At 36.1% G+C, this 144179-nt stretch overlaps 1 protein-coding gene across 2 annotated transcripts; it reads left to right on the plus strand.

The window, feature by feature from the left end:
• Positions 1 to 29940: 29940 nt before the first annotated feature.
• MINDY3 (MINDY lysine 48 deubiquitinase 3) lies at positions 29941 to 114299 on the plus strand. 2 transcript variants are annotated; one of them, XM_004425337.3, is made up of 15 exons: positions 29941 to 30228; positions 40401 to 40480; positions 44081 to 44141; positions 45808 to 45981; positions 49275 to 49326; positions 50477 to 50591; positions 53269 to 53342; positions 54238 to 54317; positions 63756 to 63826; positions 69340 to 69420; positions 87867 to 87939; positions 104116 to 104188; positions 106478 to 106565; positions 109974 to 110045; positions 113338 to 114299. In XM_004425337.3, exons 1-15 carry the CDS (start codon positions 30135 to 30137, stop codon positions 113485 to 113487), a joined length of 1338 nt encoding a protein of 445 aa, XP_004425394.1. In that variant the 5' UTR covers positions 29941 to 30134; the 3' UTR covers positions 113488 to 114299. The 2 variants fall into 2 exon arrangements, with proteins under 2 accessions (XP_004425394.1, XP_087276915.1); XM_087420789.1 differs by lacking the exons at positions 29941 to 30228; positions 40401 to 40480; positions 44081 to 44141; positions 49275 to 49326 and having other exon boundaries at positions 45868 to 45981.
• Positions 114300 to 144179: the final 29880 nt, after the last annotated feature.

The raw sequence follows: 144179 nt of genomic DNA on the forward strand, positions 1-144179 counted from the left end.
GACAAGTATCTTATTTTAAGGTGCAGTCCCTTAATCACTAAAGCAGTAGAATATTTATTTACGTGTGCCATTTTATTTCTTTCTTAGCTACTTTTGTATGTTTATATTCCTTTTTTTTTTTTTTTTGCTGAGGAAGATTCACCCTGAGCTAACGTCCACTGCCAATCTTCCTCTTTTTGTAGTGAGCCACCACCACAGCATGGCCACTGACAGAGGAGTGGAGTAGGTCCGTGTCCGGGAACCAAATCTGGGCTGCTAAGTGGAGGGTGCCGAACTTAACCAATAGGCCACCAGGGCTGGCCTTGTATGTTTATATTCTTAACTCATTTATGTAAGGATATATGGTTTTTCCTCATTGATTTGTAAAAGATCTTTTTTGAATTTTTTTTTATTGAAGTATAATTGACATACAACATTATATTAGTTTCAAGTGTACAACATAATGATTCGATACTTGTATTTATTGCAAAATGATTACCAAAATATAAAAATATTAGCCCTCTGCTTTAGCATATGTGTTGCACATGTATTTCCCTTCTTTGTTATTTGATGTTTAATTTTCTGTATAGTGGGTTTATGGCCATTTTGTTTTAAATTTTTACGAATTTATTATATAGCAATATTTATCTTCTACACTTCTGCCTTTGAGAATATGCTTAGAAATGTCTCCTACATTCCAAGATTATATAACCGTTAGTTGATCCTCTTAGTCTTTTCAGGGAAATAATCGTATGATCATTCTGTTCTATTATTTTGATTTTTTTGTCTTTGTTTTTTCTTCTCCTCTTCTTTCTTCCTTGACTTGCCTGCCTGTTTGCCTCCTTTTTTCTTTGTCTCATTTCATTGACTAGAATTTCCAAAACAGTAGTAAAAAAATAGCATAGACTTCATTTATTACTGTGCTCCCATATACCTGTTCTTGAATGAGGAGTGGGTCCCTGGATATTAGCATCCACTTGGATCCTATATCCAACAGCTTGCAAATATGATCTGGGTATTTTCTTGCTCCAGTGTATATTTATCCAAATAAATAGTCATAGTTCTTCTTGTTGAAGTACTAAGAGAATTGTTGTCTTACACATCTGCTGTGGAATTGCAGAGTCCTTCCCAATGGAGACCAGACCTCTTTTTCAGCCAATGAGTTCAGGGTCTGAAAACTGGCTCAGGTGTAGTCACTGAACAAGGGTTTATGATTTTCCATTGGGGCACCAACCTTAGCCTCTGCTCTTCCCTTCTTTATTTCTTTTGAATACATGTATTAAGCAATACCTTTATTGACAACTCTTGTGGACACTGTGATGCACCACTCAGATCCCCCTTCAATGAAGGGCTTGAAGTCCAGTATTTTGGGAGTCCAGCCTTCGGCTGCCAGCACTCTTAGGTATCACCTCAGCTACAAAGAGACCCTCAACTAAGGTCATGCCCCTTCCAAGAGTGGCCCACATCCAATGACTGCTTGATGCAGGAATATAAAGGCCTAGCATCTCAGCTCAACTCAGGACAACTCTGAAGGGCCATTTTGGCTACAGAGCTCCCATGTGGTCAGCCAAGACTGGTGTTGGGTCTGCAAAGCAGGTGTATCTCTTGCTTCCATACCCTTCCTTCCACAGGTGTTGATTCCAAGTACACTCTTACTAAACATATGGAATTGTAAGCTCTATCTCAGAGCCTGCTTCCCAGAGAAGCCAACCTGCAACAGTTGGTACTGGAGTAGTCTGTGAAAGCAGGAGATAAGATGGAGCTGTGGAGCTGGGTTATTTTCCACCTACCAGCAGTGAAGACTACATCACTGGTGGTGGTAGAGCACAGGAACAAGACGGCAGTCCAATTTTTAAAAACTTCACTGGTGATGAACTGGGATGGTATACCAGTAGAAGAGAGTGCACTAACTAGTGTGGTATATCAGGCATTTGAGAAATATGTGGGAAATAGTAACTACGAGGACAAGGAAATTGGATGGGTGTGGTTAAACTGTATTAAATGCTGCAAAAAGATAACAAATAGCTGACGGTGATTAATGGCCAGTTGAAAGCTAAGTCTGAAATCCTTCCTGTGTAGTATACCAAGCACTAGGAGGGCAGTGAAGGCTGAGGATTATGTTCAAGAATGAATTGTCAGTGTAACCTCTAGAGAAAGTTAAACTCAAAATCAAGACAGGTTAAGGTCAGGGTTTGATTGGGAAAGAATGGGTCCCATGTGGAAAGGGGACATCTGGTTTGATGGCCTCAAAAATCTTGAATCCCCAGATTCCTCTGAGCCTTCTGAGCCTGTACAAGTACCCTACCCCTATTAAGAGCTACCATGCCCTAATTTACTTGAAGACAATGCAGAAGCCTCTCCTTCACAAGACAAAATGTGCCTCTGTCAAGATCTGTCCCACCTCCTCTCCTGGTGTCTAGGCCTAAAACTAGGATTAAGTCACAATGTAACCCAGTCAGGAATATGCTGGATCTGATAAGGGAAGAAAGAGACTCTACTTCAAAGGAGCTGTAAGATTTAGCCTATATATACTACAAATAACCAAGAAAGGCTGCATGGGATTAGATTCTAAGGGACTTTGATAAAGGAAATGAGTACACAAAGTTGAATGCTTATTCCCAAGATGCAGGATTTAATATCTTGGCAAGGACCCCAGAAGATGGAAGAACTTACTCCTAAAAGCATGAAAAAAGCAATGGTCCACACTAAGAGAATTTGAAATGCTACACTTGCCATGGAAGATAGTAGAAAAAGGGAACAAAAGGCTCAGAGAAGTGTGCATGTTAGATATTTCATGGAAGGCCAGAAAACCTATGAAATGATTATGTTCCATGAGAAATCCTGGAGGAGTTGCCATTTCCAGGCCATAAGAAATGTACTGGTGAGAGATCACCAGCATCATTAGAAACTTCAGTAGTAGATCTCCTGTGTAATCTGGGACTGACGGTAAGGGAGTCCTTTAAAGAACTAGGCTCCCTGATAGCCAAGGGGATGATAGGACCCCCTTAACATTAGAGTCCAGGTGAATGCACATAATCACAGGAAACCAGGTGGGTGTAATTATAAAGGGTAGAAAGGTTAGAGGGGCAGCTAGGTGGGCCTTATCCACAGAGAATTGTGGAGATGGTTTAATAGAACATGGTACCCCTAGGGGCAAAATGGATGGGCAGGCCAACAAGGATACTACTCACTTTGTACCAACAAAATAAAGAAAAGATGGAGATTGAAGGCAATTACCCAAATTTTAAAAAAGTGATTATCTTTAGACCACCTTCCAGACCTAAACCAGGTTTTAGACATGGAATGCATTGACTGAAGAAGAGACTGAGTCCTTAGGAGAAAGGACATTGCAACAATGTAGCAAGTACACACAGTTATAAGTTCCTAGTGCTTCCCCAACAGGACCTACTGCTCTTTACTCAGGTAACCATGCACTGGGAAAAGGGAACTATCCAAACATTTCTAGAACTCTGGGGAAAGGAAACAGCCAAACGTTTCTAGAACTCTGGGGAAAGGGAAGTATCCAAACATTTCTAGAACTCTGTTAAACACAGAGTCCAAGTTGACACTGATGCCCAGAGACCTGAAACATCATATGGCCCCCTATTATTTCAGAGGCATATGAGGACAAGGAAATAAGAGAAATTCTGGCCAAGCTGTGATTCCCAATGGGTTCACTGGGTCCTTGAACAAACCTGATGGTCATTTCCCTGGACCCTAGAAGTATAATCGGAAGTGACGTCACTTAGAGATTAGCACAGCCCCCACACCAAATTCTTGGCCTGTAGGATAAGATCTAAAAAACATACTGAGAAAGGCCAAGTGGAAATCTCTGAAGCTGCCTCCACCTCAGGCTAAGGTAGTAAATAAAAAACAATATCATATTAAGCATGGATTGGGGTCACAAATGAATGCCCCTCTTAAAGATCAAGGAAGAGGGAGTGATGGGCCCCATCAGTTAACTCACCACTGTGGTCCCTGCAAAAATTATACAGGTCCCAGAGAAGGACAGAAGACACCACAAACTCAACCAAGTACTAGACTCAATTGCAGCTGGATTGCTAGATGTGGTCATCTTTGCTAGAGAAGATTAATAAGGCCTCAGGTATATGTAGCTGTTGATTTGGTGAATGAGTTTTTTCAGTCCTAAGGAGAATCAGAGTCTGTTCACATTCCCATGAAGCAGACAATAGAATATGTTTCCAAGTTTTCCCAAGGGCTCTAAGTCTTCCACTTTCTTTTAAAATATAGTCTGAAAAACATCTGAACATCCCTCAGAACATCATATTGATCCACTATACTGATGATATCATGCAAAATATACCAGGTAGCAAGAGGTGGCTGGCATGCTGGAGGCCTTTGTAAGACAAATATACTCCAGAAGGTGGGAGATAAACACTACAAATACTCAGGGGCCTACCACATCAGTAAAACGTGTAGGGGTTCAGTGGTCAGGGGCATGCCAGAATATCCTGTCCACAATAAAGGACAATTAATTACCTCTTGTAACTCTTACCAGGGACAAGGATGCACAAAGCCTGGTGGGCATCTTTGGATCCAAGAAGCAGCATATTCCACACCTGGTATATGCTCCAATCCATATACTGGGTGACATAAAAGGCCTGGAGTGGGAAGGGCTCTATAGCAAGTACAGTGGTGTAAACAGTACTGCTGTTTGATCTAAACAATCCATTAGACTCTATTGTATTAAAAGCATCAATATTGGGAAAAGTTGCCATGTGGTTTTTTTGGCAAGCCCCAATGACATAATTACAATACAGAGCCATAGAGTTCTGGAGAAAGATTATTCCACCTTCAGATATGCTACTGGGCCCTAGTAATGATGGTGTGCTCGATGATGAGGCAACAAAAGATCGCTTGGCCACAACTGCCCATCTTCTGGACATTTCTGTTAGGCTCAGCAAGTCTTAATGTTGGGCAAGCCCAACAACAATCCATCATAGGTAGCAGTGGTACATCTGGGATCAAACCAGAGCAGGACCAGAAGGCACAAATAAGCTCCATGAGCAGATAGCCCAGACCTCCGTTTCATCCCCACTCTTGTACTTGTCTCTCAGCTCACACTGAGGGATTCCTTATGACCAGGTAACAGGAGAGGAAGGGGCTCAAGCTTGATTCATGCATTGGTCATCTTAGAATGTGAGTGCAAGCTGAAAATGGATGACCTCTGCACTATAACTCCACTAAGGTAGAGCCTGGAAAAACAGTGAATAAGAAAATATTCTCCTAGTAGGCAAAACTTTGGGCAAGGTACCTGGTCATCCATTTTATGTGGAAAGAGATATGGTTTCAGGTTAGAATACATACGTATAGACTCATGGGCAGTGCAAATGGCTTGATCAACTAGTCAGGGACCCGAAAGAGGAAGAAAGATTAGAAGATTGGATACAGGGAGGTCTGATATAGAGGCACGAGGATGGGAATGTCAAAATGAGCATGAAGTGTGAAGACATTCACGTTGATGTCCACCAGAGGGTATCCACCATGGACAAGGGACTAAACAACCAAGTAGACATAATGACTCAACCAGGTGGCATCAGTCAGCCTCTGTCATCACCTATCCCACTGCTGGCACAATGGACAAATGGCCATAAGGGCAGAGATTGAGGATATTCATGGAGCGATCATGGACTCCACTTACCAAAGATGATCTAGCCACTTGTTGGTACCAATGTCTCACCTGCCAGCAAGAGACTAACTCTGATCTGAGTCCCTGATATGGCACTATCCCCTGGCGATTTGCTGGCAATATAACCACAATGGACCCCTTCAACCTTGAAAAGGACTGGAATTTGCTCTACTAGAAATAGAAACAGCAGGCAGCAAGAACTTATGAAAGACCTGATCCACCGGCACAGGATCCTACCTAACATGTCAGACCAAGGGACCCACTTTATAGCAAAAGAAGTGTGATAGTAAGTTCATGACTATAGGAGCCACTGAACATATGTTGCATCACCCATAAGCTGCTGTCCTGCCTTGGAATGGCTTATTAAAAGCACAGCTCTTAAGTGCCAGCTCAGAGGTAATACTTGATAAGGAGAGGCACCATTTTAAAGGATGCAGTATAAATGTTAAATCAGAGACCTTTCTATGGCCTTATGTCCCCAAGAGGAAAAGTACATGGGTCCAGGAACCAAGGTGAAGAAGCTGGAGTGGCTCCATTTACTATCACTCTCAGTAGAGGATTCATTTAGAGAATTTGTGTTCCCATTCTTGCAAATTTAGATTCTGCAAGTACAGAGATCCTGATTCCCAAAGAGGGGAAATTTCCTCCAAGGTCACAGCAAAAGTCCCATTGATGTAGAAGCTGTGACTGATGCTTGGGACTTTGGTCTTTGTGCATCAAGGAACCATGAGGAAAGAAGAGGAATTATCACCCTGGCATGGCTAATTGACCCTTGCTTGAGAAGGTAGGGCTGTTTTTTACATCATAGGGGTAGGGAGAAATATGTTTGGTGCCCAGATGATCCATTTGACTACTTGATATTCCCGTGCTCAATTTTGATGGTACACAAAAAATATAATCACCTCAACCTTGTAGCCATCATCTTAAAACCCCAAGAGGAACCAGCTTTAAAACAAAGCAGACACTGTGTACACCAGAGCAGAGGAATAGTAAGAATATAGGTCCTTGACATTGTTGAACCACTGGATCAACCAATCTTGACCTTTATCCTACTTCTGGACTTCTAGTTATGTGAACCATTAATGGTTTAAGTCTCTTCGAGTTTTCTATGACTTGCAGATGAAAGCATCCTAACTGTTGCAGTAACCAATTAATTATTTTTTCAACAAATATATAATGCATACCTACTATGACCCAAGGACTCTCCTATATGCAGTGAACAAAGCAGAAACTATTCTGCTTATTCTAGCCAATTATCTTTATTTTAATTCTCCATCCTCTACCTTATCTATCATCACTGTGTGCATTGCTTTAATCTTTCATCTGCATTCTCAAAGACTTATTCAAGTTTGTCCACTTCAACGCTCATCTGATTTTCTACAGCACTAATTATGCTCTTTATTGCTTTCCTTGCAGATCTTTCTTCTACGTTTATAGTTTCTTCACAATCCTCTCCCCATGTATATCCATTTTGTATCTTCCATCTCCATTTTCTTCCTTACCTACTGATATTTTTTCTCATATTTTCTATCCTTATGATTTTTTTATAAATAAAGAGCATTTCTTCTTGTATTAAACTAAGGATGCCAATGATGTCCTGAAATTTGCTTCTTAAAGTATTTTCCACTGGAAGCAAATTATCATTCTGTAGCTTCAACTGTTCCCTATGACCTTCAACAACAACAAAAAAGTAAATTCTCTATTTTCCCCAGTTTCTTAAGTTATATAAACTTCAATTTTTATATATATGTGATATACAACATGCATATATATAACCACTTTGCATAAAATTTCTGTGAAAAAAATTGTAAGCGACAATTTTTTTCAATGAATAAAAACATGCTTTCTACTGTTAAGGAATACAAAGTCTCAAAAAAGACAAAAAGTCCACCCTCATTAAAAAAATCATTACTCACTTCCCTGAAATAAAGGAAAAAAGGCAAATACAGAATTTATGACCTCTCACAGAATGGATAAGGACCTGCAAACAAACTTTGAAAGAGCATAATGGCAGATGGGAATTGAAGATTAACAAAATAAGTCTGGGATATGACTTCACTCTATTTTGTGCCAGGAAAAATTATATTCCCCACTCCTCGCTTACCACTCCAAATAGAAAAAGCACCAGATCTGAAAATCAGAGAAATCCTGCCTGCCCAGTTTAAACCTTAATGAAGACAGAATCACAATAGGGTAGGATAATTCATGGAGAGGATAATGTACATATTATCTATTATCACAATTTAATAAAAATAACATTTGTACTATTCTATACACTGCCTGTGTCCTCTGTACTTGCTCACTTACTGTACTACAGAGCAAGTATAGTTGTAGTTAAAATTTAGTCTTTTCAGTTCCCATTGTGTAACAAAAAAAGAGCATGTAAATTAAACTTATGGCTTAGTCTGGGCTCCAATACTTACTTTTAGTGTAACTTTTGAAAATTTGTCTTAATTGTGAAATGGGGATAATTCCAGAGTTGTAGAATAAGAATCAATGAAAATAAATCAGAATAAATTTGAAAATGTCTTTGAAACATAGATATATGCTAATAAATGAGAATTACATATTAAAACTTACACCAAAGGAAAATGATTTTAAAAATACCTCTAGTTTATTAATACGATAAAATGAAATGTGTCCAGTGTATTGATAATTGCATCATTTAACATGTAGACTCTAACTTGGGTTCCTGCTCCCAAATGAAATATGTTTTGTTTACTTTGAACTGAATTTTCCGTCTGCTGACCTACTCATCTAATTGATGCAAATGATCTTAAATATATTTGGTTCATTTCTTGATATTTGTGTTGCCTACATTTTTGGGATTGCTCAAGAACTGTATCATTTTCAGTTACTTTTTCTCAGATCATCCATATCAACAATGCAAGACTAATTAGCTTAGAAGAGCTAGCTGTTCCTGCAGTCACTGAGGAGAATCACAAGAAGCATCAAACTAATCTGTCAATGAGTTCCAACTTCTTATTACCACCTTCTGTGATCATGCTGTGACATTGACAACCACCCTTGAGAAAATAGTTTTGCCAGTTATATATCGAATTGAAGGCAGAGCTAGGAAATAGATGGAGCCCAGTGTTATTCTCTATTTGTTCTCTTTACACCAGGGCATATAGGGTTACCCATTCCAAGCGGACTCTGCATGACTTGCTGCAACATGAAAGAGATCTCCACAGTGGTATTATTTCTGGGAACACTTAACTACAAAGAGATCTCTTGAAAGAGCTGTGGCAAATGTTGTATTTACTAGCAATTGTAAAGGAAAAAACACAAATAGGCATTGGGTATTGTCTCGTTTTTCTCAGTGTAAAAAAATGTTGAGTGTTTTAACAAATACAAAGGAATATGTTGAAAATTATAAACTTAAAATGAGAGCTTGTGATGATCTAAAATATTAAAGCATATATTCATTCTGTAGACGTCAGAATATATACCTATTATAAATACTATTTTTGATTATTATTTGCTTTGTAAACAAAATGGCACACATATGTCCTGCACTTTCTAGAAGTATAATATACATTAGAAGAATTCAGCCAATTTTGTTCCAAAATATAATTTTAACAATATAATATTTTTTAGAAAAATAAACCCTAAAATCAAAGTTTCTTAGGGTGCAAAAGCAATGACAAAGCCCCTAGAGAAGGTGAGATGCTTACAGGTGCAACTACTCTAAATGGTTTTTTCTTTCACAAAATTCAAACTGTAATACCATGGCACCACCTGTTGATGAAATGGCAGAATTGAAATCCTAAAATTACAAACAACACAATATCACATACTCATTGGAATTATAAATCAAGGTATACAACATAGGTCATTGACCATTGATTAGATGCCATATATCAGTGAGATGGTTAGATGGTAATTGATTTGTTTACATCAAATACTTCTTTGACTTTATGGCATTCCATGGAATGGCACAGCATTTCTTTAAGGGCTAATCATTGCTTGACCATAAGAAAATATATAATTAAGGTTAGTTTTCTTTCATATATTTAAAAGTAAATTTTAGAAGAAAATATTGTAAGATTGTTTTTCATATAACACATAGTCACATTAGATTGAACATTAGGGGTCTGCAGAAGACATTTTGGGGAATCTAGACTTCATTTTCTGGAAATATGCTGGATTTTATAATATCCAGTAAGCATACTTAAAAATAACTTTTGTAACATGGAAAACATACTCTCAATGCATACTTATACTTGCAAGAAAGTAAGAGATATCCCCAGAGACCAAACCTGAAGAAGAACCCCAAAAGAAGAGCAATAAGCCAATTAACTAAATTGTACTGGAGGAAAGTGTATGTGTGTTGGGGAATGGGATTGCTTTCAAGGTTCTTGGATTTTAAGGCATCAAATCAAAAGACGATAAGTTGAACTTGTGTGATATCTCTAGCTGAAACTAAGCCTTTCAAATGGCTATACCTTTAGTAAAAGTGCAGAATAAAAAAAAATATGTCCACCAACTCAGCAAAATGACAAAGAAGCGTGTTTTTCTTGACATGAGATCTAGATGGATCCATAAAAAGTCAGGTTTGAGAATTTGTGATAATGGACCTTTCCTCACACAGGCTGAATTTCTTATTTCCACTATCTATGTGGTCCAGAAGTGTTTCAGCTCACGAAGTAACATAAAATTGGTCTATGGCGGCATTACTGCACAATATCACTGAAGTACCTGGACCAATCAAATTCAAAATCTCTTTGAGGGACAAATACTCAATCTAGATTGTACAGCCATACCAGATTCCCACAAATAAAGCTTGGCTGAAAATAAGCTTATAATCCAGAATCATAAAACTAACAAACAAACATTTCATCCTTAGTGATTCAGAAAATATTATTATAAAAGTTCTGGCAAATCTGGAAAATAATTGAATATTTTGATTTGTATAAAAAAATATAATCATTGAGATTTAAAATTCAATAAGTTGATTAAAAACAAGTATGAGAGAGCTAAGCAGAGAATTAATAAAAAGAAGATTTTATTTCACATATAATATATAATATTGCAGAAAAAAATAAATGGAAAATATGAAAGACAAGTTAAGACATGGAAGAAGGAATGACTAAACCCAACATATGTCTGTTCATATTTCCAGAGATGGACAATAAGTGGAATGACTTAGAGAAAATACTACAAATTTAAAACACTTAATTATAACATTAAAGATAAAGGGAAAGAAAACATCAAAAATAGCTATAATCTCTTCATTTTAACCACAAACTCACAACACAAAACAGAATAAGTTGTGACAGCAATGACTTAGACAGGGAAGGGGAAAAAGATGGATCCTGCTTAGACTAAGGAAATAAGAGGCTGTCAGAAAATGGACTATCTCATCTACGAGATCTTTTACACAAACCTCACAGTAGCTAAACAAAAAATCAGAACAGAGACACAAATGATAAATAAAGAGTAAACTGAGAAAACCATCATAGAGAACTTTCAAACTGAATTGGCAGTCTGAAATTCATGGAACGAGAAACAACGGAAATACAGAACAACTGGAAAACAAGTGACAAAATGGCAACATTAAGACCTTATATATCAATAATCACTCTAAATGTAAATGGACTGAATTCTCTAATCAAAAGACAAAGAGAGGTTGGATGGATTGAAAAACAAGACCCAACAATGTGCTGCCTCCAGGAAACACATCTCAGTTCTAAAGACAAACACAGGCTCAGAGTGAAGGGACGAAAGATGATACTCCAAGCTAATGGCAAACAAAAGAAAGCAGGTGTTGCCATAGTTATATCAGACAGAGTAGACTTCAAGATAAAAAAGGCAATGAGAGAGAAAGAGGGGCAGTATATAATGATAAAAGGGACACTCCACCAATAGAAGATAACACTTGTAAATATATATGCACCCAACATAGGAGCACCAAAGTACATAAAGCAACTATTAACAGACCTTAAAGGAAATAATAACAGCAACACAATAATAGTAGGGGATCTTAACACCTCACTTATGTCAACGGGTAGATCATCCAGACAGTCAACAAGAAAATAGTGAAATTAAATGAAAAACTAGACCAGATGGACTTAATAGACATATATGGAACACTCCATCCCAAAACAGCAGAATACACATTCTTCTCAAGTGCACATGGAACATTCTCAAAGATAGACCATATATTGGGAAACAAGGCAAGCCTCAATAAATTTAAGAAGATTGAAATCATATCAAGCATCTTTTATGACCATAATGCTATGAAACTAGAAATCAACTAAAAGAAAAAGACTGGGAAAGTGACAAATATGTGGAGACTAACCAACATGCTACTGAACAACAAATGGATCATTCAAGAAATTAAAGGAGAAATCAAAAAATATCTGGAGACAAATGAAAATGAAAATACACCATACCAACCCATATGGGATGCAGCAAAAGCAATCCTAAGAGGGAAATTCATAGCAGTACAGGTGCACCTTAACAAACAAGAAAAATCTCAAATAAACAATCTTAAACTACATGCAACAGAACTCGAAAAAGAACAAACAAAGCCCAAAGTCAGCAGAAGGAGGGAAATAATAAAAATTAGAGCAGAAATAAATGAAATTGAAACTAAAAAAAAAAAGTAGAAAGGATCAATGAAACTAAGTCCCAATTCTTTGAGAAAATAAACAAAACTGACAAACCCTTAGCCAGACTCACTAAGAAAAAAAGAGAGAAGGCTCAAATAAATAAAATTAGGAAAGAAAGAGGAGAAATTACAATGGATACCACAGAAATACACAGGATTATAAGAGACTACTGTGAAAAAATATATTCCAACAAATTGGACAATCTAAAAGAAATAGATAAATTCTTAAACTCACACAACCTCCCAAAGCTGAATCAAGAAGAAATAGAGAATCTGAACAGACCAATCACAAGTAAAGAGACTGAAACAGCAATGAAAAACCTCCCAAAAAATAAATGTTCAGGACCAGATGGCTTTTCAGGAGAAGTCTACCAAACATTCAAAGAAAATTTAATACCTATCCTTCTCAAACTATTCCAAAAAATTGAAGAAAACGGAACACTTCCTAACACATTTTACGAGGCCAACATAACCCTGATCTCAAAGCCAGACAAGGACAACACAAAGAAGGAAAATTACAGGCCAATGTCACTGATGAACATAGATGCAAAAATCCTCAACAAAATATTGGCAAACTGAATACAGCAATACATTAACAGGACCATTGACCACAATCAACTGGGATTTATACCAGGGATGCAGGGATGGTTCAACAGCCACAAATCAATCAATGTGATACACCACAGTAAGAAAATGAGGAATAAAAACCACATGATTCTCAATAGACACAGAGAAAGCATTTGACAAGACCCAACATCTATTTATAACACAAAATCTCAATAAAATGGATATAGAAGTAAAGTATCTCAACATAATAAAGGCCATATATGACAAACCCACAACCAACATGATACTCAATGGGGAAAAACTGAAAGCCATCCCTTTGAGAACAGGAACAAGATAAGGGTGCCCACTCTCACCACTCTTATTTAATATAGTACTGGAGGTTTTGGCCATAGCAATTAGGCAAGAAAAAGAAATAAAAGGTATCCAAATTGTCAATGAAGACATGAAACTCACTGTTGGCAGATGGCATGATTTTATATATAGAAAACCCTAAAGAATCCATGGGAAAACTATTAGAAATAATCCACAACTACAGCAAAGTTGCAGGGTACAAAATCAACTTAAATATATCAGCTGCACTTCTATACTCTAATAAAGAACTAACAGAAATAGAACTCGAGAACACAATCCCATTTAAACTGGAACAAAAAGAATAATATATCTAGGAATAAATTTAACCAGGGAGGTGAAAGACCTACACAAGTAAAACTATAGGACATTATTGAAAGAAATTGATGATGACATAAAGAAATGGAAAGATATTCCATACACATAGATTGGAAGAATAAACATAGTTGAAATGTCCATACCACCTAAAGCAATCTATAGACTCAGTGTAATCCCAATCAGAATCCCAATGACATTCTTCATGGAAATGGAAAAAAGAATCCTAAAATTCATGAGGAAACAAGAGATCCCAAATAGCTAAAGCAATCCTGAGAAAAAAGAACAAAGCTGGAGGCATCACAATCCCTGACTTCAAAATATACTACTAAGCTTTAGTAATCAAAACAGCATGGTACTGATACAAAAACAGACACACAGATCAACGGAACAGAATTGAAAGCCCAGAAAGAAAACCACACGTCTATGGGCAGCTAATCTTTGACAAAGCAGCTAAGAACATACAATGGAGAAAGGACAATCTCTTCAATAAACGATGTTGGGAAAACTGGACAGCTACATGCAAAAGAATGAAAGTAGACCATTATCTTTTGCCATACACAAAAATTAACTCAAAATCAATTAAAGACTTGAAGGTAAGACATGAAACCATAAAATTCCTAGAAGAAAACATAGGCAGTACACTCTTTGACATCCATCTTAGAAGTATCTTTTTGAATACCATATCTACTCGGCAAGGGAAACGAAAGAAAAAATAAACAAATGGGACTCCATCAGACTAAAGAGCTTCTGTAAGGCAAAGGAAACCAGCATCAAAATGAAAGGACAACCCACCAACTGGGAGAAAATATTTACAAATCATATATCTGACAAGGGGTTAATCTCCAAAATATACAAAGAACTCACACAACTCAACAACAAAAAACCAACCAACCTGACCAAAAACTCGGCAGAGGATCTGAATAGACATTTTTCCAAAGAAGATATACAGATGGCCAATAGGCACATGAAAAGATGTTCAACATCACTAATCATCAGGGAAATGCAAATCAACACTACATTAAGATATCACCTTATACCAGTTAGAATGGTTATAATCACCAAGACAAAAAATTACAAATGTTGGAGATGATGTGGAGAAAAGGGAACCCTCATACACTGCTGGTGGGAATGCAAACTGGTGCAACCACTGTGGAAAACAGTCCGGAGATGTCTCAAAAAATTAAAAATAGAAATACCCCATGACCCAGCTATCCCACTACTGGGTATTTATCCAAAGAACTTGAAATCAACGATTCAAAGAGACTGATGCACCCCTATGTTCATTGCAGCATTATTCACAATAGCCAAGATGTGGAAGCAACCCAAGAGCCCATCAACTGATGATTGAATAAAGAAGATGTGGTATATATAAACAATGGAATACTACTCAGCCATACAAAAGACAAAATCGGCCCATTTGCAACAACATGGATGGACCTTGAGGGTACTATGTTAAGTGAAATAAGCCAGACAGAGAAAGACAAACACTGTAAGATTTCACTCATATGTGGAAGGTAAGTAAACACATGGACAAAGAGAACAGATTAGTGGTTACCAGAGGGGAAGGGGGTTGGGGAGTGAGCATAAGGGATAGAGGGGCACATATATATGGTGAATGACAAATAATAATGTACAACTAAAAGTTCACAATGTTATAAACTATTATGACCTCACTAAAATAAAAAATTAAATGGCTGAAATATTTCCCAACCTGAGGAAAGACATAAATCTCCAATTTTAAAATGTACGACAAACACCAAACAGGATAAATAGAAACAAATCATACCTAGGCAACACAATGAAACAGCAGAAAACCAAAGATAAAGAAACACTTTCAAATGCAAACAGGGAGACAAGAGAGGATTCCTAAAAAGAAGTGACAACTAGATAAAATAAAGACTTCTCAAAAGCAACAATAAACAGCAGACAACTATAGAATGTCATCTTTACAGAATAAAAGAAAACAACTCTCACCTTATTCATATATTTTATTTTTATTTAACAAACATTTACATGGCTCTTACAATGAGCCAGCACAGTTTAGAGCCTTACAAATATTAACTTGTTTAATTGACACAATTTAATCCTCACAACCCCATAAAGTAGATATAATTTTAAATTTTCATTTTACTGATTAAAAATTGAGGAACAGCAAGGTAAAGTAACATTCTCAAAGTCACATGGCAAGGAAGAACTTAAAACTTGGCATTTATACCTAGCTAAATTATCACTTAAGAATAATGACAAAATAAAGGCATTTTTACAAACATATTTAGGGACCACAAAAAGCTTCTCATCAGAAGAATTCAAAAAAGATGTGCTTTAGGAAGTAAGAAGTTAAATCCCAAAAGAAGGAATGGTAAACAAAAAAAGTGGTAACCATGTGAATAAATCTAATCAAACCTTAAAATACTATAAAAAAATAATAAACAATTTAGAAATTACATAAACAAGTGAAAACTAAATATTGAACACTACCACTATTTATTCTAATTCAAGTCATCACTTATAGATAAAGGAATAATTTTCCAGGTAGATATAACAATTCTAAATGTGTAGACACTTAATATGTAATATAATATATAAAGCAATGCTCTGCATAACAAGAAAAATATTGACAAATTTACCTTAACAGTGGGAATTTAACATTCTCCTCCCTAAATAATTGATCAACTAGATTTAAAAAATTTTTAAAGCTGTAGATGGATAAAACAATGAATTAACCTCTTTATTTATTAGTAGTGCATAGAACCTCGTACCAAAAAATCAGAGAGCAGATATTCTTCTCAATTATGCACAAAACTTTTACAAAAATTGACCATGGACTAAGCCTAATAGTAAGTCTCACCAAATACCAAGGTATCAGGATCACAAAATGTGTGTCTGCTGAACAATAGGTAATTAAACTAGAAACTAATAATAAATAGATTAGGGAATATTTGGAGATTTAAAATTTACTTGGGAGTAACTAATGAGTTAAGGGAGAAAAAAGCAATAGCAATCATAAAATATTTGGACTGGAGGATGATTATAAAAATACTATACAGATCTTCCTCGACTTATGGTGGGGTTATATTCCAATAAACCCAGCATAAGTTGAAAATATTGTAAGTCTAAAATGCATTTAATACACCTAACCTACCAAACATTGTAGCTTAGCCTAGCCTACCTTAAATGTGCTCAGAATAGTTACATTAGCCTACAGTTGGGCAAAATCATCTAACACAAAGCCTATTTTATAATAAAGTTTCAAATACCTCATGTAATTTATTGCATACTGTACTGAAAGTAAAAAACAGGATGGTCGTGGCGCCAGCCTGGTGGCATAGTATTAAGTTCATGGGCTCCACTTCGGCAGCCTGGGGTTTCCAGGTTTGGATCCTGGGCATGGACCCACACACTGCTCATCAAGCCATGCTGGGGTGGCGTCCCATATACAAAATGGAGGAAGACTGGCACAGATGTTAGCTCAGGCACAATCTTCCTCAGGCAAAAAGAGGAAGATTGGCAAGAGATGTTAGCTTGGGGCCATTCTTCCTCACCAAAAAAACAAGAGCAACAACAGAGTGGTTGCAAGCATATCAGTTGTTTACCCTCATGATCGTGTGGCTGGCTGGGAGCTGGGTTCACTGCTGCTGCCCAGCATCATGAGAAAGTATCATGCCACATATTGCTGGCCTGAGAAAAGATCAAAATTCAACATTTAAAGTATGGTTTTCAACTGAATGTGTATTGCTTTCACACCATCATAAAGTCAAAAAATCGTAAGTTGGGGCCCATCTGTATACCAAAACTTGTGTAATTCTTAGATAGTAATTTTGTGGCACTAAACGCTGTATCAGAAAGCATTAGAAAGATTGAAAAATAATGAACTAACCACCCAACTCAAGAAGTTAGAACAAAGAACAATAAATAAACAGAACATGATCATTTTGCAACTGCTAATGAAATAATTGATTCAAGCAGAGATATTCAATGGATGCTAAACCGTTAGTTAAAAGGTTGGCAGAAAATTGAATTGACACAGAGCTAAATTAAAGCAGAGCCCACAGATTACTTACTGGTGACACTGTCCACCAGTGATCAATGTTAGCACCATTAAAAATTAGACAGCCAGCCCTTGGATGTGATGCAATAGAAATACATAGCATTATTCTCAGAGTATTCTTGCAAAGAAGTGTTTTGCCATCTAGTTAATTTATTCAAATTAAATCAAATAAAATCTTTACAACTAAACTTCCAATTTACAGGAAATACCAAAACCTACAGTAAAGTACAAGTCCAATTATCCCACAAAGAAACAATCATACACATTTTAAAAATCAGATGTTCTAGAGGAAAATTGATCTAGTCTCTTCAAAAAATTAATGTCAGGAAAAAACGAGGGAGAAGAGGAATGTTCTTTATTAACATATTCTTTAAAGAAATGCCATTTGTTTTCATTGATTGAATCATGATCTGAGGAAACTAGCTTTAAAAGGCATTGTATGAACTAACAGAGACTTACATATAATATTAAATTATTTTAGCTAATTATTATTAATTTTGTTAGATGTGATAATGCTGTTGTCATTACATATAAAAGTGTTCTAATTTTCGCGATGCATACTGAAATAACCAGGAGTATATTGTTATAATGTCTGTAATTTATATTTTAAAATTTACCAAAAATAGATGAAACAAATGACTTAATCATTAAATCTAGGAGATAGTTGTTTACAATTATCTTCATTATTTGTGTGTTTGAAATTTTTTATAATAACAAGTTTCAAAAATAAAAACCAAAAAAAATAGAAGCAGCCTTAGGGCTCTACTACTGTTTGCTTTAGAAAGTGCTAATGGGAACCAGACCTCTGTCTAGGCTCCAGTCTCACCTAAGCCTGCTTCCCAATGTTGCAGAGTGTGTGGCATTGAAAGGTTCAGGGACAGAGGTCACTCATCCTTCAGCAAGCATGACATGCTGCATGAACAGAAGCCCTGCAAGTGGTCACGATATTAATCAAACCAGGGAGGTGATGATCATACACTTCTTCCTCTGGTTTTATATGCAGCATTCCAACATCAACTTTGAGTCAAGCAAATTTGAACAGCTCCTACTGAAGATAACCAAGAAAACTGGGGCGATGGTCTGGGATAAAATTAAAACCAGTTTGAACTCATGGAACCAATTTCCCTATCCAGTTTTATCACTGTTAACTTAGTTTAAAACCTGCAGAACATTCTTTTCTGGCTGTCCCATTCCATCCAGTTTCTGAACTTTACCCAACAGAAACAGATATTTTATTGGGAAAAATTAAGCAGCTCAATTCCATATTCATTTATTAGAGCCTCAATCTGTCCAAAGGGGATTCAGTAAATGTTGTGAAGGACTCATAGACAGGCAAGCCCTAGAAGAAAGCACAAGTAACAGTGGGAGAGAAAGGTCTTGAGCATTAAAAGCAAACTGTGCTATGGAAATCCAGAGAAAAGTGCTATCTATAGAACGAAACATGGGACAAGCTATGAATAATAATAGTTTTGTTTCTATCTTATTAATTCTTTTGTTTCTTTTTCTTGCCTTGGTGACAAAGACCTCTTTTGTTATGTTGAATAAAAGTGTTGATAGTGGCATCCTTATTTTGTTGCCAATCTAAAAGGGAAAATTTTCTAGTTTCTCCACTAAGTATGATGTTGCCAAAGGCTTTTTTATTTTTGGTACCTGTAATGGATGCTGTTAGTCTTCACTCAGATTTCTTTCATCAAACCAATCAGTGTAGCCATCCCCCAGCTACTGGAAATTATTGACAAAGTTTACAGCTGACTCTTTTTACAAAGAACTACCCTTTATCAAACCGGAGCCACTGGGGCAACAAATGTCTACTGACTGACTGACATAGGATTACAAAACTGACCATTTTGTAAATACCATTGAGACATTGAAGAAAGAAAATGGCAGGCTCATATTTATTAATCAGCAATCTAAGACAAAGTATGAGACTCAAAAATTCTCTTTGGCAGCATTTTTTTTAAAACATTCATTTCCTGCAGTGACGGAGCAAACAAAGCTGAAGGCGAGATATAGAATATATTTGTGCGAGGAGCAGAACTTCAGAGAAGGTCAAATTCTCCTTGCCTAGGTCGCTCAGACAAGGTAATAAAGAAGTGGGGTCTGGAGACTTGGGATGGGGATGTCCAGCCTCAGTTCCTCTCTACGTGTGTCTGTCCACAGACAGCTTGAGTGTCCTCACATTATGGCAGTTGGCTTCCCACAAAGTGGAAGATCCAAGATATCAGGCAGAAACTGCAACACCATTCATGACCTAGTTTTGGAAACCGCATACCATTACTTCCACAATATTGTGTTGGTCACACAGTTGAGCCCCATTCAATGTGGGAGGGGAATACTCAAGGGCATGACTATCAAGAGGCATGGATCATTGGTTGCCATCTTGAAGGCTGGCTCCCACAGACTACGCTTTGGCCTCTAATAATTCAAGTGTCTCCTACACGTAGAATGTATTTGCCCCCTGCCTAAAGGCCTTAAAAGTCTCATACCATTACAGCATCAGCTTGAATCCATGAATGTCATCATCTAAATTAGACACAAGTGTGTATGAGCTTCCTTGAGTGCAGTTTCTGAAGATTTGTAAGCTAAGACACAGGTTATCTGATCCACACACACATCATAATGGTGGGTCAGGGATAGGATAACCACAATAGACTCTTCCATCCAAAACTGGTGACACAGGAGGTATGCAGGAATTACGGGCCCATGGCATTTCTGAAATCTAGAAGGGGCACGTGTTGATAGTTCCCTGATTAGGACTTAAATCCCGGGAACGATTCACTGTAGTTCTGGGTTTGCCTCTGAGCTCTTGGTTCTATTCTTTTAGTCATTCTTCCCGAACCATGAAAGGCAGCTCATGTTTACAGATGGGTAGTTTTCTCAGCCTTCTTCCTATATAAATTTGAGGATTCAAAGTCCAATTTCTATTGTCTCTGCTCCTTTCAATCCAAATTGGTGCTCTTTCCAAAAGTATGAATATTTTTAAAACTTTGTGGGTCTCCTGTGAATCTTACCAGAATTTAATCCATTAGGTAATAGCCACACTACAGGTCTCTTTGAGATAAGCCTTTTTCTAACTGGACTTCCCAATGAGGCTGGTGAAGTACAACACACTTTAGATTCTTAGAGTCCTTGTGTTTAAAGTAGAAGATCCATGAGACACACCCTTAAAATCTTCAGAGGGTCTTTTGTTGGACTGATTTTTTCTAAGGTCTTTACAGTCTCATTCCTCTTTTCATCTTTAGACCATGTTTTCTTGATCTTCTCAGTATTTAATCTTTGCCTGGAAGCCATTTCTCAATTTTTAACATCATTTGTCATATGGAAAGTCTAGGAATTCTCTAAACCAGCAAACCCTAGATCTTTTATGCTTCACAATTATTTCCTGAGAATATCTCTCTTCTCTTGCTTTTTACTACAGGCGATAAGAAGAAGCCAGCTGGCACATTCAACACTGTGCCTGGAAATCTTCTAAGCTACATCACCCAGTTACTAAGGAAATTTTCTTCTTTCCAGATTACTGCAGGAGACAGCATGTTACACAGGGATCCCCTTCTCTCTAGTTTCCAATAATATTTTTCTCACTTTCCTTTAAGCCCTCACTGTCTGTCTCCTTGGGACCACTTGGCTTCCACTAGCAGTCTCTTTGCTGCCATTTAGGCTTTCACTAACATTCCTTTCAAAGGCCTTTCACCTTTTACCCACTGAATAGTCTCAAAGCAATTCCCACATTTTTTAGATTTTTGTTAGAGTAGCACCACACTCCAAGTACCAAAATCTGAATTATTATCTCTTGCTACATAAGCAATTACCCCCAAAATTAGAGGTTTAGAATAACAATAAACATGCATTACCTCTTAGTTTCTTTAGGTGAGAATTTGGGTACAGCTTGGCTAGGCAGTTCAGGCTCAGGGTTTCTCTTGAGGTTCAGTCAGATGTCGGCTGGGGCTGCAATGATCTGAAGGCATGAATGGGGCTGGAGGATCCACTTCAGGATGGCTGGCTCACATGGCTTTCAAGTTGATGCTGGCTGTTAGAGGAAGGTTTCAGTTCTTCTCTATGTGAGCCTCTCCACAGGACTATTTCAGTGTGCTCATGACATGGTAGCTGGCTTCTCCCTGAGTGAGTGATCCAAAAGAACTAAAGCAGAAACTGTAACACTCTTTATGACTTAGCTTCAGAAATCACACAGTGTCAGTTCTGCAATATCTTATTGGTCACACAGCTCATCCCTAATCATTGTTGGAAGGGACTACAAAGGGCATAAATAGCAGGAAATAAAGGTTATTGGGAGCCGCCTGGGAGACTGGCTACCACAGATGTACTAAGCATTTAGCAGACTTTTCTTATTTGGATTTTTATTTACAGAAGAAGAGTAGGAAATATAAAAGGTCAGGTGGAAGCCCTTGAGACTGCTCCCTCCAACAAAGACAGAAAATCAAATACAATATTGCTCCCTGCAGGGAGTGTCAAAGATTAGTACCACACCGAAAGGATGCAGGGGGTAATTATCCCCATCATATTCTCCATTTAATTCACCAGTCTCACCCCTGCCAAAACTGAATGGATAAAGGTGGATATCGGTAGATGACTACAAACTTAGCAAAAGAGTATCCCTAATTACAGCTGCTGCATGGGCTGTGGTACATTTACTACAGCAGATTAATAAAACTTTGGGTATCTGGAATGCGGCTATTGATGTAATTAATGTATTTCTTCAATACCTAGCTGGAAGGAGGATCAGAGGCAGTTTATATTCATGTGGAATGGACAACAGTACGTATGGACTGTCTTGCCTCAAATTTGTATTAATTCTGCTGCTCTCTTTTACAATCTAGCCCCAAGGGATCAGGACTATCTAGAAATTCCTATAACATCACATTGGTACAGTATATTGATGATGTATTAACTATTGCTGCATAACAAAGTGTCCCAAAACTTAGTGGCTTAAATGACAATAACAATTTATTATCTCACACAATTTCTGTTGGTCAGGAATTTGGGAGAAACTTAGCTCAGTAGTTTTGACTCAAGGTCTCTGATGAGTTAAAAGTCAAGTGTTGGTTAGGGCTGCAGTCATCTGAAGTCTTGACTGGCGATGGAGGTCAAACTTTCACATTGGCTCACACACAAGGCTGGCAAGTAGGTGCTGGCTATTAAGAGGAGACCTCAGTTCCTCATCACATGGGTCTCTGCATAGGGTTACTTGAGTGTCCTCATAACATAGCAGCTGGCATCCCCTAAGAAACCAAGGAAGAAGCTTTTATGACCTCGCCTTGGAAATGATAGCTCTATTCAATATGAGAGGGGAATACACAAATGCAGGAATGGCAAAAGAAGAGAATCACTGGGGACATTCTTGGAGGCTGACTACCACACTTGACATCATGTTAATTAGACCTGATAACTAAGACGTGGCAAGTACTCTGGAAGCCTGGTAAGAAATGTGTTCCTGAGGGTAACAGATAAACTTTACAAACATTCAGTGGCCTACCAAGTCAATTAAACATTTATGGGTTCAGTGGTCTGGGCATTTCAGGATATCCTTCCAAAATAAATGACAAGTTGTTGTACCTTGCATCTCCTACCACTAAGAAAGAAGCACAAGACTTAGTAGCTTGCTTTACTGAAGCAGTAGTACTGTTTTGGAAGCAATACATTCCATACTTGAGTACAATGTTCTGTCTCATTTATCGCTTGACACACAAGTTTTGAATGGAGCCTAGCACAAGAAGATACCTCACTGCAAGTTCAGGCACAGTAAAAGCCACTCTGCCCCTTCCTCCATATAATCTTGCAGATCTTGTGGGTCCCAAGATATCTATGGGAGAGAAAAAAACTGGGTGGACCCCTACCAAGCCCTAATAGGAAAGCTGCAGGACAGGACAAAAGCCGATTCCTCACTTGTCCCCAACCTGTATCCTCCTTGAAGTTCTGCCAACTGTCCTGGCAAACCTTCGATTTGTCTTTGCACTCGCAATTTCCTCTGCCTGAAATACTTTTCATGATATATCTTGGCTCACTCTTTCATGTCTCTGCTTACACGGCCCTTTACCATGAGTCAGGAAAGTACTGTATTTAAAATTGCAGTCCCCCACTCCTCACCCAGCACTCTATCTCTTTTCTCTGTTTTATCTTTCTCCAGAGGATTTAACGTAACTCACTATATACTTCATTTATCTTTTTTGTATGTGATCCACATTAGAATGTAAATTTGATGAGGGTAAGGATATTTGTCAGTTTTTTTTAACTGCTGGATCCCCAATATATATAGAACTATACCTGCGCATAGCAGACACTCAGTAAATGTTTATTGGATGAATGAATGCTAGACCCCAAATTTTAATTGCCTAATGAATATCTTCATCTCAACACCCCCAAGACACTGATCATTAATTATCTCTCATTCCCTGTGGTAGGCAGAAGAATGCCCTCCTCCAAAGAGGCCCATGTCATAATCCCTGGAACTTGTGCATATAACCTGTGTGGACTACATGGAAAAGGGGGATTAAGTTGTAGATGAAATTAAGGTTGCTAATTAGCTGATCTTTAAATAAGAAGATTATCCCAGAGTACTTGGGTGGGCTCAATGTAATCACAAGAGTCCTTAAAAGTGGAAGAGGGACAAGAGGAGAAGCTCAGAGTGATGTGATGTTAAAAGAACTCAACTAGCTTTTGCTAGCTTTAAAGATGGAGGAAGGAGGTGACAGGCCATGAAACACAGGCTTCTACAGAGAAGCTGGAAAAGGCAAGGAAATGAACCCTTCCCAAAGCCTACAGAAAGGATAACAGCTCTGCTACTGCCTTGACTTTAGCCTGGTGAGACCCATGTCAGACTTCTGACCTACAGAACTAAGATAATGCATTTGTGTTGTTTAAGCCACGAAATTTTGTGGTATTTTGTTATGACTGGAATAGAAAACTAATACACTTCCTCCCTATTCTTTTCAGATCTGCTTATTCTATCCTCTCTTTATTACTAGGGACACAGTTTTATACAGTGGTCATTGCTTCCTTTCAGGAGGAGAGTAGCCCCCCTCAACCCCAGTTTTCATGTAGTGGCTTCAGGAATCTTCAGCATTCAGAAGTCAAACTCCTACTCATCTATTCTTATTTCCACACCTGGAACCAATCAGGCCTAAGCTTTAATCCCTTTTGTGTTTCCGTTCTGCTTCTGGTTAACAGAGATGCAAATCTTGTATTTAAGCATAGTTATATTTTATTAACTTTTTAATATCGCCTGCCTTTCTTAGTAAATCACCAAACTTTATCCATTCTACTTCTAAAATGTCCATGGAATTTGCCCCTCATTGAAATAGCCACTGCTACTGCTCTAATTCAAGCCCTAAGCATCTCTTCATGGATTATTGCAGTAACTTCCTAACTGGTTTAGCTGTTTCCAGGCCTTCTCACCTTAAATCATTCACACTTCACTGCATACTGCAAGTTATCGTTATAAAAGATAAGGATGATGTTATCACTCTCCTGTTCAAAAATCTTAACTAGCTCCTGTTATATTTAAAGTTCATAGTGTTCTTAACGCTATGAGTCATGGGCTCTGGAATCATATCACCTGTGTTATGAACCTTATTCCAGCACAGCTTCTGAGTTAGAAAAACTTGGGTTTGCATCCTAGTTTTCCCATTTACTGCATGACCCAGGGCAAAGCCCTTATCCTTCTAGGAGATCGTTGCAGTACTTTATAGAGTTGTGCGTGTTCTGTATTGTAATACACGTAAAGAGCTTGCACAAAGCTGATCAACAACTATTAGCTGCTATAATTATGTAAGGCAGTATTCAATGTTCTTAAGATTTTGGCCCTCTATTTTAGTCTGCTCAGTCTGCCATGACAAAATAGCAGAGATTGGGTGGCTTAAACAACAGAAATTAATTTTCTCGAAGTTCTGGAGGCTGCAAGTACAAGATCAAGATGCCATCAGCATTGGTTAACGGTGAGGTCTCTCTTAGCTTATAGAAGCCGCCTTCTTGCTGTGTCCTCACATGTTCTTTTGTCTGTGTGCACATGGGGTGAGAGATCTCTGGTGTCTCTTCCTCTTCTTGTGAGGACACTAGTTCTAATTGATTAGAGCACCATATTTGCGACCTCATTTAACCTTAATTGCCTCATTAAAGGCCCTATCTCTAAATACAGTCACATTGGGGGTTAGGGCTTCAACATATGGATTCAGAGGGGACACATTTCAGTCTATGGCACCCTCCTTAATCTGACTTTCCTGACTTATCTCTCTCTAGTGACACAAATGCCAGGTTCCTGCCACAATAGTATTTCATGCCCAAAATGCACATTCTCCCTTCCTTCTCTAGTCAAAATTCTATCTAGTTCAAACTCCTCTGAAGTTTTCTCTAGTTCAAATGCTGGAGTAACTCATCTTCCATCTTTGCTCCTGTAGTTCTCAGTTCAAACCATTAATATACCTAATATAAGAACAGTATTTTTCAATGTGCATATTTCTTTTACATAAAATGTTCTGTTACATCCCGTAATCATTGTATAATTACAATAATTACTATTATTAATAAATTTATTTTATTAATGTGACAACTGAGCCTCAAAGAGGTTAATAATTTTATGGAAATTGAGAACATTAAAAAATACACTTTTTTGTAGATGATGATACCATTCACTTATTACGAAACATTGAAAGAAGAGCAGGTTTTATGGGGAAAAAAATGTTTGATTTGACACATACTGAGTTTGAGGTGCCTATAACACATCCAACTATATAAATATTATATGGTCACTTAATATAGGCAGTCATATTAATATACAAATTGGGATTTTATCTTCTCATTTCATAATGTTAGCACAAGTAAGTTATGTGTTGTATAACCTCTTTTATTCTATCTGTTAGTGAAGAATAATGCTAAATTATTTATTTACTTTGTATATTTGCTCAACCTTCTTTTTCTTCCCACTCTTTTCATATATTTTAACTTCTAAACAGCCAATTTTTTAAATCATAGAAGTAGACAGAATCAGAAGTGAATGAGATCTTCAGAGATTATCTAAATTTAGTCCTCTTAATTTATAGATGAAGAAAGCACAGTATAGCTAGTTAAGTGATTCATCCAAGGTCACAATTAGTACCCAAATAAGAGCTAACATTCAGATTTTCTAATTCCAATCAAAAGTCTATTCCATTATACCAGCAATTCCCAAACAGTATTCTGCAGAACATTAATTATGTGAGAAGATCAGTGAATAAAATGATTCAAATGTGTCTTTTAACCCTGAATATAATCCCCTCTCTTGTAGAGTTGCAGTGAACAACTTGTTTAACCTTACTTAATCCAGCATTTAATGATAGAATCCCTTTTCCACCATGTATTAATGCTAGTAGGAGATGCTTCGGGAAACGATGCACTATGCCATACTTGAGTATGACAGTGGTGAGTTTCAAAGGAACTTGGTATGCTTGATAGGAAAATTATTCTGCTGAGATGAGGTTAGGATGATGCAAAGGAAAGAGTGTCATTTGTTTAAAAGATTTATACTGTTATTGGAAGACAAAGGGCATATAAATGAAATAGTATGGGATTGTTCTAGTAATCTGCCTAGAACTTACTAATCTCATTGCAGGGCAAGTTTTTGAAAGATTTGGTTTCTCCTAGATAAGTGGTGGTGCGAATACACTAAATCAGGAGTTAAGGGCTTCCACTTGGAGAATGTGTTCTTTTCACGCTAGTTACTAGGAACCGGGTAATGAAACTTTTGTGCTTTTATTTGACAGGGAAATTTTGGGAAAGACAGGAAAATAAACACAGAGTTAGGGTTTGACAATGAGTAATTAATTCTGTTGCTGTGAAGTAGTAAAGCTGGCTAAAGATAATTAATCATGATGGAAATCTCAGCCCAGTTTTATGGAAGTGCCCTGACTTGAATTTGAAAGAAAGAGAAGTATTACTGATAAAACCTACCTATGAACAAGAAGTTTCTGATTTTTTAGGACTAAAGGTTATTCATGTAACCTACATACAACTTAATGATATGCATCAGTTTAATCAAAACCATATGTGGTCCTAGGAAAAAAAATAATATGCTAAAATGTGGAGCAATATAAAAACTTCAAAGAAAATTTACACAATTTTCAAGTTATTCTAATAAAAGAGAAAGGCATTTTTGTCCTGTACCAGATGCAACAAACTTGACTGCTTCCAATATTTATTATTTTTATATATAATTACTGAAAAAGAGAATTTTAAATGAGTATTAATTTGCATTTCTATTGTAGTGTAAGCAAGTTCACAATTTAAATGTTATAACTCACAAATAATTAACCAACATAAACAATGTAACATTTATCAAATATTCCTTGTTGGGCCGGCCCCGCGGCTTAGTGGTTAAGTGCGTGCGCTCCGCTACTGGCGGGCCGGGTTCGGATCCCGGGCGTGCACCAATGCACCGCTTCTCTGGCCATGCTGAGGCTGAGTCCCGCATACAGCAACTAGAAGGATGTGCAACTACGACATACAACTATCTACTGGGGCTTTGGGGAAAAAAAAAGGAGGAGGATTGGCAATAGATGTTAGCTCAGAGCCAGTCTTCCTCAGCAAAAAGAGGAGGATTAACATGGATATTAGCTCAGGGCTGATCTCCTTCACAAAAAAAAAAATAAAAAAAATATTCCTTGTTAACAGTATGTGCTGCTAATTAAAAATTTTTAAACATTGCAAATAAAGAATATAACCTAAAGGTGGAAAGGACATACATATCAATGTTTATCCAAGATTTTGCCAGCTTCACCATAGCTGGAAACTAAGAAAAATCACAGTTCAAGAAATATTCCATTTTAAAAATACATTTTGAAAGTATAGCTTTTTCTCTATATCTATAGATAATCAAATCTATAACTACTATCTGTATATTAATAGAAAGAAAACAAATGTGATATGGTGTTACATTTACTATGCCATTAATATTTCCATATATTAATGGAAGGAAAACAAACGTGACAAACACCTTCAAACTTAGAAGTCTGCCACTTACAGGCTCTATCAACCTAGACCCTTCTATATCTTTCAGAAAGTGAAATAATTATGTAAATTGTAAATCACCACGCAAATATAAGATTTTTAATTAGACCAGTCAATACTACTTCCCCTGGTCCCTCACTTGCTGAAAGACAGTGAATTCTTAAGTATCAGTAGAGGCAAGTTTCATTCCTTCAACTAATACTTATCGAGATCCAGCAATGTTCAAGTCTCCATACTGGTTACTATGAATAAGACAGGTCCTCGGTTTCCATACATTTATATCCCAGGAGAAGAGTAAATAATTCTTTGCAAATACAAGGATGACAATAATTGTCACAGGCAAGTTACGGATGAGGTACTATGAAATTTCAGAAGCTAAAGTTTTTACTTTAGATTGTAATGACTGGAGAAAGCTTTATTACAATGAGGCATTTATACCATGTCTTGAAGAATGGGTAAGATTTGGTTTGCAAAAATAGGGTAAAGGGTATTTTAAAGAGAATAAAAATTAGGAAGAAGGCTATGGATATGGTTCAGGCACTTTGAACAATTCCTCTTAACAATAAAGGTTGCTTAAGTCGGAAATAAAGTATAAATCAGCAAAACGCTCTTATTTGCAACCTGGAAGGAACCTATCAGATTTTGCCCTTTTGTTTTCAATTCAAAGGTCAGCCCATATAAGTTCTCTTCTTTTTAAGCTGCACAAATCGAAGTTTTCACACCAACTAAACTTAACTGAAGGTTTGTCAATAATTAAAACCTGGACTTTAGTTCAGGTATTGCCCCCATACACTCTACGGTCTCAAAAACTGGAGATGAATATGCTCTCCCATTTAGGAAGAGGCTGCTTTGACTCTGTTTTCCTATAAACAGCTTTGTACTTCTGCATTACACGTGGTAGAGACATTTTTAATGCACATTAAGCCACACTTCAGTTATATTTTTAATAGTTGGTTCAACTTTATACCATTCATCCAGGCACAGAGGCTGACAGTCTTGGATTCATCCGCAGCTCTCTACACAGACATGGATGTTTCTTCATTGAGACTCAACCTTCGTCTTATAGCTGTAGTGTAGCATAATCAATATTATAAATTTTAAGGAACAGGCTATGTTCTAGGCCCTAGGGCTTGGGCCTCAGAGCCTCCATCAAGACCAGAGCAGCACGCAGTGGGAGGAGGTGTTCCAGGATGGCAGGAGTATGCCAGTGCCCACGGGACGTGGCGTGCCCGCCAACACAAAAGCGACCACCCCACCAAGGAGCAGGGGACTAGGCTCACGGAGGCCTCTGGCCTCCACAGCGGTCCTCAACAATTCCCACCCCCCACTTCCGCTTCCGGGGAGGCGCCTCCCAGGCCCTCCGGGTGTGGGGGCGGTAGCGAGAGAGGAGCCGGAAGTGGCCCGGCACTTCCGGTACGGGAAACTCTGTGCGGCCGCTGGGAGCGGGCTTGACAGGCGCGGTCCCTGCAAGTCGCTCCGTCTCGTTTCGCCTCCCTCCCGTCTGACCGAGCTCCTTTGCCGCTGCCGTCCCGCTTCTCCTGTCTCCGAGGCCGCCCCTTCCCCATGTTCCGGGGCAGGAGCCGTGAAAGCGAAGACCCGCTCGCCGCTAGCCCATCATGTCCGAACTGACTAAAGAGCTGATGGAGCTGGTGTGGGGCACCAAGAGCAGCCCCGGGCTCTCCGACACCATCTTCTGCCGCTGGACGCAAGGTACCCGGGCCGGGCTCTCCCCTCCGGCCGCGCTGCCTTTGCCCTGCGAGAGTCCAGCTGTGGCTCCTCTCGCGCCAGCCCCCTCGCGTGCCCTGCGCTCTGTCCCCATTCCCAAGCCCAGCTCTGAAATTGGACTTGCTAGACACGCCCTGCCGCCCCCGGGGGGAGAGGTCGAGCAGGAGAATGGCTACAGCTGTCCACTACAGACCCGCCCGACCCGCCTCTGCCACTCCCTGGGCTGCCCTTCTGCTGGAGCGGAGACGGGCTGGTTGTTGGGCTGCAGTGTGTGACATGAAGGTGTGCCCTGTGCCCCGGTGTCCATTTCTCAAGAAGTGCTGTGGCCGGTTGGATCTTTACCCCCTAACAAGGCTTCCTGCTGCTGCTGTTTGGTCTGATTTCGGACAGAGGGAGGTCCACAGGAAAGTCAAAAGTGCTAATTCCAGAAAGCAGTTTTGTTGTTTGTGTTTTAATTATGTGGTTGGGCGTGGTGCTCGGTGCGTAAATATTATGTTGCCTGCCATAAAGTGTTCTCTGGACGCAAAGCCTGCCTGGTTTTGAGGCGGTTTAGCATCTGTTTCAGTTAGGAGAAGACTGTGCCCGTCTAATTATTCAGACATGGTTTTGAGTTATGTAAGGATTTTGATGAATAATATGAATAATAATGAAATAAAAATTACCATTCATTGAATTCCTGTACTGGGCACATTATACGAGTAATTATCCCTAGTTCTTAAGTTTTAATATTAAAACACAACAGACACATTACTTAAGGTGATCTATGGTGAAGTTGAGTGAGATTAAGAGCATCGTCTTTGAAGTCAGAAGGATTGGTAATGTATATGTGTAAAATATCACAGGCGAGTAAATAATAGCTGTTTATTACGATTGTCAAAATATTTATTTAGAGAATACCTATTCTCAAAGGATTTGGGGGAATTTTGGGTAGTAAATCTAAGTCATAATGTAACCCAAAATTAGGGTTTAAGTAATCCCTTTTCCCTCCCAAATATGTCTTTTTTAAGAGCTGGTAAAATTAGAATCATAATGTATTGCAGTCAGGTTGTTTAGTCCATCACTCTTGTTTTGCAGATGAGAAAAATGAGTCATGAAGGCTAAATGAGCAGGCCAAAGTTGCACAAACTCATAGAACTGGGAGTCAATTCCAAGTCACCCAATTCCTAATACAGCTCTGTTTTCATTCATTTCCTCTGAGTTTCAAAGCCTACATGTAATTAGTTTGGCTCTTTTTACACATTTAATTATGTCACTTGGACACCCGCATTTGCAGATTTTATTTTAAAGCTTACTTTCCACTTTGACTTATTTATCTTAACAGTGAACAGCCCTAAAGTACACAAGACTGTGAAGGACTAACAAAAATTTTACTTTCTGTTGTAATTAGTCAACATTAATTGTTTTCAGCATAAAATAAGGTAATATTTAGCCTTGTTTATATTAATACTGTGATGCAGATTCAAGGAGAATTTAGAGAGGCAGTTCTAGTAATGGTAAAAGCAGGCTTTGGAATAGTCATACTAGGGTTCTAGGTTCAAGATATTTAACGTGTTTAAGCCTCAGTTTCCTTCTCTGTAAAATGCAGATAATAGTAGTGTCAACCTTATAGGGTTGTTGTGAGGATTAAAGGCATGTAAGTACACTCAGGCACTTAGCACAATATCTGACACATAGTAAACACTCAGAAAATGGTAGCTGAATTTAAGAAGTGTTTAATTGTAGACTAAGCCACAGATCACTCTCTGGCTGTGCCCTGACAATAACAAGAAATTATTGTTTATTTGAAGGTTAGCCATTATTTAAAATAGACTTTATAATGACATGTTAGAATCCTCTGCCATCTTTTAGTTATGCAGAAGTTCCTTCAGTATTCATTCAATCAATACCATTTCAAAATAAAGAATTTCTTTCTTTTGTTACTTTTCAGAGAGTGCAGTTATATTGGGGGTCTGTAATTCTTCAAGGTTTTACATTGATCAAGATTTTAAGGCAACCAAATATATATTTTTTAAGTTACCACCTCTGAATCAGAGAGATGTTGTTACTGGTTTTGCTGTGTTAACTGTTGTATTATTTATTAATGTGTAGAGGCAGAAATCGTTGCTAAAGATTGCTGTGGCGGTCATTTGGGATTATGGGAGTAGGCACAAGACACTCCTTTGCTGCACTTGCCTTACTGCATTCACAATGTGACATCAACTTTGGCTTTATTTCGTAGTCTATAACTGTGCTTTTAATTGACAACTGTAATCTTATTAGTCTTTTGGAAGCAAGTTATAGGTGTAAGTTGTGTGGGATGAATGTTTATAAAATTATGTCCAGGGATACTCCATTTATGAAACTGTATTGATTGGTCATGTTAAATTCTTTGGCTGTGTTAAAACAGTAAAAGCTGCAGGAGACGCTGCAGCACATAGTTGGGGGGTTTTTTCCCTCTTTTAATTGATTTGGCACTTTTAGATGATATGTTAAAGTAATTAAGCTACAGGAGTGGCACATGGTTTGTTTTTTTTTTAATTCATTTGGCAGTTTCAGATAATTCTCTTCTGCGAATCCTTTTTCTTTAAAAAAAAAAAAAGGTTTTTTTTGTGGTCTTTTTTTTGTTTTGGGGCCAGTTTTTATTTCAAAGGCAATAAGTCACGTAATTTAAAGGTTTGAAGTTGTTGGTTTTTTTAACTTGAAAATTTAGCCTCTACTCCTGCCTGCTTCCCTCCTGCTCAATTTCCTATAATACTTTTTAAAGAAAATCATGTATTTTCTACCTTCTTATTCATAAGCACCATTTATCCTCCCTCCCCTTCTTTCCACAAACTACAACAGTGTTCCAGGGCCCTGCAGCTCAGACTTGGTAGGGTGGGAGGGAAGGCAAATAATAAATGTAATATAGCATAAATTAAGTATATATAATAGTTAGAAGGTAAAGAAATAGGGAGTTATGGGATGGGGTAGCCTCGATAGGTCTCATTTTAAGATGAGATTTGAGCAAATGCTTGAAGTAACTGAATTAGTTATGCAGGTATCGGAAGAAAGAGTGTTCTAGGCAGAGAGAATGGCCATTATAAAAGACTTAATGCAGAACATGCCTGGCTTTTTATTCAAAGAACAGGAAGGAGATTAGTTTGACTGGAGAAGGAATGAGGGAAGGAGAGTATTGAAAGATGATGTACAAATAATATGGCCCAAGTCGTGTAAGGCTTTCTAGGTCATTGTAAGGAGTTTGTCTTTTATTCTGAATGAAATGGGAAGTCATTGGAAGGTTTGGAGCAAAGGAAAGACACGACATGATGAGTTTTGAAAGGATTAATCTGACTGCTGTGTTTGAGGATAGGCTAGTGGATTGAGTGAGACAGCAAGATGAAATGAGAGACATTGCAGTGATCCAGGGAGGAAAAGATGGTGGCTTGGACCAGGACAGGAGTAGTGGAGATGGTAGGATGGGTCAGATTGCCCACATACCAGCAGGACCAAGGTAAAAATAATCTAGATCTAACAGAAGTAAGTATTCATCTTGTTATAAATGAAAACATTTTGACCTGTTGGGAATTTGGATTTGATTGTCTAGCTCAGTGTTTGGCAGACTTTCTCTGTAAAGGGCCAGTGGCTTCTATTGTCTCTGTCTCAATTCTCATCTCTGCCATTGCAGGAAAAGCAGCCCTAGATAATATGGGTGTGGCTCTATTCCAAAACTGCATTTACAAAACAGGCCAACCCCTGATCTCGATTATAAACTCTGAGAAACCATTTCTTCTTTTTTTTCCCCCCTTCCTCCAAGCTTTAAGTTATTTTATTGTTTTACCTAGAGATTAGCCAGAAAGAGAGAAACCCAATGTTACTATGTTTTTTTGGGAAATGGAGCTGTAGTTGATAGAAATTAGCATTTTGGACTTTCAGTATAGAAGGATTTTTGTTACATAATATGAAAAAAATGAGATTTAACAATTAATTTAGGAAAGTGAGGGATCAATTAAAATATAAGTATAAAATGTATTTAGGAGTTAATACATTTGGATTAAAGTTCAAAGGTATGTTTAGATGTTTATTATAATGTGATTTAACATTTTTCCAAAGTAATAAAATGATACACCAGTATCATTAATTTTTCTTTCAAAGTGAGCATAAGTTAATACTCTGGATCATATCATTTCAGAGATTTTTGCTGTTGTTGGAAGGCTTTTATTTCTCTCAAGTATTGATTTTTCTTCCTCCAAGCTACCTAAATCATAATTCTCCTAAAATTCAATTTTTTTAAACTCAACAATTTGTAAGCTTATATGACAAAGTTAATTTCTTGGTACTTGGAATACATAACGTGTTCTTTAGTTCAAAGTAGCTATCATAATATCTTACATTTGTATTATGCTTTATAGTTTTTGAAAATCTTATTTAATCCTTGCAACAACCCTAAGAATAGCAAAGGGTAAATGTAGTTATCCACATTTTTATAGAAGAGAAAACTAAGGCTCAGTCTGGATTTTACTCAACCAGTATCATCCAACTTGTAATGACTAACCAAGTCTTTCTATGGCCTTTTGTTCACATGGGAGCTAGAATCATAGAGGCAGTAGTTGTCAAACTGGTTTGAATAATGTATATATGCATAGTAAGTCATTTAAAAGACTGGAAAATTGCAAAGAGGTTCATGGCTCAGGTTTACATTAGTTATGAGCTATAAAACTGAGAAAGACTGCTATGTTTGTAGTACTGTGGAATCTGATAGAAAATCGTATATTTAGGATCAGATGCTTTAGATGGCTAATTTCAGGTCTAATCAGAATAAAAAAACAGCCATTTGTGATAAGTTAATTTCTTTTAAAACTAGGAAATAATTATAATATGGGAACACTTGATAAGAGAAATAACTCTATATCCTAAAAAAGTCAAACTCCAGTGAAACCTTATTATAAAGGATACTTCTGTTTTAGGATAGAATATGTAATTTCCATTTAGCTGACTTTATTTCGTTTTAAGCTCTAATAGCCTTTGTTTGTTATCAGTTACACACTCAAACATGTATACTATAATTAAACAGAATTTGGCATAAAGCAGATCTGCCTAGAATTCTCTCCATGGGGTTTTTATATCTAAAGTATCTAAAGCAACTCGCTATAATGCATTTCAAACTATAAGCCCCACCCATGGATCTTGAAAATTACATTACATTATTAGTAATTTTAAGGAAGGCAAGAATCCTTTACTGGTTCATGTTTATTACGTACTCTGAAAGTTTGGCAGAGCCTAGTTTCCCCTCTACACTTATGCTCAACACCAAGGACCCTTTCCTTATTCCAGTAGGAGAAGAGCTAGGCAAAGAGTGGAGGCCTCTTGGCTTCACCTCTTGTTCCTAGATTGGACCTCAGATTTGGTTGTCTTGACGTGATACCTGCACCCTTAGTTCTCATTTATCCTTATTAAATTTGTCCCATCCACTGTACCTATTTCTGATCCTCCATTTAGCCTGTCGTTTAGTCTATTTCTCCCAGGCTGCTGTGTACTGCTGGAGAAAATTGTGGTTAGCATCAATACAAATGTAGTAATTAAACCTTAGCTGAGCCCTCAGTGTTTGTCTTAGTTCTTTATCCTGTCAGCTGTTTTTATGTTTTCAGAACTAACATTCTCCTCAATTCTCTCCCCATCTCATTCCCCTCACTCTCAGTCAGTAATATCTTCACTTCCTCTTTGCCTGTGTATTTAACTTAGAAGCCTGCTAAGATTTACTTTTTTTCCTAGGCCAGTGGCTCTCGTGTTTTTTAACTCAGGGCTCCATTACATGCTTAAAAATTATTAAGGACTTCAATATGGAAAATAAAAAAATTAATGAGGCCTGTGGCATTGTTTTACATTTTCATAAATCTTTAATGTCTAGCTTATTAGAAGGCAGCTGGATTCTCACTCTTGCTTCTCCATTCAGTCTTTTGCAATATGTTGTTTTAGTTGAAGTGTATGTAGAAAATACAGCCTCCCACAGATATGTAATTGGCAAGGTAGGAGTTTTAGATAATTGTGGATGTTCTTTGATACTACATCAAAACTCAACAATTGGTAGTTTCTTAGAGGTCAGTTATAGTACGGAATCCGAATCCACATCAGTGAACTTTTCATATTCTGTTTAATTGAAATCCCTTGGTTTGTCTTGAACTTTGAGTGGATCTTTTACCCATGCGTTAATTTCCAATAGCGTGCATTGCTCATTTGGAAGTTATTGGTCCACTGGTTTATGCAGATCTTCCAAATGTTAACACATTTCGTTGTACATTATCAAAAGTCACATTTATTACTATCACCACTGATCTCATCAGAAAAATCTCTTAAGTCTTGAGAAGCTGTCAAGCGGCAGTGTTGGGCACAAGTTTTCCAAAATTTTAGTTATTGCTTGAAAGCTTGAAATTTTATCACTGGCAAAAATATTGTCAGTTGTTTTCCTTGAAGTATCAGGCTCACTTCATTAATTTCTGAGAAAACGTCTGCCAAATACCCAAGTTTGAGTAATCATAGTTTGTCAGTAGCTCTTCAAAGTAAAAACAACACTCCACAAAAAAGCGGTTAGTTCAGCTTGCAATTCAAAAAATTACACATGTGCTTTTCCTTGAGACATCTGTCAGTCATCATCCAAGGTACGTAGCAGAGGTGCTTTATGGGTAATTTCCATTTTGTCACACAAAGTGTATTTTAAAAAGATTATATTCAAGGTCAAGACTTAATAAAATCAGCATCAGTAAGGGCATTCTGAAGTTAAATTGGCTTTTTCTGTGTGTTTGAGAGAGGACGGTGGTGTTTGCTAGTACAGTGACTGCTGGTACAGCTTGATGTCACTGCCTTGGGGTCTGCTAAGGCACCAGCAGTTTAACCCACTAATGCTTCTGTACCATCCCTGTGGATGTCAGCACAGTGAAACAGCAAATAATGTCTTAGTATTACTGTGAAAATGATTTTAACCTCCAGCAGGCCCCCAAAAGGGTGTCTAGGACTTCCAGGGGTCTGTAGACCACACTTTGAGAACCTCTCTTTATCCAGTCCCACCACCACCACCTCACACTTTCTCAGCCCTTTCGGGACTTGGAGTCCTTAAACATCCCCTTTCCCATATAATCATTCTTTTCCTTTTTCAAAACTCATGCCTTTCAGTCTAGAAAAATAGTAATTCTTTATACAGCTACCTTTCATGCTGTCATCTTTTTCCTTCACTTGTTTAACAAATAGTTTGCATTTACTCTTTCTCCTTGTGTTCTGAATCATACCTCAACCCTTTAAATGTGGCTGCTCTCCCTTGTGCTCTAGATTTCTTATTTCAGTATTCCCAGTAACATGCTTAATCCAGTATTTTATGTTTTTGCTCTACTCAGCAGCATTTGTAACAGGCAACTACTCTTTGCTTCCTGATTTTCTTTCTAGGACCTCAGTGTGTTTTCCTCTTACCTTTCTAATCTTTGTCAGTCTCCTCTGCTGACTCAGCCTTTGCTCACTTGTTAATGTTCCCAACTTCATTATCTTTGTTCTACATGTTCTCATTCACTTCAACTGCCATGTTTACGATGATTCAAATTGCTATCTCTAATCCTAACCCCTGCCCTGAGCTCCAGACCCATATTTCCCACTTCTAAATGTTGCCAAATGGTTGTCTCACATTTTTGAAAGTAAACTTGGCATTCTTAGAAACAAACTCCCCCATTATCTTCCCTCCCATAACGTCAACAAACGTTTATTAACTGTGTAACATACAGGAAAACAGTGGTCAGTAGAACAGACAAGGTACCTGTAAGGCAAGACAAATAATAAACAAGTAAACAAACAACAGTATAATTAGAGATTATAATAGTACTTGTTGTGCTGGGGGATGGGAGGAGAGACCTACTTAGATGGGTTTGTCAGGGAATATCTATGAAGAGTACAGAGATTTCCCGTATACCTCCTGCTGCCACGACGTGCATAGTCTTCCCCATTATCAGTAACCCCCACCAGGGTGGTACATTGGTTACAACTGATGAACCTACACTGATACATTATAATCACCCAAAGTCCGTAGTTGACATTGCAGTTCACTCTTGGTGTTGTCCATTCTATGGGTTTGGACAAATATATAATGACATGTAGCCGTCGTTGTGGTGTCATAGTATTTTCACAGCCTTAAAAACCCTCTGTGCTCTATGTATTTATCTCTCATCCCTCCCCCCAACCCCCACCCCCTGGCAACCATGGATCCTTTTACTTTCTCCATAGTTTTCCCTTTTCCAGAATGTCATATAGTTGGAATCATACAGGTTGTAGCCTTTTCAGATTGATTTCTTCATTTAGTAATATGCATTTAAGCTTCCTCCATGTCTTTTCATGCAGCTCTTTTATTTTTAGCACTGAATAATATTTCATTGTCTGGATGTACCACAGTTTATTTATCCATTCACCTACTGAAGGACATCTTGGTTGCTTCCAGGCTTTGGCAATTATGAATAAAGGCGCCATAAACATCAGTGTGCAGGTTTTTGTGTTGATATAAGTTTTCAGCTCCTTTGAGTAAATACTAGGGAGCTTTTGGTGAAATCTTAAAGAGGATTTTTTTGCTTTTGTTTTTAAATATGTGAGACACATTTTTAAATGCTATTAAAAAGAGATATTGAAAGGTAAAGAGAGAAGAGGTGGGATGGAATGGGATCCTCTACACTATTTCTTATCTCACTCGCCATCACCTAGTGTCTCAAGCTAGAAACTTCAGAGTCAGCTCTAATTTCTTTTGTACAAAGCCTTTGCCCCACTTGCACATACTCATCAAATCTTATTTTTTACCTCAGAAATATTGTTTAGATATAGTTTCCTTCCACACTAATGTTGCTTTTATTAGGTTGGCACCGTCTCTATATGGCTGTTGAAACAGCCTCATCCCCACACTGGTCCTTTAAAAGGAAATCAAAAACAAACCCAGTATGATCACATTACTACTTTGATTAATACTTGTCCTGGTCTGGTCCTTCCCAATATTAACCTCTTGTCAGCTTCTCTTCCTCCCGTTTACCATCTCCCCCATCCCACCCCAATACTACCCTTTGGCTACGTTAAATTTCCCTCTGGTCTATGAACTCGACCTGCTCTTACCAACCCTTTTTCCTTTAATAAAGTTATTTTCTTTACCTGAAAGTCATTCTCCCACCCTTGCCTCTCTGGCAAATTCCTATTCAAGATCAGCCTCGAAGTCCCCTGTTATGACTTGACTCAAGCACAGTAAGTCATTCCTTTCTGTATCCACCACACTCTTCATATTTCTGTTGTTAACATTCATTTATTCCTTTATTTTAGTAATTATTTGTTTGTATGTCCATCTTTACCCGGACTGTTGGCTCCTGCAGACCTGCGACTTTGTCGTTCATGCATATATCCTAGAAGCTTGGTATGCTATCTGATGTTCATTAAATGTTTGTTGGGTGAATGACTGAATTATAACCGTAAATGAAGCTTTACATATTCCTAGCATGTTGAATCAGAAGTGATCATTTTAAAGATAAGTACATTGAGGCCTAGAAAGGTGAAATGATTTCCTGAAGGTTATACAGATAGTAACTCATTTCTCCTGACTTCTGACCCTGTGCTCTCTGCAGTGTGTCAGTGCTCTCTGCGGGAACTTCTAGTCACTGCTCTCAGTCAATACTAGTTGGGTAATATTTAAATTAAGATAGAGTCAAGATGAGCTCATTCACTGTCTATGATGCCATTTAATTTTTAGCTTATAGAATGTGACTCAGAGATTCGAATGAAGAAAGATTCTGTATGGAAGGGGTCCTAAAAATTCTCTTTGAATTCAGTAGATAGACTAGCTTTCTTCAAGTACGTTAAATTATTTAAAAGTCCAATTTAGTATCCTTTTACTAATGTCCACATTTTATCCCCCTAGTCCACTTACAGGGGTCCCTGGGTGCAAAATTTTGTTTGTGCGAGTGGACATGTATATGTGTATGTGTGTTTATGTGCATTTGGCGGTGGGGAGGAGGGCATAGGCTCCATATCTTTTTTCAGAGAGTCCCTTGATCCCCCGAAAAGTTAAGAACCACTGTACCCAACTGACTTGAAGATATTTTACTGTTGTGATAAGTGATCTTTCTCAAAGTACATTAAAAATTCTTTTAGCTGCTACTTGAATTATATTTTTAATCTTTGCTACTTGCTTTCATTTTTAGGGTTTGTGTTTAGTGAATCAGAGGGATCTGCATTAGAACAGTTTGAAGGTGGCCCCTGTGCTGTTATTGCACCTGTTCAGGTAACATAGACTACTTTACCAATTCCTTAGAGGGACATGTTCAAACGTTTCATACTTAACTCTTTGTTTTCTAGTATCTGTACTCTATGTAATGAGGCATGATCGGTTACCTCTTAACTCTTTGTTCATGTAAATTGCTATAAATATCCAAAATAAAAATGAATTCAGAACATGAGTAGGTTACACAGCAGTACCCTTTTGACTATCTTTATTTTCAAGAAAACATAATAGATGTTCCCTGACTTTCAGAAAATTAGGAATTAATGATCGTGACATCTTTCTAATACAATGATCCTGTTGAGTTATAACATTTTATACTATAGATAGGTACATCATAGCAATCATATTATTTTCATTTGTTCTGTCTATAAAAATGATTTCCCTAAAATATTGAAGAAGAGTTAGTATTTTCATGGCCTAAAACTTTATAAATTTTTAAAATACTTTGTCAGTATATAGTACTTTAGGCTATAGTTTTGGCCTTGAAAATAAAATCCGTAGCAACTGACTTCAAATAGAATTCCCAAAATAAAAAAAGATTTTTTTTTTTGCACAAAAGATAAGGTTAATCGGAATATAAGTCTTTGATTTTTGAATCTTGATGTATTACATTGCTTGAATTTCAAAGGCTGATTTGCTAGAAACTGTTATGTTGTTAAAACCAAGATTAGAATTTTCAGTTTACTGTTATACTTACAATGTCTGAACAGCAGCGTAATTTCAGAACTGTTATAAAAGAAGCTGGAATTTATTGTTTATGTTTTAATCAGCATGTTTTGAAAATACATATTTAATGTGATATACATAATTCATTGGGCATAAAGAATGAATTCCTGAACTGTTAGCTACAAAATAAATTTGTCTCTCAAACCTTATATCCCATACACTTACATTATTAAATTAAAAATATATTTCTCGGAAGGAGGAAAAAGTCTCCTTTCATGGTGGATTCCAAAATATATCCTTTATAAGTCATTATTTTATTTCTTCAAAGAGTAAAGTTGATATTTTTTTTGCGTTAGTAGAATTGTAAAAAAATTAAGAAAAATTTGAATGTTTGAACTTTGCCTGGGAGTTACTGAATATAAAGAATAAAATTTAACTATAAATTAGTAATTAGAGCTGTTATGCTAAGTAACTGAGGCAGATTTCGGTTGCTAGTAGGAATCTTATTATCTGAATTTGAAGATTCCTTGTCCTGTCCCTATGCAAATTAGATTATATTAGCACTGCTTCTCCTGGGCCATAATAGTACCCTAGGGTTTCTATTGAAAGTCTATGAAGGTCGTTAACTGCAAAGTATACCACAGGAGTTTCCTGTTTTATAAAATTCAGTATGTTTCCAAAGTGATAGTTGTTTTTGCAAGTGGGGTTGCTATGTAACAGGGGATAATTGTAATGTTCAAAATCCTGATGTATCTTTGAGGTAGTAATTTAGTTTCATAGTCACGTGAATCTTTTCATAGTCACATAAATCTTTTCAATCATAGAAGAGTTTTGTTTATTTTAATATTTCAATGTAAAAGTCAAAACTAAATCATTAAGAGTAATGAAAGGAAATGAGCAAATCTAGATATTAAAACTTTTTTAAACTATAAAAATTAGAACATGACATTATTGCTAGAAGAATAGGCACATTATGGAACTGTATGGGTAATACAGTGGTAGACCACATTACATATAACAATTTACCAAGAATTTATCACATACCATGATAAAGAAGGAACTACAAATCAATAGTACAATAAAATGACGTTTAATAAATGTCGCTGATATGACTGGTTGGCGATTTAAGGGGAAAAAATGAATTTAGATCATCTCATACCATATACCAAATATATTCTTGATATAATATTTAACTACAGAAAAACTAAAAATAATGTATTGTCAACCTCTAAGAGACAGGATGAGTTCCAAGCTCAGAAAAATATTTGCAGTGAATATTAACAATAAATAGATGTTGCCTTTCTTATACAAAGATCTTGTACAAATTGGTTAGAAAAACACTAAGACCCTAGTGGTAAAAAGGGTGAGTATATGCAATCATAACAGGTGGAATGATGCTAGACAACCAAAGAATCAAGGTATTCAACCTCACTTGGAATCCAAGAAAGTACAAATAGAACTGTAACCAGATTCTATTGCTTACTCTTTCTAATCTTTAAATATAAAATAATTGCCAGTGCCTATAGGGGTAGGATAATGCTGGCACACTTATGTATCGCTATGTAGTACATATTTGTACTTTGATTTTGGGAAGGAATTTTACATTATAATTGGCACCATAATAATGCAGAATCTTTGATGCAATAATTTTACTTCTATGAATCTTTCCTAAAGAAATAATCCTTAATATGGAGGCTGTTATATTTATAGTGGTAAAAAAAAAATTGCAAATAGCCGTATGTACAATAGTGGAGTTTAAGCATGAAATGTTTAAGTAAATTCTGATAGCTTGATAGACATTTAGTGATTTAGTGGTGAAATAATGGGTGTTCCACCTTGCTTTTCCAAAATTTTGTAATGTAGTTATTCTCCTCAATTTTATGGTTGTCGTTTTGGGGGAAAATCAAAAGCACTGGATTACAGTATTTGTAGACTTTATTTCTGTGAGAATATTATAGAATATTACTTCATTTTTTGTTCAGATACTTTGAAATGATTGCTTATTAGGTGCCAGGTACTGTGCTAAGTGCATTACATGAATTATCTTATATAATCCTCACTGCAACCTTTTCAAGTTTGTGCTATTATTATGTTTAGTTAGTCAAGTGTTGGATCCAGGATTTAAACCTAGGTCTGTGTGACTAAAAGCAGTCCTCTTCTCTGTACCTTACTGCTCTCAAACGTGTGAGTAAGAAGCACCACAGTAACCTCTTTTTCTTGGATCTGCCCCCTAGAGACTCAGATACAATAGATGAAGCCTAAGAATCATTTTAAACAAGTCAGGTGACTAGGATGTAAGTAGCCCTTGAACTACACTTGAAGAAGGAAACACTGTACTACACTGAAATGCTTCCTATCAAATCACCAGTGTAACGCAGTTGGCTCACTTAAGGAGAGGTTAGAAATCCGTTTGTTTTTTCTTATGACTCATAGCTTTTTGAGTTAAACCAGGAAGTTAGGACCTCCTTATAATGAAGCAATGATGCTCCTCGTGGTATTCTTATATCACAAATCAGAGCTAATAAAGCAGAACCACTTTTGTATTTAGATTTCTTTTCCCCCAAGGAATCTAAGAGAAATATGGGCTTGTTCCTGTTCTGTTAGACCTTTAGTTTGTGAATGGGGCAGTAAATTTCTTTGATTTCCCAGTTATGTGTCTTATTTTGAGTCAGTTCTTCTATTTGCTGGAAAATACATATTATGAAAGAAGAAGAATTTTATGTATGTAGAATCAAGTTTATAGTAGTATATTCTGAATAAATAATTATACTCAGTTACTGTTGAACATGAAGAGAAACTATTTGAAATTTTTATAGCACTATTCAAAAGATCAGAAAGGAAGTACCAATTAGTTTTTTTCCATTTTAAAATAAAAGAATAATGTAAGGTATGTTTATAATGCATTCTAATAATTATTGCTTTAATTGTATAAAGGCATTTCTTTTGAAGAAGCTCCTGTTTTCTTCTGAGAAGTCTTCTTGGAGGGACTGTCCAGGTATGGTAGCTGTCTTTATTTATAAACTTTTCCTCTATCCTCTGTTTTATAGATGATCTATGCAGCATTCACTGGCAATAGTTTAATTCAAATTATCTATCTTAAAAAGTAGACTGTCAATGGGATATTTTTTCCTGAGGATTATTTTAAATGTTTCAGAAAGTTTCATGAACAGTGACTCTAAATTTTAAAATGTATATTTCCAAGTTTGGTTTACCTAAGAAGTATAAGATAGGATAATATAACTAAGGTTAAAACCTTTGACCTTTCACTAAAACATGGTGCATAAGGAATAGTCATTTATGTTTGTTTTGTCTTATTTAGCTCTGAGCAAGAATGCAGAATTATCTTTTTATTCCTGCGTCTCTTAGTACAGTTCCTTAAACAACGCAAATAATACTGCAAATAATTCTGAATTAAGTTGCACATGAAGCTGTAATAGCTTCTGAAATATGGTAGGTCAGAGAGCTGCATGGTGCTACTTGATAATAACAAACATTGGCATTCCGCTTGACAGCTTACAAAGATCTTTCCTTCACTTACACAATTTCATGTGAACCTCAAAATAACTTCTGGAAGAAGGTAGGATATATTATAATCCCAGTTTTGTATATAAGGGCAAAACAGTTTCCATTCCAGATCATACCAATAGAATCTACTAATGATTTTTAATTTAAGAGTTAAAGTGTATTTTTTATTAAAAGCTGAAATGCAAAATAAATTTTAGTAGAGAAGAAACTATTCAAGAGATATGGTTGACATCGTTTTATTAATGAAATTTATATTTCTTGGACAAAAATATATTCACACTGGTAAAAAATTTATATAGCATGGTCATAAATGTCATAAATGTTGTGGTAGTTTATAGAATGAATAGCACAGTTCCTATCTTTAAAGAACTTTTCATCTATTAGGAGAGAGAGAAACTTTCCTATAGCCTAAAATTTTACGTGGGATATGTACACATCTTATCCCCTTTGTTTGAAAGTTTAAGAAAGGGGTATTACTTCTGGAGAGTAATACTGCTTGTAAAGGGAAGGGTTCTAAGGTTCAGGAAGAAATTGTCTGAGCATTTGTGCTATTTTCCATAAAAGTCCAATGCTCAGATCACTGCAATGCAGTATCAGTAGCTTCTGTATTATGCAGCATAAGCATGATGGCCTCTGCTAACGTAATGGAACTGGTATTGTATGAGCTGATGGTGTGTTATCTCGTTATCCTTAGCCCTGTGGGACAGAGAGATCAAAGACATTAGACTAATTCAGAAATGGAGGGAAAATAGAGGTCTCCACAGGCCCTTACATTGTGCCTGGTTCCGCAGTAAAGAAAACCTCATGGCTATAATGCTCCATTTGCAGCCTAAGAAAGGAGTGATCAGTATCAGGTTATTCCAAGTAGCATGTTCTTTCTGCTAATGTTTAATTCTGCGTTTTTCGGGATTCTTTTTCTCATTAACGGCAATATTTAGTTGTGGTGACATTTTAACCCTCAAGCACATTGTTTTTCTAAAATGTAATATAAGATCAGTTGTTTTTGGAGTTTTTTCCCCACTTAAAATGCTTGATTTTCATCATTAATTTAATACACATTCTCAATATTATTATTCATGACAGGATTTTTTCTTTTCAGAGAAAACCGTTATAACTTCTACTTTGGTTATTTTTAGAGGAAGAGCGGAAAGAACTCCTCTGTCATACCCTATGTGACATTTTAGAAAGTGCTTGCTGTGACAACTCTGGATCGTACTGCTTGGTTTCATGGTTAAGAGGAAAAACAACTGAGGAGACAGCTAGTATTTCGGGGAGTCCTGCAGAGTCTAGTTGCCAAGTGGAACATTCTTGTAAGATACATTTTTATTTCCTGAAGTAATTTCTTGCACCTTTGTTTTAATAAAACGATTGAAAATTTTAAAGAAGAAAAGATTTTAAATTTTCATAATGTCTCTTTTTTGCCTAAGCTTAATTCATGAGCCTTAGTATTTTTCATTTTCACTTCGATTATTTTAGTTACTAGAGGATATTATATTTGTTTATTTCTGCTTTCATTTTTGTAAAGAAAAAGAAAATTCGTCTCTTAAAATAAACTTTTTAAAAGTTCTAGTTAACTTGTGCTTGATGACACTCTCTTTTGAACTTTGGAACTCTCATTTACAAAGTTTAAAGAACGTATTTCTATATACTTTAGTTTCAGATGCCTTAATGTTTTCTTTGTTATTGGAAAAAGAAGGGATTTTTTTGGACCTTAGAAAATTTCTTGAATATCTTTAGTTGCTTCCTAGAGCATAGATGGGGACATTATTCTTCATTGCGTATTCTTTTCTTCCTGAACTTTTTGGACATTGTTACTATATATGGATTATTTTAAGGTAGTTTTAATTCAGAGTTTTAATTATACCTTCACTCAAGTTTTTCATACTTTGAAGATATCTCTTTAAAATAAATTAAATAACAGCTATCCTCATTCATAAAAAGTATATTCTGAGGTCTTTAGCCTTTGAAAATTCTTATGTAATTGACTTCAAAACTGCCAGAATGAGCTAAAAATGGAGACTTCTGGTGGTATGGAAACTAGATGAAAGAATTGCTTTTCTGTTTTTTCTTTTCAGGAATTTTATTGCTAGTAGATGTCTTTTGATAATTGGTAGTACCAGTTGCTTATATTGAATAAGTGACTTATTCTACTCATAATGCATTCCATTAACTGTCATCTCTGCAGAAATTGTTTTTAAAGAAATTAGACGCCTTATTTATAGAAAGTAAATTTCAATTGCTTGTAATACACATCTGGCTTTCCATATAGAACGATCTCTGAGGCACCATTGCCTCTGTGGGCTGAAATGTCTCTGTGATGTCAGCGTCTTCTCTCTCCTACCTCTGTAGTTACAATGGCAAATTCTAACAGTAGTACATAGGCAAAGAATAATTTTTAAAATTTAAATAGTTGAATGATGTTTCCTTTTCAGGCCTTTCAAACATAGCCTTTCAAAAAGAATAGTTGATAATGACACTTGAGGAAAGCAAGTGGAAAATATTCACAAGGATCATAATCAAAAATATCACTAAGATTGGTTTTGAAATATTTTCCAGGTCATACTGGGTTGCATTTGAGTGTGTTTGATAGTTCCATTGAGAATATTAAAATTTTGACAGAGAAATAGTTGAACTAATTAAAAGTTGTTTTAAAGAATATGTGCTTAAAGCTGATCTGTGTATTAGTATGTAAGAAAATAGTTAAGATCTTTTTTTGTAACATTTTTTGTTAGTATCTTAGTAGTATGCTGTGTGCTTACTATGGAATGTGCTGTACATTTCTGTGGTGTTAGGTTAAATTGCTCTAGGTTAAATGGCCTCATAATGTGTTAACTTTGGTACTTCAGTAACTAATTTAGGTGGGCATATTGTATTGAATTCCTCTCCAAAAAACATATTTTAGTAACTTTCCAATTTACTTTGCCTAATTTTAAAAGTGAACATGAAATAAAACCATATATTAAATCTGTTTTTAATACTGTATAACTTTGAAAAATTTTGTTAACTGAAAATTTGAGAATTTACCTTAGATGTTGACAAGTGAAATGAACTTACATTAAAATTTTTATTCTGTATAAAAATCTGTTTTACCTGTTCTTTCCTTTATTCCCAGCTGTGTTCTTTTTCTTGTGTTCTTTTCTTTTTATATTTTTCCACCATCCTGCCTGCTAAGCTTTTTATTTTGCTTGCCTCTTTCCTCTAAATTACGATCTTTATGTCTAGTTTTATAGTGTGTAGCCAGTAAAATTATTTAGATAATCAAGCACTGCAGAACAATTAGTACAATTTGGAAAAGGTTAGGTAGAATTTTTATTTTATCCTGAAGTTTTAAATGTGAAGTGTTTTCCCTCTTGTCAGTATTACATTCTGTACCAACATTAACTTCATTGGCTGTGTGGTGTGTATAGTTTCGGCTCTTGGTAACGCACACTTGTTTGCAGTAGTGAATACTCAGGTTCAATTTCAGTTTGTTTCCTACACCAATCAAAAGATTATTTAAATTACTCCCTTTGGACTTCTAAAGATTTTAAAAAGTAATTTGAAACATTTGAAAATTAAAACTAGACTGTGAAAGGGTAGCGTAAGTGACATTTTAAATTGTAAATCAAAAATCCTGATTTTGAATTCATAATAAATCAATTTCTTTAATTCTCTAGTGAGAAATAATATTTGAAAGGTTAGCTTTATAACATATATGTGAACATTGTGATAAATTAGAGTAGGCATTGGATTCATGTATGGTATCTTTAAAGACTTGATTTTTATGGAGCCACGAGTCTCTGGGTTCAGATCTCGGCTCTGCTGTTTATCGCTGTGTGCTCTTGGGAGGGTTCTTCCCTAAGCCTTGTGTTCCTCTTCTGTAAAATGGGAATAATAGGGTTGTTATGAGAGTTAAATGAGGTAAGACCCATAGGGCATTTAGAAAGGGGCCTGGCACTTAGTAAAGTGCTGAATAAACATTACCTTTGATTTAAATGCTTTCTTTGATTTCTTTTGATTTTGTAAAAAATTGATTATTGTACTGTATTAATAAACATAATCTAAATAAGTTACTAAAACTTCTCAACAGTTATACAAATAAATAAGGAAACAAACTTAAAGTTGTCATTGAACCTGTGTAGTTTCAAAGTGCTATGCCTTTTATACACGTTTGATTAATAATTAGGCATTAAACCTAAATATTTTATATTATAAAGGAAGAAGATTAGCTATGATGATTTTACTTGATGAAAATGGATCTATGGATTGAAAGATTATATTTAAAAGTGCAGAACAGATCTCAGTGATGTGTGAAGCACTATGATTGTCAATAATTTCTCATATTTTATAAACTATCCTAGCATAATTGAATTGAAAATAAATGTTTATTATTTAGTCACCCTTTTACATTCTCAGTATTATATCTATTTTAGTCATAATTATGGTAACTAAGATGTTGAAATATAAATTTATGTTATAGTAAAGTTGAAAATAAACTGAGAATTTTAAGGGAGTAAGGAAAGAGGGAAAAATTTGATTGCTTGAAAGTATTTACAGCCTGCTGTGTGTATCTTGTGTCATTTATTTGCCATGTGTAGTGCTGAAAAGTGTCTTTTATGTATAGCTGCCTTGGCTGTCGAAGAGCTTGGCTTTGAGCGATTTCATGCATTAATTCAGTAAGTAACATTGGAACATTTAAAATACTTATCTTATGGACACATTGCCATTTTAAGTCTGTTCACACTGTGGAAAGGTGCTTAGATTTATATGCTTGAGGATTAATTTGTTTTCAAATTTAAAAAAAAGAATAATTTGGGGGCCGGCCCAGTGGCATAGTGGTTAAATTCATGTGCTCTGCTTCAGGGCCCAGGGTTCGTGGGTTCGCATTCCGGGCACAGACTGATGCACCACTCATCAAGCCATGCTGTGGCAGCATCCCACATACAAAATGGAGGAGGCTGGGCACAGATGTTAGCTCAGAGCCAATCTTCCTCAGCAAAAAAAAAGGAAGACTGGTGACAGATGTTAGCTCAGGGCCAATCTTCCTCACAAAAAGAAATAAAGAATAGTTTGTAAATGTATACTTAAATTATTTTGATTCCTAAGTTAACTAACTACTGAAATACACTTTTTTGTAACATTAAAAGCTTTTTCATCGTTATCATGAAAAAAATCATTTTAGCTTAATGTTTCTCTGTCCTGAGTGAAAATAAAGATTTCTGGTAGGATCAGTATTCAAATTATTATTTCTTATTTGCCAGAATCGCTTTCTGTAATTTTCTTTAAAAGTGCCATATTTGCCTGAGAGCATTCAGACTTTTTATTACAAAATAAAAGGTAAGGATAGCTATGTTGATAGAATTATGGGGGCATTTGATTTGAAATATAACATTAATTTCTTTTAAAAGAAACCTCAAATTTACACCTTATCTTTGGTATTCAGATATTTCTTAAATAATTTTCAGGCTTTCAAAAGACAAAGTTTTGTTGTTCTTAAACATCTCCTAGAAGAGAACCACTTCATTCTCCAGATAACTGTATAATTATTGTAGAATTTTTCAATGCCAGACAGTTCACCTAAGAGATGAAGAGTTTCCCTGCCAAGTAGGCATTCTGTCTTAGTGATATATCTTATATAGTGACAGTTGTCAACAATAACTTTTGCTTTTAATGGCTAAATTTGTATTTGAAAATTTGAGACACTTACAAAAATCTCCTGTTTGTATGTATGTGTTTTAAATGTGTAAGACAGTTTTAAAATTTTCCCATTTATGTATGTAGTCAATCTCATCATGGTACTAATATTTAATTGTGTTTTCCCCCCAGGAGAAGGTCGTTCAGAAGTTTATCAGAATTAAAAGATGCTGTCTTGGACCAGTATTCAATGTGGGGAAACAAATTTGGAGTACTGCTTTTTCTGTATTCTGTGTTACTGACAAAGGTAAGAAGATGTTTCTTCTGGCTTTTGTTAGTTTTGAGTTTAGTACTGTTTTTCCTGCTGTGATGAGTAATTTTATTCTTGATGCTGTTTCTAAATCTCAGAATAAAAATCATTATCTTATGCTGATAATAAGGAATCAACTTCTCTTTCCTCACCACTCACTTGTCACTTAACCACCTTCAAACTTACTTTCACCCCTGATCCTATGGACTACAGAGCTTATCAATAATGTTCAAATTATTAAATGCACTCAGTTCTTCTGAATTTTATTTTCTTTCGTCTTAGTGATGTCTGGCATTTGACCCCTTCATGCCTACTGGAAACTCTCTCTGACCCCCACTCCCTTTCTTAACTTGTCTGATAAGTCCCTGTCCTAGTTCTCTTTTTATAATATCTCACGATTCCTGTTTTTCGTTTTTTTTGTTTTTTTGATAGCTTCGTTTCCTTCTTTATCTGTTGTCTCCTGCTCCTTTCTCTCCCCCTCTAAATTTTTATAATCCAGAAATTTTCAGTCCCTGTGTCCTACATGCTTCTTTCATGGGTGTTTTGTTCTCTCAGCTTACCATTATGTGGTTAATTCCAGTCTGTACACTTCCAGTCCTACCTTTCTTCCCCAAGTGCCAATCTCACATCTCTAGTAGTCAGTTAGTCTCAGTTGAGTGTCCTACCAGATTTACCATGTCTGAAATCAAACTGCTTTCACTTGACAAATATTTACTGACCATTGACTCTTTGCTAGGGACTGGACTTAAAATGTGGAATACAATTTTTTCTAGTGGTTCCTCCTCGGTGTTATAAAAAACAATTGACACATTAAAAATGACTTCCATTATGGCCGTGTTTTTTGGTGTGTGTGTGTTTGTTGTATGCACAAAGCATGATGGGAAAATAGCAAGTATGCCTAAGTTTATTTGGTGGAATCAAGCACAGACTTTTAGTAGTAGGGATCATGTGATGAAAGAGGAGAGGTTTTCTAGATGAAAAAGCTGTGGGAAGCTTTTCCAAGCAGTGGGAACAGCAAATATAAAGTCATAGTGGATTGGAGGTGTAACAACATGTTGGGAGGAACTGTAGGTAATTCAGTTTTACTGCAGCATCTTACACCAGGAGGGCAACTGTGGAGGATGAGACTGGGCACTTATGTAAAAAACATTCAGAATGTGAAGGCCCTTGCATACTGTGCGAAAAATACTTAGATTTCATCTTGCTGAAATTAGAACAAAGCAAAAATCTTGAACAAGGAAGTAACAAGATCTTTTTGTTGATAAAAGATTCCTTAAATTGGGATAAGACTTGTGCTCGAGAGAGTTAGTGTGTGGAGTATAAGATTAGAGTCAGGAAAACTAGAAAAGTGGTTATTGAAATAGGTGAACCTAAGCTAGGGCAGTGACCATGGAAATGGGAAAGAAAAGGGGCATATTTAGAAGTGTGTTTTAAATTTAGAAATTTTAAAACATTTAGGAGCACGTTTAAGAGAAAGAATCAGAAGTGTTTGGTAGCTGGTTAGATGTGGTGAATAGCAGTGATGGTGGTATCTAAGATGACTAGTTTCCTATGAGTCTGTATTGACTGTTCATTATTCTCACAGTTTTTTATGGTCAAAACTTTTGATACCTCCTCTGTCTCTTATCCTTTACAGCCAAAAAAATCATGTCTAGTTGGTCTTCCTTGAGCTGGTCTTTGAAATGATGGCCCCTCCCTCCCCAGTGATTATGTCACTCGTTCATATTATTCATTTTGGCTCTATCATAAGCTGCTTTGTATTGTTCACAAGGAAGGCAAGTGCAGGATCTCATCCCTGTATCTTCCTACAGTATTTAGGCAATCATTAAATATTTTGATTGTTGATTAATCATCTCTTTAATCCTTAGAAATGGCCTGTAATCTGACAGAAGCAATGGTTAAAGTTAGGTGAATAGCACGAGTTTGTCTTTGTCATTTTGAAGTTGATGCGGTTAAAATGCCTAGGTCTTCTTGTACTTATCCAGGATCTAGACATTTGGGGATTTGGATGCCCTTTTGGGGAATTAAAAATACCAGAAAATTGGTTTTCAAGAAAATAAGAAGCTCTTCCTGCCCTCCTAGTTTATATTTTATTTTGTCAGCACGTATTTGAATGACCAGTGTTTGTGAAAAGGCACAATCAGAAGCAAACCTTTCATTTTCTTATGTACCAGTTATACTTTTTGTGCATTTAAATGTATATCTCTGTCAACACTCATGTGTGTATGTATTTAGGACCAATAAGTTTTTTAAATGACCTAAGAAAATACATCGGATGCCTTAGCAGCTATATTAGATTTGAATTTAGTTTAGCCCAAAGTTAAATGAATATTAACTTTTATGTTAATAATTTTCTTCTCCCTTCTCTTGAAGCTTAAACATTATCTCTGTCTACCCCTTTAACCAACATACCAACGTTAGATCTATTACCCATGAGTCAATTAGAGTTCTTTATATAGAACCCATGAAAGAAAATAAAAGATATTCTTGGAAGAACTGCTTCTTACCATTATCATCTCAAATGTACCCCCACTTCAAATCTGGGTAATTCTGTGGGAGAAAAGTTACTTAAATAATTGTGTTTTATTTGTAATGTAAACTGGTCAGTTCTTAAACTACCATAATTTTCATTTTTGGTTTTTAAAATAATCCAATGAATTCTTGGTTTCTTTAGGGCATCGAAAACATAAAAAATGAAATTGAAGATGCAAGTGAACCTTTGATAGATCCTGTATATGGACATGGCAGGTAATTAGCTAAAATCTATTATCTCCTTATATGGACTTTAGTTTTTAGGAACTTGACTTAAAATACAGCACTACTGAGTCAGTTAATTTTGCTTATCGGTGTTGACAGCATAAAGTCTATGAATTTGAGGAGCTTTGTGCTTTATTAAAGCCTTGCTTGCTTTATGTATGAAATGTTAATCTCTACTTCAGGTTTATGTATGCATTGCATTTATTATGGCAAATATTTTGTTTTAAGATGACAACAGGAGGATATTTTAACAAATTCTGCTTAATTTCGTTTTTGAAATTTTTTAATAGATGAAATTTACTCGTTTTGACTTAGAAATAAGTATATCCTTACCTATTTGTAAATGTTTTCCTGCTTGAGAGAAAAGACTTTTTCCTTATTTTCCTCTGAGACCACCCTCCTTCTCAAGCTTTTTATAGCTATTTCCACTAAAATCAGTAAAACAGTGATAATTAACCAACTCTAATACGTTAGTTTTTCTCTTAGATCTTTCTGCTTCAGAGGTTAAAATTCACATATCTTCATCAAACACAAAATAATAACAATTATATATGTATTTTTAGAGGTGATTATAAATATTAAGTAAATTATCAGTCTAAGTATCATATTTTTCACCTGTTTAAATACAGTGTCTTGGATAAAGTTGTTAAATTTGTATGAATATATATAACAAGAGATACCATTGTGGTGATACACTTCGTGATACATTTAGCAAGGCTGTTCAGTTGAGTGTGTAAAATGAAAAATGTAAAGTTTTCCCTAACTTTGTTTCTTAAACAACATAATTGAACATAAGAAGTCATTACTCTATGCCTTACCATAGGGATCATTTGATTTGAAAGCTAGTTTATTTATATTTTAATTACTTTTTAATTTCTATTAATAGCCAAAGTTTAATTAACCTCCTACTGACGGGGCATGCTGTTTCTAATGTATGGGATGGTGATAGAGAATGCTCAGGAATGAGTAAGTATTTTGTTTGTTGTGTTTGCCTCTTTTATGATTACTATTTCACTAGAATACAGTTGATTATTATTCATTTATTTAATGGCTCTACATTACTTAGACGTTAAGTGCTTTGTAATAGAAGAATTCTTTACAGTTTTCAAGGCCCTATAACATGAAGAGCATAGCCTTTGGAGGCAGACAAACTTGGGTTCAAATCCCAGGTGTATGATGTAGTCTAGTTACTTAACTTCTCAAACCTTTAGTTTTCTCTAGTATAAAATTGGAATTGTAAGACTAACTTCTTTAGAAAAAGTAATAAATAGATTTCTTAGTATATATAAACCTAGTACATATTTGTCCAGTGGTATCTATATGTCTGGGTCACTATTGTATTTTGCTTAAAATTGAGAATTACAAGTATTGTGATTTAAAATATTTGCTTTGAGAGCCTAGCTGTTTTTCCTGTATTCGTTTTAATGGGCATAATTTCCTTTAAAATGCTGGGCAAATGTAATGGTATCTGAGAATTTTAAACCACCACCACCTCCATTTCTCATCTCAATTATTTCTTTCGTATTTTCACATGTTGCCAGGGACATTTGAAGTGAAACACATTTGGCCAATACATTCAGTTAAGGAAAGCTGCTGTATAGATCTGAATAAAATTCCCTTCAGCTTATTACTGGGACAGTCGAAATTCGTTTATTTACTCATACAACTTATATTAGTAACTGCTGTGTACCTTCTATTGAAGTATATAGCATGGGGACAGGAAGCTCCTGTAGTTCCTATAGTTCACAGGGAAATTTCTTTCTTCTCTAGTTAGATGAAACTGTCACCAAGTGACAGAATCAAATATTATGATTGAGAAAATAATAGTTACTACTTTTTGCTTTAATTTAAATGAGTGAATCTTCATCTTAAATTTGAATTTTTTCTTAAGCTTTAGAAATATGTATAGTTTATTAACAGATACATGAACGGATGCACTATTAAGGGGAGAAAGTCAGTAAAAATTATAGAATTTCGAAATTAAAAAGCACCATAGCACAATCCAGCGCTTCATTTTACTGTTTAAGAAGTTTAAGAACAACCCTCCCTCCCTACATTACATAACATATGCACAATTATTCACTGAGTGATGAGGTTAGAACGAGAACCTAGTTTTGCTGATTTCTGGTAAGGATCAAAATTTAAACAGTAAAATTTACAGACAAAAAAACTACAGAAGTTATCTTGCTCTATTTTTGTTTAATTGAGCCATCCTATTCTTGAACCTTCGTTCTGATTGATAGCTGAAAGCATTTAATCCTGCTGGTTGAAAGTATGTCAGTCTCCCTTGAGTAATATGCACGTTTCTCCCCACAGTCACCCACGATGGCTTCTACACAACCCCTCTTTCTTCTTACCCCCAGTGGTTTCTGGGCCCTGAGGTGTCTTATCTCATCCCAAATGATGAGGGAAGGAATATCTGGTTCTTGCTGAACTGTGGTTGAGGTGTCTCATCCCATTTGGCCTCAGTCCTTGATATGTCTGCCGTGTGCTGCAGTTCCTAACTCGTTCCCCCTGGTCTTTTGTGCATTGCTCTGGCTCTTGGTACTAGTTATCATGGTCTTTTCTTTCTATGCATTCTGCAGATGCTCCCAAGCCCTCCTACTCCCAGAACTAGAATATTCCTTCTGTCTCCCTAGGGTTTTCGTCACCCAGCCTCCCATAGGCTTTTCTTCTTGCCATGAAGTTCTTACTTCCTTTACAGAATATTAGTCAGTTATCCAAGTTTTGGTTCTTGATATGTACAAATTCATCCTTTTCTGTTTCTTGAAATCTTAGCTTTCAAAGCTGTTGTCTTGCTGTGGATTTTTTTTTAAGTATGGTTTAATAATCAAACTAAGCAATGACTTTGAAATAATTATCTTGGAAAAGGAAATAGGCTGGGTTGCATTATCTCTAAATCTTTAGGAATGTTGACTTGAAGTTGAATCTTATTTCAGTCACCAAACTTAAAATAAAAATCCATACATTTGTTTAGTATTTACTGGATGTTTTTCTGCTCTGACAGCATGGGAGGAGGTTGTAATATATATAACCTACGAAGAAAAATTATAATTAAAGAGTTACTAGTTTTAAAATCCTTAGACAAGCCACTTTACTTCTCTTGGCTTCAGTTTCCTTATTTATAAAATATGGAGGTAATGCCTGCCTCTAAGGGATATTGTGAAGATTAAGACCAAATTTCTAAATTGCCTAAACTGGCCGATAGGAAGAATTCAGTTTTCCCTCAAAAGTGTACACACCTAGTTCACGGAAACAAGAAGATGCACACAAGTAACTATAATGCAAGGTGAAATGAACCATGTTGAAATAAAGTATTACAGAAGTTCAGAGGAAGGAGAAGACTTTTCCTATTAAGTTTATGTTAGGGTAAATGGAGAGACTAAAGTAGGAGTTAACATTTTAGTGGGGCCAGATGGAACGAGGAAGACAGCATTTTGGGAAAAATACAGGTTGTGTTTAGGGGCAAGGAGGCAGATAAGTCTGATTGGAGCAGTGGTTCTTAATCCTGACTACACCTTATCACTTGGGGAACTTGAAAATATGTCACTGTTTAGGCCCCAGCTGAGAATAAAAAATGAAAATCTCTAGGTGGTGGGGCCTGAGCATGATCATTTTAAAATTACCCCTAGGTGATTCTGATATGCAGCCAGGTTTGAGAACCAGTGGGTAAGAGCATTGGATCTGTGAAGGAGACTAGTAAGAGGTAAGATCATAAACATAGGGTTGGGTAGGAACACAGAGGATCTTGAGTACTAGGAAGTTTAAATTTTAGTTAGCAAGCATCAGGAGGAGAGTCCTTGAAGGCATTTGAACAGAGCAATAACATAAGACTTATAAGAACATTAATCTGTCAGTTTGTAGAATGTAGTGGAGTGGGATAATGAGTGGAAAGCTATAGCACATGGTCTAGACAGGTGAGAGGGAGTGAGGTGAAAATAGGCACGGCAAAGGAAAAAGAAGAGAGCAGCTAGCATTTACATACTTGTGCTAAGCAGTGTGTTTTGGATATGTATCTTCTTAACCTCAGTATATAGTCACGAAAACTGAGGCTCAGATAATTTAGTAATTTGCCCATCGTCAAACAGCAGAGGCATAAACTGCTTTTGACCAAACCCAAGTCCTATGCTCCTTCATCCACAGCACATTCTCCTGCTGTACCACTTTGCCTCTGTGAGAGAGAGCACAGAGAAGTAAAATCTGTAGAATTCAGCAACTAATTAGACATGTGAGGGTAAGGTACAAATAACTGTAGGTTTTCAAATAAAGCTTATTGAATAAGTGAGCATGTGAAAGAAACATCATGGCAAGTTGACTTGAAGTCACTGTATGTTTTGGTGGCTGAAAAAACAATCTTCGTCCTCAAGTATTTTGTTTTCTTTAAAGAACAGTTACAACTATTGATGATTGTTAAGAATACTCGTTATGCAGCAGTGGCAAACATTTATTTAACAATGCCAAGCACTGTTCTTAGTACTTAATAACTATCTTTTGTTTTCCATTTACTTACTTCATTCTTATAACTACTCAGAAAGTCATAGAATAGAGGAAACAAAAGCACAGAGTGGTTAAGTATCCTGCTTCACACAGCTTAGTAAATAGCAGAGCTGAGATTTTAAGCATAGTAGTCTGATTCCATACAACCAGATAGTAATCATTATAATATACTGCCTCTTAACCTACACTTAACAGAGTCATGAGTGTGATAATAAATATGTGAGATGATGTGGAAGAGGCATATCTTACTAAATTTCACAGTAGCCCTGCGAGAGAGTTATTTGCCTCATTCATAGAGAAAAGCTGAGATTGAGAGTTTAATCCAAAGATTCTTGTCCATGATATAGAATTAGTGAATGAGCCGTTGCTGTATATCTCGTTCTAGGAGAATGAGTACTAAGAATAAGCTATGAATTTAGCAATTAGCAAGGACTTTGCTTTAGAAGAGCAATTGAGATAGAAGCCAGATTATGAGGAGTACATATTTTAGCAATGTAAGCAAGGAAATTTTTCTGGCGAAAGGCTGGAAAGAGAGGAGTCTATTGCCTGGTCATAGCAAGGCTAAGAGATGATATACATAGGTTTTGTTTTAAGGGATAGAAGTCACCTAAATTGTTTGTCAGCCAAGGGAAAGGAATTGTTTTTAATAGAAGAGGTAGTCAATTTGGGTCAAGAGTAACAGTAACCTTGGAAAGATGCACAGTTCTTCTAAAACATATAGAACGAGTGTGTTGAAAAAAGAAAAAGGCATTTTCAAGTGTGATAGATTTAAATTGGGAGAACTCTTGAGATTTTGAAGTCTGCTGAGAATGAGTGGACAGAGGTATGTTAGAGGCGTATAAAGGAGAGAAAGGGTTTGAATTGACTGCTTTAAGAAGGAATATAAAAAGGGATTATGAGAGAAATTTTTAAATATGAAATCAGCAGTAAGAGTTGAGATGAGGTTATAGAATTATTTAGTGTGGATCCAACCAGGAAACCTTTGGTTAGGTTTTTTCCTAACAATAATTGTCAATCTGGCAGTGGGAGAGAAAATGAATATTATGTATTATCCAGGAAAGGCCAGAAGTTTCAATGAGAGATAAATGGGGTAGTTTCTTACCTTTATTTATTAAGGATATCCATGCTTGATCTGTCATATTTATAATAAACATATTTTTTTCCCAGTTTGTCTTTTGCCTTTAGTTTACTTATGGTGAACATTTAAATTGTTACCATTTTTGGCTGTTACAAACAATGCTGCAGAGAACGTTTTTGTATGTAAGTCTTTCTATACATAGTCAAGTATTCCTATAGGATAGATTTCTAAAAGTAGAATTGTGTTAAAAATTTAGGCATCTATTAATTTTTTTACTAATAGCTTTATTGAGATATAATTCGCATACCATACTACTCTCCCATTTACAATGTAGAATTCAGTGGTTTTTAGTATGTTCTTAGAGTTGTGCAGCCATCACCACATCAATTTTAGAACCTTTTTGTCATCCCAAAAAGAACCTGTGTACCCATTAGCAGTCACTCCCCATAATTTCCTCCTCCTCCGCCCCTCCCAACCATTAGTCTACTCTCTGTCTCTATAGATTTGCCTTTTCTGGACATTTCTTAGAAATAGAATTATATGATATCTGGTCTTCTGTGACTGGCTTCTTTCATTTAGCATGTTTTCAAGGTTCATCCATGTTTTAGCGTGTAATAGCACTTCACTCCTTTTTATTGATGAATAATATCCCGTTGTATGGATAGACCACATTTTGTTTATTCATTCATCAATTGATGGGCTTTCCACTTGGCCATGATGAATAATGCAGTTAGGAACATTTACGTACAAATTTTTGTGAAGATATATGTTTTCATTTTTCTTTGGTATCTACGTAGGAGTGAAAATCCTCGGTCATGATAGCTCTCTGTTTAACCTTTTGAGAAACACTTGTTAAACTTTGACAGATAATGCCAAATTACCTTCTGAAATTTTCTTTACCAACTGGAAAACTATAAACTTACACTTCCAACAGTGTGGAAGAGTTCCTATTGTTCTGCATCCTGGCCAACACTCAGCACTATCCTTCTATAATATTTTGTCCGTTTATTGACAAGTGACAGTCTGTTTTAATTCACATTTCTCTGATTCCTAGCGAGCCTGCACTTGATCATCTTTTCATGTGTTTGTCAGCTTTTAGTATTTCTTCTTCTGGGAATTGCCTCTTTCTATCCTTTTGGATTTTTTAAATTTTTTGAAGAACCTCCATACCGTTTTCCATAACAGCTACACCGTTTTACATTCCCCCCAGCAGTGTACAAGGGTTCTAATTTCTACACGTCCTCACCAACACATACCTTTTGTCTTTTTGATAATGGCCATCCTGACAGTTGTGAGGTGATATCTCATTGTGGTTTTGATTTGCAGTCTGATGATTAGTGATGTTGAGCATCTTTTCATATGCTGTTGGCCTTTTGTATGTGTTCTTTGGAGAAATGTCTGTTCAAATCCTTTGCCCAGTTTTTAATTGGGTTATTTGTTTTTTTGCAACTGAGTTGTAGGAGTTGCTCATATATTTTGGATATTAACCTCTTATCAGATACATGGTTTGCAGAGAGAATCTGGTCTTCATCTTCGTATTCCCTGTGGTATCTTTTGTATTCCTGCACTATGCTTAGCAATTGCTCATTTCAATACTTGGCATTCAGGGTGTATTTGTTAAATAAATGTAATGCAGTTATCTGGTTTCCAAGTCAGCATCAAATTCAAAAGGCCCAAGAGGATTTCTGTAGACACCCTGACAGAAGCGAGAAGTGACAGTGACACGTAGAGGAGAAGAGCATAAAAAGGCAAATTCAGGAATATAGAACTCTGCATATATATGCGGTCTCACTGACTGAAGCAGATAAGAGTTGATAGGGAGTGATCATGATTAATCTTAAGTGCTAGGCTAAGAAAACAAAGTTAGACAGAAAATTCTAAAATATAATGACATAATAGAATTTTCTGCCAATGTAAATAGATTTCTTTGAGACTTATTGAGAAAAGTTTCATACAAGTAAATTCTGTAGATTGTAATGTGTGAGAATATTATAGCCTGACTATAATTACAACTTTGTACAATAATAAATATTCTTAATGATGTACTTTAGCTATCAAAAGAAGATAAAAATTTTCAGTATATATTCTAAGGAAATAGGAGGAATACATTTTTAAAATATTACTATCCAAACTATATGCCTAAACATGTGACTGCTGACCTGACCTGAATAATTCATTACCCAAATACTATGAACAGCTAATTTGCTATATTTAGTAGCATGATGTTATAAATATACTAATCTAGACATTTGTTTAAAATTCCAAGGAAATAGATGATGTAGTATCTAATCGTAACACTAGGTGGTGGTAACTGATTTTAGAAATTAAAGTGTGAAAATGTTTCTCAACATATATATTCTTCTTTGAACATGAAAACATTTAGTGCTGCTTATGTTTCAGCAGGAACAGGAGGGAAAAATTTGCAAGGCTATAGAGTACCATTTCTGCTTATTTGGACTGCTCACCCCTACTCCCTCTTTTTCCTTTGAATGCTCCAATCCAATGATTCTCAAATTTTTTTGAGAATCCCTTTATACTCTTAAAAATTATTGAGGATCCCAAAAAGCTTTTACTTATAGAGGTTATAAGCAAATAATGATCAATATTTTTCTTGTTAGAAATTGACTGAGAAATTTTAAAAGAGGTATTCATTTTAGGAAAAAACAATATACCCATTACTTGTTAATATAACTTTTTGTTGTTCAGGAAGATTCACCCTGAGCTAACATCTGTTGCCAGTCTTCCTCTTTTTTTTTTTTTGCTTGAGGAAGATTAGCCCTGAGCTATCATCTGTGCCAGTCTTCCTCTATTTTGTATGTGGATCACTGCCACAGTATAGCTGACAAGTGGTGTAGGTCTGCACCCGGGATCCGAACCCGCGAACCTGGGCCACCGAAGTAGAGCGCGCTGAACTTAACCACTGCACCACAGGGCCGGCCCCTTAATATAAATTTTTTAATAAAAAATAACTATTTTCCATAAGAAGAAAAGAATTAAGAAGAGTGACATTGTTTTAAATTTTTGCAAATCTCTTTAATGTCTAGGTTATTAATAAATAGCTGGATTCACATATCTGTTTATAGATTCAATCTGTTGGGATATAACATATCATTTAGCCTCTGGAAAACTGCACTCTACACTCATGAGAGAGTAAGAGTAAAAAAGGCAATTAACATCTTTTTATGAAAATCATTTTGATCTTTAAAATGGTCTCATGGACCCCTGAGAATCCTAAACCACAATTTGAGAACTATTGCTATACCTCTTCTGTGCCTGTAAGAAGCTAGTAAAAAACGACAAACTATATGTATACGGCCTTCTATTAATTTTGAATTTACAAATCCAAAAGGTTAAACCATCAATTCTTGGCTTACACCATCTGGTTGTTGTACTTAAGGATACATAGTAAAATATTTACAACAAAAATGACAAAGTTGATATTATTACACTAATTGATAAGGGAAACAAAATATCCTAATAGAAAAATGGACAAAACATGACCATATGATAAAAAAGGATGCAAAGTTATATATTCATTGTGTTTACAGTGAACATAATTTTTAACCAGAAAAGGATGCTTTTTAGAAATATGTATGCACCCAAATTATTATTATAGTTCTATTTACTATACATTAGCTAAAAGCTGTAGTCTGTGAAAAGACTTCATTATCATCACAATTACATCTCTGTTGTGAAATAATCTCTTGTCTTTTCATTTTCTATGCCTTACCTTATCTTATCCACACCATGATGTCAACTCTCATCTCTATGCTGATGATTCCCAAAGCTCTATATCCAACGCTGCATCTCTGCCCTGTGTTCCTGAGCCTTACTTCCAGTTGTGTATCCTTCTCTAGCTAGAAGTCCTAAAGGCTCCTCAATTCCAGCTTGTCTAAAACCAAACTCATTCTCTCTTCATATCACTCTAGAACCTACTTCTTCTTAATTCTTTCTTTTAGTTAATCACCATTTATCAGGTTCCCCAGCCTAGAAACCTTTAAGGAAGCTTTGACCGATTCTTCACCCCTTAAACACATTGATTTTTCATACCTCTTTGCTGTTTCCTCTGCCTTGAATTTTCTTCTTATCCTCTTCTTGGCCTGGAAAATTCCTACATATACTTCAAGATTCAACTGATATGTTACCACTTCTCTACATCTTCCCTGACACAGTAAGCAGATGCTCTTACTGTAAGTTGTAGAGAGAGAGAGAGAGAGTGTGTGTGTGTGTGTGTGTGTAAACAGAGAGAGAGCACACCTTTATCATTTGTCTCCCCTGATAAACTCTTAGCCTTTGGAAGGCAGATACCATGTTCTATTTGTCTTTATTTCCCCAGTCTTAAGCACACTGCCTATGTTTCTTTAAGGAGAGAGGGATGGTACCAAATGTCCATGTTTTAAGTATTGTGCAGGTAGGTTCACTGCTACCCAATGATAAATTTTACATATTATGATTAGCATATACATTTGTTTTTTTTAGTCAAAGTGAATTCAAGTTAGCCATTTTGCATGGATATTATTAAGTGTCTTTATCTTCTTCTATTTTTGCCAACAATTCCTTGGTCAGGAAAAATGCCTTCATTTAAAAAAAGTTAACATTGATGTGTCACATTACTCACCACAAACCTGATCTAATGACGTTTTATAATGAGTAGCACTATAGTGATGACTTGATATGATCTCTTAACGCTGCTAGGTTTTCAAGTATAGTTTTGGATAAAAGTAAAGCTTTTGGTGTAGAATATATATATATATACACACATATATATTTACACATAAGTACTTTTCAGATTTATATATACCAATGCAATGCTAACTTTTTTTTTCCAGAACTTCTTGGTATACACGAACAAGCAGCTGTAGGATTTTTAACGTTAATGGAAGCTTTAAGATACTGTAAGGTAAGTTGATTTTTAAGGCACTTTGAGTGTTTTTTATTCCCCTGTCCAGTGTTGTAGATAGTAGTTTTCTTCTGTGACAACATATTTTAGGCTACTCCTATTACTATCTACTCTCTTTAGTTCTTTTGCTGATTTCGCTTCCTAAACTGAGAGGCTTATTAAGGGTAGAGTTAAGCTGGCTGGTCATGCTAAGTTTCCTATTTTTGAGGTTTGTTCCTTTTTGAGGGTGGGGGGCAGAACCCAGTACAAAATCATTTATCAAGAGAGAGACATCTATTACTGAATATAAATATATTTTTTGGTAAACTGAGGGAAAATAATGTACTGTTTCTTCCTCACTAACTAAGTATGCTTCACTGAAACAACTGGTAATACTTTATCAGGCAAAGAAAAAAAATTTGCGAAATGTCTGAAATTCTAACTTTTGTCTATTCCGTCTGAAAAATGATTTCACACTAAAAAAATAAATTCCAAGCATTTCACAGCATTAAACTCTTTAACACATGTGCTAGGGTTAGGAACTGCCATGAAACTCTGATTTATTGCTATATATTTCATTGCTTTCCTACACAATCTGAAATAACTATTGGATATTCCAAATAGTTTTAAATAGGTTTAAATCATTAATGTTTTGCACTTAATAAGGTACCCTGATTTTGGAGAAAGAAAGAAGTAGATCTAATTTTCTTTCCCATTTTAAGATGGTGGTTCCATAGCAGTGGTTGTGGGGGTGGTGGTGATTTTTAGTGACAAGACCAGTGTCTTGCCCTCTTTCTTTCTTTCCTTTTTTTTTTCTTTTCTTTTTACCAGACAGCATTCTTCTTTCATGACAACACTTGGACAGGAGGGTGATATGGCTATGGTAATCAAGTAGGTTTCATCCTGCCTTTATTCATTACTAGTGATCATATTGTTAAACAGTAGCAACTCTTTTATTTTCAGTGACTTCAATTACATAAGCTAAAGCTATGCTGAGGCAGTCTGGTGACCAGAGAATCAAGCTGCATCCCCTTCCCCCCAACACACACACAAACACTCATATATCCTAAAAGTGTGTGTGCGCACAAAAAAATGGTAACTATATGGGGTGATGGATATGTTAATTAGCTTGATTGTGGTGATCTTTTCACAGTGTATCAAAACGTCAAGTTGTACCCATTACATACATACAATTTTTATATGTCAAAGCTATTTCAGTAGAGCTGATAAACAAAAAAAAAGAGTGTGTGTGTTTTGCAGGAGGATAGGATGTGGAGATTATATATTTTGAAATCTTCACCATGTGGCCTGCAAGGCCCTGATAATCTGGATTCTCTCTGTCCCTGCATTGCTCCCTCCATTGCTGTGCTTCAGCCAGTTTCTCGGGTCTCCTGTCAATTTCTCAAACATGCCACACCGTTTCCTGCGTGATAGGCCTTCGCACCTGCTAACCTTTCTGCCTGGAATACTCCAGCTCTTATATGGATGGCTCATTCTCCCCTTCAGGTCCTACTTCAAATGGTGCCTCCAAGACGCTTTCTTTGATTGTTCCCTCAGTGACTCTTTTTCACATTATTTCATAGGAATAATCACTCTATAATGATCGTTTTTTTAAATTATTTATTTTTTTAATCTTGAATTTGTTTTCTGTTGTCATCCCTAGTGGAATATAGGCTCTTTGAAGACAGGCACATTGTCATCTGGGTACATATTAGATGCTCAATAAATATTTGTTGAATGAATGAATGGATAATTTCACCAGAATCGTAAGCTTTCCTAAGTGTGTGCTTTTGCTTTTCTTTTACTGTTAGGTAGAACAAGGGAATGTCTGTTTTCCCCCCGAGATCTTAGTGGGAAGGCAGTAGCTGTTGTATATTCTCCTTTTACATGTTGCTCTAGTGTTCTGCCAGTAACTGTGGTGTTTTGTAAGATTTAAAGATTCTTTTAGTGGTGGGATCAACACACTGATACTTGGATAGATGAGAGGCAGAACTCTGTTACTTCCAGCTCCAAACGAGAGAGGCCTACCAGACAGGGCCAAAGAGGGGGTTACACCTGAGCCCAGGGCAACAGCAGGCTGCAGCTGCGGGAGGTAGCTTGTATATGGGAAGTGGGGTGGAGTTAGCTAGGTTTCCTGGGCTCCCTGTGGATTGGCTAATTTGAATAGTTTCTGTGAGCTCTGGGGCTTAGGGTCCCTCCCTGGTCATCTGGTACCTGGCTCAAAAGCAATTAAGGTAATGCCTAGTGACCTGGAGTGTGGGAGGCCCGGATGGGAAGTGGTTGGGGTATGGACTTAATCAGCCTTCTTTTTTAAGGGAACTGACCAGCCTCTAGCCAGGGCCCCCAAACTGAGTCAAGACAGCATTTTCTTTAAAAAAAAAACTATGTTACACTGTGCTGTTCATCTGAATATAACTGTAGATAGCCTCCTGAAAATCTACATACATTTACTTTTCACCAGATGTTTAGAGCAGTGGCATTAAGGAAATGATTGTGTTTGTATTAGTTTTGTAAATCTAAACATTTCCCTATTCTTTGTGTAGCAAATTGCCTTTAGAAATGAAATTAACATCTTCATATCATTTTGACCATGTGTGCTCATTAATACAAATAGAATAATATTTCTCTCTCTTCCTCTCTCTATGTATATACACACATACACACAAACACACAAAGAAGAAAGTGGTTCCGAGTGCTTTTGACTGTGCCCTTTTTTAATAGATAATATAGCTCACACACCGTCAAATTTACCATTTTGAAGTATACAATTCGGTGGTTTTCCTTATATTCACAGGGCTGTGCAACTGTCACCCCTATCTAATTTCAGAATGTTTTCTTCTCCCAAAAAGATCCTCTAAACTCATTAGCAGTCACTTCCCCCCTCATCCTCAGCCCCTGGCAACTTTCTGTCTCTGTGGTTTTGCCTGTTCTGGACATTTCATATGAATGGAATCATACAATATGTGGCTTTTTGTGTCTGGCTTCTTTCACTTACAATAATGGTTTTAATGTTCATACGTGTTTTACCATGTATTAGTACTTCATTCCTTCTTATGACCAAATACTCTGTTGTATGATATATCAGTTTTGTTTATCTGTCCATCAGCTGATGAACATTTGGGTTGTTTATGCTTTTTGGCTATCATGAATAATACTGCTATGAACATTTGTGTATAAGTTTTTAGTAAACACGTTTTCATTTCTCTTGGGTGTATACCCAGGAGTGAAATTGCTTGGTCACATGGTAATTCTATGCTTAACTTCTTGAGGAACTGTCAAACTGTTTTCCAAAGTGGTTGCAATATTTGTGCACTCTTTTTTTTTTTTTTTTTGTGAGGAAGATCAGCCCTGAGCTAACATCCATGCCAATCCTCCTCTTTTTGCTGAGGAAGACTGGCCCTGGGCTAACATCCATGCCCATCTTCCTCCACTTTATATGGGACACCGCCACAGCATGGCCTGACAAGCGGGGCGCGCCCAGGATCTGAACCAGCGAACCCCGGGCCACCGCAGTGGAGCGCGCGCACTTAACCGCTTGTGCCACCAGGCCGGTCCCTTGTGCACTCTTTATTTATTTATTTTTATTATTATAAAACAGTTCATGAGTTCAGCATTCATTTATCCTTTGATATCCTAAATTATCCTACTTTATGTAGTCTTATCCTGATCTTTTACTTCAACCTTAATTTAAATACATACACACACATGCTTTTTCTAAAAGAGAAATTATACATCTAAACTTTTCACCACAAGAGGCAGTGTGATATAATGCAAAGCCACCAGGTTAGAGCTCAGCAAACCTGAGTTTTCATTCCAGCATTGTACTAGTTAGCTGTTTGAATTCAGACATGGCACCGATCCTATGTATTTCTCAGTTTCCTTACGTAACGTTGAAGGACTTGCACTGCAACCCTCTCAGATCCCTTCTACTCTGAGCCTGTGATCAGAGCTTTTCCTTTTTCTTTGTGCTTTGGCTTTTATTCTTCTCTGTTGTCCCCAAACTATCCTTCCTACTCTACTGGTTCACCATTGCCATTAGCACACCCAACTCATCCCTCCAATCACAGGACAAAGATACCAGTTTTTCTATCCATGAATACAAAAGAGTTCATATTTCCCGCTTCTCTCCTAGGGATAATTACAAATTCCAAAGAGCCAAGGGGTCATTGCAGGTGGGGCGTCATATCAGGGCTGCTGGCTGGGTAGGGAAGGACTGTCCCTGACTGCTGCGAGTAGCCACCTGGAGTTTCCCAATTATAGGCAGTCTGTGAGAGAAAAGAAAATTCAGTAAATTTGATTGGTAAAGTTAGTTGTTTTTAAGTTAAAGTCTTTGTCCTCATAAGAGTGCAGAATTGATTGATGTGAACTTGATTGGATTTCACAAGTCTATTTTTTATTTGTTGAAGCTTTCTTTTTCTCAGTTACACACACAGAATGAATACTCAAATTTTTGGTACTATAGTAGTTTTTATAGATTAAATGTATAACCTTAAAGGCAGACTGTAAGCATAACTTTCTATACATTTTTTTTTTTTTTAAAGATTTTATTTATTTTATTTTTCCCCCCAAAGCCCCAGTGGATAGTTGTGTGTCGTAGCTGCACATCCTTCTAGTTGCTGTATGTGGGACTCGGCCTCAGGATGAACGGAGAAGTGGTGCCTCGATGCGCACCCGGGATCCGAACCCGGGCCACCAGCATCGCAGCGCGCGCACTTAACCACCAAGCCACAGGGCCGGCCCCTCAAGTCTATTTTTTATTTGTTGAAGCTTTCTTTTTCTCAGTTACACACACAGAATGAATACTCAAATTTTTGGTACTATAGTAGTTTTTATAGATTAAATGTATAACCTTAAAGGCAGACTGTAAGCATAACTTTCTATACATTTTAAAGAGACTTCATATTGTAAAATCTTGAGCTTACCTTCTACCATGAAGAGTCAAATTAGACTTTAATCTAGACTCTAGTCAAGATTCTTTTATTTTTTAAATATTTTAGATTATATATTTTTCTTGAGAGAGATTATTATATTGCCCTAGGTTCTTTGAAGACAGGGATGTTCTTTACACCTTTAAAGGGCTTTTTCCCTTTACTTATTTATTCATAAATCTACTCATTCGTTAATTTATAATTATTCTCCTTATAAAGTAATCATCATCAAGCTTAAGGTTTCAGGGTTTGAGGTAACAAGCTAAAATTCTAGAAGCGGTCCTTCTTTCTAGGAGTTTTAGCAAAACCTGAGAATGATTCTTAGGGCTAAACTAATTATTTCTAGCTGTGTTAAATCTGTATTATTGTTGTTCTAATGTAAAGGTGCCGTGTAAGCTGAGCCCTGACAGTTTTTATAACATTCCTTTTTACATTTGACCTTAATGGGTATTTGACCTTTATGAGTGTGGCTTCTGACACAATACATTATTCCATTTAAATATGACTTAGATACTTTACTTATGCTTCAGATGTTCATGGGCAAATATATAACAGAGAAAGTATAAAATTTTCATTTGTTTATTTATTTTGCTACATTTATTCCAGGTTGGTTCTTACTTGAAATCTCCAAAATTCCCTATTTGGATTGTTGGCAGTGAAACTCACCTCACCGTATTTTTTGCCAAGGTATGCTTATAGCAGGATTTTTTTTTAAGTATGACATCAGACAAACAAGTAATATGAGTCCATATTTAGTTTGGATCTTTGTGCAAACTTCAGTGTATTCCCACCATCATGTGGGTTGTTCCAAAACCTAAAAAATTAGTACTAAATAACCTATTGTTATACTGTTATAGTTTTGTAATCATTTCAGTAAAATCTGTCATGATTTAGTTATAATTTCTTTACCTTTTCTGACTTGAGAGCTTTGGCTTTTGATTTTTTTTTCAGAAATCACTTGTGTTATGGTGAAAGTAACTGAATTTAAAAGTTTTCGATTACTCTTTTGTAGAGAAGATAAAAATATAACTTATATGGTATAAAATAATTTTAGTTACAACATCTGGGAGAATATTTTTAAATCTATTAATAGTTCAATAGGATAGAAGTCAAGCAGTCTTTTAAGATGGAGTGTTTCCTATAATTTTTACATGGTTACAATATTTAAATAGATGAAATGTATTTGAATATGTTTATTTTAAAATTCTTAACAACAAAACTGTTTCTAAGTCCCAGCCTTTAACTGTAACATTTCTTTTTCCACAGTGAGTGGTTAAGACTTAGCTTTGGAGTCAGACAACTGTTGTTTGAATCCCGGCCTTGCCACTTCTAACATCGCCCCACCTCTTTTCCCCTGTCTTTAAAATAGGGGTTAATAATAGTACCTAGCTCTTAGAATTGTTAAGTTTAGATATAAAATATTTAGCAGTACCTAGTACAAGTTAACTGCCCAGTAAATCTTAGCCATTGTCATCATCATCGGTGTTTTCATTATTTTACAAACATTCATTAAACATCTCTGTTATGCCTAGAGAGAGTTTCTAGATGTTTGACTGAAGGGGGGAAATATATAATTGTGTTTTTGAGGTTTCTTAATTCTAATACACTTTCTTGATTACTCCGTGAGCTTTTTTAGCTTGTACTTGTTAACGTAAATTTGTGTCTGTACGAAGTATGAATTGTGTAAATTGTACCAAAGACTGAACTGACAATGCTAGGTTTTGTGAATCTATTTCATTATTTATTACTGTATTTACTTTTATTGTGCTGGCAAAAGTCCAGCTAGTGGATTTAGAGCAAGATACCTTTTCTTTAAACAAAGAAAGCTATAAAATACAACTCTAAAAGTACAGATACACCTTACTGATAATGTTACATTTAGTCTGAAAGCTTTTGCTGTTTATTTCCCTCCTAAAGTAGAGAGGAAAAAGTTAAAAGCATAAAGTGAATTACAGAAACTGAATAACTTCTAATTCCTGAGTGAAGATTTCTTCACTTGACTAATTTTTGTTTCAACTGTTATAAATGTCCAGAAAAGAAAATCTGTTCCAACTTGCATACAAAAATGTATTTTCTTGCCAATTATTAATTATTTTTATCTCCAACCCTATTTTTTAGCACTAGGAAAACTAATGAATTTTATGAAATTATATAAGTTTTAAATATAAAAGATAATAAGATGAAAATATTTTAAATCTTAAATTTTATGATTGATATTTAAGAAATGATTTTGTTGTTAAAACAGCAGAAGAGATTTCACAGAAGGTTCATCAAGGAACAGTGTCAGTTGAGCTTGTAAATTTGCAGACATTTTGTATTCAAGCATCTAAATGTTAGGTATGTTGATAGAGTCATGGGAGTGAATTATACTCACCTTTCTCTGAAACACAGTTATCTCTGGTTGCCACTGAGGATTGGTTCCAGGACCCCACAGGTACCAAAATCCATGGGTGTTCAAGTCACTTATATAAAATGGTGTAGTATGTGCTTATAACCTATGCACATCTTCCCGTATACTTTAAATTATGTCTAGATGATTTATAATACCTAATACAATATAAATGCTGTGTAAATAGTTGTTATACTGTATAGTTTAGAGAATAATAACAAAGGAAAAAGTCTGTATATGTTCAGTACAGAGGCAGCCATCATAGGCCTTTAGATCCCCAGTTGGTTGAATCCACAGATGCAGAACCCACAGATACAGAGGGCCTCTGTATACACTTCTTACCTACCTGTCCTGGTATTCTTCATTGTTCTTGTAGCACTTGGTCCACTGTACTGTTGCATTTATCACACAGTGCATAGTTCCTTCTTCCCACACCGTTTTTTGGTGCAAGTGAGCATTGTCCAAGACAGGGACTTCTCTCATTCATGTTCTTATCCCTAGATCTCAGCCACATGCAATGAAATGTTGAATTAGAGACATGAAGTACATAGACAGAAACACACAAACCCCTACCACACCAATTATAGGCCTGACCAAACAAACGCAATGTATGCCATGTAAGTCAAACCAGGTTTTTAAATCTATCTTCATTTATTTGCATCCCTGAAGCTACTAATAATCATGATAGGAAAATGCAAACACACATGAAGTGATTATACAGAATTTTATAGTAAGATTTCAGGTTCTTCAGCTATGATAAATCTTAAAAATCATATATATCTGTACCTTATCGCTCTTTTGGAACTCTTGAATTTTATACTAATTGTTATTGTTTGATACCCCACTTTGTATTCTGCGGATCTGGTGTACAATCCGGCACGTAGTGTAGGGGATTCATTAGTTTAATGAATAAAGCCTTTGCACGAATTTTCCACACTTGTGTTCCAGTGACATTTATATCTTCTAAAAATATTTTTTCATGACTCACTCTGAAGCTCCTTAAAAGCATGGGTACTTCCTTTTCAGTCTATTTTAGAACAATTGAATTTGGATTGCTTGAACATGGGATCTTGAAAAAGAGTTGCAAGTAAAGAATTTTTCCCTTTGAAGTAAAGTAGTATAAAGCCAGAAGATCACGTAAATGTAAATGAGATTGATAATACTTGATAAGATTTATTAGGTCCAGTTTTAAATTTTTTTTAATCAAGTAGTATTTATGTAGTCTTTACCGTATAGAAAATACTGTAAATTCAGCTGTTCTTTACATTACAACGGAATCTATTATGGGTCACTCTTTCTTTTATTTTTCTATAATTGAGCAAGTAATTTTGGCTGTGGGTTTGTTTTTTTAATTTTTTATTTTTGAGTTTTGCTTTGTTTGTTTTTGGTCTGTTCCTTCACTTTATGTTCCATGGCCTGAAACGAATAACATTGTTTTTCTTTTCCACAGCAACTTAATGTAAAATACTGATGTCTTTCTGTAAAACTGGTATATTTGTTCACCTGGATATGTATTTCATGTGCTGACTTCTTTATACTGATTATGATTTAAGTAAAAAAGCATGTTTTAAGGTCACAATTTTCAAGGCAATCTGTAACTTGCCATTGTAAAATGCCTGGGAAAAGTAATAGAATTCTTCATGTGACTTATACACTGGAGCTGATAATAGTCGCCACTATCTTCATTCATATACGAACTCATTTGTCAGATACTTACTGCGCATATAGTATGTCCCTGGCATTATGCCGGCTGGTGTGAATACAGTGGTGAGCAAAAATAGACATGGCTCCTGTTCTTATGGAGGTGTATGTTCTAATGGGAGGCGGCGTTAATCAAAGAATCACACTTATAAAATTACAATTGTGATGAGTGCTGACAAAGCACAGGTCTGTACAGCTATAAGAATTTATCCTAGTTTTGGAAGATGAGGAATGTTGCCTTGAAGAACTGATGTCTAAAATGAGCACTGAGTCATCAGTAAGATTAAACTAAGGGAAGAGGGAGAAAAGAGCATTCCCTACATAGGAAATAGTCGGAGCAGACAAACGGCTGTGGAAGAACGGGCCGTGGTGTGAACGAGCTGAAGGAGAAGGGCTGGAGCACTGAGAAGTTGGGGGCAAGGTGTCAGATGAGCCTGCAGAAGTAGGCAGGCCATGTGATGCTATGCTAAGAGTAATGACAGCCGCTAGACTTTTTAAAAATCAGTGGTGGGAGTAGTTTTGGAGGAGATAGGAAGGAAGGGAACAGGATTAAATTTGCATTTTGAAAAGATCATTCTGGCTAATTGTGGAAAACAGACATATTGAAGGATAATGTAGGGAGTGGGTAAACAAGACTTTTGTAATATTCTAGGTAAGCAAAGAATGTAGTTTGGTCCAGGGTAACAAAGGTGGAGATGGATAGAAGTACATAAACTTGAGAGATTTATTCCTGAGTTAAACTGACAGGACTTGGTGATGGATTGGATTGGATAGGTGGGCGTAGAGAAGTCTAATGAGACGTGTGTTGTTAACAATTAAATCTTAGAGCCTCAGAAAGAGCTCACAGCTTTGCTGTTGTTGAATGTACCCACTCATGATTAAAGCGATTTATTTTTCTTTGGGCAAATTGACCGGGTCAAGAGGAACAATTGAGATACTCAATTTGGGGTATCACAATGAAACAACCCAGCTAAGTAACCCCACAGTGTGGTTTACAAGTCCTGCCCACACAGATAATGCTTTCTAGTTTCTCAAGTATTAGCAGATCACCAGACTTTTGAGGAATGCTTACATGAAAAACAGAATTCAGGGCAAATAGGAAGAAAGGAACTCAAAAGAATGGAGACAATGTAGGACAGTGTAGAGATCAAAAGAAAACTTCAAAAAACCAAAAACCAGACAAGAAGTTACTATATCCATGAGACTTTGAGGCTAAGAGAAACATTTGAAGGACGAAAGAGAAACTGAAAAGTTACTGAACGAATTGAAAGAGAAATTGGAGAAGTCTCTCTCCTAGATCACTGCAGTAGCCTCCTAACTGATGACCGTGCTGTTGCTCTTCACGGAGCTGTACTGTCTTCTCAGGTCAGCAACCAAAATGACCTCATTAAAACGTAAGTCAGTTTGTGTCACTCTTCTGCTCAAAACCCTACATTGGCTCCCCTTTCACTAAGAGTAAAAGCCAAAGTCCTTAGAGTAACCTACTGAGCCCTAGCTCCCCTCATCCGATTCTCTGATCTCAGTTCCCACCACTCCCGTCCTGTCTTGCTTGGCCACACTGGCGTTTCCTCCGCCTCAGAAATAAGGCATGCCCTTTGCACCTGCTGTTCCCTTTGCTTAAAATGATCTTGCCTCAGATGTCTATATAAAGGACTCCTTCCTTTCTTCAGGTCACTATTCAAACATCACCTCCTTAATGAGGCCTTCCCTGGCCACCTTTTCTAAAATTTCAACCCCTTTCTCTTCCGTCTTTTCATTAATATTCTCTCTTTCTCTCAAAAGTATATATGTATATGTACTTTTTTAAAATTGAGATAAAACTCACATAACAAAGTTAACCATTTCAAGGAAACTGTTTAGTGGCATTTACATTCACAGTGTTGTACAACCACCACCTGTATCTAGTTCCAAAACATTTTCATCACCCTAAAATAAAACCCCATATTTATTAAGCAGTTACTCCCCATTCCTCCTCTCTGGAGCCCTAGCAATCACCAATTTCCTTTCAATCTCTGTGAATTTACATGTACTGGTAGTTTCATATAAATGGAATTACAATACGTGACTGGTTTGTTTCTGGATCCTTCCACTGAGTATAATGTTTTTGAGATTTGTCCTCATTGTGGCATGTATCAGTACTTCATTCCCTTTTATGGCAGAATGATATTTCGTTGTATGCATATAACACAATTCATTTATCCTCCCATCAGTGGACCTTTGGTTTGTTTCCGCCCTTTGGCTATTGTGAGCACTGCTGCTGTGAGCGTTCCGACACAAGCACTTGCTTGAGTCTCTGTTTTCAATTCTTTGGGGTGTATACTGAGACCTGGACTTGCTAGGTCGTATGGCAGTTCTATGTTTAGCTTTTTGGGAACTGCCGAGCTGTTTTCACAGCAGCTACACCATTTTACATCTCCTCTGGCGATATACAAGGGTTCCAAGTTTTCCACATCTTTGCCGACTCTTGTTATTTTCCTTTTTTGTTTTTATTACTATTATAACTGGCCTAGTGGGTGTTAAGTGGTCATTGTGGTTGTGATTTGTGTTTCTCTAATGACTAATGATGTTGATCATATATTTATGTGCTTTTGGCCATTTGTAAATTTTCACTTTTTTTTTTTTTTTTTTGGTGAGAGAGATCAGCCCTGAGCTAACATCTATTGCCAATCCTCCTCCTTTTTTTTTTTTCTTCCCCAAAGCCCCAGTAGATAGTTGTATGTCAGTTGCACATCCTTCTAGTTGCTGTATGTGGGACGCAGCCTTAGCGTGGCTGGAGAAGCGGTGCGTCGGTGCACGCCCGGGATCCGAACCCGGGCTGCCAGTAGCAGAGCGTGCACACTTAACCGCTAAGCCACGGGGCCGGCCCCCATTTGTATATTTTCTTTGGAGAAATGTCTATTCTCGTCCTTTGCCTGTTTTTGAATTGAGTTGTTTGTCTTTTTATTACTGAGTTGTAAGAGTTTGTAATATATTCTGGTTACTAGGCACATACTATATATTTTACTTGTTTGTTTTATCTATTATCTGTCTCTCACTAGTAAGCTCTATGAAGGTAGTTTTTTTGTCTGTTTTGTCTCCTGTTTCCCAGCACCTGGAACAGTGCCAGGCAGTGTTGGCGCTTAATAAATTTTTGTTGAATAAATAAATTGCAGAAAACACTGAAGATTGTCTCACCAAAAATTGTGATGTAGCCATGTTGGTACTTGATAAGGGGGAAAAGGGAGCTTAAGAGTGCGAAGTTGTCTTTGATCATGAGAAAGCATTAGATCCCTAAGCTTATAAATCAAGCAATAACAGTTACTGCATGCAATATCCTACATGGAGACAAAAACAGAAGAACTAGCTTTTGCTCTTCTACCTGGTCAACTTAAATACACTTACATACACAGACTCTTTCTCCAGATTAGTGAATAAAAGCAACTTTGATGAGTATTTATAAATAAGCATTGTCACACTATATACTCCATCATATTTAAGATTTATGTTCATGGTTTAAAGATGGATAAGAAAATGGTTTCAATTCAGTGATATAACTTCTTAACTGTCTGTTGTGGTTTTTCCTTCTGAGATGAACAGTTTACTTTTAGGACTCGAAGTAATTAACTATATTTTTTTTAAAAGAAGTGTAAGTTCGTGATTTTAAATTTGAGTGCCAAACTGTTTACTTAATAAAGTTATCACTTGATGTTTGAAATGTCCAGTGGCCTAGAACTTACCTTCTTGATTTTATTGGAACCCTCTTCCTGACCCATGGAGAATCATTGCACATGTTTTGTGGGATTGGAAGAGGTTTTTCACAATTCAGTGTTATTTGAAAATCTATGGTAAAATAAATTTAATAATTAACTTTTATGAACAGGTTGTAAAACTTGAGATTGATCATTTATAACCATCTTCTTTATTAAGTTTTTGAATTTAAGTATCTTCTATGTTTTCTAAATCATCTTTTCTAAAGTGATCTTTTTTATCTTACTAAACATCTGTGTCTGTGAAACAGCAAAAATGATATAGTACTCTTTGATGTATCTTAGAGAATGTGGTTGCAAAAAATACATACAAGCTGTTCTGTGTAAATGGGACTTTTATGCTTAATATGGAGGGGGAACAGCACAGAATCTACCAGCAGGGACCTTAGAGGAACTCAGAGTCATCAAGCAGCAGGGGTCCCACAGAACCCTCTAATAACAGGATGTGGCTGAGGTGAAATGCAGTGTGTCAATGGACTTCTTTCAAGAAGGAAATGTAATTTCTATTTAGTAGGGTGGAGAATTTTCCACGCAGGTCATCTGAGCTGTGGCAGAACAGAACCTTCAGATCTGTACACTGTGAGGGATCATGCCCTCTGGGCATGGGCGGTGTCTTCAGAAATCACACGATGGTACTTTTGATGAGGTTAGTTGACAACTTGCAAACCCACTGCACAGGTAGAGGAAATGATTTTGAATAGTAGATACTTAAGGAATTTAGAACCTATATTTAAACTTATCTGTTTTAAATTGTTTCCCTTAATTTCAAGAGAAAAAAATAGCTCTTATTATTAAAATAAGGCTGTATAACATTTTTTTATAATGTGTTAAATCTTGTTTTCTTTTAGGAGTCAGGCCTTTTCATACTGAGACATTTTAATATACTCTAAATGCCCAAATATTACCTGATAGAATATTCTGACCTTTGTCCTCTTACCCTTTTCTTCTCTCTAACCATCATTTTTCCCTTTGATTCTGTCTTCCTTTTTTATATTTGGGTTTTAAGATTAAATTATTTGGGTCACTTCCATAAGTTCCACTTAAATTGAAACTAATTATGAAATTAATTTTCAATGCAAATTCAAGAGGAGGGCTTTAAATTTGAAAATATGATACTTTTAATAGTATTAGAATTATATGTATAAAATGGTAGACAAAATAAATTTGTCTTTTTTGTTTTTATTTGTTTTTATTGTGCATTTGAATCTCAATGTGGGATGACAGCTGCTGATCCAGTATAAAAATAGTCAGAACCTACCTATAACATCTAGCTTCATCTTAAGAAGATCAGTGACTAATTAAGAAGACCAGTGACTAATTTTCTTGGTAATCCGTTTCAAACTTTCTTTTGAAGTTGGGGAGATGAGTTTTACATCCCTTTTTGTTCTCTTTTATGGTTATAAAAGGACTCTTTGTATGTGTGTGCAGAGTATCACCTTTGACCTTTCCTATGATAAAGCAGTTTTCTTTTCAGGTAAGAACACATGAAAACACATTACTGTTTAATCGCAAAATATATAAAGAAACTGAATTTAATGTGAAGGAGAAACAAAACATTGAACTGTTCCTGCATGAGCTGACTGTTCTTACAGTGGTATCTGTTACTGGGAATCTAGACAGGCTTCTTTCTACAGAGCAAGCTCCTTTTGTGTGTTGCTCGTTGGTGTAACATTAGGAAGACTATTGCAGTTAAGTGTTTTCTTAGGTGTTTAAAAACTGGACAGTTCTACTTTACCAGTAATACATTTCTCTACATGTAATAAACACAATTTTAAGGAAAAGAAGTAAAGTGATGCTTTATAGACTTTATTTGTTACAAAGAAAATTCACCTCTACGTATCTTTAATTATTGGGTAAAAGTCATGGGATTTAGAATACAATTAAATTCACAGTTGGGCATTTTGTAGTAGGTTTTTCCTATATATTAATGTGATTTACTCATTCTATCCATTTACCTGAAGTAAATTTTAGAGTTTGTGCATATGTTTAAATTTCATGCCTTATCTACTACAGAAAGGAAATAGATTTAAGAGCTAAAGTATTTATTTTTATAGTTTAAAGCATAAGTTGTCGTGTGACTTTTAACACCTATCTTCCAACATAAAAATAGCAACTTCAGACAAAGGATACTGAAGTTAATGTATTATTTGAACTACTTGGAAAGTTTGGTAAAAGTCTACGTGGGCTAACAATTTTCAATTATTTGAATTATTAAAAACCTGTGAATTTTTAACCATAAACTGTTTCCTAACTGCTTAGCACACTTTGGAGCTAACCCTCATCAGCTATCTATAGGGTTATGCCAATGATTTGTACCATCATAATATTTAAACTTTTTAAATTTTTATTATTTGACCAGAAATCTTTGAAAATATATGATGAATATTCTTGCCTCCTTAAACAAAGTGAAAATTAATTGCCCTTATGTACTCTTTTGTACTATTCTGAATGCCCTCATGCAGCCGTTTCTGTATCTGGTTTTTATAATTTTTATGAATTTTTTTCTCTTCGTTATCTCAATCATGTCAGTGATGTCAGCTTGCTTACTGAAAGTAGTCCCTCTTTCCCTTTGAGTTTGTTTCTTATAATTTCTTGTGACAGTAGAACCCAAATAATTGTCCAAACAAGATAAAATGTCATTGATAGCAAGGCCCAAAGGTGTCCTGTCATGAGTAAAGTCTATGAGTTTTAATTAGAATCAGCATTGGTGAATCCACACCTCTAGCTGTCTGTCTATAATTGATTAAAATAGTTGTAGCAAATAGAATTGATAGCAGAATGGGGCAGAAGTTCTTATATATTTACATATGATAGTGTGAACAAGTTTATGATTTTGTTTATTTATTTTTCTGTGCTTTTGTTTATGTTATCCTCTGCCCAGAATGCGATCAAAATCCTGCTTAGCATTCATGGTCCAGCCTTGACATCTTTTGTGTTGTGACGGCTTTTTCTTACTCATTTGTTGCTCCTATAATTTCTTCCAACTTCCTACCTTCCTGTGATCAGTGATACTACCTAATTTCTCTGTTTTCCCACAGTACCTAATAGATCAGCATTAGACTTCGTGCTAAGTATTGCTGAAATGCAAAGATTAATGATATGTTGTAATAGTTGACCATTTACATGATATGTTGTAATAGTTGACCATTTACATTTGCTGAGTGTTTTCTGTGTGTCAGGCACTATGCTAAGCATCTTACATGCATTCCTCATTATAATCCTCAGTGCAGCTCTGGGAAGTCAGTACCATTTTTATCTACATTTTATAGTCTGGGGCCAGTGAAAAATAACATCTCCAGAGTTATATACTAGTGAGTGCTAGAGCCAGGATTCAAACTCAAGTCTTCTGACTCCTGACCTTTTAACTACTTCTCCCCCTTAGGAAAACAAAAAAACGAAAAATCATACTAGGGTGGGATAGAGACTAGAAGAGGGAAGAGGTGGGTGCAGAGAAGGTGGTACTTGAATCAAAGGACATGGTAAGTTTTAGACTCAGATGAAATGAGGCCTGTATTCTAGGCTTGGAAAAAAGATTAAGCAAAAAGACAAGAGATGTGGGATGTGAAAATTCATGCTATATTTGGAGAATAGTAATTGGTTCATTATGGCCGAACCATACTAGTTGTGCTAGGAGATTAAGAGGGAAGCAAAGGTTAGGATCAGATATAGGACCAGCTGGAATAATCATTTATTCCCAAACCATCTTCACTATACTTGAGTCTGCGTGCTTATCTTGATGTGAAAGGCATGACTACCCAAGGCGTGAATGTATAGCATATTCATGAGAGTAGAACAACCTTAATGAGGAGTAAAAACTTCTCTGTTAAGCTATGATAAAACTTAAGAATATTAGGAATGTGAGTACTATGATGATTTTTTCACAGTCAAACCTTATTTAAAATAGTAGAAAAGGAAGTAGGATTTGAGGGGGAGGGGCAGGGAGTCCCTTGCTTTGCATTTTACTAATCCAAGCCTACCAAGCTCAAATTACTATATTGTATGGACTACACTTTCAGTAATCTTTTTAGGCATTCATTTGCATATGAAACATATGAGGTCTCTAGGAGATTCGCTTATATTCAGCTTTTATTGTTAAAATCAATGTCAGTGGGTAGCATGAGGGAAGAGACAAGAGGAAAAGGTAGGCCAAGTATGAATAGGAAGAAGAAATGTAATACATGTGGCACAAGCAAAGTAAAACTCCAGCCAGAATATTAGGTTTTAATTCCTTTTGCCAACTTCCTGAAGTGACAAACAACCCTAGAATTTTAGCAGTTTACACGGTAGTATTTAAGAAAGGGGCAGTGAGCGCAGTCTACCTCAGGTAGGAGGGATGTTGACCTCTGAAATTGTTTCGATTTGCCTGCATATGATGATAATAAAGGAATTCGACAAAGTCAGTTTTATATTTAAATTCTCTACAAACAGTGTGCCCTGTTTTTGCCTGTACTGGGGCACACCGCTCCCACCATACCCCCTCCCCAAACACACACACCGAAGCTTATTTCTCTCTCAATTTACATGTTGGCTGCAGGTGTCCTCCATGTGCCTTCTTCATTCTAAGATCTGGACTGAAGGAGCTGCTCTGTCAGCAATGTGTAGTTCTCCTAGCAGAGAGAAAAGAGAAAGACACTTGGCAAAACCACAGGTGGCACTTAGAACTTCTTCTAGGAGCTAGCATAATATCATTTCTGCTTATATTTCTCTGGCCAAACCTGAGGTCATTGGGGCTGGGAAGCAGACCTACAACAAGCAGTGATATACAATCCTCTTACAAAGAAGAGAGGTGCAAGGAATTGAGAACAATAATACCGTCTACCACGTAGGGTACTTTGTGTCCAGGTGATTTAACAAAGTTTAAATTAAATCAAATGATATAAAAAGTCTTTACTTAGAAATAAGGAGGAACTTTTTGACTGTCAGATTTATTTTTACCCAGGTGATCGTATAATATTTATACCATTTAAAAAAGTCAGATAATCATTTTTCTTGAATTATGTAGGTGTTCATGTGCCTAGAGATTAATGGCTTATGTTAGCTGTTTTCTTAATGAAATACAGTAGTTAAAAAGCTGACAACTTTTCTCACCCCAGTTCTTCATATAAACGAGAGACCACAGAAAGTGATTCTAGATGCACAGGAGAGTCATTACACAAAGTGACACCTTAGGCCTTAGGGATGAATTCTCTGGCAGAAACCAGTGGAGAAAGGCTGGAGGGATTGTTAAAGTGAGTTGTGCAGTTATGGTAATAGGGAGAAAAAGAAGCCCATTTGTTAATATTAATAATTATAATGATTATAGTAGATCATATCTGTTGGGAGACTTTTCCTCCTGCTGCCTTATTTACACTTGTACATTTAGAGTTTGTGTTTTTGTGGAGAAAGAAACTCAAAGGGCTTTGCTTCATGCTTCCTACCCTGACCTCTAGGCAGATACAATACAGATCAGCCCCACATAGCAGTGGGGTGTTGTGGAGAGAGCCTGGGACTTCTACACATTGTTTGGGAAATGATGGAAAAGTAAGAAAAAAGACCACCATCCTACCTCCTTTCAATTGATGGCATTAACTGAATTCTGTTTCCAACACTGGCACTGAAGAACCTTATATACTTGAGAACATTTGATAATTGATTTAAAACCTATTTCATAGTGGTTCCCGAATTATTTTCTGAGTGAGTGAAAAGTCAATATAAAACATATTATAAAGTGATTTTAAAGCGAAATTTTACTTAACGCTTGAAGGTAAATTATATATATACCAGTTAACTTTATATTTTTTCTTTTGGAAGGGCGCTTAATAGCACTATAAAATGTTATCTGCAAGCTAAAATGTAATTTATATGTATGTGATCATTTCTGAAGGTTAGGTAAGGCTCTTGGAGGTTCTTTGATTACTCGTAGGAGCGGATTGCTCTTGATAATGATGAAAGGTATAATGTATAAACTTTAAAAACCTTTTCAGTAATGAACTACTTATTCCTAGCCAACTAACTGCACACAGGCCTGCCTTATATTTCAGTAGGTGTTTAGAAGGATAGCTAATGTTACAACATTTTAAAAGGTTTATGGTGAACAGAGAATAATCATATTGATAGTACAGACAAAGCTACATGAAAAAGAGATATTTGTTTCATGACTGTAGGATATTAGATAGTCCCATTACAGCTTAGGTTTTTGTGTTTTTTTTTTTTCTCCTTCTATTCTGTAGCTCTTTGCCAATTAAGGAAAGTTAGTTAAGGCTAGATAATTTTAAAAGCTATATTGTATAGCAGTCCCTGTTGACCAGTCAAGTGGCCGAATAGAAATTGTTTGCGCTAACATTCCTCTGGTGAAAGCATCTGATTATATTTGGCTAATGTAGAGAACTGCTTTTAGAGTAAAAATAATTTTGATGGTATATCAGAGTTTAGATAGCTAACTAAAACAATGTTTGAATATTTGACTCTTATGTTTACAATCTTTTCCTAATGGGGGGATACCTAAAAGAGTGTCAGGTGCAATACACATTGAAATTTTCTCCTAAGTGCTACAACTAGGGATGAAAAAAAGAAAATGCTTACAAGTGCCCTTGCTGACTTGGATAACTTGGAATTACATCATTGGAATCTCTTTATAACTCAGTGGTTTTTTGAGGGTGGGGGTTAATGTATGTTTGAATTTTATTTTGGAAAGTAATTTTCTTAAGATAATTTTAATAATATTCATGGAAATAAGCATATAGTAGCATATATTTTTCTCTCTTCCGTTAGATTGTGACCTTAAATGTACAGAGTAGGTCTTTCTCTACCATCTAATAGGCTTGCCAGTATTCAAAACATTATGGCTGTGTGGATAGTTATATGCGAAAAAGAAATATGTAATCTGAAAGCTATTGCTATATTAAGTCTTGGAAATGGAAAATGTTAGGGGTAAAAGCCTCTTCATATTGTTCTTCACACTTAGACCATTATTACATGAGAGTTCCATTTTACTTTGTCTTTTATAATTAAATCATTTCCTTTATGTGCAGTGAGAAAAATGTTAGTCACATCTCTCTCACTAAAATATTTTGTCTTAAGATTGTAAAGACCTCTTTCTCAATTGAATGGCATTCTATACTTGCTATTCAAACTTGCTATGCACATATGAAATATATTTAATATTAATATGTTACCAAATTTGCTGCATGGATCATTCTGCCACAGATCTTTAAACAAGGGACCTTGTTCAGAAGTGTTTAAGATAAATCAGTAAAAATTAGTGTTGTAATTTGTAATTTTAAACCTAATTAGAAAGTTAAAAGGAGTTCAGCATGAAACACTTTAATAGGAATAGAAGGTGGTTTGTAACTTTTCCTGATTTCATCTATAAACATTTAAACATTATATAAATTTAAACAAGCTTTGACTAAGAGATCATTCTCTACAATAATCTAAAAAGCATGGTAAACACTCAAAATAAGCAAGCCAATAATCAATTTAGAAGACTGTACTGGTTTTGATTTGTGGATGAACACTTCTAGAATGTTTTCATTAGAATTTACTGTGATTTTTTTTTTCCTTTCTTTTCTTTTCCTTTTTTTACCCCCTCTAGTATAAACACATCTTAAAATAAGCAGTATGATTAAGAACAGTTAATTCCTAAGGAGTTTAGCAAATTAGCTGTTAGAATAGAGACCAAAGGAGCAAACCAAGATTTTTGTTTTTTATCGTTCAAGGCACAATTTGCTTTATTAGTAGTGACAGTTATAGTTGATGGTTTTATTATGTGGAACCTGCCCAGTACTACTGGGTTGTATTTTGGGAAGAAAAAAGGAATTTGTTTAGGTAGTTCAAATATGGGTTATTGTTGTTGTTTCCTCACATGCAGGGTTTTGAGATACTTGTTTCACACTTCTTAACTTCACCCAATAAATTACTATCTGAATTCCTTTTGGAAATACTCTTTTCTCACATCTTTGCATTAATCTGCTTCCATCTGTTTCAGCATCTTCCCTGGTAGGTTCTCCAGCCCTAATCTCCTCTAGTGCTCATGTCCTGTTTCTCCCAGCCTATACAAAGCTTGCAGTTGGCAGACATTGAGTGCTCATAGCGTGCCGAGCATTCAGATAGCTCCGTGTGCTCTACTTGGATGGTGACCATCACCTCCGAACTCTAAATGTCCACGGTCAAATTCATTCTTCCTTCAAAGCTGGTTTCCCTTCCTACCTACTCCTTTTCCCTTGTAGTTCTCAGTCCTTTTACCTCTTTCACTACCCCCTCGTGCTGTGCTAACGCACACCTCCTTGCCTTTCATGATTCTGTTCCTTCTAGCTGGAATTCCCTACCCTCTTTTCTCTTTCAGATGAGAGGCAGAATATCTTCTCTGTAAAACCTAGTAAGGGGATTAAGACATCCTTATAAAGATGTGTTTTGATGTGTCAAAAACAAGCATATTTAATAAGTGTTAGAGCATTTGGGGAAAAAACATAATATATTCGCTAAATCATGGGTCAGCAAACTGTGGCCCACAGGCCAAATCAAGCCACCACCTATTATTATGAAATATTTGTTGGAACACAGCCATGCACATTTGTTTATGTATTATTGTGTTATCTTGCTGCTGAAACCGTAATGGCCTACAAAACCTAAAATATTTACTCTCTGGCCCATTACGGAAAAAATTTGCCAACCCCTGCTCTAAATGAATATTTTTTAAACCAGGGTTCGCAAGGAGTTTTGCCCAAGCTTCAACTAATCTTTCTATATCAGCCCGGCATATATAGCCTATTCAAACAAGAATAATAACATTTTCTAAAGCCTATATTTTTTATATATTCCTAACCAGAGGCAAGAGATAAGCAGTGAACTTTTCATTCAGTCTACTTTAATTCCTTTCTACATTAGCGTAGTGTATTTTTTATTTGTAGTGCTTGGAACTTAGAAATAAGGCATCAGGTAGTTCATTTTAAATTCTTTTTGTGCTCCTGCATCTTCTGAAATCTTTAATGGCATAGAATTCGATGTAAACCTTGTTCCATGGCTAAAACTGGAATTTTCCTTGTTCCCTCAACTTTATAAACAGTGGTGATTTCTCAAAACTTCACTTTGTAGGAATATTGAAACAATGTTTTAATTATATTCTCTACCACCTCTTCCCCCAACAAGATTCTTTTGGTTTTTGACCAAGAAAAACAATATTCCCTTTCCCTGTATTCAGATCATAATTTTAAGTAATATTTAGAAAATTTGAAGTAATGTTTTAAAACTCATTTCAAACTTTTCCTCATCACTAAGTAACAAAGGTTGAAATGCACAGATGGTGACTAGAAAGAATGACTGTATCCTCATCTTGTGCCCTTGTACGTACCCCTTGCATAAAATCTCATCTACAGCTGTATACCTTCTCCTCAACCGTTATTTCAGTGCCTCAGTGATGGTGTTCATCCGCAAATTCCAACAGCCATTCTCAAGGGAAGAATTGAAGAAAGAAAGAAGTAACGTTGGAAATAGTTAAGGGAGCCAAAGCTTATAGTGGAATACATGTAGAAATTTTTGCAGTTAAGGTTTGGGAGTGATAAAAGAAGCTAAGGAATAATAACAGCCCCTATGTTAGTAACTGTTCTCAAAAATCTGAGAGCTGACACTGCAATCCCAGCTTTGATACAAAGTTAATTATAGAGCTAAAGCTGTATTAGCGATGTATGGGAAAAGGAAAGAGTTTTAAGAAATATTGTTCAGAAAAGATTAAATGAACAAACGTAACTGAAGAATCTGGCAATATCTACCTAAATTACGAATACATTTTTCCTTTGACCCGGCAATCCTACTCTGTTGCTCTGTCCTACAGATACAACTGCACATGTATGAAATTACACGTTCAGGCTTATTTGGTGCAGCATTGTTCGTAATAGAAAAAGATTAGACACAATCCAAGTATCCAGCAATAAAGGGCTGGATCATAAAATCAGAAAAGCCATGAAAACATGTCACTTGATGCACGTATTATCTGCAAAATAATACTGAAAATGCAGGAAAAGGAGACCCTAAAAGTTGCTATCAAGGATGGTAAATGGGAAATAATTGTGCATTACCGAATTTTACTATGTTGTAAAATATGAGTTGGGTTTTTTTTATTATTTTATCTTTTAATACATAAAAAATGTGTAAAGGCTTGACTGTATTGCCTTGTTTTGATTCCCATTCCCTTTTGATTTATACTGAACGTATATTCAGGCACCTAGTCTCATGGTTGGATAAGAACTCTGATTCTTACAGTTTGTTCCTCCGTCTCTGAGCAGGGTAAGAGTGGGGTAATTAGGACAAAAGTTAATTAGTACATTTCTTACAAAAATTTGTTTCCACAGAGAAACAGCATTTTAAATTGTATTTAACATTTATACCCCACAACTTCTTAAAAAGGATTCAAGATGGTAAAAAGGGATACTTGGGAACTTGTGTTCTGATAAGGTTTGCCTGAGTGAACACAATTACAGACAAAGGCTTAGATCAAAGCTGTGAATAGAGGACAACAGCTGGACCCAGGTTCTAGATTCATGTTAGTCAAGTAGTAGTTTAAATATGTGGAGTAAAGGTTTGTAAAGAGTCCGAGATAACACTGGATTTTGTGCTTATTTTTGATAAACAGTAATATTGCTTATTGTCTAAAGAAATTAGTCACGATAGAGAATTAGTTTTATGGACAAAGAAATAATTCTTCCTTTTGGGTATTTCCTCTGAATTAAGAAAAGTTAAGTTCTGGACATGCAGAACTTGATTGTTGATCTTTGGCTGGGTATTGATATAACACGCTCACTAAAGTAATAAATTTCAAATGCATTGCTCTGTAATTGTTAGTTATCATATATCTCAGGATTTAGTGTTTAAATACTTCCAAACTAGAGTATATTTTAAGATATTTCTTCTTACTTGGGCAATAACTTAAAGCAAATGTATAAGTCTAATTGTTTGCAGATTTCATTTTTATAGTAATTACCTATGTAATATTAGACTTTAAGTGCTGTTATATAAAACTTCACGTCATTCTCACAACAGTGCTCTCTAGTTTAAGTAGTATTCCCATTTTTCAGATGTAAAATTAAGGCCCAGAGAGCTTGTCACACACCTATAATATAAATATATTTTTATATATATTTATTTATAATTTTATAAATTTATAATTAAGATATTTATATATATATTTATATATATATAAATATAACTCAAAGTCTCCTGACTCCAAATGCCTTCATTTCTTTACCCTAGCCTAGTATTTGTTTTGCTTATTTTTAAAGTCATGATATTGTAGCTGATTGATAGTGTGCTTTTTATCTTTTCAGGATATGGCATTAGTTGCCCCTGAGGCTCCTTCAGAACAAGCCAGGAGAGTTTTTCAAACCTATGATCCAGAAGGTAAAAGATTTTATTATTTTATTAACATTGACTCTGTTTTATTTTATATAGTTGAAATATATTGATACTCACCTGAGTTTTATTCAAAAGAATTATTGGATTAGGGAATGAAATATAGGTTGCATTTCTTGAAATTTTTAAATGGGGAAATGGTGAAAACGGGAACAAATAAACTAGGATACTTAAGTGATTGTCAAGTCCACACATAGTATAAGGTTTTCGTGTTTCTTGAGGTACTGAAGTTATCTTAGCTGTTGTGAATAATGCTGCAGTGACCATGGTTGTGCAGATATCTCATCAAACTACTGATTTCAATACCTTCCGATATATACCCAAGAGTAGGATTGCTGGACCATATGGTAGTTCTATTTTTAATTTTTTGAGGACCCTCCTTACTGTTTTCTTTAATGGGTGACCATTTTATATTTTCACCAACAGTATGTAAGGGTTCCTTTTTCTCCACATACTCACCAACATTTCTCTCTCGTCTTTTTGATAAAAGCCATCCTAACAGGTGTGAGATGTCATTCTGGTTTTGATTTGCATTTTCCTGATAATTAGTGATATTGAACATCTTTCCGTACCCCTATTGTCCATTTGTATGTCTTCTTTAGAAAAGTGTCTATTCAGGTCCATTGCCCATTTTTTACTTAGATTATTTGCTTCTTTGCTATTGAGTTCTGTGAGTTATTCATAAATTTTGGATATTAACCCCTTATCAGATACATGGTTTGTGAATATTTTCTCCCATTCTGTAGGTTGCCTTTTCAATTTATTGATGGTTTCCTTTGCTGTGCAGAAGCTCTTTAGTTAACATAGTCCCACTTGTTTATTTTAGTTTTTGTTGCCTGTGCTTTTGGTGTCTTATCCAAGAAAGCATTACCAAGACCAATGACTAGGATCTTTTTCCTTATGTTTTCTTATAGGAGTTTTATAGTTTCAGGTCTTACATTTAAGTCTTTGATCCATTTCAAGTTAATTTTTGTGAGTGCCGTAAGATTAGGGTCAAGTTTCATTCTTTTGCATGTGGATATCCAGTTTTTCCAACACCATTTATTGAAAAGATTATCCTTTCCCCATTCTGTGTTCTTGGCACCCTTGTCAAAAATTAGTTGAAGAGGTTTATGTCTGGGCTCTGTATTCTGTTACACTGGTCTATGTGCCTGTTTTTATGTCAGTACCATACTCTTTTGATTACTATATCTTTGTAACATAGCTTGAAATTAGGTAGTGTGATGCCTCCAACTTTGTTCTTCTTCCTCAGGATTGCTTTGACTATGCGGGGTCTTTTGTGGTTCCATACAAACTTTAGGATAGTTTTTTCTATTTCTGTGAAAAATGCCAGTGCAGTGTTGATAGGGATTGCAATGACTCTGTAGATCACTTGGGGTACTATGGACATTTTCACAATATTCTTCCAATCCAAGGACACAGAATATCTTTCCATTTATTTGTGTCTTCTTCAATCTCTTTCATCATTGTCTTATAGTTTTCAATGTGTAGGTCTTACACCTCTCCTTAGTTAAACTTATTCCTAAGTATGCCATTGTTTTCGATGCTATTGTAAATGGGATTGCTTTCTTAATTTCTCTTTCAGATAGTTCATTGTTTGTGTATAGAAATGCAACTGGTATCAGTATGTTGACTTTGTATCCTACAAATTTACTGAAATCATTTATTAGTTGTAACAGTTATTTTAGTGGAGTCTTTAGAGATTTATATAAGGTCATGTCATCAGCAAACAAAGACAATTTTACTTCTTCCTTTTTGATATGAATGCTTTTTATTTCTTTTTCTTGCCTAATTGCTATGGCTAGGACTTCCAATTCCATGTTGAATAGAAATGGCAAAAGTTGGCATTCCTGTCTTTTTCTTGATCTTAACAGGAAAAGATTTTAACATTTCAGCATTAAGTATGACATTAGTTGTGAGTTTGTTGTATATGGCTTTTATTATGCTGAGGAACATTCCTTCTGTACTGAATTTTTACAGCATTTATATCCGGAAAGAATTTTGTGTTATGTCAAATGCTTTTTCTGCATCTTGAGATGATCATACGATCTTTTTATTTCATTTTATTAATGTGGCATATCACATTTATTGATTTGCATATGTTGACCCATCCTTGCATCCCTTGAATAAATCCCACTCGGTCATAGTATATGATCCTTTTAATATGCTGTTGAATTCAGTTCGCTAATATTTTGTTGAGAATTTTTGCATCTATATTTATCAGAGATGCTGATCTGTAGTTTTCTTTTCTTGTACTGTCCTTATCTGGCTTTAGTATCAGGGTAATGCTTGCCTTGTAAAATGAGTTTGGGAGTGTTCCCTCCTCTTCAGTTTTTTGGAAGAGTTTGAGAAGGATTGGCATTAATTCTTCTTTAAGTGTTTGGTAGATTCACCAGTGAAACCATCTAGTCCTGGGCTTTACTTTGTTGGGAAGTTGTGGATTGCTTCTTCAATCTCCTTTTTGTTATTGGTCTGGTCAGATTTTCTATGTCTTCATGATTCAGTCTTGCTTTTAGTAGGTTGTATGTTGCTAGGAATTAATCCATTTCTTCTAGGTTGTCCAATTTGTTGGAGTATTGTTCTCAATAGTCTCTTCTGATCCTTTGTGTTTCTATGGTATCAGTTGTAATGTTTCCTCTTTCATTTCTGATTTTATTTATTTGAGTCCTCTCTCTTTTTATTGGTGACTCTAGCTAAAGGCTTGTCTATTTTGTTTATCTTTTCAGAAAACCAGCTCTTAGTTCCATGGATCTTTTCTATTGTTTTTCTGGTCTCTATTTCATTTATTTCTGTTCCAATCTTTGTTAGTTCCTTCCTTCTGCTAACTTTGGGCTTAGTTTGTCTTTTTTTTCTAGTTCCTTGAAGTGTAATTTGTTTATTTGAGATTTCTGGTTTCTTAATGTAGATAAAAATAATTTATCACTATAAACTTTCCTCTTAAAACTGTTTTTGCAGCATCCTATAGGTTTTAATATGTTGTGTGTCCGTTTTCATTTGTTTCAAGATATTTCTTGATTTCCTTTTTAATTTCTTCTTTGACCCATTGGTTGTTCAGGAACAGGTTATTTAATCTCCATATATTTGTCAATTTTCAGGTTTTCCTTCTGTTTTTGATTTCTAGTTTCATATCTTTGTGGTTGGGAAAGATACTTGATATGATTTCAGTCTTCTTCAATTTCCTAAGACATTTTTTGTGACCTATCATGTTATCTCTCCTGGAAAATGTTCCATATGCGCTTGAGAAGAATGTGTGTTCTGCTACTGTTGGATGGAATGTTCTGTATGTGTGTCTTAGGTCCATTTTGTCTAAAGTGTCATTTACATCCATTATTTCCTTTTTGATTTTTCTGTCTGGATGATCTATCTGTTGTCGAAAGTGGGGTATTGAATTCCCCTGCTATTATTTTATTGCTGTCTATTTCTTCCTTCAGATCTGTTAATAATTATTTAATATATTTAGGTGCTCCAATATGTGGTACATATATGTTTACAATTGTTATGTTATAATCCTCCTGATTAATTGATCTCTTTAAAGATCTATATAATGACCACCTTTGTCTCTTGTTACAGTTTTTGACTTAAAGTCTATTTTGTCTAAGTATAGCTACCCCTGTTCTCTTTTGGTTTCCATTTCCATGGAATATCTTTTTCAATTCCTTCACTTTCAGCGTGTGAGTGTCCTTAAAGCTTAACTGAATCTCTTGTAGGCAGCATATAGTTGGGTTTTGTTTTTTTATCCATTTAGCCACTCTGTCTTTTAATTGTAGAATTCAAACTACTTATATTTAGAGTAATTGTTGAGAGGTAAGGACATACTATTGCCATTTTGTTAATTGCTTTCTGATTGCTTTGTAGTTCTGTAGTTCCTTTCTCTCTCTCTTGCTGTCTTTTTGACCTGATGATTTTTTATAGTAGTATGATTCCTTTTTGTCATTTGCATATCTATTATAGGTTTTTACTCTGTGTTTACTGTGAGACTTGCATAATACATCTTAATGCTATAACCATCAACTTTAAGCTGATAACAACTTAACTTGAATTACATAAGAAAGTTGTAAACATTTATGTACCCCCCCATAATTTATTTTGATGTCCCAATATACATTCTTTTATATTGTGTATCCACTAACATAATATTGTAGCTATAGTTATTTTTAACACTTGTCTCTTAATCATTATGCTAGAGTTGAGAGTGATTTACACACCACCATTACAGAATTAGATGCTTTTGTTTTGTGCCTATTCTTATTTTTTTTTTAGTGAGGTATAATTGACATATAAGATTATGTTAGTTTCAGGAGTACAGTGATTCAGTATTTGTATAAAATGTGAAGTGATCACCACAGTAAGTCTAGTTAACATCCATTAGCATACTTACTTACAAAAGTTTTTTATCTTGTGATGAGAACTTGTAAGATCTATTCTCTTAGCAACTTTCAAATATGCAATACAGTATTATTATCTACAGTCACCATGCTGTACATGACATCCCCATGAATTATTTATTTTATAACTGGATGTTTGTACGTTTTGACCCTTTTCACCCATTTTGCCACTTCCCACCACTGGCCCTGTCTCTGGTAACCACGAATCTGTTCTCTGTATCTATGAGCTCTGTTTTGTTTTGTTTATATATAAGCAAGATCATAGGGTATTTGTCTTTCTCCATCTGACTTATTTTACTTAGCTTAATGCCCTCAAGGTTCATCCATGTTGTTGCAAATGGCAAGATGTCCTTCTTTTTTGTGGCTGAATAATATTCCATTTTGTATATATACCACAGTTTCTTTACCCATTCAACCATCAATGAATACTTAGGTTGTTTCAGTATCTTGGATATCATGGTAAGTAATGCTGCAGTGAACATGGGGTGCACATATCTTTTCAAGTTAGTGTTTTCGTTTTCTTCAAATAAATACCCAGAAGTGGAATTACTGGATCATATGGTAGTTCTGTTTTTTATTTTTTGAAGAACCTCCATACTATTTTCCATAGTGGCTGCACTAATTTACATTCCTACCAACAGTGTACAAAGGTTCCCTTTTATCCATATCCTCACCGACACTTGTTACTTCTTGTCTTTTCGATAATGGCCATTCAACAAGTGTGAGGTAATATGTCATTGTGGTTTTGATTTGCATTTTCCTGATGACTAGTGATGTTGAGTACCTGTCTTCTTTAGAAAAATGTCTATTCAGATTCTCTGCCCATATTTTCAATAGCTTTTTTGGATTTTTTGCTATTGAATTGTATGAGATCTTTATGTATTTTATATACTAACCCCTCATCAGATATATGATTTGCAAATATGTTTTCCCATTCAGTAGGTTGCCATTTCATTTTGTTGATGGTTTACTTTGCTGTTCAGAAGCTTTTTAGTTTGATGTAGTCACACTCATTTATTTTGGCTTTTGTTGCCTTTACTTTTGGTGTCAAATCCAAAAAATTATCACCAAGACTGATGTCATGAAGCTTACTGCCTATGTTTTCTAATAGGAGTTTTATGGTTTCTGGTCTTATGTTCAACTCTTAACTCAAAATGGATTAAATTTTTGTATATGGTGTAAGGTACTGGTCCAGTTTTATTTTTTTTACATGTGGCTGTCCATTTTTCCCAACACCATTCATTGAAGAGACTGTCCTTTCCCCTATTGTGTATCTTGGCTCCTCTGTTGTAAATTAATTGACCATTTATGTGTGGGTTTATGTCTAGGCTCTCTATTCTGTTCCATTGATCTATGTGTCCATTTTTATGCCAGTACCATACTGTTTTGATTCCTATAGCTTTATAATATAGTTTGAAATCAGGAAGTGTGATGCCTCCAGCTTTTTTCTTCTTTCTCAAGATTGCTTTGACTGTTCAGAGTCTTTTATGATATAATACAAATTTGAGGATTGTCCATTCTATTTCTGTGAACGATGCCATTGGAATTTTGATAGGGATTGCACTGAATCTGTAGATTGTTTTGGGTAGTATGGACATTTTAACATATTAATTCTTCCCATCCATAAACTCAGAATATCTTTCCATTTATTTATGTCTTCTTCAGTGTCTTTCATCAATGTGTTATAGCTTTCAATGTATAGTTCTTTCTCCTCCTTGGTTAAATTTATTCCTAGGTATTTTATTCTTTTTGCTGCAATTATAAATGGGATTGTTTTCTTAATTTCTCTTTCTGATAGTTTGTTATTAGTGTATAAAAACACAATAGGTTTTTGTGTATTGATTTTGCATCCTGCAACTTTACTGACTTTATTAGTTTTAACAGTTTTTTGGTGGAGTCTTTAGGGTTTTCTATATATAATATGTCATCTGCAAATAATGACAGTTTTAATTCTTCCTTTCTGATTTGGATGCCTGTTGTTTCTTTTTCTTGCCTTACTGGTCTGGCTACGACTTCCAATATTGTGTTGAATAAAAGTGGTGAGAGTAGGAATCCTCGTGTTGTTCCTGCTCTTAGAGGACAGTCTTTCAGCTCTTCACCATTGAGTATGTTGTCAGCTGTGGGCTTGTCATATATGGCCTTTATTATGTTGAGATATGTTCCCTCTATATGCACTTTGTTGAGAATTTTTTGTCATAAATGGATATTGAATTTTGTCAAAGGCTTTTTTTGCATCTATTGAGATGATCATATGATTTTTATCCTTCATTTTGTTAATGTGATCACATTGATTGATTTGCAGATATTGAACCACCTTTACATTCCTGGATTAATGCCACTTGATCAATCCCACTTGATTGTGATGTATGATCCTTTTAATGCATTGTTGAATTCAGTTTGTTAATATTTTGTTCGGGATTTTTACATCTGTGATCATCAGGGATATTGGCCTGTAATTTTCCTTTGTTGTGGTGTTCATGTCTGGCTTTGGTATCAGGGTAATGCTAGCGTCGTAAAATGAGTTTGGAAATATTCTCTTCTCATCTGTTTTTTGGAAGACTTTGAGAAGGCTTGGTATATATTTCAGTGTTTAGAATTCACCAGTGAAGCCATCTGGTCCTGGACTTTTGTTCTTTGGGAAATTTTTGATTACTGATTGAATCCCCTTACTAGTAATTGGTCTATTCAGATTTTCCGTTTCTTCATGATTCAGTCTTTGTAGGTTGTATGTTTCTAGGAATTTATCCATTTCTTCTTGGTTGTCCAATTGTTTGGCATATAGGTGTTCATAGTAGTCTCCTATGATCATTTGTATTTCTGTGGCATCTCTGGCATCATTTGTAATGTGTCTTCTTTCATTTGTGATTTTGAGTCCTCTCTCTTTTTTTCTTAGCGAGACTAGCTAAAGGTTGTCGATCATGTTTATCTTTTCAAAAAACCAGCTTAGTTTCATTGCTCTTTTCTGTTATCTTTTTCTTCTCTACTTCACTCTGATCCTTGTTCTTTCCTTTTTTCTACTATATTTGGGCTTCATTTTTTCTTTCTTTCTAGTTCCTTGAATTGTAAAGTGAGGTTGTTACTTGACATTGTAACCTCACTTTACACCTCCAATAGAATATTTTGAAGTTGACTATTTATTCACCTTTGCCAGTGACTTTTATACTTTCCTATATTTTCATATTACTAATTAGCATCTTTTTGTTTTAGCTTCAAGAACTCCCTTTAATATTTCTTGTAGGGCAGGTCTTGTTGTGATAAATTCCCTCAACTTTTGTTTGAGAAAGTCTTTATTTCTTCTTCATTTCTGAATGACAACTTTGCTGGGTAAATTATTCTTGGTTTACAGTTTTTTGTTTTGGAAACTTTGAAAGTGTCATCCCAATCTCTCCTGGCCTATAAGGTTTTTGCTGAGAAATCTGCCTATAGCCTTATTGAGATTTCCTGGTAAGTGATGAGTCGTTTTTCTGTTGCTGCTTTCAAAATTCTCTCTTTGTCTTTGATATTTGAGAGCTTGCTTATAATACGTCTTGGTGAAGATCAGTTTGGGTTGAATTTCTGTGGAGATCGTTGAGCTTCATGTACCTGGATGGCCATATCTCTCCCCACATTTGGGAAGTTTTTAGGCATTATCACTTTAAATAAGTTTTCTGTCCTTTTTTCCCCCCATCCTTTTCTCCTGGGACTCCCATAATAGGGATATGATTTGTCTTAATGGTGTCCCACAATTTAGTTAGGCTTTCTTCACTCTTTTTCATTCTAATTTCTTTTTATTCTCTTCTGACTCAATAATATCCAGAGATCTGTCTTCAAGCTCACAGATTCTTTCTTCTGCCTGAACAAGCCTGGTATTAAAATAACCTATTGCATTTTTCATTTCATTCATTGTATTCTTAAGCTTCAGAATTTCTATTTATTTCTTTATGATTTGTTTATTGAACTTCTCGTTTTGCTCATGTATTGTTTTCCTAAGTTCATTGAGTTATCTGTGTTCTCTTCAATCTCACTGAGCTTCCTTAAAATAATTATTTTGAATTCTTTTTCAGATAACTCATAGATATCCATTTCTTTGGGGTCAGTTACTAGAAGATTACAGTATTCTTTTGGTGATGTCATGTTTCCTTGCTTTCTGGTGTTTCTGATGGCTTTCCATTGATGTCTGCACATTTGAGGTTGCAGTCACCTTTTCCAGCCTTTTTGGACTGGCTTTGGTGGGGAAAGACTTTAACCTGACGCTGGGGCTGGCTGCAAGGGCACCAGCTGGGTGGGATGCGGTGTCTTTTGTTATTGAGGAGGCACAGTGGCATAGTCTTTGTGTAGCTTCATTGGCTGAGGTTGACATTGGCAGTACTGTGGGGATCTTCTGTGGCCTAGATTGCAGAGATTGTATGTGTGGCATTGGCAGGTTAGCACTATTGGGATCCTTGGAGGTGAAGGCTATGGCTGCTCAAGTCTTCCTGTTCTCCTTTTTTGTCCATGGGAGGAAGTTCTAGCCAAGGGGATCCTTCCCTGCTCCTTGCCTGGCATACGGGCACTTAGGGCAGTATCGGAGCCAGCATCCTAGGATCAGGAACATGGAGAACTACCACAGTGCCTGGGTCCTAGGGCATAGGTGCACTCGCTGCAGCTGTGGCACTGGTGTCTGGGGTGCACATGGGTGTAGATCTCCCATGGAACTGGGACTTGCTTTTAGGGGGCTCACCATAGTGACTCTGGCCAGCGTGGGGGCACATAGCAGTGACACAGGCCCTGGCATGACAAGGTACAGTGGTGGCTTGGGCCCAGGGGCAGGCTACAGTAGCAGCACGACCTGAGGATAGTGGGTCAAAGTCTCAACTCTGGCCCCAGGTGGCAATTCACAGGTCAACAGCAGTAGCACCCCACTGGTATTCTGTCAGAGCTGCGTATCGGGACCCAAGAAGCTGGTCTCAGAGCAGTGGCACATGGCCCCAGCAATGATGTGTCAGAGCCCTGTCCTGGGACAGGGGGTGGGGCTGAGGGCAGCAGACACTGCCCTGGTAATGGTGGGACAAAGCCATGATCTGGGGCCAGAGGTGGGGCACAGAACAGTGGTAGCTCCAGTCTTGTATACAGTGAGGTACTTTGGTGCCCCATTCTAGAGAGTCAGGCACAGCAGTGAATGGGGTCCCTGAGAGCAGGTCTCACTGCAACGACAGCTCCAGCCTCTGGGCGTAGATGCAGGGTGGGGGGACTCTACGCAGCTCTCTAGCTGGGATCATCATTGGTGAAGACTGTGGGTACCTGTGTAGCAAAGGCTGCAGATGTGCACAGTGGTGAGACTTGCTGGGGTTCTCCTGTTCTTTTCCCCATGTGGTAAACTTCCTCTGGGGGAATCCCTCCTGGTGCCAAGCTGCTCTTGACTGGAAATGGGGTGACACAGGTAATATGCTTTCTGTACTTTTTTATGCGACCATCCTCAATATTTGAGCTTCGCAGTGTTTTTGCTGCTACTTCTTTGTAGTCCAGAGCTTTCTCTGAGCCGTTGTCAGTTTGTAGTTCTTTATATTTATTGTTTGTGTTGTTTTGTTTGTTTGGGAGACATGTATTGGGGACTCCCAGCCCTCCATCTTGCTGATGTCACTCGCCAGAATATAATTGATTGTGCCAGGAAAAAATACAGAAGAATAAGAGAAATCATCTTTATGATTCTCTTTTGAGCCTGAGCTCAGCTATTCTAGCAAAGATAGTTTTGAAAAGTTCACATATACATCACTGTAATGTCCACTGCGTCATTGTTAGCTAGGTTATCTTGATCATCTTTGCAGTTGTGTACTTAGCTGTTATAGTTTAGTCATACCTGTTACCTAACTCACTAACTTTTCAAGTATAACTTTAAAACCACGTCATGCCTTAAATTCTATTGTAAATTACCATGTGGTAACCTATGTTAGTGGATCAGTGAAGTCCTTGTGAACTCTTGAATGGATTCAATTATCTCTATGAATACTTTCTTCTATCTTGAAATTTTTTTACTCTTGGGGATCTTCTCTTTTCATCTCTGAACATTTGAGTCACACGCATTCTAGGAATACATCTTTTCTCTTACCACTTACTATAACTTTAGGCTAGTTACTTTTAGGTCTATAAATCTGTTTTCTTATATATCAAATGAGCATAACCACACCTATTTCTTGAAGTCATTATGAAGATTATGCCCAGTGCTTAACAAATTAAGCATGTTGCCCAGTGCTTAACACATAGTTGGTACTTAATAAATTGGCGTTTCTTTCTCTCTACACCTCAAGCTAATTGGTGCTCGTGTTGGTAAGTAGACTTTGAGATAGCTTCTTCCACTATGACTTTTCCTTAACTTAAGAAACATAGAAGTTTCTTTCCTCTTGGAATTAATAATCTTTTAAACTTTTGATAACATTTCATTCTAAATGTTTTGATGGGAAATAAAAGAGATTTACCTCTTTACATTTTCCCACCACTGAATGAAAGTAGCCTTATAGTAAGTCAGCAGCTTTAACTTGAATCTTTATGTGTAGCACATGGAACTGTGTCATGGAAGGTGACAAACTTGTAATCATTCTCTTACCACTTTGAATCCTTTGGTGGAAAAGAGGGGTAATAAACAAATCATTTCTATTCCTCAAAGTTTTTAATATATTTGGAGCTAAGGATCAAACTTAATAAAGTACAGTTTTAGGAAACTATAACAAGTTAATATGAAAATAAAATTGATGTAAATAGTATAATATATGGTTAAAAGAAATGTCACGATTAAAGTGAACTTAGGGGCCGGCCCTGTGGCCTGGTGGTGGAGTTCAGCACACTCCGCTTCAGCCACCCGGGTTTGGTTCCCAGGCGCAGACCTACACCACTCGTCAGCAGCCATGCTGTGGCGGTGACCCACATACAAAATAGAGGAAGATTGGCATAGATGTTAGCTCAGGGCAAATCTCCCTCAGCAAAAAATAAAATAAAATAAAAATTTAATTTAAAAAAGTGAACTTAGATTAGTCAGAGAGTTATCATTAAGACCTGAGGAGGGAAAGATCATGTTGGCAAATGAAGCAAAAAGAAGATAAAGTGATATATCTATGAACAGAAGTAGGAGATTGCTAGCTATTCCTTGCATATAAATTGCTAAGTGTTTGACTTGAGCGGAATAGACAGGGCACAAGAAAAATAATTATGTAGCATTTACTAAAGAGAAGTGATGCTAGAGGCAATAGGTTATTGGAATAACCAAGGAAATTAAGGGTCATAGCTTGGGTTTATATTTTAAAGATATATATTTCAGAGAATGAGTTGAGCAGTTTCCTAAGGCATACTCTCTTAAGGATTTTATTTAAGGTACGTGGTTTTTTTCCTGCCACCTCTAACCCCCTTCTAGATGGCTACCTTTTCTATTCTTCATATTCCAGTGGAGAGAGCGCCACTTCACGGTCATACATGTACTTGTATAAATGCCTGCTCTGTTTCAGGACCTATTTGGGGACTGTTTCTACCCATACTAATATTAATTACAGTATGAGAGGTGGATTCCTTCCAGAATGGAATACATTATAGGATGAAATATGTAGGATGGCATGATGAGTAAACTGGGCATCTTCCCAGAGTTTCCAGTCCATCTTTATAGTGCTGTGTAACTTTGATTTGAAGTGATTGTCCAGGATAATCAGGCATACTCTTATCCCAGTGTAACCACCACAAACTATTCTAAACCAAACATATAGCTTTCATGTAATCTGCCTTTCTGGATACCCCTACATTTGTTTCATCAGTGAAAATTCTAGAACTGAAATCGAAACCGTGAGTGAATGAGTTTCTTGAGAAAGGGAATATACGAGGAGAGTATCAGATGATCTTAGGAGGTAATAACTGTTAATGAACAAAGGCATAAAGAAATGCCTTCAGAGCAAGAAGGCGAGTTCACAGACATAGGAGACCTGGACTTGAACAAGCTAATGTTAGAAGGCTGGTTAAAAAAATTCACCAGGAATGCAGATACTAAAACTAAAGTTTAGTGTCTTATTGTCATAAGCAGTAGATCTGTTTGCTTTTTGGAATTTTTTTAAATCATTAATGAGGTAGCAAGCTTCTACTTTTCATTTTGTTTTACCAAATTACAAGCAAAATTAGAACTTCCTATATTACCAATACTACTACCAATTTATAATCAGTGGCAATTTTTCAAAAATGAGTCCTGAGAGATACATTTGAAAATAAGTTGGCTGTGTTTTTACTAGAGAAAGAAAATTATTGATTAAAACAGTTTTCATCTCTATAGTTTTATGTGTGACAACTTGATTTATTAAGAAGAAAGCAAACAAAACTTGTTTAGCCACCTCAAAAAACGTATCTTTCTATATATGACCTATTATAAAGAAAATTCCATTTTCTCATCTGAAATATCACTGTTCATGGTTTAGCTATATATAATTCACTCTAGGAAGTAGAAGGATTAAAAATAGAAAATTCTTCATTTTTAGTCTTTTCAGTCACTTAGAAAATAATCAGCTAATCTATTAATTGAATTTATTTCCCCAAACATAGCATGCTTTTATTTCAACATTTAAACAAATCAGGCTCTCAGAACACTTAATATACTAACAGTTCTTAAAAGCTTCTGGGTAGTTCTGGTTTCCATTTAGCAGAGGCTGGTGTGGGGAAAATTGTCCCTTGTCATGCTCTTCAGAATATTTGTAGAAAAATTGACCTAGAGGGAAGCTGAGGAAAAGAGAATTTGAGTTCTGGGACCCTTGAGTATGTTTGTATTGGTCTCACTCCCCACCCCACCCACCTCCCCGCTCTGGCATCTCCCCATGTGTCTGACCGTGAGATAGACCTGTAATAAGCGCTGTTAGCAGCATGCTTTAGGCATGTTATGAATTAAATGGACTCGAAGGCTAATTAGCATTCATAGCATTGCCTCTATGAGACTGGATTTTCAGTGTTCTAAACGGGTGACTTATGATCTTTTGAAACATCGACAGCCATCTTTTGTCTGAATGATGTTAGTGTGCTGCATTTTTTAATCTTTAAGAATAATTTTATTTGTCATAGATTAATATATGCCAATCCTTAGACGTTCCTAGGAATTGCCTTTTGTTCAATTCAGTCTCTTCTCTTCCTTCTAAAGGACATTTTCTTCTCCAGACCCTTGCCGTTCCCCTTGTGTCACTGCCATTCTTCACCCTGCTACTGTAGCATTGTCGTTGCTGTGTCTTTCATGCTGCCCCAGCCGTAGTTTTTCTGTCCCCTGCCACCATGATTTGTTTTGCAACTTTTCTATCACATGGTTCTGCAGGAAAAGCCATAAATTAACTACTCATTTCTTTCTGAACTTCATGCATGCAGTTCACAAAGCTGTTTTTGGTTGAACCATGGTAATTAGCTTGAATAATTAAATATAACAAGTGTTACTGAGCAGCTACTTGTGTCGAGCACTGTGCTGTGCCCTGGGGTTATGGAATCCCTGCCACCTAGGAGCTGGTCCCTCTGCTGGGGAGCCAGGGGAGCAAACCAGTAGTAACACGAAGACAAAGACACCAAGGAAAGCTGAAATGTGAAAATGTCTTAATTTTGCCTAGGGGCAAAAGTCACTTTTTTTCAATGAGTTATATTAAATTGTAGGTATATGTTATTAAAGGTTTAATAACTACATCTTGATTTTCTTTTTTATTCCTGAGAAATTTTACTCTCTCTCACCTACAGTGGTTTAAAATGTCAGAGTGCCAAGTGCTAGGCCCCCATGGTCTCCTCACAGTTCCTGACGTGTGCTTTCTTCCTGCAGCACTCGGATTAGCTAGCACCTCTGTTACAAGAGACCTGCCAGGCCTTTCCTTGTATTCCTTAATCTGACTGTTTGCTGGTGTTAAAAAAAAAAAAAATTCTAAACAGCTTGTTTCCTCCTTTTCAAATGTTTTAAAACACAATTTACCTGTATTTGAATATGTACACAGTAGCTACTTAGCATCACAAGAGCTAGTGCCCTCGTTTGTTCTCCCCACCTGGATCCCTCACTCTTCTGAGCTTTAAAGCCTGTAGAAGTCTATTTTATATTCATGTGGTTAATTTACCAGTGCATTCAAGTTCTACTTTTCCTTTTAGGGCTTCTTAGGTCTGCTTGACTAGTCAACAAATTGTACTCTCAGATTTCCTCTGCTGTTGGTATTGAGGTCGTCTTATCAGCATTGTGTCTCTATTTCCTTATTCTCTAGGGAATTAGTTGACTAAATAGTGGGTAACCGAGTTTCATCTGCTTTTGAAGGTTGCTTTGTTATTTTCCTAGTTGTTGCTTACATCTGTATACAGCCAATTAGCTCTCTCTGGGGGTGGGAGCTGAGTCTCTGTTTATGGTAAGGAGAGAAGGCTGTCCGCCCTTCAGTGCTCCTGCTCTGTCAGGTGGATATAGGAGCGATCCCGTGAACACAGAAGCCTGTCCACATCATTGTTCCTGTCTGCTGGCCACCAAATAAAGCCTGTTGTACATTCCGAGATGCCGAGCTTTCAGCTGTGACTTGACTAAGCAGAATAATTTTCTTTACCTTTCTAACTCATCAAAGTTAGGCTTACAAAGCTTGAATATTTTCACAAGTACCTTCCAACGAGTTCTGTATTCTCCATACCTCAAATTAACGGTGACTTGACAAATTGGAACTATTCTAAACCTTCACTTTAAAAGATTGTACATTTTTAAGTATCCTAAATGATTCTTAGCCTTTTTGTCAAGGCCAGTCTGTCTTCAAATGGGCGAGGATCTGCTTATGAGGCTCAAGAATAGAAAAGACCTTTTTAAAATCCTGACTTTCTCATTTCCTCTCTGATAGAGACAGAGTACGTGCCACATCCCGAAAGAGCAACTGCACTTGATTCTGCAGTTTGCTTATAGAAGCAGGGCTTTTGGACATCTTTTTCTCCAGGACAAGATTTTCTTTTTAAATTGTCTAATCCCCAAAAAGAATCGTGTGTTGGAAGTTGATTTAAAGCTGAGACGGTCCTCAGGAATGAGTAAATGGGTAGAGCACTCAGGCACTGTACATTTAAGGGAACAAACAACTTGCTTGTTTAAGAGACTGTGATGTCAGACTGCCCCAGAAGCTTTCTGTGTGTGTCATGTTCTGTTTCATCATCCGAGTTTCGGCCATTTACCAATGCTATTTCCTCATCAATCCAGAAAAGGGGTATTTTCCATAAACTGCTCTGCATCAACGTTTGATTCTACTCTGCATTTCAACTTTCAATTTTTTTTCCCATTACATCTATGGCTTTTGTTTAAATTAAGTCTGTTATAGGGATATCTTTTCTTGTTCTTATATTGTCAGTTATTTAAATAACAGTGGATCATTAACATTCTTTCAAAAAGTTAAATAACATTGTGATAAAAGGAATTTGTTGATAAAGAATTATTTTAATTGGGTTTCTTAAAGGGAATTTAAAGGTTCACATTGTTTATTGAAAGATATACTTAATTACTAAATATTTGTTATAACTTTAAGTAGAAAAAACTTAAGTTTGTAAGCCTGTTTAAAAAGTAATTTGGCTTTAAGATTTCCTTGGAGTTCTCAGGTAGAAGTTATATAATTTTTTTAATTAGAAACTAACCTTGAAAAATCTTAGCCTGTGTGCCCAAGAAAACTAATATGAGAATGTCCAATAGTAGGCATGGTGCCTAAAATAAACTTAATATGCTGTTTCTTAACTCTTTAGATCCCTTTATGTGATTTTTCACTGGAATCTGGTCAGCAATAATAGCATTTCTTGAAGTAAACTCTTATTCCAAGTTGTTTCTGCTATTTTTTTTTCCCAGATAATGGATTCATACCCGATTCACTTTTAGAAGATGTGATGAAAGCATTGGACCTTGTTTCAGATCCTGAATAGTAAGCTAAATAGAAAGTGCTCTTTAACCAACTCAAGAAGATTCCATTCAATTTAAAACATTACACACAATTTTGCCCTTTTTTTCATCTAAACCTGCATATACAAAGCATAGCACTTTATATAAAGCAAAAATTTAAGAAGAAATCAGCCTAATCAGTATGATAGCAGAGACCTGACATCCTTAAAATGAGCTTCCTTTCCCACTCTGCACTCGCTGTCCTGCTTAAAATCTTCTCACTGCAAAATCTTTTCCATGTTTTTAAATTTTGTGCATATCTTTAGTAGCTTTAGTGAAAGTAGTGACAGATCTATAAATTGTCTATATTACTGGTCATCCTGCTTTAAATAACCAACAGGCCTCTGACTTTCAGTCTGAAATAAAGACATTTGATCAAAGACATTGAACATTTCTAAATGATTAACTGATCTGAAACCTTTGTAAGTGATCCCAGTATATTATAAAATATAATTTTTCAGTATTGTCTAACATTAATATTGTGTCATTGCCTTTATTCTCACTGTTACATATTTTGTACATTGTTACATCTACAACTTCTTCCATAAATTTGGGATCTTCATTACGCATGAGAAAAATCTCTCTTGTTAAGTGGATCCATCTATTGATCAAGTATGGAAATAAAATTAAGATTACCTATGATCTCCACTAACTTTTCCCTTTTAAAAATCACAGTTTTTTTTTCTTCTGAAAGTTTATCTGACAATGAGCAAACTTTAGCTTATAAAACGTTTAAGGAAAGGATTCAGCAAAAGCAACATAAAACATTGGTATACAGTTTTTAGAACTTAATCCTATTCTGTTTATACATAGTTCAGGTGTGTTTTCTCTGAAAGTATGAAATACATACAAACATTTTCAAACTACTATACATCTGAATTAATATGTCTCAGTCTTACTACCTAGAGCTGTGATGTTAACCATTCTTAACAGTTAGATATAATTGTAGTTTCCAACTTAAAGAGGAGACAGTCAGAGATTTGAACTAGTTTAATAAATGGTATAATAGTAGTTACCATATTTCTTCTAAACTGATTTCCAAGTAGAGACCATCTTGTTTACATTGCTCTAATTTGCAAAAGAGAATTGAACTCAGGTAATTTTGGTTACTGATGATTCTTAAGACAGCAAGAAAGAAAAAGGAAAAGTTAATTTTTTTCCAAATTCTTACATAATTGGCTATATATCATTTACTTAATTTTCCTTATGTCATCATAATACATAACATACTTTGAATTATAAAGTTAGAACAATTGAGTTAGATTGTTTTTCTACAAGTACCTGAATTGGACTGAGTTATTCATTCTGTACTTTGGTCTAGTCACATTCATTATATGTGATGGCCCATAAACTAACAGAACCCTATTAAGGGTTAATAAATTAAATATATTAAATGTAATATGACCTTGCCTTTCTTTGTTTCATTCATAACCTCCTGGCCTCGCTCAGACCCATTAAAATGTCATATCTTTTGCATGTTGTACAATAAGGTTAACTTGCGGTTTATAGTTTGGGAAATAACATAGAGAAGGAAAATTTTTTGAAAAGACCATTTTCATTTTTAAAACTCTTCCAACTGCACTTTCCTCTGCCTTCTTTCTACTCACACCTAACACCTTTCCCCAGCCTTGGCTACACTTAAGTGCTAAGGGCTCTGCAAAGTGCGATTCACTGTAGGCTGCTACCGCAACAACAGAGGACATACCGCTCACTGTAACTCACTGCACTTCAGCTCTTCCAGAATTATCTTACCTCTCTGAGCTTCAAGTTACATTGTCTGAGAATTTTAAGCTTCCACCTCTTTTGGTTCCTGAAAGTAAGCTTTTTAGGAGATGTTTTGATTATCTGATGTATCTCTGCCTTTAGAAGCTCTTTGTTTTTCTCCTTGGGTTTAAAATAAACAAGTTAAATGCCTCATTTGATTGTTAAATTCAGGCATACCTATGAAGCAAAAAGAATTTGCCTTTGGGAGGTTATAGCCTGTGTTTATAAGCCTAGGTTTTTAAAGTACTTTACCTAATAAGGAACACTATTCCAAAGTCATCGTCATCATTTAAATTCTAAATAGTAACAGATTACTCTGGTTTAAAAATAACCAAGTTTTGGCAAATTAGATGTCATTCCTGTGTATTTGTCATTAAGAGTCTAAAAAGAACAGCTCTTAGGATTTTTGGCAGTCAAATGTGTTATAGTACCAGTAATTTAATCACGAAAGAAGAAAAATAAGTTTTTTCTTCGGTATCCACTGTTTTTCTTTTTTTCCTCCCCATAGTATAAATCTCATGAAGAATAAATTAGATCCAGAAGGATTAGGAATCATATTATTGGGTCCATTTCTTCAAGAATTTTTTCCTGATCAGGTAACATAGTTGAACTTATTTATTGCTTTGTTCTGTTGGGATGATCATCTTGTAATTGTTTCACAATTTTTTTCTAATTTAAAATGTTCTGACATGCAGATATAAGACTAAGAAAGCAATATTATATAAATACTTTCCCATACAGAGAGGATAGAAGGGTATGTGTGTTCCAATACAGTAATGCAGAACTTTGGGGGGAGGGGGTAGTGGAAGATAGTGTATTCACCCATATATATACATAATGGTATTGTTTTTATAAAGGAAGGATAAAAAGAGAAAGATTCTCTTTATCCACTCCCACCTCTATTTTCCTTCTCTCAGGTAACTATTGTTAATAGATTGGTATGTATCTTTTTCGAACTTTGTAAATACTAGAGAAAGAAGGTAAAAGAGCCTGTATGTAGTAGAAGCTCCTACTAGTGAACCTAAGTTCCAGAAGAATTTTAGTTGAGTACAAGAAAAACCTTTGCGTGGAGCTGTGCTGTCATGTTGGGACATGTCTTCCATTGGGCATTGATAGGAACTCAGTTAATAAGAGTCTGTGCTAGTCTCAGTGCTGCTGGGCTAAGTCAACGTCATTGGCAAGCCAATTCTGCAGCCTACACCACTCTTTTTTTCTGGGTTTCCTATCTAAGAGAAGAATTTTACCACTAAACCAAATGATTTAGTTAGGTATATCATGATCATTTCATCAGATGTCAGCATGGTTTAAATTAAAGTTCATTGTTTTAATAAAAATGCCAATTTCTGTTCCACCTCTATTATAAAAGAGATGTATTGCCAAGAAGAAAAATTATGCCAAGATGATAGAGGGAAAATATCAAGATAAAATTATTAAATTTCAAGATATAGTTGTTAATTTGATGTCTCATATTTAAATTATCTTTAACAGAGTAGACAATATTATTTTCATTCAATCTTGGTAATTAAAAAAGAAAAAGGAACCCATATTTTCTAACCCTGTGTCTATCTGTTATGGTTACTGTGAGTAAAGAAAGTGAGTGAGGTAAAATTCAAAAAGTAACTAAGGATATCACAATATTGCTATTAGACTTTTTAAAATTTTGGTAAGGGCTTCGTAAAAAATAGATTGCTTTTCCCTGACATTATAGTCACAAAATGTAAAAGGACTCTGTCACTCGTTTTGGCCGTTATTCATATACTTCTTTGTACCTAACAGACCAGTGTAGTCACACTCAGCAAACATTCAATCAACGAGGAATAAATGAAGTAAAGTTGCAGAAGGACAGCGAGGAAAATATCTAACTTCAGTAATCTTTACAAATGCTTAAAGTGGGTGTCATGGGAGAGCACTTCTTTGCCATGAGGTAGAGGCAGATGGAGGGAAAAAAAAGACATGGGAATTTCATAACCATCTCAAGGCAATTTGTTTATAACAAGAATAGCAGAAGCAGCTACCATGTATTAAGCGTGTACTGTGCAGCAGGCAGTATGTGCCTTACAAATTAGGTCATATTTTCCCCCCATTTTGGCAATGAGGAAACTGAAGATTAGAGAACTTGAAAAAATTGCTTAAGCTCATACAGCTAGTAAGTAGCTGATTCAAGAGTCCAATGTAGGTCACCTAACCCCGGAGACTAAGCAGTTTACCACTGTGTTATACTGCCTTTTGTTGATATTTCAGTATTTTATGCCCATTGTTAATGACTGGAACTAGAGAATATAAATTATATTCAATTACAGTAAAATATTTATTTTGTAAGTTAAAGTACATTAACTCTGGAAATCAACCGCCAAATTACTTATCTAAGTAACTAATTACATTGACTCATATGTATAATTAAGAAAATGATCAAATATATTATTGATTTTTCTGTTTCTTATAGAGCATTTTGAGTGGGATACAAAAAATTATAAGAGAACTTAGATTTTAGTTGGGAATACAAGACATAAACAGTTAAAAATTTAAACAGTCTTTCAAAATAACATCTGAAGAGATGGTATAAAGTAGTGTATGATTTGTTCCCAAACTAAATATTGAGACAGTTGTTATTATAAAGCTCCTGAAGTAATAAAGAATCCCACTAGTATTGGATTCAAGAAAAACTTGACAGAAAAAGTAAGATTTGAACCAGGTCTTAAAAATGAGAAAAGAGCAAGAGAGAAAGGCATTTTAGAGAAGAATAAACAAAGTCACGAATCTGCAAAAAGCTGACAACAAAAGGTCTTTTCATGGGACAGTGAGAAGTAAGCTTGTCTAAAACAGAATTCAGAAAGGTGAGTAGTTGCAGATAAGACTGAAAAGGTAGATTAGACTGTGTATTTTAGGATTCTTGGTTGCAAATCATAGAACCCCAGCCTGAATTGACTTCAGTGGGAGGGAAAGATGTGAATTGGAAGGAGTAGCTCAGAGGAATTGAAGAAGCAAGCATCCGGAAGGTAGCACTAGGAGCCTCCGAGACTGGAGCAGCCTCTCCATCTCCCATCCTCTCTCTCTCCAAAGTAGCTGCCTTCTCTCAGCCTGTCTTTCTCTAGGAAGCTGAAGCCACAGTTGCCAGCAGCTCTCTTCCCTTTCTCTTTCCAATTGGAAAAAATTTAAGGAGGGACTTCGGCCCAGCCTGAGTCACGTGCCCATCCTGGTATCAATCAGATATGGCCAGAAAGACAAGAGGGATAGGCAGAGGGAGGCTCAGCCACGGGCCTTGAGGGAAATCATGGGAGCCAGGCACCTTCAGTGGGGCCAGACCATGAATGGGCGTGAATGCTGGATTAAGAGAGTTGAACTTGATCTTTAGCTAATTGAGAACTAAGGCTAACACAGGCGAATAACATGATCAAACAGTTTTTCTGAAAGTTTAGTCTGATAGTGACTTATAGGGTTATCCTTTCTTTATTGAATATTATCAAAGTCTCTTTAAACGCTATAAATATGTTTTCATTTCTCACAGTGCTCTCTTCAGTAAATAAAAGTTGCCAAGATTCAATGATATTTTATGGAATGGAAAGCCCTAATTCGATATTGTGGATGAACACATTGAAAGTTTTGGTGCATATATGTTTGTGGTCTGAGTGAAAGGGATATGCTCCTATTCCATATTTGAAAGGAACAAGTTATTTACAACCAGAGAAAAAGCAGAGATACATTGTAGGAAATACTTTTGTGTTTTAGAACCTTCAAAAAAATTATAGTAATACATGTACATAGTTAAAAACATAAAATAAACTCTAGTGCAGAAGATTTTATAATAAAAATCATCACTTCCCCACTTTCCAGTCTCTTCCCCAGAAGCAACTATTTCAGCTTTTAGGTTTTCTTGCTTTACCAAATGATTCCACAATCAAAGGATGAGGATTCAAGAAACTTGCATTTTACTTTCAGTTGCTAATTAGAAATTGCCTGATATGAAGATATAACTTAAAGTTTTAATAGTACTTTATTTATAATAGGGCTCCAGTGGTCCAGAGTCTTTTACTGTCTACCACTACAATGGACTGAAGCAATCAAATTATAATGAAAAGGTATGATAATTCACATAGTCATTTGTCTTCACCTGGGTTGATAAAATAAATATGACTATATAACAGTGTTTGATTCCCATAAAAAAGCTACCTAGAGATTATTCCAGGAGTCTGTTTACTATCACAACATATTTTAGAACTGATCATATTTTGATTTAACCAAGATATGATTCTCAGTGAGATCTTCATTGGAATTGTGGAACAGTAGTTTCACTGTAACAAAATAACTACATCTGCATACATGTTGTTACTCTTTACTATGTAAATATTACTAAATCAACCTTATACTTTAGTCCAGTGAAAGTTATTGATCCATTTAAATGGAGAAAGGGGTAATAGGTTTTTGATTGAGAAAAATATTTTTAAAGGATTTAATTAACTAATAACCATAATAGCTAGCATTTATTGGGCATTTACTGAACAAGTACGTAGTAAGTACTTTGTTTTATCTGAAGTTTCACACCACCCTATGAAGTAAGTATGGTCTGTAGATCCCGATTTTACAGAGGAAGAAACTAAAACAGAGAGGTAAGCAACTTGCCAAGGTCAAGCAGCCAGGAAATGGCAGAGCTGGGGTTGAAACAGGTAGTCTGCCTCAGAGCCTGCACTTCACCCACCATGCTTTGCTGCTTTCCTTTGTGAATCACTGACAAAGGCACGTGGGTGATTTACCCTTTTTGATTAGCTTTGTGTACATGTACGATATGTCTATTATGTTTGCATTTATTCAAGTAACAATCACAGTAGATAGAGCTAATGTTAGAAGGAATAAGCCCTACCATCCCTTTTTAATTTGAAATTCTCATGCTGATTTTATAATTATCTAAACTGAGGATGGCTACAGAAAATAGATCATAATGTACATAAAATACATAATTTCAGTTAGAGCAAATCTAAAACAGATTGAAATTTACTTTTATTTTCATAATGAAATATAAATTAGAAATTTTATTAAGTTAGGTCTAAAGATGTTTTCACAAGAAGATAATTTATTGTCATATGTATATAGCAAAAAATATAAATTGTCAATAAGAAAACTTGGGTGCTATTTCCTAATATGTGCTAATTCATCTGGATTTTGAAGTTTTATGTAGCTTGTAATAAGAGGTACTTTCTAGTCACTAGTTCTTCACCTACACAATCCCTGCAAGGTAGGTCAGTCAAATATTGTCCATATTTTACAGATGAGGCATCTGAGACAGGGAGATTAAGCGACTCACCCAGGGTCACACAGCAAGTCATTGACAGAGCAGGGATTGGAACTGAGTTCCTGATTCCCAATCCTGTCCTTGGTCTGCTTGGCCACACTACCTGTATAGTAAGTTTTCAAATCATGCTTGTGACAAGCGTCTGACATACTAACAAAAAGATCAGAAATCAACGATGAAATATTAACTTGACAGTAGTATGTAAGAACTATAAACAAAGCATGTATGTCATTAAGTTGCAGAGGTATAATGTTATGACGTTACTTGGGAGGTAGAAATATGGTAGACCCTGTAGGAAGGTACTATTAAAATTATCTAAGGAAACAGACACAGGAGAATGCTGGCCAAGCGGAGGGAGCCTGATCCACCAGGCGGCGCGGGCTGGCTGAGGCCACAGAGGTAGGCCACAGTACTTTGCCCAAGCAGGTCTGCTCTAACGCCACGAGCAAGTGAAGTTCCTTGTGAAAAACAGGTTCTGTCTCATCTGTTAATTACCACTCGAGTTATTGTATTTTATGGACAATTTTTCAGAAAAGAAAGACTTGCTTTGGGGAGTTGAAAAGTGTGAGTTGTAGTTTTAATAGTAAATATATTTCATCAAAACTAGAAACAAACTAATATATTAACCAAAATAAAAATGCAAAAAAAAAATGCATTTCACATTAAAGCATGTCTTTAGAGCTTCCTAAAAAACAAGTAGGGGGGCTGGCCCGGTGCCATAGTGGTTGAGTTTGCACACTCCACTTCAGCGGCCTGGGGTTCACAGGTTTGAATCCCAGGCGCAGACCTACGCACCACTCATCAAGCCATGCTGTGGTGGCATCCCATTTACAAAATAGAGGAAGATGGGCACAGATGTTAGCTCAGGGCTAATCTTCCTCAGCAAAAAAAGAGGAAGATTGGCAACAGATGTAAGGGCCAACTTCCTTACCAAAAAAAAAAAGAAAAAGAGTAGATTCATGAAACCAAATTATCTGACCTAGTAATATAACATACTCTATTCCTGTATTTAATGTGTTTTTAAGGAAACTCTCATTTAAGGCTAATAAAGTTGTTTCTTTTGGCTTCTTAGTCAGATAACCTATGGCTCTTATATTGGAAGAACATAATTACAATACATGTATCAGCCGTTGAAAGTATACATACTTTGGAAGAAGGCAGTCTATATCTGTTCCTTTTAAATTATACAATCGGAATTTCTCTTGGTACAACAAGAAATTAATGACTGAGTGGTTTAATGTACACAGTGAGCCCTTGTGAGTTAGGGTTTTAGTAAGTATGTTATTTCATAGATACTTCTAAAAAATTTTCATTATAAATTAATCAGAATAAAATTTTCTTCTGATACCCACCTGCCAGTTTATATTTTAGATGATCCTTATCACTGCATATAAAGTACCTGGTTAGTTTTATATACCAACCTTTTTCTATTTGACTTTTGTTTCTGTCCTGACATTCTTTTTAATTTTTTTCTCCATGATTTTTTATGCAATGCAAAGTACACTCATGAACAGCATTTTCAGAAGTATTTAATACAGTAAAAAGCAAATTTCATTGACAGACGTCCAAATGGCTTTCAGCTCTGGAAATTCAGTACCTAAAATGAAAGGAGAAAGTTAAGTCCTCAGAATATATAGCTATATTTCTATTGTAGCTTTCCATTTCGTGAGGCAGCATGACCATTCGAGTGCCTCAATATTAAAACAGTAGGGACTATATAAGTTGTTACATAAATAATTTAAAATTTCTTCCAAATAGTATAAGTTATTTGAAGAATGATTTTTCTTTTATCAGAAACTGTGTCTATTTTGGGATTCACATATGCTTTTTTTTAAATCATGAATTTAAAATCTAAAAATCAATGGTCACCTAGCAGTTAAAATTTATATCACTATCTTGTTTCCAAATTTATTTTCACATTAATTGGTACGCATATATTCTTGCTCATAATTTGTATCGTAATAAAATTAGATGTAAAGTTCCATATGAAACAATATGCAATGTCTTATTTGCTAGCCTATGAAAATTTTTGTATCTTTCATAAAAATTTGCTAATATGGATTGACCTTGTTTTTGTTCAACAGGTAATGTATGTGGAAGGGACCGCAGTTGTGATGGGTTTTGAAGATCCTATGCTACAAACAGATGACACACCTATTAAACGCTGTCTCCAAACCAAATGGCCATACATCGAATTACTCTGGACCACAGATCGCTCTCCTTCACTAAACTGATTTGCCTAAGTATTTATGAGGAAGATCGTAATAGCAGATGTTGAAAGAGGGATGCAAGACTGGCAATTGGCTAAATGAAGCTACACACTGGTATTATTGATTAACTGTAAATACCAATTAAAAACACATTTTCAGTGTTTAAGATATGTTTAAATTATTTATGTTAAAGGTTACCCTGTTTTAACTCTGTGTGAAATTTACTAGCAAAATTAAGCTTTAATCAGCATTCATCACTTTTGCAGTCAGATAATTGGTCATTTATCAAATTACAGTCATAATGCTATAGCATTCGTATATTGAGTATCAAAGTTACTATTTATGAACTTCTACCTTGGGGTTTATTTCATTTAGGCACATTTTATTGTTTAAATGATTCTTGCTTGCCATATATCAGCCTCCATATTGAAATGCAGAAGAGTTCATTTTTATTTCTTTTCTAAAATCTGTTATCCATTAGAAATATTGATAAATAACAAATTATCAACCTGGGTTCTTTGACAGTTGGCTTAGAACTGGCATGTTTATAAAAAGTAGAAACTATAAAGGAACATTACCATTTATTCACAGATACATAGAGGATGTATTTTAAAAAATGATAGGAAAGAGAATCTGTTTGATAGTCTTAACACTGTTAACTTTCATTGTATTGCCAAATACACTTTTCCAAATTTGTCCCAACAGCCCTGTAAGCCAGCTTTCTTGTATATTTATAAATGTGATAAATGCATGAGAACATCTGTTATTACATTAGTATCCTGCTTTATTTATTATGATCCTAGTGGATGGTCTAAATAAACACTTTTTTTCTTTAACTGTACCCTTGCATTTTTTTACAATAGTGACTCGAAATAAACAAATACTTTTCAGCGTTTCTGCCCAGCAACCTTGAGAGCACAGTGTAGAACAAGTGCCTAATGGACTCACACAACACCTTGAAAAGGAAACCAAACCTTCCACTTACCAAGAGCTCTGTAACTCACCCAGACAGCCAGAAGCACCAGAACCTGGGTGGCAGCTGTCTGGGCCAGTGGACAAAGATACAGAGGTCCCATCCTGTTTATTTTAGAGAGATTTACTTTATTCCAATAGGTCTGTTGCCCACCAGTTTGAAATGTGAATAGTCAGAAATGCTTTCTTTCCTTCACTTGCAAAGCAGTTTTTTAGGTATCCTCTTAGGAATTTCAGAACTGAACTTTGCCTTCAACAGCATAGTTGAATATGTATTTCCTCTGTGAATCTCTGTGGTTTTATTTATGTTTTATTTTTATAGACATTAACAATTATAATAATTAAGTAGATTTTAGCATAGGAAAAAAGTGGCACAAGATTTTATGTATAACTTTTGGTAACGTGTTCAGGAGTGTGATACTAGCTACTAGAATTATAGCTGTAAAATGTCAATTTTTTTGGTTAATCTTGGCTACTTCCAAATGTATATAAAGTACATTGTTTTAGAATTCATTCTCTTAACTCTAGTCCTAAATTCCATAATGATTGTGAAAAAAGCATAGATTTTCTCACAAACATTGAGCCTACAAAATACTATATTCTTTTTACTATTGCTACATAACAAACCATCCCAAAACTTCATGGCATAAAATAATCATTTTACAAATTCAGTGGCTTAGAAGTTGGAACAGAGCGCAGTGGGGATAGCTTGTCTGTTTCTCAATCTGGAGACTCCACTGGGAGACTCGAGGTGTCTTTACTCACATGACTGGCATGACTGGGACCTTACCTTGCTCTGATTGACAGATGTAGAAAACTGCACCAAACAATACAAACAGGACATTTTCTTTGCATGTGCATGTGGGACTCTCACCAGGATAGACTATATGCTGGACCATAAAGCAAGTCTAGAAAATCCCCAAAAGTTTGGAAATTAAGCAGCGTACTTCTGAATAACCCAAGGGTCAAAGAGAAATTGAAATGAGAATTAGAACTTACTTTTCACTGAATGATAATGAAAATAAGACATAGCAAAAATTGGGGGATGTAGCTAAAGCAATGCTTGGAGCAAAATGAATAGCTGTAAGTAAATATATTAGAAAAGTAGAAAGTTTGGAAATTGGAAAGCTAAGCTTTCATGTCAAAAACAAGAAACTCAATAAGATTAAAAAGAGAGCTATTCACATGCAAAAGAACAAATTTGGAGTCCTACCTCACACTATATGGAAAATTTAACTTAAAATGATCAGAGATCTCATTGTAAGAGGTAGAACTATAAAATTCCTAGAAGAAACAGGAGTAAATCTTCATGACCTCGGGTTAGGCAGTGATGTCTTAGAATACTAAAAACACAACAACAAAGATAAATTGGACTTCAAAATTAAAACCTTTGTGTGTCAAAGGACACCAGCAAGAAAGAGAGATTACAACCCATAGAATGGGAGAAACTATTTGAAAATCATACATCTCCTGAGGAATTTGTATCCAGAATATATAAAGAACTCTTATAACAAATGAAAAACAAATATTTTTAAATGGACAAATGATTTGAAGAGATGTATCTCCTACGATGATATACAATGGCAAGTAACCACATGAAAAGATGCTGAAGATAATCAATCATTAGGGAAATGCAAATCAAAACCACAAGATACATTTCATACCCACTAGGATGTCTAAAATCAAAAACAGACAATAACAAGTATTAGCAAAGATGTGGAGAAATTGGGAGGGACCCTTACATTGTTGGTGGGGATGAAAAAGATGAAGTCACTTTAGAAAAACAGTTGTGCAGTTTTTCAAAAAGTTAAATATAGAGTTAGCATAGGATCCATCAATTCCAAACCTAAGTGTATACCCAAGGGAAATGATGAAAACACATGCACACAAAAACTTTTATGTGAATATTCACAGTGATATTATTCATACTAGCCAAAAGGAGAAATAACTTCAATGTCCATCAAATGATGGATGGATAAAGGAATGTAGTATATACATAGAATGAGATATTGACAGTAAAAAAGAATAAATTACTGATACATACTAAAACATGAAGGAACCTTGAAAACATTATACTAAGTTAAAGACTGTCACAAAAGAACACATATGATGTGGAATGAATGTCCAGAAGAGACAAACCATAGTGACAGAAATTAGCAGTCACCAGGGATTGGGGTGGGGACAGAACGAGGGAACAGGATTAGGGAATGGCTGCTCATGTGTATAGAGTTTATTTTTGGAGTGATTATATTGTAGAATAGATAGTGGTAATGACTGCACAATTCCAAGAATGACTGCACAATTCCGAATATACTAAAAACCACTGAACTGAGAAAAAGATAAAAGGAGAAATCAATGAAATGGAAAGCAGATATGTAATAGGAAAAAAGTCAGCAAAACCAAAAGTTAATTCTCTGAAAAAAAACTAATAAAATTGATAAACCTTCTAACAGGTCTGATCAAGAAAAAAATGAGAAATAAATTATTAACATCTGAAATGAAAAGGAAACACTACTATAAATTTTCTAGATATTAAAAACACTGGAAGATATTATGAACCACTTAATTCCAGTAAATTTTAAAATGTAGATCAAATGGTCTAATTATTTGAAAAACACAACATAGCAGAACTGACAAGAGGAAAATCTTATATCTGTCAAAGAAATTGAATCAATGATTAAAAACCTTCCCTCAAAGAAGACTCCTGGCCTAGATGACTTAACAAATGCTTCCAAACATTTAAGGAAAAAAATTATACAGATTGTAAACAAGTGACCCCAGGAAACATAAAAAGAAGGAATAACTTCACAATTCACTTTATGAAGGCAGAATGGCCCTGATGGAACAGCAAAACCTGAAAAAGACATTACAAGAGAAATTACAAATATTTCCCATGATCATGGACACAAAATTCTATGCAAATATGAAACCCATTTATGTGTGTGTGTGTGTGTGTGTGTGAGATGCATAATAACTAGGGAGTGTTGCAGAAGTGATAAGTTGATTCAAGATAACAGAACATAGGAGAAAAACTATATGATCAATAGATGGAGAAAAAGCATTTGATAGAATTAAAAACCCATTCAAGACAAAAAAATAATCTCAGCAAGTAGATTATTGAGAGAGTAGAAGGGACCTTTTAAATATGACAAAGGATATTTACCAAAGACACATTCTTAATGCTGAAATATTAAACACTCTCTCCTCCAAATTCAGGAGTATTACAACTGTCCATTTCACCTCTTCTGTACAGCATTGTCCTGTGGAGGTCCTAGCCAGCAGAATAAGGCAATAAAAAGAAATAAAATATAAGACGATTGGAAAGATAAAAGTTAAAATATTCATAGATAACATGATTCATAAATAATATGCAAAAAATCTACATAAACATTTAGAATTCATAAGTGAATTCAGCCAATTACTGGATATAAAGTCAATATACAAAAACAATTATGTTTTTATAGACAACATAGGCAATTAGAAAATAAAATCATTTCCAGTAGCATCAAAAATCATCACATACCCAGGAGTAAAGTCAGTTAAAAATGTGTAATCTGTATGCTGAAAACTAGAAAGAATTGCTAAGAGGGAAAGCAATAAATAAATAGAGGAATATACCATGATTATAGAATTGTAGATGCAATATTAAGAGTCGATTCTTCCCAAATTCACATTTAAATTCAATGAAATCCTAATGAAAATCTCATCAGGTTTTGTATGTGGATTTGATAAGCTATTTTCTCAATTTATAAGGCATTGAGTCCATTAGGGCTACTATAACAAAACACCAGAGACCAGGTGATTTGAAATGTTTGTTAAACATCAAACTTTTATTTTTCACAGTTCTAGAGGCTGGAAAGTCCAAGATCATCGAGCAGGCAAATTCAGAGTCCGGGGAGGCCACACTTCTTTAATGGCCTAGACAGCTCTTACTTCACATAGTGGCAGGGGCAAAGAGATTTTCAAGCTACTTTTATAAGGATACTAATCTCATTCTTTAGGGTTCTGCCCTCATGACCTAATCACTTCCCAAAGGTCCCACCTCCTATTACCATCACCTTGGGGGGAAAGTTTCAACATATGAATTTTATGGGGGCACAAATATTCAGACCATAGCATATGGAAAATGAAAGGGACCTAAAGTAGCCAAGATAAACTTGAAGTAGAAAAACAAATGTGGAGGACTTAATGTGCCAGATTTCAAGATGTTTTATAAAGCTACAAAAGTTACATGTGGTAATGGTACAAGGATAGACAAACCAAATGGAACAAAATAGAGTGTTCAGAAACAGACTCACAAGCACATCTGATTTTCAACAAAGGCTCTACTCCAATTAAATAGGGAAAGGATGATCTAGTCAATAAATAGTGCTAATCAGATTAATTTATATTTGTTTGAAAATAATAGTACCTTGCTACATACATAAAAATTACCTTAAATAGTACCTCGCTTCATATACAAAAATTAATTTGAGATAGATAATAGACCTAAATGTTAAAAGTAAAACTATAAGCTTCTAGAAGTGAACATAGGATAATATTTTTGTGACTTTGCAATAATCAAAGATTTCTTAAAGAGGACACACAAAATATTCATCATAAAAGATGATTAAATTGGACCTTATTAAATATTAAGAGCTTCTGTTGATTAAAAGACAACATCAATAGACTGCAAAGGCAACTCAGAGACCAGAAAAAGATATCTGCATTACATTATATATATTACATATACATTATATATTATATATATATATATTTTGTATCCACAATCTATAAAGGACTCATAACAATCAAAAGGAAAAAGATAACCCGATTTAAAAATAGGCAAGAGTCTTGAATTGGCATTGCACAAAAGAAGAGATCTATAAGCATTAAAATGATGCTCAACTTCATTAGCCACCAATAAAATGAAAAATAAAACCACAATGAGATACAACTACACCTCCACCAGATCAGCTAAAATTAAAAGGACTAGAAAAACAAAGTGTTGGTGACAATGTGGAAAAACTGGAACTCTCAGATATTCCTGAGAAGAGCATAATTTGATGCAACAGTTTTGCAAAAGCTGTTAGCAATATCTACTGAAGGTGAACATACCTATACCTTAGGATCCAGCAATTCTACTCCTAAGTTTAAAAGAAATGAGTGTTTATGTTCATGAAAAGTCATAAAAAAATGTTCACGGCAGTTCTGTTCATAATAACCTCAAACTGGAAACAATAAATGTCTATTAACATATCAGGTGAATAAATTGTGTTACATATTCATACAACAGATAGCTACACTTTAATAAGAAATAATGAATTCAACTGTTCTCAGCCAGCAGCACACCCCCCCTCAAATTCAGAGTTTGGGCAATGGCCTTGCCCCAAAATAGACCCCAATAGCAAGCCCCATGCCCAAGGATTTGACCAGGGGACACATACAGAAACCCAAACTGACTGATGGTTGGAGAACTCTCTCTGCCAAAGGGAACCTGTAAAGTCTGAAAGAGGAGACCACTTATTCAAACGTGCAGATACCAACGTAAAGAATGAAGGTACTTGAAAAATCAGGTAACCGTGACACCATCAAAGAAAACTAATAAAGCTCCAATAACTGACCCTAAAGAAATGGAGATCTATTAACTTTCAGATAAAGAATTCAGAATAATCCTCTTAATGTAGTTGAGTCAACTATAAGAACACACAGACAAATAACTACAACACATGAACAAAATGAGTTCAACAAAGAACTAGAAATCATAAAAAAATAGATATACTGCAGCTGAAAAATACAATGATTGAACTGAAGAATAGAGAGCTTCAAAATCAGGCTCAACCATGCAGAAGAAAGAATCAGTGAGCTACAGGATGGGACATTTGAAATTACCCAGTTAGAGGAACAAAAAGAAAAAAGAATGAAAAAGAGTGAAGAAAGACTATGGGAGTTTTGAGACACAATCAAAAGAAACAATATCTGTATTATGGGAATTCAGGAAGGAGAAGACAGAGAAAGGGACAGAAAGTATATTTAAAGCAATAATGGCTGAAAATTTCCCAAACCTGGGGAAAGAAATCGGCATCCAGATCCATGAGACTCAAAGGACCACCAATAGGTGGAACCTAAATAGGGCTACTATAAGACACATTATATTTACAGTCATGTGTTTCCTAATGACAGGGACACGTTCTGAGAAATGCATCTTATTAGGTGATTTCATCATTGTGCGAACATCATAGAGTATAGTTACATAAACCTAGATAGATAGCCTACTGCACACCTAGACAAAAGCAAAAGCAAAAGGAGTTCATTATCACTAAACCAGCCTTACGAGAAATGTGAGAGAGATTTCTTTCAGCTAAAACAAAAAGGTGCTAATTAATAATAGGAAAACATGTGAAGGTATATCTCACTGGTAAAGATAAATAAATAGTTAAACTCAGAGTACTTTAATGTTGTAATGTGGTAGGTTAATAATTTATAAATCTAGTATGAAGGTTAAAAGATAAAAGTAGTAAAAATAACTAAAACTACAATAATTCGTTAATGGATACACAAGAAAAAACGTAAATTGTGACAGAAACATAAATGTGGGGAGAGAGAGTAAATATGCATATCTTTAAAATGTGTTCAAACTTAAATTGTTATTAACTCAATAGACTGTTATAATATGTATATGTAAGCCCCATGGTAACCAAAAAGCAAAAACCTATAGTACATTCACAAAAGATAAAGTGAAAGGCATCTAAACATACCACTATAGAAAATAATCAAAAGACAAAGGAAGAGAGCAAGAGAAGAAAAAAGGAATAAAGAAATGACAAACGGCCAGGAAACAGTCAACAAAATGGCAATACGTATATACCTATCAATAATTATTTTAAACGTAAATGGCCTAAATGGTCTAATCACAGGATAGTGGCTGTAAGGCCACTATACGCTGCCTACAAGAGACTCATTTCAGATGTGAGAATACACACAGACTAACACCAAAGGGTTGGAAAAAGATATTCCACGCAAATGGAAATAAAAAGAAACCTGGGGTATCTATACTTATAGGAGGCAAAATAGACTTTAAGATGAACACTGCAATAAGAGACAAAGAAGGTAATTATATAATGATAAATAAGTCAATCCAAAAAAAGGATATAACATTTGTAAATATTTATGCACTCAAGATAGAAGCACCTAAATATATAAGGCAAATATTAACAAATCTGAGGAGAGAAACTGACAGCAATACAATAATAGTAGAAAATTTTAATACCCCACTTTCACCAATGGATAGATCATCCAGACAGAAAATCAATATGGGAACATTGGCCTTAGACAACACATTAGACTGGATAGACATAAAAGATATATGCAGAATATTCCATCCAAAAGCAACAGAATACATACTCTTCTCAAGTGCACATGGAACCTTCTCCATGATAGATCATGTGATAGGCCACAAAACCAGTGTTAAAAAATTGAAGACTGAAATCATGTCAAGCATCTTGTCTGAACATAATGGTATGAAACTACAAATAAATTACAAGAGGAAAACTGGAAAATTAACAAATATGTGTTGATTGAACAATATACTACCGCAACATAAAGGTTATATATGACAAGCCCACAGGTAACATTATACTCAACAGTGAAAAGCTGAAACCTTTTCCTCTAAGATTAGGAACAAGACAAGCATGCCAATTCTTGCCACTTTTATTCAACATAGTCCAGGAAGTCCTAGCCAGAGTAATTTGGCCAGAAAACAGAATAAAAAGCACCTAATCAGAAAGGAAGCAGTAAAACTATCTCTATGTGAATATGACATGATATTATATGTAGAAAACCCTAAGGACCTCACCAAAAAACTATTAGAACTGATACAGGAATTCGGTAAAGTTGCAGGATACAAAACCAATATCCAAAAAACAGTTTTGTTTCTATACACTATCAACAAACTATCATAAAGAGAAATTAAGAAAGATCCCATTGACAACTGCATCAAAAAGAATAAAATACCTAGAAATAAATTTATCAAAGAAGGTAAAAACCATGTACACTGAAAACTATAAGATGCTGATGAAAGAATTTAGGATGACAAAAATAAATGGAAAGCTATTCCATGCTCATGGATTGGAAGAACTAATATTGTTAAAATGCTCATACTACCCAAGGCAATCTACAGATTCAATGCAATCCCTGTCAAAATTCCAATTGCATTTTTCATAGACATAGATCCAACAATCCTAAAATTTGTATGGAATCACAAAAGACCCTCAATAGCCAAAGCAGTCTTGAGAAAGAACAAAGCTGGAGGCATCACACTCCCTGATTTCATACTATATTACAAAGTTATAGAAATCAAGACAATAAAGTATTGGCATAAAAACAAATATTTAGATCAGTGTAAAAGAATAGAGAGCCCAGAAATAAACCCATGCATGGTCAATTAATTTACAATAAAGAGGCCAAGAATATACAATGGGGAAAGGACAGTCTCTTCAATAAATTGTGCTGGGAAAAGTGGACAGCCACATGCAAATGAATGAAACTGAAACACTATCTTACATCATAATATAAAAATCAAGTCAAAATGGATTAAAGATTTGAACATCAGACCTGAAACCATAAAACTCCTAGTGGAAAACAAGAGGTAAGCTCTTTGACAGCAGTCTTGACAATGACTTTTTGGATTTGACACCAAAAGCAAAGGCAGCAAAAGCAAAAATAAGCAAGTGGAACTACATCAAACTAGAAAGCATCTGCACAGCAAAGGAAACCATCAACAAAATGAAAAGGTAACCTACTGAATGGGAGAAAATATTTGCAAATCCTATATCTGATAATGCATTATTATCCAAAATATATAAAAAACACATACAACTCAATAGAAAAAAACAACCAATCCAATTTAAAAAATGGGCAGAGTAACTGAACAGAAATTTTTCCAAAGAAACATACAGAAAATCACTGAGTATGATGTTAGCTGTGGACTTGTCATATGCGGCCTTCATTATGTTGAAGTATGATCCCACTACGTCCCCTTTGTTGAGGGGATTTTCAATATATAAGGTTATATCATCAGCAAATAGTGACAATTTTACTTCTTCCTTTCTGATTTGGATGCCTTTTGTTTCCTTATCTTGCCTGATTGCTCTAGCCAGGACTTCCAGTACTATATTGAAGAAGAGTGGTGAGAGTGGGCATCGTTGTATTGTTTCTGATCTTAGAGGATAAGCTTTCAATGTTTCTCTGTCGAGTAAAATGTTATACTGTGGTTTTGTCATATATGCCCTTTATTATATTGAAGTATGTTCCTCCTATACCCAATCTGTTGAGGGTTTTTATCATGAATTGATGTTGTATTTTGTCAAACACTTTTTCTGCATCTGTTGAGATGATCATATGATTTTTATCCTTCATTCTATTAATGTGGTGTATCACATTTATTGATTTGCATATGTTGAACCATCTTTGCTTACCAGAGATAAATCCCACTTGGTCATGGTATGTGATCCTTTTAATGAATTCTTGAATTTGATTTACTAATATTTTGTTGAGAAATTTTTTATTGATATTCATCAGGGATACTGATCTGTAATTTTCTTTTCTTGTAGTGTCGTTACCTGGCTTTGGTATCAGTGTAATGCTGGCCTTACAGAATGAGTTTGGGAGTGGTCCCTCCTCTTTGATTTTTCAGAAGAGTTTGAGAAGGATTGGTTTTAATTCTTCTTTAAATGTTTGGAAGAATTTGCCCATGAAGCCATCTGGTCCTGGGGTGTTCTATGTTGGGAGCTTTTTGATTACTGATTCAATCTTATTACTTGTTATTTGCCTATTCAGACTTGCTATTTTTTCCTGGATCAGTCTTGGTAGGTTGCATTATTCCAGGGAATTATCCATTTTTTTCAGGTTATCTAATTTGTTGGCATATAATTGTTCACAGTAGTCTCCTATGATCCTATTGTTTCCGTACAGTCAGTTTTTATTTCATCTCTTTCATTTCTGATATGAGTCTTGTCTCTTTTTTTCTTAGTCTTACTACAGATTGGTCAATTTTGTTTATATTTTTAAACAAATAGCTCTTGGTTTTATTGATCGTTTCTATTGTTGTTCTAGGATCTATTTCATATATTTCCACTTTGATCTTTATTATTTCCTTCCTTCTGCTAACTTAATTTCCTCCTGATAGCTTAATTTGCTCTTCTTTTTATAGCTCCTTGATGTATATAGTTAGGTTTTTATTTGTAATTTGTCTAATTTCCTAACGTATGCATTTGTTGCTATAAACTTTCTGCTCAGAACTGCTTTTACAGAATCCCATAGGTTTGGTAAGTTGTGTTTCTATTTTCATTTATTTCAAAATATTCTTTGATTTCCCTTTCGATTTCCTCTTTAACCAATTATTTGTTTAGTAATGTTTTATTTTCCACCTATTTGTACATTTTCCAGGTTCCTCTATGCTTTTGATTTCTAGTTTCCAAAACCACAATGAGATATCACTTCACACCTGTTAGAATGGCTATTATCAAAGACAGGAAATATCAAGTGTTGGCAAGGATGTGGAGAAAAGGGAACCCTTGTGCACTGTTAGTGGGAATGTAAATTGGTGCAGCCACTATGGAAAACAGTATAGAGGAGCCTCAAAAAATTGAAAATAGAACTTGTGCTGAACTCATAAAAGCAGAGAGTAAACTGATGGCTGGCAGAGTGGGGATGGGGAGATGGGAGAGATGTTTTTTAAGGGTACATACTTGCAACTAGTAGATAAATAAGTCTTGGAGACCTTGTACACAGTATGATGATTATAGACAACAAAACTGTTTATAAGCATTAAACTTGTTAAGAGACTAGATCTTAATTGTTAACGACTATAAGAAATGATAATTATGTGACACAATAGGAGTATAAGCTAATGCTACAATGGCAATTGTATTGCAATATAAATGTATCAAATCAATATGCTGTACACTTTAAACTTACACAGTGTTATACGTAAAATATATCTCAATAAAAAAAATAGAACTACCATATGATCCAGCAATCTCACCTCAGGGTATTTATCTGAAGGAAATGAAAACATGATCTCAAAAAGATATCCACACTCCCATGATCACTGCAACATTATTTACAAGAGCCAAGACATGGAAACAACCTAAGGGTCCATCAATGGATGGATGGATGAATGGATAAAGAAAATGTGGTGTGTGTATATATATATATATATATATATATATATATATATATACACACACACACATATATATACACACACACATATATAATAAAACCAACATATTCCTCTTCTTTCAAAATCAAACATTACTTGTTGAATAAATAACACAGGATACCACGGATCTTTTAGGCTCACCAAAGTCCCTTCCAGGAAGATGAATCTTAAAGCAGAAAGAGTGCTGGACTTGAGATTATAAAATGTAGTTTTATATATGGGTTTTATCACTTATTTTACTTACTTATTCATTTAGCAAGCATTTATTGACCCAATCTGTTAGGTACCAAGCAATGTACTAGCTAGTCCACTTAACGCTTTGGATCCTAGTTCCTCTGCTATAAAATGGGAATAATTATACCTATCTTACCAGGTTGTTATAAAATTAAATGAGATAAGCTCTGACTGTTCTTAACTCCCATTTACACTCAATAATAGTTGATTGAAAACATTCTCTTGCTTAATTCCTAAGAATAAAGATTCTTGATAATGATCAGGGAAAAAAAAGAGGATAATTAGAAAAAAATAGTCACACTGTGGGTAAAGTTCAGTATTAGTTCCTACAATGTGTCTAGTAATACAATGTTGACTATTACTTTCTCAAAGTCTTTCCATTATAATTATAGATACAATGTTTACAGTGTCTCTGAGTCAGTCACTGGACTTGTCCTAAGACCTTCAACACCCTATGGTATAAGTTTCCCTGTTGTACAGGTTCAGTAGCTGAAGTTTAGAGATGAAACTTCTAAATCACACAATAAGAACGTGGCAGAACTGAGACCCAAGGCTGATTTGACCATCCCTAGTACTCTGCGCCTGAATGCCAGTGAACCCAGTGGCACTAAGCCCAGAGAATGGTCAATTCACCCATGCCTTCAAAGATGGGACAGCTACGCCCAGCTCAACACAATGAGGTACAAAAAGGCCTGGCCTCACCTCTGAATACTTGCTTCCAGTATGGATTTGGGCAACTTACTTGAATATTTTCTATGTATTTTATATGTAAAATAGTGTTGAAAATGATACTCAGTTTCATTCAGAAGATCTTAGTGAGAATTGCTGTACATACTAAATAAGGTATTAAATATAAAGCATTCCAGCACATACTAGATGATCAGTGAACGTTTGTTCCTTTCTTCCCACCTCTTCCTCATGAAGAGGATGGAATGTGGAAATCAAATAATTATCATATATATCTGGGAGACACTTGCACCACACACCAAATTTATACCAGCCATGAATATGTAAAAATAAGCATCAATTTAATTGAAGAAAAAATATGTTACATGTATTACTCTGTCATATAACATAGTATTTATCATATTCGGCTTTGTAACTTACAACAATTTTTTTAGTTAGAAAAAAATGTTTTGCCATGAAGGTTTTTTTTTTCTTTGTTTTTTTTTTGTGAGGAAGATCAGCCCTGAGCTAACATCCATGCTAATCCTCCTCTTTTTGCTGAGGAAGACCACCGGCTCTGAGCTAACATCTATTGCCAATCCTCCTCCTTTTTTTTTTTCCCTCCAAAGCCCCAGTAGATACTTGTACGTCATAGTTGCACATCCTTCTAGTTGCTGTATGTGGGACACGGCCTCAGCATGACCAGAGAAGCGGTGCGTCGGTGCGCGCCCAGGATCTGAACCCAGGCTGCCAGTAGCAGAGCGCACGCACTTAACCACTAAGCCACGGAGCCGGCCCGCCATGAAGGTATTTTGATCTAAGGCTGACAGTATAAACATTTTTTTCCACTATGTTCCAAATCAGAGTTAATGCTAAACATCTCTACCGAAGAACACTAACTCATTCTATCAACACAATGGTTACATTATATAATAATATTTTCTTCCCTGTCAGTTGCACTTATTTTCTTGTTAGCACTAATTGATGTTACATATTAAATCAATTGACTAATTCTAAACAAATATTTTGAGTGAAAAAGCAAATGTGAGCAATTTCCAGCTGTCTTGTAGAATTAAATTAAAACATTTTGTCTATAAATACACATATAAGCTTGTTAAAATTTAATAGGGGAAATATGCCATGTCAAAATCACATTGCTCTGGAAAAACAACAAAAATAAACCAAAATGGTGTTTCTTTTTATTTACTACATTTCCTATATAGTCTTATTTAGTTTCTGTCACACTTCTTATCTACTCATTTTTATAATTCTTAGACGGTCAGTACCCTCTTTTCCCATGTGGCAGAATTCCAAAATCCTAACTGAAATACACGATATTTCCTTGCAAGAGGTTGGAACCAGAAATTAATGTAGTGGATATTTCTGAAGGCAGAGTGGACCCCTGACATGCATCCTAACACTCACTAGCTATGTATCCTTGAATAAGTTGCTTGGTTTCTATATAGTTTTCTTCACTTGAACAATGAGTTGTTGTGAGAATTCTAAATATTCTGCATGAATTTTCTGGCTCCAAATAATTAATTGGTGGCTATTATAACCATTATTATAGATTATTAGCTTACCCACTTGCCAACAAATGACTCAGTATCCTGATCAATCAAAAACACTAATTTCCTAAAAAAGATGATGCACAAATCCATTGGGACTAGACAGAAAAACATAACTACATTTAAAATATTTAAGCTCTCAAACAATCCAACTTTTTGGATGGGGCAACAGTTTTCAGCAGAGTCCCAGAAGTGGGTTTGTGATCTCCCTTACAATGTTAAGAATCACTGCTATAAGCTTTGAGCTTTTCAGAGGCAGCAAGCAGATCTTATTCACATCTGTAATTCTAGTAACAGTTTATGGAACAAAACTGGGACTCAATAGTGTTGTGTTGAGTTGTTTTTCAGTATAACATCCATCTGTAATCCATTATAATCTTTACCTGTTTGAGTAAGGGAAATTTCATGAATTGATTTTTCTCTTAAACTGCTGGGGTTATGAGTTTCCCCCCATTGTCCTCAGTAAATGTAGTACCTAGCACAGCTAGGATAAGAGACGACTATGGAATAAAGCAACATATTAAGATTCAACTGACTAAAACTCCTATTGGGTGACCCAAATGAATCCTGATTGGTGAAATTTGAAGCAGAGTCAGTTACAAGATTAGATAAAAACTTCAGGTAATGGGATAGGAAAGATTGCTTTAGGTGAAAAGGGCTGGGTCTCTCTCCTAATCTGGAGCCAAACCTTGAAGGGATAGTAGCTGTAGTTTGGCTGAAGAGGAGATTCATAATTTTGGAGTAGGAGCATGTGGGACCTGATGGTAGATTCTTCCATTGAGAAGTTGAGGTCTGGTGCCTAGATGTCTAGGAGGAGGCTGTGGGAAGTGGGTGAGGATTGGCAGAAAGGGAGGTGGGAAAAGGCCAAATGCAAACACCCTAGTTCAATATTTTTAAGAGGTAAAGGTATCTTAACCAAGACAGGGGTATTTATAAGCCAAAACCAGAGAGCCCCAAAGGGGTAGAATCAAAAGTGGGGAAACCTTGACACAGCAGGCAGGAGGGGCTGTCCAGAAAGACAGGTAGAGAGTACTTGGTAGAGCTCATGTTATATCCCCACTACACAGATGAGAAAGCAAAGGCCCAGAGGTTAGGGTCTAAGCTCATACATACACTGATAAGTGGCAGAGCAAAGTTTCAAACACAAGTCTTTGAGTAGGACCTACTTGTTCCTGAGCCTAAGGCAAGGCTAGACTGACAAGGTCTCCAGGGGCAGAGAGACAAGCACATTACTACCCTTCCTTTTGCAATGGGTTCCCTGCCACCTAGTGTAGTTTTACTATTTCTAAATCAGCTCTGTTGCACTTGTTCACCAGGCACTGTCCTTCCACCTCCTACCTCCTTTCTTTGCATAAGAAAATGAGAGGTTTCTGGTTCAAGATGGCACACAGGAAGATTCTGAATTCACCTCCTCCCATGGACACACTGAATCTACAGCTATATACAGAATAATTTCTTCTGAAAAAACCTAAACACTAGCTGAGCAATGACTACACATCAAGCAAATGAGAAAAGAAAAAACAAACATCAAATTTGGTAGGAGAGGCTGAGACACAATCTCGCCCTAAACCCCACCCCTGGCACAGCAATCCACAGCCAGGAGAGAACTCAAAACCTGGAGCTTCTCCCTGTGGAACTAAGGATTTGAACCCCACATTGGGCACCCCAACTTTTAAGACCTGCACCTGAGAGATGAGCCCCCAAAACATCTAGCTTTGAAAACCAGTGGGGCTCACATCTACAAGACCCACAAGGCTATAGCAATCTGAGAAATGAGTCATAAAGGGCTCACGTGCTTGGACTCACCCTAGGGCCCAGACTTTATGTGAAGGAGGCTATTTTGATGATCTTAAAGCATCAGCCTGCGGGGCAGGTATCTAACTTAACACACGTTTAGGGGCCTGTTGGGATACTTTCCAGGCAGGGAGGCTGGCCGCCACCATCTTCCTGAGTACCAGTGTCTCCTGGAGGGAAACTTTTACATGTGTCTGGTATCTTGGTTTTTGTTGCTGCCACCAGGGGATGCCCCTTCATCACCTGGCTCTGGAGGGCAGCAGGGCTTGCATTCCTGGGCCCCACAGGACTATAACAATCGAAGAGACAATTCTTGGCAGGCTACCACCCCCAGGACACTGTCCAGGCAGTAGAGTAAAACACGCCTCTAGACTTTCTGTGAAAGAGGCCTATTTGCTTGTCATGGAGCTTGGCCTGAGGGGCAGGCTTCAGGTTTGGCACACATCTAGAGCCCTACAGAGGTGCTCTCAGGGAATGTAGGCTGGTGGACACCATCTTTGCACTCTCCCTTTGTCTCACTACAGCTCACTATATCTCCCAGAAAAGAGCTCATACGCATGTCTGGAGCCCCCATTTTTGTGACTACTGCCAGAGGACAGCTCCAGATCACCTAGTTCTGGTGGCCAGCAAGTCTTATGCTTGTGGTCTCACAGGATGGTATATATTTGGATACTTTAAAAGCTGCTGCCTAAGGGTCTGGCTTCCAATCAGCCTGAATCTAGGTGCTGACTGAGATCTTCCCCTTTAGGACACTGACATGTCTTGGCACATCCTCAACTACTGGGAGCTATTAAAAATAAAATAGGCTGCTGGATGATCACGAAGGTTTGGGAGACAACCAAGAGCTAGGCAGGGTTGAATGATAAGGTTCATCTCCTACACAAGGCGACTCCCTTCAATATTGGGAGAGGTGATGTTTTATCTAATGCATAGAAACCGACACAGAGAGCCAAAGAAAATGAAGAAAGAGAGGAATATGTTCCAATTGAAAAAGCAAGAATAAAACCTCAGAAAAAGACCTTAATGAATTGAAGATGAGCAACTTACCTGACAAAGAGTTCAAAATAATGAGCGTAATGATGCTCACCGAGCCCTGGAGAAGAAAAGATGAACAAAGTGAAAATTTCAACAAGAGACAGAAAACAAGAAAAGACCAAATGGAAGTCACAGAGCTGAAGAATACAATAACTGAACTTAAAAATACACTAGAGGGGTTCAACAACAGACTAGATGAAGCAGAACAAAGGACCACTGAACTCAAATACCAGGCAGTGGAGCTTACCCAGTCAGAGCAACAAATAGAAAAAAGAATGAAAAACAGTGAAGATAGCATAAGGGACTTATGAGATACCATCAAGTGGACTAACATTTGCATTATAGGGTCCCAGAAGGAGGAGAGAGTGGGAAAGGAGCAGAAAACTTATTTGAAGAAACAATGGCTGAAAACTTCCCCGACCAGGGGAAGGAAACAGACATCTAGATCTAAGAAACCTAGAGAGTTCCAAATAAGAGGAACCCAAAAAGACCTGCACCAAGCCACATTATAATTAAAATGCTAAAACTAAAAGATAAGGAGAGAATCTTAAAAGCAGAAAGAGAAAAGCAACTTGTTTCATACAAGGGAACCCCCATAAGGCTATCAGAAGATTTTTCAGCAGAAACTTTGCAGGCCAGATGGGAGTGGCACAATATATTCAAAAAGTGCTAAAAGAAAAAAAATTCCAACTGAGAATACTCTATCCAGCAAAGTTTCATTGAGACTTGAAGGAGAGAGAAAGAGTCTTCCAGACAACCAAAAGCTAAATGAGTTCATTACCACTAAACTGGCCTTACAAGGAATGTTAAAGGGACTTCTTTAAGCTAAAAAGGAAGGGTGATAATTAGTAACAAGAAAACATATGACAGTATAAATCTTACTAGTAAAGGTAAATATATAATAAAGGTAGTGGGTTAATCACTTATAAAGCTAGTATGAAGGTTAAAAGACAAAAGTAGTAAAAATAACTATAACTACATTAATTAGTTAAGGGATACACAAGATAAAAAGATGTAAAATGTAACATTAGAAACAAAACTTGGGTGGGGAGTAAATGTAGAGTTTAGAATGTGTTCAAATTTATGCTGTTATCAACTTAAAATAGACTGTTACAAATATAAGTTGTTATATGTAAGCTTCATATTAATCACAAAGCACAAACCTGTAATAGGTACAGAAAAGATAAAGAGAGAGGAATCTAAGCATAGCACTAAAGAAAATCACCAACCACAAAGGAAGAGAGCAAAAGAAGAAAAAAGGAACAGAGAGGAACAACAAAACAGCCAGAAAATAACTAACAAAATGGCAATAATTACACATCTATCAATAATTACTTTAACTGTAAACAGACTAAATGCTTCAATCAAAACTCACAGAGTGGCTGAAACGATTAATAAAACAAGATCATCTATATGCTGCCTACAAGAGACTCGCTTCAGACACAAGGACACACACAGACTGAAAGTGCAGGGATAGAAAAAGATATTCGATGCAAAGGGAAACCAAAAGAAAGCTGGGTTAGCTACACTTATATTAGACAAAATAGGCTTTTTTAAAAAGGCGGTAATAAGAGAGAAAGAAAGGCATTACATAATGATAAAGTGGTCAATCAAACTAGAGGATATCACATTTGTAAATAGTTATGCACCCAATATAGGAGTACCTAAGTACATAAATATTAACAAGCCTGAAGGGAGAAATAGACAGCAATACAATAATAGTATGGGATTTCAATACCTCGCTTTCAACAATGGCTAGATCATCCAGGAAAAAAAAAATAATAAGGAAACATTAAACTTAAACTACATGTTAGACCAGATGTAATTAACAGACATTTAGAGAACATTCCATCCCAAAGTAGCAGAATACATATTCTTCTCAAGAGCACCTAGAACATTCTTTCAGATAGATCATACGTTAGGTCACAAAACAAGTCTTAATAAATTTAAGAAGATTGAAAATATACCAAACATCTTTTCCAACCACAATGGTATGAAACTAGAATTCAATTACGAGAAGAAAAATGGAAAATTCACAAATATGTGGAGATTAAACAACATGCTACTGGACAACCAATGGGTCAAAGAAGAAACCAAAAGGAAAATTTAAAAATACCATAAGACAAAGAAAAGTGGATATACAACATAGCAAAACATAAAGGATACAGCAAAAGCAGTTCTAAGAGGGATGTTCATAGTGATAAATGCCTACCTCAAGAAACACGAAAAATCTCAAATAAACAACCTAACTTTACACCTCAGAGAAAAACAAGAATAAACAAGGCCCAAAGTTAGTAGAATGAAGGGAATAACAAAGATCAGAGTGGAAACAAATGAAATAGAGATTTAAAAGACAATAGAGGGCTGGCCCCTTGGCTCAGCGGTTAAGTGCACATGCTCCGCTACTGGCGCCTGGGTTCGGGTCCCGGGCGCGCACTGATGCACCGCTTCTCCGGCCATGCTGAGGCCAACGTCCCACATGCAGCAAATAGAAGGATGTGCAACTATGACATACAACTATCTACTGGGGCTTTGGGGGGGGGGAAAAGACGATAGAAATGATCAATGAAACTAATAGCTGATTCTTTGAAAAGATAAACAAAATTGACAAGCCTTTAGCTAGACTTCTAAAAAAGAAGAGGAGGGAACACTTCCCAACACATTTTACAAGGCCAGTATTACCCTGATACCAAAACCGGACAAGAAAAGAAAATTACAGGCCAATATCCCTGATGAATATAGATGCAAAAATTCTCAACAAAATATTAATAACCCAAATTCAACAATACATTAAAAAGATCATACCACATGATCAAGTGAGTTTTATCTCTGGGATACAGGGATGGTTCAATACCCACATATCAATCAATGTGATGCACCACATTAACAAAACAAAGGATAAAAATCAGAAGATCATCTCAATAGATGCAGATAAAGCATTTGACAATATTCAACATCCATTTACGATAAAAACTCTCAACAGATAAACAAGTGACGTCAGCATCATGGCAGAGTGAGCTTTCCCGTGAACTCTTCCCCCGACAAGATACAACAAAAGGAACAGTCACAGACCAACAACGGAATCCCAGACAGTGAAAAGCTAGAGCGGAGGGATCCACACTGCCGCACATCTGAGAGAGGAACCTGCTGGGCCCCTGGAGGAAGTGGGGAGAGGTAAGGAGAACTCCTCTCCCTCCCCATCAGATCAGAGATCCCGGTCCGGTCCGCGCGGCTCCCAGAGAGCGGGGAGGGGCGGCCCTTGGCGGGGAAACCGTGGCTCTTCAGACTCTCTCAGCCAGTGGGAAACTCCGGCACAGAGGACTCAGAGGATCCACAGGGCTACCATCAACATCTGAGCACCCCAGAGAGCGGATAAAGAGGGGCAAATGAGAAGCCTCCCACGTCAGGGACCCAGAGGGCAAAAGAGAGAGCTCCCCCCTCCCCGCAAACCGGAATCTGCAGCTCAACCGACCAGACCAGACCTAGCGATCCGCGGCAGACCAGACCAAGTGATCCGTGACAGACCAGACCAAGCGATCCGCGGCAGACCTGATCAAAAGACTCGACCCGTGGATCACAGCAGGGAAAAAAAAAAACAAAACTGCGGATAGCAGCAGAAAAACCGGGGCAGAGCGCAGGGGGCTTAGACTACACAGCCCTTTACCACCAGACAGTGGCGGCAGGTGGAAATTGCAACCAGAGATTTCCAGGATGAGGAAAAACAAAACCAACACAGGAACCACAATGCAAAAATATATGAAATCACCAGACCAGAAACAAAATGACAAGCACCCAGAAATCAACCCCGAAGACACAGAAATCCATAAACTAAATGACAGAGATTTCAAAATAGCTATCATAAAAACACTCAACGAAATACGAGACAACACAGACAAACAATTCAATGAGATTAGGAGTTTCTTCACAAAAGAGATTGAAATCATAAAGAAAACCAATCAGTGCTGATGGAGATGAAGAACACAATGGAGGAGATAAAGGAGAATCTGGAATCTCTAAAGAACAGAGCTGACAATATGGAGGAAAGAATTAGCACCTTAGAGGATAGGAATACAGATATACTCCAGATGGAAGAGGAGAGAGAACTAAGACTAAAAAGAAATGAAGAAAGACTCCGAGAAATATCTGACTCTATTAGAAAATGTAACATAAGAATTATAGGTATTCCTGAGGGAGAGGAGAGGGAAAGAGGAACAGAGAGCCTATTCAAGGAAATAATAGCTGAGAATTTCCCAAATCTGGGGAAGGAGCAGGAAATACCAGTAAGCGAAGCCAACAGGACACCTATATATATTAACAGATAAAGGCCTTCACCACGACACCTAGTGGTAAGGCTAGCCAGGGTCAACGACAAAGAAACCATATTAAGGGCAGCTAGACAAAAACAAAAAATAACGTACAAAGGAACTCCCATCAGGCTCTCAGCGGATTTCTCAACAGAAACTTTACAGGCTAGAAGAGACTGGAATGATATATTCAAAATACTGAAAGACAAAAACTTTCAGCCAAGAATACTCTATCCAGCAAAAATATCCTTCAAATATGATGGAGAAATAGTAACTCTCCCAGATAAACAAAAGCTAAGGGAGTTCATGGCCACAAGACCCCCACTACAAGAAATACTCAAGAAGGCCCTCAGGCCTGAAAAAAAGAAGAGAAAGGGAACACAAAGCTTGGAGCAAGGAGAAAAGTAAGTAGACAAACTCAGAAAAATAGTAGATCTTTACCGGAATCAGTTAGCAACCACTTAAATACTAAATTCAAAGATCAAAGGAAGAAATTCACCAAAAATAAATTCAACCTCATCACTGTAAACACACAGCCACAACACAAGATAGAATAAGGTATAACAAGACAAACTTAGAAGGGGAAGAGGAAAGTGACTGAATTGACTTAGTATAAGGAAATAGGAGGCCATCAGATAATGGACTATCTCATACACAATGTTTTTTGCCCAAACCTCAAGGTAACCACTAAACAAATAATCAAAACAAAACCACATATGATAAACAAAGAGAAAACTAGAAGAGTCTTAAGACAGAACAACCAAACTGAATTGGCAGTCCAAAACAAATGGGACAAGAAACAAAGGAAATGCAAAAGAACCAGAAAATAAGTGACAAAACAGCAACATTAAGCCCTCATATATCAATAATTACCCTAAATGTAAATGGATTGAACTCTCCAATCAAAAGATACAGAGTGGCAGGATGGATTAAAAAGCAAGACCCAACAATATGCTGCCTTCAGGAAACACATCTTAGCACTAAAGACAAGCACAGGCTCAGAGTGAAAGGATGGAAGACAATACTCCAAGCTAATGGCAAACAAAAGAAAGCAGGTGTTGCCATACTCATATCAGACAAAGTAGACTTCAAGATAAAACAGGTTAAGAAAGACAAAGAAGGGAAATATATAATGATAAAAGGGACACTCCATCAAGAAGACATATCACTTATAAATATGTATGCACCCAACATAGGAGCACCAGTGTACATAAAGCAACTATTAACAAACCTAAAAGGAGAAATCAACAACAACATAATAATAGTAGGGGATCTTAACACCCCACTTACAGCAATGGATAGATCATCCAGACAAAAAGTCAATAAAGAAATAGTAGACTTAAATGAAAAACTGGACAAGATGGACCTAGTAGACATATACAGAGCACTCCATCCAAAAACAGCTGACTACACATTCCTCTCAAGCACGCATGGAACATTCTCTAGGATAGACCATATGTTGGGAAACAAAGCAAGCCTCAATAAATTTAAGAAGATTGAAATCATAACAAGCATCTTTTCAGACCATAAGGCTATGAAACTGGAAATGAACCATGAAAAAAAAACTGGGAAAGTGACAAAAATGTGGAGATTAAACAACATGCTACTGAACAACCAATGGATCATTGATGAAATTAAAGGAGAAATCAAAAACTATCTGGAAACAAACGAAAATGATAACATGCCATATCAAACCATATGGGATGCAGCAAAAGCGGTCCTGAGAGGGAAACTCATAGTGATACACGCCCACCTTAACAAACAAGAAAAAGCCCAAATAAGCAACCTTAAATTACACCTAACAGAACTAGAAAAAGAAGAACAAACAAAGCCCAAAGCCAGCAGAAGGAGAGAAATAATAAAAATCAGAGCAGAAATAAATGAAATTGAGACCAAAAAAACAGTAGAAAGGATTAATGAAACAAAGAGTCGGTTCTTCGAGAAGATAAACAAAATCGACAAACCCTTAGCCAGGCTTACTAAGAAAAAAAGAGAAAAGGCTCAAGTAAATAAAATTAGAAATGAAAGAGGAGAAATTACAACGGATACCATGGAAATACAGAGGATTATAAGAGAATACTATGAGAAATTATATGCCAACAAATTGGACAATCTAGAAGAAATGGATAAATTCTTAGACTTATACAACCTCCCAAAATTGAACCAAGAAGAAATGGAGAATCTGAATAGACCAATAACAAGTAAAGAGATTGAAATAGTAATCAAAAACCTCCCCAAAAATAAAAGTCCAGGACCAGATGGCTTCTCCAGTGAATTTTACCAAACATTCAAAGAAGATTTAATACCCATCCTTCTCAAACTATTCCAAAAAATAGAGGAAGATGGAACACTTCCTAAATCATTCTACGAGGCCAACATCACCCTGATACCAAAACCATACAAAGACAGTACAAAGAAAGAAAATTACAGGCCAATATCGCTGATGAACATTGATGCAAAAATCCTCAACAAAATATTGGCAAACTGAATACAACAATACATTAAAAAGAACATACACCATGATCAAGTGGGATTTATACCAGGGACGCAGGGATGGTTCAACATCCACAAATCAATCAACGTGATACATCACATCAACAAAACAAAGAATAAAAACCACATGATCATCTCAATAGACGCAGAGAAGGCATTTGACAAGATACAACATCCATTTATGATAAAAACTCTCAATAAAATGGGAATAGAAGGAAAGTACCTCAACATAATAAAGGCCATATATGACAAACCCACAGCCAACATCATACTCAACAGGGAAAGACTGAAAGCCATTCCTCTGAGAACAGGAATGAGGCAGGGCTGCCCACTCTCACCACTCCTGTTCAACATAGTACTGGAGGTTTTGGCCAGAGCAATTAGGCAAGAAAAAGGAATAAAAGGAATCCAAATAGGTAACAAAGAAGTGAAACTCTCACTATTTGCAGATGACATGATTGTATATATAGAAAACCCTAAAGAATCTGGTGGAAAACTACTAGAAACAATCAACAACTACCGCAAAGTTGCAGGGTACAAAATCAATCTACAAAAATCAGTTGCATTTCTATATGCTAATAATGAACTAACAGAAAGAGAGCTCAAAAAGATAATACCATTTACAATTGCATCAAAAAGAATAAAATACCTAGGAATAAATCTTACCAAGGACGTGAAGGACCTATACAATGAGAACTACAAGACATTACTGAAAGAAATCCATGATGACATAAAGAAATGGAAAGATATCCCATGCACATGGATTGGAAGAATAAACATAGTTAAAATGTCTATATTACCTAAAGCAATCTACAGATTCAATGCAATCCCAATCACAATCCCAATGACATTCTTCACAGAAATAGAAAAAAGAATACTAAAATTTATATGGGGCAACAAAAGACCCCGAATAGCTAAAGAAATCCTAAAAAAAAAGAACAAAGCAGGAGGCATCACAATCCCTGACTTCAAAACATACTACAAAGCAATAGTAATCAAAACAGCATGGTACTGGTACGAAAACAGACACACAGATCAATGGAACAGAATTGAAAGCCCAGAAATAAAACCACACATATACAGACAGCTAATTTTTGACAAAGGTGCTAAGAACATGCAATGGAGAAAGGAAAGTCTCTTCAATAAATGGTGCTGGGAAAACTGGACAGCCACATGCAAAAGAATGAAAGTGGACCATGTGCTATCGCCATTCACAAAAATTAACTCAAAATGGATCAAAGACCTGAAGGTGAGACCTGAAACTATAAAACTCATAGAAGAAAATATAGGCAACACACTATTTGACATTGGTTTTAAAGGAATCTTTTCAGATGACATGCCTACCCAGACTAGGGAAACTAAAGAAAAAATAAACAAGTGGGACTTTATCAGATTAAAGAGGTTTTATAAGACAAATGAAACCAGAATCAAGATGAACAGACAACCAACCAGCTGGGAGAGAATATTTGCAAAACATACATCTGACAAGGGGTTGATCTCCATAATATATAAAGAACTCACACAACTGAACAACAAAAAAACAAACAACCCGATCAAAAAATGGGCAGAGGAAATGAACAGACACTTTTCCAAGGAAGATATACAGATGGTCAATAGGCACATGAAAAGATGTTCAACATCACTAATCATCAGGGAAATGCAAATCAAAACAACACTAAGATACCACCTCACGCCTGTTAGAATGGCTATAATCACCAAGACAAAAAACAACAAATGTTGGAGAGGATGTGGAGAAACAGGAACCCTCATACACAGCTGGTGGGAATGCAAATTGGTGCAGCCTCTATGGAAAACAGTATGGAGATTCCTCAAAGAATTAAAAATAGAGATGCCCTATGATCCAGCCATCCCACTACTGGGAATCTATCCAACGCACCTGAAATCAACAATCCAAAGAGGCTTATGCACCCCTATGTTCATTGCAGCATTATTCACCATAGCCAAGAAGTGGAAGCAACCTAAGTGTCCCTCGACTGACAACTGGATTAAGAAAATGTGGTATATATATACAATGGAATACTACTCAGCCATCAAAAAAGACAAAATCGTCCCATTTGCAACAACATGGATGGGCCTGGAGCGCATTATGCTAAGTGAAATAAGCCAGAAAGAGAAAGACAAACACTGTATGATCTCACTCATATGTGGAATATAAACCAACACATGGACAGAGAAAACTGGACTGTGGTTACCAGGGGCAGTGGGGGTGGGGAGGGGGGTGGGGGTGGCCACAAGGGGTGAAGGGAGTCATATATATGGTGATGGACAAACAAAAATGTACAACCCAAAATTTCACAATGTTAGAAACCATTAAAACATCAATAAAAAAAAATTGGATTAAAAAAAAAAAAAAACTCTCAACAAAGTACCTCAACATAATAAAGGGCATATATGACAAGCCCACAGCTAACATCATAGTCAAGGGTGAAAAGAAAGGTTCCCAGGTTTGTTGGATGAATTAATGAATGAGCTAATAGAAGAAATTCCCAAATTTTTAAAGGTGAATGTAAAAAAGAAACTGAAAAGTGAGAGACTGAGGATGCTGGAATGTCTCTGTCTTAGTCCATTCAGGCTGCTATAACAGAATACAATAGCCTGGGTGGCTATAAACAACAGAAATTTATTTCTCACACTTCTGGAGGCTGGAAGTGTGTGATCAAGGTGCCAGCATACTCAGCATCTGGTGAGAGCTCGCTTCCTGGTTATAGACAGCCACCTTCCTTACATGGCAGAAGGGGCAGGGGAGCTCTCTGGGGTCCATTTTTTAAGGGCACTAATCCCATTCATGAGGGCTCCACCCTCATGACCTAATTACCTCCAAAAGGCCCCACCTCCAAATACCATCCCATTGGGGATTAGGTTTCAACATATGAATTTTGGGGGGACTTGAACATTCAGTCTACAGCACTCTCCTAGTACAATTTTGCTATATAATTTCAGAACAAATAGCATATTGCACTATTTTATTGATTACAGAAGTTCCCGACTCTTTTAATTATTCTGCACTGACTGACCAACCTGATATATGTTTTATATCTTTCACTTATACTTGACTTTTAAAGCTCATTTGCTTAATGCAATCTTTATGAACTAAATTAAGTTTTTAGGATGCATGGGGTTGATTATAAATTCCAACAAAGCCTGAATTGTAGAAGGTCTTTGTCTTTCAATTGGTTATTTTTGGATGCCTTTGCTGGCACACCGCAATGCTGCAACTGTAAAGAACAACAAAAAACTCTAGGCACTCTCAAGGACTTGACCGCAAAACAATTGTCACAATTATCAAAATCTGATAAACTTTTCAAGCTACTTTTATTATTCATTTACAGCCAAGCAAAGTGCAAACAGGTCAAGTATGTTTATGGTAAGACATCAATTTGCTACCACTAAGAAATTATAGCAAAGTGAGAAATCACTTGTCTTGTTTCTCACTGCTTTAAACAGTTGTGAAAAAGCTTAAATTACACTTGCTGAGCAAACAGATAAAACCAGCTTAAGGCATTTAACAGCTCCACTGAAAGGAAAAACATTTATTGCTGCAATTAAGTAGCGCTGCTGATATTTTCATTTTTATCTTTATTTATTGTTAATATCATAGTTAAGGGTGAAAAGGAAAACTTGGACTACTCCATTGAGCCATTTGAGAATGGGACCAAAATTCCAGATTTGGTGATGCCCTTACAAATGTAGCTATTTCTTTTCTAAATGCGGTTTTGTTATTGCTGTCCTGTCCTCACCATCCTCTGAAACTTCCTTGTTTAGCCAGAAAATACATGGAACCTAGTAAAAAAAAAAAAAAAAGGGTGAAGTATCTCACTACTTTCAATGTGAGAGAACGCTAGAAGTTCAGACTCTGCGCTGTGCTGTGTAGCAATAAAACAGACACGTGGCTAAAAGTTATCTGTTACTGCTATTAAGAACTTTATAAGGTAAAATCTCGTTGCATATCTCCACAGCCTGTCTCTATGGGAACTGAAAAACATCAACACATGACTTTGAAACACACCGTGTTCCTCCCACTGAACACAACAAATCACAGTAGTGTTGGAGGAAATCTTTCATAGCTAAGTTGTTATCTATAGGTCCATATTTACCCTCATAGTTCCTAAATTAGGGTTAGGATTAATCAACACTTTTTCTGCCCTCTGTCTCCAAAGAGAACCACAGTAATTAACACAGTGTGATACAGACACAGGAATAGACACAGAGATGAATGGAGCAGAACAGAAGATCAAGAAATGAGCCCATGCATGCACATACACAGCTGTATGTGAGTATTTAACATGTGGTATATCAAATCAAAGGGGAAAGAATGGATTATTTAATTGTGTGTCAACAGGTATCTATTTGAGGAAAAAAATAGTTTTTTTCCAACTACGTATGGACAATTCCCTCTGAAAAAAATCCAGAAACTAGCTGAGTGACTCCCCCACATTGGATAAACAAGAAAAAAACCCACATTGAAACAGGTAGAAGACGACGATACACAACCTCTCCATGAACTCCACTCCTAACAGAGCAATATACAGTTGGGAGGGAACTCACAACTCCCACGTAAGGGAGCTAAGGAGTGAAGGGATAGACACAACATCTAGTGCCCCAACTTTTAAGACTTCCACCTGAGGGATGGGCCCCCAAAACACCCAGCTCTGAAAGCCGACAGGGCTCGGGTCCACAAAACCCACAAGGCTATAGGAAACAAACAAGCTCATGAGGACTCACAGTGGCTATCCCCCCAGGGCTCAGCACAGAAGCAGCAGAATGAAACGCCCATCTCCCAGTCTTTTCATGAAAGAGGCCTATTTGCTTATCTTAAAAGCTGCAGTCAAACTCCCAATTTAACACAAATCTATGGGCCGACTGCAATCCTCTCCAGAGACTGGGGAGGCCAGTGGGTGCCATCTTTGCACTTTCTCTCTGCCCTGCTCCAGGTCACTGGTATTTCCATGAAAAGAGCTTTTGCAGCTGCCACCCAGGGGACACACCCCTTGATTGCCTGGCTCTAGTGGCCAGCAAAGGTTACATTCACCAGTACCATAGAACTGCAACAAACAAAGAGTCAGTTCTTAACTGGCTATTCCCCCAGAGCTCAGTGCAGACGGAACAGACAGAAATGCCTATCTCCCAGTCTCTCGCTGAAAGAGGTCTATTTGCAAACTTTAAAAGCTGCTGCCTAAGATCTAGCTTCCAATCAGCCTGCACCTAGGTGCTGACTGAGGTCCTCCCCTTTGAAACACTGAAAGGTCTTGGCACATCCTCAACTACTGGGAGACACTAAGAAAACATAAGGAAGCTTGGACAATCACAAAGGTTCGAGAGACAACCAAGAGGTAAGGCCAGGCTGAATGATAAGGTTCATCTCCTACAGGAGACCACTCCCTCAAGACTGGGAGTGGTGATTGTTTTATCTAATGTACAGAAACCAACATAGAGAGTCAAGACAAATGAAGAAGCAGAGGAATATGTTCCAAATAAGAGAACAAGATAAAACTCAAGAAACAGACCTTAATGAAATGAAGATAAGTGATTTATGTGATAAAGGGTTCAAAATAATGGTCATAAAGATGGTCACTGAAGTCAGGAGAACAATGCATGAACCAATGAGAATTTCAACAAAGAGACGGAAAATATAAGAAGTACCATATAGAAATCAAAGAGCTGGGCCGGCCCTGTGGCTTGGCGGTTAAGCGCGTGAGCTCCGCTGCTGGCGGCCTGGGTTCGGATCCCGGGCGCACCAAGGCACTGCTTCTCCAGCCATGCTGAGGCCGTGTCCCACATACAGCAACTAGAAGGATGTGCAACTGTGACATACAGCTGTCTACTGGGCCTTGGGAGAAAAAAAGGAGGAGGATTTGCAGTGGATGTTAGCTCAGAGCTGGTCTTCCTCAGCAAAAAGAGGAGGATTAGCATGGATGTTAGCTCAGGGCTGCTCTTCCTCACAAAAAAAAGAAATCAAAGAGCTGAAGAACACAATAATTGAACTGAAAAATTCAATAGGGGTTACACAGCAGAGTAGATGAAGTGGAAGAAAGGATCAATGAAATCAAAGACAGGGTGGTGGAATTCATCCAATTACAGAAAAAGGAATGAACAAGAGTGAAGATAGGTTAAGGAACTTATGGGACAACATCAAGTGGACCAATATTTGTATTATGGGGGTCCCAGAAGGAAAAGAGAGAATGAAAGGGGTAGAAAGTTTATTCAAAGAAATAATGGCTGAAAATTTCCTAAACCTGTGGAAAGAAAAGGACCTCCAAGTCCAGGAACTTGGAGAGTTCCAAATAAGATGATTCCCAAGAGACCCACACTGAGACACATTACAATTAAAACGCCAAAAGTTAAAGACAAAGAGAGAATCTTAAAAGCAGCAAGAGAAAAATAACTTGTTATGTAGAAGGGAACCTCCATATGACTGTTAGCAGATAT

Source organism: Ceratotherium simum, chromosome 32, assembly GCF_057802395.1.
Source record: "Ceratotherium simum simum isolate JZ-2026a chromosome 32, ASM5780239v1, whole genome shotgun sequence".
Taxonomy (NCBI): Eukaryota; Metazoa; Chordata; class Mammalia; order Perissodactyla; family Rhinocerotidae; genus Ceratotherium; species Ceratotherium simum.

What these genes read in the sequence shown, in the direction of transcription:
- MINDY3 (XM_004425337.3), top strand. Translation starts at nt 30,135, where the DNA reads ATGTCCGAACTGACTAAAGAGCTGATGGAGCTGGTGTGGGGCACCAAG. An exon ending in AAGCTTTAAGATACTGTAAG is followed by an intron (nt 63,827 to 69,339) that starts GTAAGTTGATTT and finishes CATTTATTCCAG; the next exon opens with GTTGGTTCTTACTTGAAATC. An exon ending in AAGAATTTTTTCCTGATCAG is followed by an intron (nt 106,566 to 109,973) that starts GTAACATAGTTG and finishes TATTTATAATAG; the next exon opens with GGCTCCAGTGGTCCAGAGTC.